This window comes from Colletotrichum destructivum, chromosome 3 (assembly GCF_034447905.1).
Source record: "Colletotrichum destructivum chromosome 3, complete sequence".
In the NCBI taxonomy this organism is placed as follows: domain Eukaryota; kingdom Fungi; phylum Ascomycota; class Sordariomycetes; order Glomerellales; family Glomerellaceae; genus Colletotrichum; species Colletotrichum destructivum.
Genome location: NC_085898.1, coordinates 832,580 through 953,022, shown reverse-complemented (window position 1 = coordinate 953,022; position 120,443 = coordinate 832,580). Strand labels below are relative to the sequence as shown.

The window sequence follows — 120,443 nt, the reverse complement described above, 5'->3', positions numbered from 1 at the left end:
ATTCCGCCCTTTGCCCCTTGCGCAGGTTCTCCTCACGGAAAGAGACTGGCCATTCGACCCCTCACTTACGTCCTGCAGCCTAGACCCCCTTCACGGTTAATGCTGGGCCTGTTTATCGATCCTCTCTCTATATTTTTATCTTTCACTTGTGAATAACCCTCAGTCGAACTAATACCGGTTCCCTTCCATGTAACATCTGAGGGCCGACGTGAGCAACCATAGAGAGAGTGTGGGGTATTTCTCTTACGAAGACAAAGCTTAAGACCCTTGAACGTTGAACGAACGAGAGAGCCTGGTCTACGAGATGCGTCGTGAGGGGAACATGGCGGCGAGCGCTGTCCTCTTGTGCCTCGCCACCGCATGCGTGTCGGTCCACGCCCAGCAGTGGGACTGGGATGAGCTTGGGGTAGGTTGCATTTCCATCTAATTTCGGCTCGATGCTACTGAGGGGCCGGCCGCCGGATGGGATGGGATCTTGGGCGGATGGAGATGATGTCGTACATGCGCATGCATCCCCGACATGCGGTTGTCTATATGAACCCCTCCACCCGGCGTCTAACCCTCAAGATTCCCATCCCACCGGCTCAGCCTCTCTATCAAGCCGCCGGCCAAGTCCACTTCGGTAATCGAGAGTCCAAAGAACGGCGGTGATAACCAGGGACAACCATCTCCCTTTAAGTAGACCTGCCACAGACCCCTCCCCGCCGACCTCTTCGCGATGCGCTCCGCACACCTCCTGCCGGCCTCCCTCGCGGGCCTCGGCCTGTCGCGGACGGCGGCGGCGCTGGTGAGCCGCGACGGCGTGACGGGACGCCTCCCCGCGCTGGGGTGGAATTCGTGGAACGAGTACGGCTGCGACATCAACGAGACGGTGTTCCTGACGGTGGCGCAGCACATGGTGGATTACGGGCTCAAGGACCTCGGGTACGAGTACGTCAACATCGACGACTGCTGGAGCGACAAGGTGCTGCGGCGCGACAACGCGACCAAGGAGATCGTGGTGGACGCGGTCAAGTTCCCGCGGGGCATCAAGTACGTGGCAGACCGGATCCACGCGATGGGGTTGAAAGTCGGGATCTACAGCGACGCCGGTGAGTTTGTCCGTTACGTAACCGATACCATGAAGAACGTGTGTGTGTGTGTGTGTGTGAAAGAGAAAGAGAGAGAGAGAGAGAGAGAGAGAGAGAGAATGCTGTGTGGTCTAGTGTTTAGTCTTGCGGCAACGCTCTGACATGATCATTACAGGAACATCCACCTGCGGCGGATTCGAGGGATCGTTAGGTTACGAGGAGATTGACGCCGCGACGTTTGCGAAATGGGGTATCGACTGTAAGTTGGTCACCACATGGTCACTCATCATATTCATCCCTCTCACATTTACCCCTTGCTTCGACTCCCTGGGCTTTACCTAATTACTAGGACCCGTTACTGAACTTACCCCCATGGCAGACCTCAAATACGACAACTGCAACGTGCCCAAGGAGTGGTTCGACGACTGGAAATACGTGCCCGAGCTCTGGCTCGGCGGGCCCCCCAATGAGAACCAGGACAACGGCGACCCGGTCAACTCCAAGACGGGCAAACCCGCGCCGGCAGGGTACGACTGGTCCACGTCGGTGACGGCGGAGCGGTACCGGCTCATGCGCGACGCGCTGCTCGCACAGGAGCGCACGATCCAGTACTCCCTCTGCGCCTGGGGCCACGCGCACGTCGAGGCCTGGGGCAACGAGACGGGCCACAGCTGGCGCATGTGGGGGGACATCTACCCGGAGTGGTACGGCCAGCACCAGTGGTCGTGGGGCCTGATGCCGATCCTCAACCACGCTGCCTTCTGGAGTGGGCCGGACGTCAACGGCTTCTGGGGCCACGGCGACTGGGACATGCTCGAGGTCGGCAACGGCAACCTGACGTACGAGGAGAGCCGGAGCCACTTCGCGTTCTGGGCGGCGCTCAAGAGCCCGCTGATCATCGGGACGAAGCTCGAGGGGATCCGGCCCGAGATCCTGGCGATCCTGGCGAACCGCGAGCTCGTGGCGTTCAACCAGGACCCGGTGTTCGCCGGGGCGGCGCAGCCGTATAAGTGGGGCATTAACCCGGACGGGGCGTGGAACTTGACCCACCCGGCTGAGTTCTGGGCCGGCGAGTCGGTCGAGGGAACACACGTGTTCGTGCTCAACACGCTGGCGGGCACGGAGGAGAAGGCGATCGCGTTCGCGGACGTGCCGGGCTTGAAGGCTGGGAAGAGGTACGCCGTGCACGACATGTGGACGGGCGAGGACCTGGGCGTGTTCGAGGGCGAGGTCAAGGTCGAGCTCAAGAGCCACGACACGGCGGCGTTGAGGATCAATGAGGTCAAGTGCGTACCCAGACCGGCGCGTGCGTGAGACGGGTTTTGGCCGTGGAGGGTTTGGGATGGCATGGGATGGGGGGAATAGACCGAATGGTAAACCGGTCACGGGGGACAGAGCTCGTGGAGACTCCAACCACCGCCCCCCCTGGATGCAAGGGATGAAATACTTCAGCTGTCATTGTCAATAGTCTAAATGGACAGACCACACACCCCAACCCCTTCCCCGTTCGAGAAGACGAAGAAGTACCGGATTTTCCGAGTGGGATGTCAGTCAATAGTAAAGTAACAATAATAAAAGTGTCAATATTGTTCTGGTCTCTTTACCACCACCACCCCCCAGCTCAGCCAGCAACGCAACTTCATCTCTCATTTTGATGAAAACAGCCCGTCCGCATGCCAGACCAGTCCAACCCCCTTCCCCGTTGAGGCTATTCCCATGATCCCTCGCCACGCGCGCCCCCCGCCCAGCTCGCAAATTCATATTACATCACGTTCCCTCGCCCCTTGGTACCATATTCCTTCCCGGTCTTTTTTCTGTGGTTCTCTATCCTCCAAGGAAATTGCGGAGGGGGGGGAAATCGGCCTGTGGACGCACGCGGCTCTCTCTCCCTTTTCTGGGCCTTCCATTGGAATGCATTCCCTGGGGTGACGGGGGGATGGCAACCCATTCCACGCAGCCAGATTAGCCTGAGACCACCCGCCATCGCCGGGGCGTTTCCTGCCAACTAAACAAACCCAGAACCATCGTCACGGGCGGCGGGTCGCGCGGGAAAATAGATGATAGCAGGGCCCTTGTGGGCAATGGAGCCAGCCATCCTTCCGTCTCGTACGCGGCCTAGGAATCGCCTTCATCTCGGGTCTTGTGATATTACCACGGCCGTGCTGTTGATGTTGTTGCCGCTGATGCTGATGCTACTGCTGCTGCTGCTGCTGCTGCTGCTGCTGCTGCTGCCTCTCTTCTCAACCCTCGCTTGAATCTGATCCCACGTTTCCTGTATTGGTTTCCATTCTTCCCCGGTTTGTTTACATACACACACACTACCAGTTGACCGAGCTGCCTTCCTGAGACGTCTTTCCTTTGCCATACTCTTGAGCCTCTCCTCTTACTCAGATCCCTACTCCAATACATACACACACACGCACATTCACACCCAGCGAAACACTTACACAGCAGTCTGGAGGAAGCAGGGTGAAGGCCGACAGCGACTGACAACCATCATCGGCCCCCCCCTTACACCATGAGAGATCCTGGCCGTGGTCTCATCGCCCCGAATACCGCCGTAGTCTCTTGGATACCACCTCGATCGCCGCTTCGGACGTGAGGCAGCTAGCCGCCTGATCACGACCAACCCCCTTATCCTGCCTACCCCATCGTGTCATGTCGCGCCTGTTCCTGTTCGCCCGCGAAGATTCTGAGGGAGGAAGCGGCGGCGGTGGCGGCGGCGGCGTGATGACGTTGCCTATCCTCCTCGCCGTCGCCATCGGGGGCGGCGTGCTCCTCTTCATATGCCTCGCCTACCTCCTCATCGCCCTCGCCGGCCGTCGCCACCGCTCCGTAGCCCGCACCCGCTCCGCGACGCCGGGCGTCAGACTCGACCTCGAATCGGAAGGCGGCTCGATCCGCACGCCCAGCCCGCTGCCGCGCCCGCGCCGCCTGACGAAGCAGAAGCCCGGCGAGACGTACGCCGACATGGCCGAGATCCAGGGCAAGCCATACCGCTCGCTCTCGTCCCTCATGTTGCCGCGGGGCACGACATTCGGCAGCGGCGGAGGCCACGACGAGGACGCTGGCAGGTACCAGCGCGGCGGGCACATCCGGAGGAACAACAGCTGGATCGACGAGGACGCCATCCACGGGCCGCGGGTGCAGAGCGACGGCAAGAGGCTGAGCATCCGAGACAGCTTCATTCTCCGCACGCCAACGCTGCCGGACCTGTTCGGCCACCACGGGCACAAGGAGGACGGCGACTTCCGGCACGACCACACCAACTACCCGCTCCAGCAACCCCGTCCCGTCAGCCTGCCTGCGCAGCGCAGTCACGCCCCGCGGATGCCGTTGCCGCGGACGGCCTCGTACGAGCTCGCCGAGAAATTGGCCGCCGCCGCGAGAGGCGGCGTGCCCCCGGGCCCGCAGAGCTTTCAGCAGGGGCCGCCGGGACCTCCAGGTCAGCGTCCGGTGCCGTTGCAGCGGCTGCGGCACAAGACGACCGAGTCGGACCTCGCTGAGATCCTGCGGTCCACGGAAGAGAGGCTGCAGAACGGAACGCCCAGCAACAGCAGGCCGGCAACCCGGCAGCGGGCAGCGTCGGCGTCGGCGGGATCGAGCATCAAGACCCAGCAGGTGTCGCCAACCAAATCGCATTCTCCAGCCAAGGCCCAGTCGTCCACCAGGTCCCTCTCGCCTGAGAAGAACCAGTCCCCGGCCAGGTCGCAGTCCTCCGTGAAGAGCCAGATGATCACACACGTCGGCCACGCGTTGGACTCGGATGCCCAACGCATTATGGCCGCCCGCACGCCCAGTCCGTCGAAGCGTATGATCGCCGTCCCGATGCTCGCGGCGACCCCGGCGCACCAACACAAGCGAAATATCTCGCAGTGTTCCGCCAACTCCGACGCAGACAGCTTGTTTGGCGAGACGACCCCCGAGGTCGAGCACACCCAGCCCACGGGGCTTTCGAGCCCGAGCAGGCGGTCGGACAGCAACTCCCCGACAAAGCCCACCGAGAACGGCGAGTCGGTAGAGTCGCCCGGCAGCGACGCCTCGTCATCACTCTCGACCCTGTACAGCGTCAATGAACCGGAGGACGACAGCAAGACGGGCGGCACGAGAAAGCCGGAGGGTATCGTCCGCGGACGGAAACCAAGGGGCCTCGTCATCGACACGCAAATATGCGACCCGTTCGTGACGCCGGGGCCGCCGGAGGTGCCCCTGAGGAGCCCGAAGCGCCAGTCGTCCAGTCTGCCGCCGTTGCGACGCCTCACGCCGCCCGAGCAGGACGTGATAAAGGAGACGATCGTCTACGCTCCCTTCCATTCGAGATCCGCCAGCAACTCGCCGGTGCCGAGGCCGCTGGACGTGGTGAAGCGCGGCAGCGTCGCCGCCGGCCAGAGCCAGACGCATGACGCGCTCACGATGTACCCGTCAGACATGGCCCCGTCTCCCGAGACTGTCCAGCCCAAGAGCGTCACGTCAATGAAGCCAGTGTTCCTCGTCTCAAGCACGAGCGTCGGCAGCATGCAGGCCACCGCGGGCACGTCTCCCGAGGACAACGGTCGACCGCCGAAGCCCGGAAACAACAGCAACAACAACAACAACAACAACAACAGGCTGACGTTCGGCCAGAAGGGTACCGTCCTGCCGCCGCCTCTGAACCTGAGGCCAGGCCAGGGGTCGCCGAACCGCGAAGCCGTGGTAATGGGCAGTCCTGAATCGCTACTGCGCGGCCGCACCCCTCCGACAACACGCAGCGGTTCGGGATCCCGTACGCCGACCTCGCCGACACGGAGGCCTTTGCCCAGCCCCGACCTTTCGACCGGGTCTCCCACGCCCCGGCGGCACAAGAGACGCGGCATGGCCAGTCCGATCCGAGACCGCGCGCTTTCCCGACAGCCGCAGATCAAGGAAAACCGCGTGCTCTCCAGCTCTGAATACCCCTCCATCGTGCTGAAGCCGGCCGCCTCGCCTAAGCGAAACTCGTCTCACCGGGACTTCGCCGTCATGGGGCTCCAGTCGACCGTAGCGCAGCTCCGACGGATGAACAGTCAAATGAGCACCTTCAGCGCCGGCTCCTCCGTGTCGGACCCGGAGAGCCCGACGCTTCCGAACCTGCGCGGCGGCGGCTTCAGCCCGGACAGGAGCAACAGCCGCGTGAGCAAGATAGGCCGTCAGAACTACCTCTCCCTGGGCGCGAGTCCGAAGTCGAGGCGGAGCACGCGCTCGTCCATCCGGTCGGCCAGGAACTCCATCGCCGTGCTCAAGGGGCGGCCGGGGACTAACAAGCACCTCGATTCGCTGCGGGTAGCGGTCGAGGAGAAGGAGGCGGAGGCGAGAGAGGGCTCGCTGATCAGGGGGCCACGACCACTCGTCCTGACACCCAGAAGGGCCGGGAGAGGATCACCGGGGGAGACGAACGCGGCGACAGACAGTCCCACGCGGCGGAGAACGGCCCATATCGACGGGGGGGACCAAAAACACTTGGAGAAGGCCAGCAAACGCAAAGGTGTTTATGACAGCACGGCCGTGTTGGACATATATCGCAAAGACGCTCGTTCACTGAGCTCCCCGAAGAGTCCTGCGGCTGCTGGAACCAAGAGGCGCAGCCCGAGCACGAGGATTTGAGTTTTCCCCTGATACCATTTTATTTTCCTTTGTCCCCTGGCGACACTTTAACGATTCGAGATGCTGCAACAAGCGGGTAGTGTTTCTGGGCCGAGGGCTCTTCTTAAGTCGAGTACGGCGTCATTGTAATATCTCGTAGATCATTAGCCACCTGACAGATGTCACAATCACTCATATCAAATATATTCAGACAAGTCGTGGAGCAGCTGGTCGAAAGCCCGTCGGCGCCTCATCAGCCACAATGTGATCGAAGGCCTCCTAAGAGACGAGTAGCCGAAAATGCCGTGTCCCTACCTCGGTTTTTTTTTATTGAACCCGGGCCTTATCCATGGTATCAAGTCGTTCCTCGTCAGTTCTTTTCTTCTACGCCCACTGTCCTGTCCACACAGGTCATGACTCGCCCACGCGCGGACGCTTGTTGTCGGGGTCGTCGTGACCGTTCACGCCGCCGTTGACCTCATCGTGTCCTCGAACACGCCCGGCGCCCTCGCCCAGCTCCCCTCCTTCCGCATCCGCCTCTCCATCCTCCTCAGCGCCGTTCTGGCCGATCCAGTTGCCGTCGGCATCAAAGTGCTCGTGCACGTTCTCCGCCGTGATCCAGCCGGCGCTGCCTGGGAACGCCGGGGGCAGGCCGCCGTCGTGAGCGCCGTACAGGACCCCGGTATAGCCCTCGACGGGCTCATGCTCGCGCTCGCCCTCGAAGACGATGCGGCCGTCCTCGTCCTCGTCCTCCTCGTCGACAGGGTCGGGATGCAGGTCGGAGCAGGCCGAGATGGCGTCGTAGAACTTCTGGACATCGGCCTGGGGGCTGCCGGCCGCCAGGGCCGGGACGAGGGTCAGGTCGATCGTCTCGAAGTCGTCGTCGCCGTCGCCGCCGTCGGCGAGCTGCAGCTGCATCCAGATGGCCTGGAGAGGGGTTCCCTCGGCGGTGGTGCCGACTTGCTTTACCGCGTGGATGGAAATGGAGGGATAGGGGATCTCGACACCCGCGCCTTGTGCAGCGGAGAAGACGGTGAAGTTCCTGTGCGAAGGGTGTCAGCGGGAGTCATCGAATGACGCTTCGGAGGGGGTGAACGACGGTGCGGGGAGGACGGGCTTACTCTGACGTGACAAAGACGGAAACCAGCTGCTCGACCAGCTCCTCGGAGAGCTCTCTCAACGTGGCGCCCTCAGGGGCAGAGGCAGCGGTCGCGACATCCGCAGGGAAGACGGCCAAGCTGCCCTTCTGCGAGGCCGGGATCCAAGCCTTTGCGCCGTCGAGGTGGAAGTGCAGGACGGGCTTTCCGCCGAAGAAGGTCTCGGGGGTTTGCGCCTGATGCTCCTCGATGGGGATAAAGTCTCCGAGAGAAGGTGGAGAGCGGATTGTCGTGGGCAACATGGTGATGATGTGAAAGAGGTCCTGCAAGGGACTCTGCTTGTGTTGTGCTGTTAAGCCGCTCATGGTGGGGGAAGGGGGGGAGATTTGGGGTGTGTCTTGAAGCTGGAGAAAGTAAAGCTCTTATCGCTATCACCACGTGATGTGTTTGAAGTCCCTTGTGCCAGGCAACCTAGGTCCAGCTGACATAAGGATGTTTTATCAGGATAGGGAAGGCGGTGAATTCATCTTTGGTCGGATAGGAGGTCATTGTCCCCACTGCTTGCGCTAAATGCACTAATTGCGCTCGGAGGCGTCTGAGCCCTGGACTAAGCAGCGAGCTTCCCCGCCGATATTCCCCACGAACACCACCAATGTCACCCTGCCGCATCTTCGATCTGCCAACGGGGTTCTCACGTACTGCCGACTTCACTCACTCACTCACTTACTCACCCACTGTGCGTCGCGGGGACGACGGGATCCTTCGCATCTGCCACTTCATTCTCTTCGCTTTCGGACCTTCCGAGCCTTAGGCAACTCTTAAATTGCGAAAGACTTCTGCTACAAACTGAACCGAGCTTGTACGGCCTTCGAAGCGGCGTGTTTGGTCCCGTCCTCTCGTTTCTCTCTCTGATTCCGTCTCTCTGTCGTCTCTCTCCTTTGCCCACTGACGCGTACATACCAAGAAGGCATAGCCTTTTCTCCATCATGTATAACAACCGTACGTACTGCTTTTCCCCCATCCTTCACCCTCGTCGGTAAAGGCCATGATACTGACCGACACCGCCCAGGCTCCCACCCGCTCCTCGAGCAGGTCCCCCTGACCGTCTCCCCCTTTATCTCGCTCCCCGCCGCCACGACGCTCTCATACAACTACAAGGCCATGCCCTCGGCCCTGCCACCCTCCGCGACGGGTGTCCCAGCAGCCGTGACGGACGACGCGGCAGCCGCGGCGGGGGGGAACAACGGTGGCGGCGGCGGCGGCGACGGATCTTCCAACAATAAGCCCAAATACGTCATCTCGCAGTCCGGCCACGCCGCGCACCCAGACGACATCATCGCCTCGTGCCGCGCGCTGCAGGCGCACATCACCAAGATGCAGGAGGACGCCGAACGCGACCTGCGCGCGCTGGAGACCAGGATACAGGAGCGCGAGCTCGCCGAGAAGAGGAGGGTCGCGCCCGGGTGGCTGGACAGCGAGGCGCGCATCCTAGAGCCAGAGAGGGCCGGCGGCGGAGGGTCCGAGGTCGAGGAGGCGGCGGCGGCGGCGGCGGCGAGAGATACATCGGCGGTGGCGGGGACGAGCGAGATGCCGTTGAACGACCAGGGGGCGGAGCTGGACCGCGTGTTTGGAGGTTTGAGCATGAAATAGAGCGAGCGCATGTGGGAGGGGGGGCTGTTTATCTGTTTATTGGCATTCTGCTACTACTGGCGTTGGGCACACTGCGCTATTTTCCGTTCTGGGACTTATACATTCTCCGCGCTTCTCTTACGATAGATCGGACTTTACCAGAGCTCTCTTGCTGATTGAATCAATCTTTCTTTTTTCTTGGCTGTCCATATCAAAGCCGAGAGCCTAAATGTCACTTCCCGGTTTCGATTCTGGCCCCCGGATGATGAACCACTTAGACAGCCACGCGGATGTCAATCTCCCAAGGCATCAAGACATCTCACAGCATTGCAAGGCTCAGTCAATAACTGTCACGCACCTTCGATCGACTCTCCTTGGTTGGATAAATATTATTTTCTAACAATATATTCACGGACACTTCAACGGTGACGAGGGAAACACCCACTATCCTACGATGACTCAAAAGTCAAACACGTCCCCGGCGCTCTTCTTGCTCCATTGGTGCACCAGCTTGTCGCCCGAGCGGTGCTTCTCCCGGAAGAGGGCCTCCGTCAGGTACTTGTACAGCCAGATGCTGGCGCCATTGTACACGATGTTGTGGTCGCTGTCGGTGAAGGTCAGCCAGTTCATCTTGGACTGCGGCACGCCGGCGCCGACGAGCAAATCGATGAGGGCGGCGGCGTTCTGGTAGTGGACGTTGTCGTCGCCGGTGCCGTGGAGGATGGTGAACTCGCCCGCCAGGTTCTTGAAGCCGTCGGGCTTGCGGACGGCCGTCTCATTGTACCCCTCCTCGTTCGCCTCCAGCGTCTTCATGTAGCGCTCTGTGTACAGCGAGTCGTAGAAGCGCCAGTCGCTGACGGGGGCGACGATGAGGCCCGACGAGAAGACGCCCGAGTCGGCCTCGAGGACCTTGGCGGCGAGGTAGCCGCCGTAGGACCAGCCAAAGATGCCGATCTTGCCGGCGTCGACAAAGGCGTTGCGCGCCGCCAGCTCCTTGGCGGCCCAGATCTGGTCGAGGGGCTCGAGGCGGCCGAGGTGGCCGGCGACGGTCGACCGGAAAGCGCGGCCCTTGAAGCCCGTGCCGCGGTTGTCGACGGTGTATGTGATGTACTCGAGCTCCGGGTTGGAGGCGATGAAAGCGCGCCAGTTGATGGACTGGTAGCGCTTCGTCACCTCCTGGGCGCCGGGCCCGCCGTAGGGGGTGAAGAGGGCCGGGTACTTCTTGGAGGGGTCGAAATTGGCGGGCAAGCGCTGCATGACGTTGAGGGTGTAGCCGTCGGGGTGCTCGAGCTCGAAATACGTGATGTTGGGCAGCTTGTACTCCTGTAGGCGGGCGACAAGGGCCTCGTTGCTCGTGACGGTCCGGATGGGTTGGGTCGAGTTGACGGCGTAGAGCTCCTGGTAGGGGACGTTGGGGCCCTGGTAAGTCAGGATGTAGTAGCCGGCCGAGGAGGAGAAGGAGGCGCTCCAGAATCCGGCGACAGTGTCGTCGACGAGGGCCTTCTTGCGGCCGGACGGATACGAGACGGAGTAAAGGTGGCGCTCGGTGCTGTGGTGCTCAGTGGAGAGGTAGTAGATGAGTTGTCGCTTCGTGTCGACCTTGAGCACGGCCGAGACCTCCCACTCCCCGCTGGTCAGCGCGATGGGGCTGCCGCCGTTGACCGGGTAGAGGTAGAGGTGGTTCCAGCCGGACTCGTCCGAGAAGTCGAGGAAGTAGGCGTCGGTGGAGTTCTGGAGGGAACCGATGTACTGGATGGCCAAGTTGTTGTCGAGCCATCCGTCGGAGCCGTCACGCTCCCGGATGACCTTGGAGGCGTAGCCCTCGACATCGACGCGGACAAGCTTCTCCCGGTCCTGGACGCGGTTGAAGGCGCGGTAGACAACGCTGGAATGGCCCGTGGTCAGCCACTTGACCTCGCCAACGACGAGGTCGTCGGCAGGGAACGCTTCAATGGCGACGGGTGTCGTCTCCTGGGTGGCGAGGTCGAGGAGCGTCAGCGCGACGGTCGGGTTCTTGCTGCCGACCTTGGGGTAGCGCAGGTCCAGCTCGACGGGGTAGGGCGGCGCAATCTTCTGATTGTCCATGAAGTAGGGGATGGTGAAGGTGTCGACGCCCGTCTCGTTGAAGCTCAGATAGGCCAGGTACTCGCCGTCAGGGGAAAACCACAGCGTGCTTCTGTCGCCGAAGATCTCTTCCTCGTAGACCCAGTCAGGCACGCCGTGGAACAAGTCGGGGCCGCCGTCGTCTGTGATCTGAGAGATGGAACCATTCCTGCTGAGGAACAGGTTGTTGTTGCGCACGAAGGCCTGGACGAGTGTGAGTAGTGGTTCTGGTTTTGGTTCTGGGTCTGGAGTGGATTTGGACTGGTGCAGTGGAGGAAAGTTGGCAAGACTTACAATGGCATCGCCGACGGGGGCAAACTCGGCGTACTGAATATCGCCCACCTGGTCCTTGACCAAGGGCTCCAGCAGGCCGGACTCGACGTCGAGGATGGAGTAGTCGGCAAAGTACGAGTAGCGGTACTGCTTCGTGGAGTTGGTGGCGAAGAGGACCTTTTTCAGATCAGGGCGGATCCAGTACTCGGCGTAGTCGGGGATCTTGTCGGCGGCCACAAAGGTCTCGGTGGCGCCCGAAATGATATTCTCGATGACGAGGCTTTTGTTAGAGACAGAGATGAAGCTCCCGTCCTGGGCGCCCGACAGCCAACTGACAGACCGGGAGCTGGCGCCGAATTGCGGGGAGACGACGGTCTCGTTCCACGTCACGATACGGTCGCCGCCACCTACGGGCTGGTGTGGTGGGCGAGGCGGGTCGATGGCGGCGGTCGCGCGCAGCAGCAGGGCCGCGGTGACGGCTTGGAGGAGCTGGCGAGCCATCTCTGAAGTCTGCGTGGGGTTTGCGTCTGCTCACTGGTGTTTGTCAGGGAATCCCTGGCGCAAGAGAGGACGGGAGCGGGGAGACGGAGACGGGAATCGGAAGAGACGCGGGCGAAGATGGCTGCGAGAGGAGCAGCCCATAACTTTATAGCTCTATCTTGTCTCTGCCTTTGCCTTCTCTCAAGAGGGGTCGGACGAAGACCATGCAAATCCATGCAATCGACGACGCAATCAACCATGCGGGCTGGCGTTGCAGTGGGACGGTACGACGGCTCACCGGCCCAGTGCTTGTTGTTCAGTTGGAGTCGGTGATTGCATCTTGTGTTCGGATGCCAAGAGCGCATGATGGAGCTTCATCGGCCCTGGCTCATCTGTTCATGTCCTCTTGCCGTCCATCGGTCTCGGCGGCTGTTGTGAGTGGTTGAGGCTTAAATTGTTGGAGCAGACGAACTTCATGGGTCCGACAACGACCTGCCCGAGTTGGCCTGATGGCTGTCCATACCAAGACCCGGAATTGACGACATGGAGACCTCCGAGAGGGTCATCGGTTGGTAGTTGCTGTTGGGGAGTGAAGCGGAGAGGAAATAAAGAAAAACACAAGGTGAGGAAGCGAAGCCAAGACTTCCTTTTCGGGAAGGTTACATTTGAACCGGAGCAAGTGTGACGGCTCGGTGGATCATCTCAGGCGTAGGACGCCGGGGGAGGATCGGTCAAGAGCCGTTCTCTGAGTCCGGCCACCCCATCGCCGAGGACATGGCGTCGGTATTTGGCGACGGGAGGATTCGGAACACGCGGCGAAGGATTTGTCGCCTCTCAAATACCGCTCAGTTTCCCTTGCATCATAGTGTTGTGCAGATTGGGTCGGCTCAACTTACTTCTTGTCTGCTTATCTCACTCGCTGATTCTTACTCACTGATTCTCACTCTCACCCACTGGAGCTCACTCACTGAGTGGGGCTCACTCACCAACAAGCTCAGCACAACTCATGTGAGACAGACTTCATGGACTCTCTTGACAAATATGTCTTTAAATCACCATCACTCTCCCGCCATGTCCGAGTAAAATCCCCTTGCGAGTTCAGCCAGTCCCATCGGCTCCGAGCTCATTTCAACCAAATATTTATGGGCCATTATCCCAACCCACAACTATCAATTTGGCAATACCACGAACGTCCAAAAAGTTCTGGATTCCTGCCTCCCCTTCTCTTATCAATTCGATTTTCCACATTCTCTTTACACACTCTTGAAATTTCTCACAGAAGTTCAATCACTGACTCGGTTTAATGTCAGATTGGCTAAGCATGTCGTAAATTTTGTATCAAAAGGCAGGGTAGGCCGGCTAGTCGAAGAAGAGCGGCTGCAGATTGCAAAATGGAGATGGTTCCAGAATCACCTCTAGTAGTATTAAATCTGTACCAACAGAGTTCTATACTGATATCTCCAACTACTGGTAATAATCCTCCTAGAACTGCCTCGTCGCCAACGACTGGTTCTCCGGCGTGAGTTGTTGCCCTGAGCCATTGTGGACCTGTCAAGACGCTCAATGCGGTTGGCCTTTCTGTGGAAGCAACAACGTACTTCTGCGTGTTAGTAAGTCCAGGAAGGAGGAGGTTGTATGCTTCGAGTTTTCTTTTTGTAATTTTTTTTAAAGCTGAAGCACGCAGGTTTAGTTGCGTCCTTTCATCCTGTTATCGAATGGGCTCAGTGGTCCTTTCGCGCAACCTACTGGCATGTTTTGCCAAGGCAGTACATTCTCCCGAGCTTCCTGATCACGTCATCAACGATTGTCCCACTGGAAAGATGCTAATCTAGAATCGGAACTCGAGATTAGCAAGATGATGGTGCAAACCGAAGAAACAAAAAGCTACGAGAGAGAGAAAGAAAAGATTAAAACCCGAATAGGCACAAGCACAAGCCGAGACCCCTGCTTGTTTCCTAGGTAGGGAAAGATTTCCAGGACCGAGCGCTGGGTACTTTCATATCATTTCCACTTATGGACCCCCGAGAGAAGATCTCTCTTGTCTCTCCTTTTTTAAACAGCCTAGTGAGGTACGGCAGTGATATTGAGGCAACCAATATTTTCTAGCCTCATTATCTCGCGCTGTTTCGAAATTCAATACAACATATGCAACGTCTGGGGAATGTGACACAAGGATCCATAACCTCGCGTTTAAAGAACATGTAGCGACCTCGTCGTAATTTGCGCGCCACTGGAAAAACTCCCCACTCGTAGAATTGGAATGGTGGAAGGGCTGAGGGAACAGGATGGTGCCATGGGCCCCCGTTCAAATGTTTTACACATTTGTCATGTTCCAGACATTGTCCTCAGCTTACTCCCCAGAATGGAATATGCTTCGGAATCCGGCGAAGAAGCTTTGACGGCAGTTGAGATTGCTTTTCAGCCGTCCTGCTACCAGAACTTCCAACGCCATTGAAGAAACATGGGCTGAGGTTGAAGATTAATGGGAATCCGGCCTGAGTCCCCTTGGCCAGGACCAGGACCAAGAAATACAGCCCCCCCACACTATGGAGAGACATGTCTCTCGCCACAGTTGCCGTTTCTTGCGTCCCATTTCGCTGTGGTACGCTTCTCAGCAACTAAAGGCTTTAGACATATGCGTCGCCGCCTCCCTCTTTCGAGACAACTTAGCAAGCAAACGGGCCCAGCAACACAGCCCAGGCGCTCAGTCTTCATTTTTTTCGAATCCGTGTAACCTGTGCGGTTGCTTGCTTCCTGCTGGGGGGATCTCTGTGAGACATCGTCGAGTACGAACCCGAGGCCAAGAGTTCTCTCCCCCCCCCACCATCACGGAAGCCAGGGATGGTGCTTCCCCGGACCACACTTTGGTCGAGGGGCCTCCCTGCTGGGCCATCACATCGCCGCTTTGGGTGAGAGGATCGACGAGGGGGGGAAACCCGGGTCATCTACGATTGGACATCGCCTATCGCCCCATGGGAGCACCATTGTCCAAGCATCAATTTCGGATCTGACCTGCGATGCAACTGCAATCATGTCAATCATATCATGAACCGTTTGTCCTTCAAACCCGTTTCAATGATATCTCAAGTACACGCACCACATTCCCTCGCACTCTAGGACGCCCGCAGGCACAAAACCTGAGACAGCGTTAATAGTCTCCTCCCTTCCCCCCCCTCCAAAAACGTTTGTGTGTTCAGCCGAAAGAATCCGGGCTGCCAACCGTCGTTCCGGAACGGCGAGAAAGAAAAACACAAGACGCCAGCCATCCTTGTCGGCCGTCCAGGCACTCCTGCGGCACAGGTCAATAAATCCGAACCCTGGTCGTTGTCGAACCTCGGGACCTCCCAATGACAGTTCGGATCTCGACCCCCATCAAGCATGATCGACAGCCTTTCGCTCTCGGCTTTTCGCTGCTCACCTGGATTCCCCTCGCCAAAGACCTACAGCAACCTAGCGTTTCTCTTGTCTCAATTCCCTGTCTTACGTCACACGTCCATGGCTGCCACTCTGCAGAAAAGGGCACGCATGGCTAAACCGTTCTGGGCGCCGTCTACAGCAGTTTACCCGATCTGCCGTCTGCATGGAACATGTCACCTTTCACCTGTCACCTTTTTTTCCCTCTTCGTCAGGCCATGGCGTGGCATTTGGCGTTCTGGGCCCTGGGGAATGTGTGTGTCTTCTCTCCCCCTCCCCCCCCCCCTTTCGACGGAGCGCAGGCATTGATTCCGTGATATCTGATTCCCGCTAATGGGCCGTACCCTTCCCGCCAGACACCCATCCAGTGATGCCACTTCGACTATGTGTCTGTCAGATATCGTATGTGAGCTCAGACGGCCCTGTCAACCTTGCGGGATGCCACCAATCACCGTCCGCCTGGTGGCATGCATCCTGCCCGCGTATACACCCGGGTCGACGCCCTTTGCGGATGACGGCGTTCGTGATATCATCTCACGCCCGCCTCACCTCTCACCCTCGGTCAAATGACCGGCAACAGCGCAAGCCTGGTCCGGCGAGACATCGTTGACGGCTGTCCCACAGTCCAAGCCGGACTGAGACTTGACGCAGGGCTTGGGGATATTTGTTTCCCTGGCGCGGTTTCTCTCTTCGAAAGTCTCCGAAGATGCAGTCTGAACTGTTCCCCCATCCGCGAGTCTTCTCACCATATTGGCATTCTCGATTCAGAGAGGCGTAAGGTGCCCCGAGCGCACCCGCTGCAGACCTCCCGTCATCCACCACACCCGCTCGCGCTGGGCGCTTCCTCCTTGCACCATCCTCGACAGGGACCTTTTCTCAATTCGGCAGAAGAAGAAAAGAGAGGCCTGACATGGTGTTGTTCTCTGATGGGACGGTACTCTCTTGGACGCTGCGGGCCTCTGCTTGACATCCAATCACAGTTGCTGATCATGGTTTGAAGGTAATTCACTGCCCGGGTAGCCACATGCCGCCGTTTGCTTCACGAACTCACTCAAAGCCAGAGCTCTGCGGGTTGACTCACTGTCTCTCGAGCGAACTAGATAAGGGACACCGTTTTTCTGGGTTCTCGACGTTGTCTTGAAGCACACAGTTCCCGTAAGAAACTCCGACAACGACTAAGTAGCAGAGGAAGCAATGGCGAGAGAAAACGTAACCCGAACACCGAGGAGGTGGTCCATTCTGGAGGACTACATTCATCAGCTCACTCCTTATGACAAGTTCGTCTCCAGTATCGGCAAGAATGGGCGACCTGCGAAATTCGAGACCGTGGACATGGCCGACCTCACAACCATCGGCTCGCTACCGGGAAAGACGGGCGCGAGGGTCGTCACGAGAAGGTCCTCCGGTATATGCCCGACGTCGAGATTCGTCTTCAAAGGCATCGACTTCGAGAGTTACAAGAGAGACGGCAGAGACTTCAGAGAACATCAAGAGAAGACGCTCCTCCACGAGATCCGCACCCTGCACGCCCTCCCGCCCCACCCGAACATCATGCCCTGTCCCAGGATTCTCGTCGTCGTGCAGGACTGCGACAACAAGCACCGCATATGCGGCTTCCTGCAGCCCGCCATGGAGAAGGACTCGCTCGATGAGCAGATCATGCGCGCGAACAGGGCGGGCCGGCGCCTCCCGGCCAAGCTCAAGGCCAAGTGGTGCTACCAGATGGCCCTGGCGATCCAGCACACACACCAGGTCGCCGAGAGCTTCCACATGGACCTCAAGCCTGGCAACATCCTTGTCGATGACGATAACAACCTGCGCCTCATCGACTGGGAGCAGAGCGGCTTCTCCATGTTCACACACCCGCCCGAGATCACCGTCGATCAAGAGGCCGAGGAGGAGTCGCGCCCCGGCACCGCTGTCGACGGCAGCGGCGGCGGCGGCGGCGGCGGCAGGCCGAGGATCATCTACACGCCCCACGTGGGCGGGCCGCGCAGGAACCAGAAGTGGGGGTTCCCGGACTGGAATGTCCTCCCGGAGTGGAAGACGACGTGCCCGCGGGCTGCGGAGCTGGCCGAGGTCTTCAGCCTCGGCAGGACGATGTGGATGCTGCTTGAGCAGGTCGAGCAGTCCGCCGATCGGGCCCGGTGGACATCGGCGGCGAGGGACGTGCCGGAGGAGTGGAAGGACATGGTGATGCGGTACATTGAGAGGGACCCGAACAACAGACCCGAGTTAGACGAGGTCGTGGCGTTTTGGCGGAGACAAGTTTAGGTAACGGGGCTGTGGTGATGTATATTCTTAGACAAGTGTATAACAAAGATAAATTCCAGCACAGAATTATAAGTTCTAGTCCGAGACATTCGAATAATCTTCATCATCGAAAGGTATTCTTCACAGCACGTGTAACAACGCTGACAGGCATCAAATCATTGGTGTTTTCATCGAGGGATTTATGTTCAACATTCAACGACTTCATTGGGCACAGTGTAAGGTGATTCACACCGAGTCCGACCCGCATGAAGAAAGTACAAAACAGCATTCGGGTTTGAGGCAAATCGAACTTGGTATTGTGCCAGATGTTACTTAAACATAGATAATACAGTTCCCAAAGCGACTGACAGTAAACCTCTACATAAATAGAAAGACACAGATAGTAAAAATTACGAGAGTATCCAAGTTGCGGTTTGCGCTTGAAGGCGACATGAGTCCTTTTCGCCCAGGGCACAAAGTCCAGAGCCGAGCACCGCACCACTGACAGCTGTTTGTCCCACTTCGTCCGAAGAAACTGTCCCGTTGTCACTGACGAGTAGGAAGTTGAATAGCTCCCCATCCTCCGGAAAGAGGAGCCTCAGGACGCCGTGTCTTGCGGCCCTTTCGAGTTGTGCCGCATCGTGGTCCGTCAGGACCTGGACCTCGATCTCCCACTTCGCGGCACCCGCGACGGCGACGACGACGGCCGCCATCGGATCCTTCTGGGTCCCGGCGCCCATGTGATAAGAGAACGAAAACACCCTCGCGCATCTCCGCCGTCCTGCGACGCCGGCTTCTGTGAACTGTAGCCCGGAGCCCGGGTGCATATGGCCACAGAGCTGATTCAGAACAGAAGGCATCGCGTGGTAGGGCCCGGGAAGTCCTCGTTCGCCGTAGAGCTGGGCGAGAAACACCGATTCGGTGGGCATCTGTCTGATCAGGTGCAGCATGCCCTCTTCTTGGCTCCATCCGGCTCCCCACATGAGCCCCAAGAGCGGGAAAGCTGCCCTCACCCTGTCGACAGCGTCTTCAGTATGGGTGTGCCTGTAGGCCTTGACCAGGTCAGATAGCTCTGCCGTGGCTCCGGCGGTAGGTTTCCTACGTAATATCGACAAAGTCCTCAACAAACCACCAAATCGGTAGCCGAGCTCAACCGCTTCCTCTTCCAACAACGATACAATTTCATCCAAATCCGCCTCTCCGTCTGCTGTCTTGACGAACACCTTTTTCCCCAGTCGTGCCTCCGCCACGGTCCACATTCTTCTGATCCAGCGACCCAGGGATAGAACGACAGCGACATCGATGAGGCTGCCGGTGGACAGTTGCAAGGCGAGAGTGTCCAGCACAACGACCTTATCCGCCTGTCGAAATATCGAGGCTATGTTGTTGATGACACCGATGCGGAGGAACTCGGCCTCGGTCTTTTGCGCGGGGTCCATGTCCTCGAAGATCTCCGGCATCGCGAGAGCGTCTACCCATAGCCATGTTGCGCCACAGCGGTTGAAAAACTTTGCGAAGTGGGATTTATAAATTCCCTTCTTCCTCGCGCTGGAGTCGAGCTTCCCGGAGCCCTGTGGATCGCTCCACCCCATGGTCTCTTCCCAGGCGTGAGACATGACCGAATACCCCGACTTCATCACCTGGAATTTACCATCGCGGTTTACGCAAAGGGCAGCTTGTTGCTGGATAGACTGGCGGACGAGGGTAGCTGGGGCCTTGACGTATCGACCCAGCTCCGGGACGAGCCTTAGCAGCTTGCCGGTACCGGATTCGCCTGGATACCGACTCAGCTCCGGACCACACGGATTGTGATTGCGCCCGCGCAGTGTCAGTTGGCGAAGCACTGGCTCGACATCGGTGGGCTCCCAGAGCCGCAGCGAGGTTCTCATAGCCAGCATGGCCCTCGAGGAGTCGATCCCATGACGCTCCAGCAGCCTGCGGAGAAGGACCTGGTTGAGATCGGTGTTCTTTCCGACTTTGTCAGGGCCGGGGTCGAGGAGTCTTGTTGGGCCATCGAAGGCGGGATCGTTGGGCTCGTTCAGAGTCGTTTGGTAGCTGAAGGTGCCATGCCGCACGAAGAGACGGTCCGGCCTGGGTGCTGTAACGCCCTCCAGGGCCATAACTGATAAGAAGATGAAGAGAATGAGACAATATACAGCAGTCGAACAAAAATTGACGGGAAGCACCGCGAGCGCGCTCACATTTACCGTGATTTTAAACCCCAAAAATGTCCTGGGCTGACAAGTCATGAAGAGAAGCTAAAGCAAGGGGGGGCCCGTTGTCAGACCATCAACCTGGTCGAGTGTGTTGGAGCCATTGGCCAACGAATTACCGCCCTAACCGTAGCCGCCCGAAAAGCTGCGCGTCGAACTGCACGTCAGGAATACCAAGAAACCCAATTTGTGAGTGCTGGGATTGGCTAGCGCTTATCCTGTATCTTGTGTCTTCTACTGGCAATCTACCGCGAGTTTGGCTACCAGAGGTCATCATGAGACATGACATCAACCCAAAAGAAAGGCCCAGCAGGCCGCGGCCTCACTAACAAGCGCTTGAATCAGAATCTTCGATGCCCATCAAAGTCACGGAAGCCGAACGAAATTGGCTGAGTCTCCTCGGCGTACCAACAGCCGATCTTGCGGCCCTCAATCTGGGCCATGACGAAAAAAGCATTGCAGGTGCAGGCTAGTGACCTTCAGCTGGCGCCGACGAGGAAGATGAGCCGATCGATGGCTTCATGGAAGCCGTTGCAGAGGGGCGGTGCTTTTTTGGTCTGCAAACATCAGATTGCAGACGATGTTTCCGTTCGACCGAAGAATAGCAAGCCAGGCGCTGGTTGTTGAGACTCTGGATAGGGGCCAGGCCGGCGAAGTGGATGTACTGTTTGCGACAGCACTGAGGGCAGTCCATGATGAGTCGAGCGGCGAACAATGTTCAGTCTTGTTAAGACACTGATATGGTTGGAGATGTATGGTATCTGTATGCATACGTTGGTTGGCTTGAGACTGATTGATATCAGTCAAGTTGCAGACGTTTCGATATCATCATGTTCAAGTCAAAGCGAAAAACTTGGTCAAAGCCATTCCTTTAATTTCATGTATGCACTTCTATTTGGTGCCATTTTTACTTTTGTTACTTTTGATTTCCCGATTTTCCAATCGACGTATCGTTGAAACGTCCCAGATCTTGCTTGCTCTGAGACTAACAGCCAGTCAATGAAGAATCTACTGGTTGCCCAGCGTCTTTCCGAGCTCCTCGCCGCGGGACGTCGCAGCCTTGACGGCCTTGTCGACAATGTCCTGGAAGCCGGACGCCTCGAAGCTCTGCAGCGCGGCGTGCGTCGTGCCGTTGGGGCTGGTGACGTTCTTGCGCAGCTGGCCGGGCGCCTCGGGCGACTCGACGAGCATCTTGCCGGCGCCGAGGCAGGTCTGGGCGGCCAGGCGCTTCGCCTGCTCGGGCGAGAGGCCGAGACCGACGGCGCTGGAGATGAGGTGCTCGACCATGGCGAAGAAGTAGGCGGGGCCGGATCCTGCAAGGCGGGTTCAGGGTTAGTTAGTATTGGCCGTCCTTTCTTCTCTTCTGTCACGGGCAGCGCAGGCAGGCAGGCAGGCAGGCAACTAAGCTCGTGAATCCCGGGCGACTCTACATACCCGACAAGCCAGTGACGACGTCAATCAGCTCCTCCTTGTCGACCCACTCGGTGGCCTTGCTGACGCTCGCCATGAGCGCCTCGGTCAGCTTCTTCTCGTCGTCGGTGACGTCGGGGGCGGCGAATAGGCCCGAGGCGCCCTCGCCGACGAGGGCGGGCGTGTTGGGCATGACGCGCACGACGTGGGGCGTGCGGCCGTCGTCGAGGGCCAGCCACTTCCGCAGGGCCTCGAGGGTGATGCCGGCGGCGATGGAGACGACGACGGGGACGGTGTCGCGCCCGGAGGCAGCGGCGCCGAGCTCGTTGCAGACGGCCTTGGCGACCTGGGGCTTGACGGCCAGGATGGCGATGTCGGCGCCGGCGAAGGCCTCGGCGTTGGAGGTGGTCGTCCGGACGCCGAGGGCGGCCATCTTCTCGCGGTTCACGTCCCACGGCTCCGAGACGATGACGTTCTGCTTGTCGATGCCCTTGGCGACCAGGCCTCCGATGATGGCCGCGGCCATGTTGCCGCCGCCTGGCACGATTACCCCGCGTTTAGTGTGAATTCTTGGTGGAGAGAGAGGGGCACGGATGATGAAGAAGATGATGTAGTTGTTGTTGCTGTGACCACGTACCGATGAAGGCGATCTTGCTGGACTCGAGAGTAGGCGCCATTGTGGAAAGTGTGTATATGTGAGTTGGCTTGGATGGGTGAGATTTCAATAACACGCTGTGAGTGAGTGCCTCTAGGCTTGATATAACATGTGAGAGAGAGTGTGTGTGCGTAGCCACTCGGAAGATGTTTGACAGGTTTGACTCAGCTCGGAAACAATGGCGCCGGTCTCGGACCCACAACTTTGGCGGGCACCGACGAGTTTAAATGCCGAACGGTGACAATTCCCGAAGGCCCGGAGTTTGGTGTTGTTGAGTTGCGACAATCAAACTGCCTATTTTCACACACAAGAGACCTTAACTTGAGTCCTGTTTAAGAGGCGAAACATGGTTCTTAGTCAACACCAATGCTAGGGAAGATGCTTGTTTTGTAATACAAAAAACTAGAATTACGGAGGGTGGTAGTAAGCTGCATCCCCTCAAAGAGTGCTGCTGGCTAGGGATGGGGAATTTCGCTTTTATACTCAGACTTGGAACTAAAACAATAAGAATTCTGTGAATGATTTGTGCTCTGAATCATCGCAACATGTAGCTAGCAAATCATCTAGGACAAAAAGACAAGAAAGATAAAAGCCTCGACAGATCCATGCAACGCTGGCGCTGTTTTTGTCTCGAACGAATTAATTCTACTATTGCCTGTAATTATCCTTTTACTCCCAATAGTTATTAAAGTTAAAGTGACGCCCGTCTTTCTAAAGTGCTACGCTGTCATATCCTGTCAGGAGGAATATCGATGCGGCTTACGCCGAAAGAGAAATTGGAGAGAAAGAAAAAGACTTCGAGCCACAAACGGCCGGCCTTGCCTCAACTGATGGCAGTTGATCTTCGTCATGTCTAAAGCAATGGAATCCCCTCCCCCAACCATCATCTACACATGAATGTCGCCATATCCAGTCTCGTCACCAGTCACGACGTCGACCGACAACGGCGCCTCGTACGGCGCGCCAGACCCGCTGAACACCCCCTCGAGAACAGGGAACGGGATGTCCCTCCACGTCTGCTGGATCTTGCGCGCGCTCTCCAGGAACCGCGTCCTGACGCCCGCGTAGCCGGGCGCCACGAGCGCGCGGTCTCTCTTGACGAACTTGCCGTCGACGAGCACGTGCTCGACGTCGCCGACGCTGGCGTGCAGGATCACGGCGGCCACGGGGTCGACCCAGCCAAGCAGCGCGGGGCTGCCGCCGTCCCAGACGATGACGTCAGCCTTGGCGCCCTCGGCGATGACGCCCAGATCCGGGCGGCGCAGGGCGAGGCCGCCGTTGCGCGTGGCGAGGAGGAAGGCCTGGTCGGCGGTCATGGGCGTGCTGGTGGGCACGCGCCAGTGCTGGAGCACCTGTTGGTAGAGCAGGCGGCGGGTGCTCTGCAGCCAGAGACGGGCCTGTGTGAGGATGTCGGTGGAGAAGGTGAAGTGGGTGTCGACGCCCAGGGAGCCCTGGTCCTGGATGAGGTGGCTGTGCGGGTGCGTGTGGCCGTAATGCATCTCCGATTCGGGCGTGATGGAGATGTACTGGTTCGTGGAGCGGAGGAGGGAGGCGCCTCGGTAGGTCAGGAACGAGGCGTGGGAGAAGACGATGGGGATGCTGATGTTAAGGGCGCCGATGGCGTGGAGGTCCTCGGGGCTGTTGGTGTCTGAAGCATGTGATGTCAGTAGTTACACAAACACGACGAATCCAAGGTCGGTGGCTGGTGGCTCAGGAGCAAGAAAGACTTACATCCCCACTGCCCCTGCAGGCTGTGAGTCGTGATCACGGAGACGTTGAACTCCTTGGCGAGGTCGACGACGGCGTTGACATCGGCGAGAACGGGGTCCGGGCCGAAGAAGTCGCAGGCGATGCCCAGGCTGGTCGCGGTGCCGTCGAACTCGGCCCTGGTGGCGATGTCCCTAAAGTTGTCGAGCTGCTCCGACACGGTGTAGTTGGTGACGTTGTGGAACGCGTACGACCAGAACACGCGCGCGCCGCTGTCGATGCTCCCCCTCAGCCCGGCCTCGGAGGTCTCGTCGGACCAGGTGTGGTGGGCGTGGTCCAGCGTCGTGGTGACGCCGGCGTTGAGCGCCTCGTACAGGCCGGCGAGCTGACCGATGTAGACGTCGTCGGCGCTCAGCAGCCCCGCGGCGGCGAACTCGCCGTAGCGGGTGAAGTACTCGGCCAGCGACGTGTTGGAGGCGATGGTCTTGAAGGCCGTCTGCCAGCCGTGGCGGTGGGTGTCGACGAAGCCGGGCGTGATGATCTTGTCCGTCGCGTCGACGACCTCGGTGTCGTTGGACGTCCGGGGTAAGGGCTGGTCTGCCGTGAAGATGGACGTGATGCGGTCGTCCGTGATGAGGAGCGAGCCGTTGCGGACGACGTTGAGGGCGTTGGTGTCCGCGTCGAAGGCGACGATGGTGCCGCCGCGGAGGAGGACCGAGGATGCGCTTGCCAGGCTGGCCGTGGCCGTGAGGGCCGCTGCCAACGTGAAGGAATGCATGGCGGATGTAGACAAAGGTTGAATCAGGCCGTCTTGGATGTCTGTTCTCTCACTTATAGGTTGGCAGACATAGAAACAGGCCGAGCTTCCCGGGCCGGGGCTTATATAGCCATTCAGAAAACGGCCAGAGTCGCATCGCGTCTAGCTCGCGTCCAAAATCCCTCTCATCCGCTGACATGTTGACCTGGAAAAGTTCAGCTTGGCACCCCTCCGCCCCCCAAGAGGTGGAATCCGTTGTGGGTTCCTGGTGTTACTGGAGGGATGGAGGAGGATGCTGACTATCGTCTGACTCTCGTCTGACTGTTCTGATGTGAGATCCGCCAACGCGAACGAGTGCGCTCCATCGTGCATGCCGGATCGACCCAATGGCAGCAGGGCAGGCTCTTGGATGCTTCTGACTTTCGCTGGCGTGGCTCGGCGAAAGGTGTACTGGACATGCCGTCATAGGGACGTCGAGAGCCCGAACCACTATCGCGTGGAGCATGGATCGTGGAGCATGGGTCGTGGGGCCAGGCTTCGTGCTTCGCGACGCCGCGGCTTCGGCTTTGCTTTTAACCCGACGGTTCCCTCGAAGGTGGGTTTGTCCCATTTTCCAAGGTTGTGGGCTCATACGTGATGGATATTGCCTGCTTTCCCTGTCCGGTTCTAGCTCCGCCTTGGACAGAAGTCTCTTAGATTGCCCCCGCAATCGTTAGCGCTGACTGAAGAGGACTTGTTTTTCGTATTCACATCTATCTACCATTAAGAAGACAGACACACGCACATTGAGATAGAGAGAGATAGAGAGAGATAGAGAGATCCTTGACTAGCCAATGGAATAGCAGGTGGTGACAGATCCGGAAGCCCAAAGATGAAAACTTGGGCTCAGACTTTGCCTCCGCGCTACTTCGGCATCTTTGCAGGACCCACTCCGATCCCCGGTCTCCGGGCCCGGCCCTGTGGCTAGTGGCTTCTCCAGATTCTAATTCGGCAGTGCCGGGACAAGGGTCATTGCGCGTGCAACCGGTTTCTAGAAGCTCTGTGTTGGAGCCTTCTCACTCGTCGTTCGAAGTGTTTCTCACTCTATATTTCTATGTTGTCCACGTCCTTTTGGGATGCCAGCCAAATCTTAGCATCTCATCGTCCAAACGCAGACCTGTATTGTTATGTTATCCTCGGTCATCACTACCCAAAAGCAACCAAAACGTAAAACCACCTCACATTGTTCTCCTACGCAAATGGCAGCTATTTGCTAGCTATTGTATTACACTTGCTCACCTCTGACCGCTCATATCGCTCCTTAGAGTGGGCAATTCAACCCCACATTCGGTCAACCTGCAATCGGGAGCGACGGATTTACGGAATCACGGAAATACATGCACGCATCATCGTATGTGTTTTGACCCTCTCTGTCGCTTCGGTCCCAAAAATCGACAACAAGTTTTGATTTTGATGAATGTACCCGTCTGGAGTCCGACAAGGTGATGGATTGGAATGATCAGTTTGCGCCGACATAAGGGGACGGCTCCAAAGATCTCAACAATATGCCCCCTCTGCCTCAGGGGGGTGCAGAGACCGCCCTCACTTACACTCATGGGGTAAGCCCAGACAAAGGAGACGAACCCGACGGCCCATCATTCAACTTCCACGCGGAAGAGAGCCAAAGACATCTCGTCCGCCAGAACGGCCTGACCGGGACGCCAGTTGACGTTGACAAACCGCCCCTGGGGTGATCTTGCTGCCCAGAGATGGCGGACGCGGTCGCGCGACGGCAGCCACTTCGTGGTTCGGAACCGCCAGAGTCCGCTTGGAAGGGCCGGGGGGACACGCTCCGACTGGCATTGCTCTTTCATAACATCAACTTCCGAGCTAATCGTTGCGGCACCTTCGGGTCCGTCTGCCTCAAGATGATGCGCGGCTGCGGCTCGACGTTGGCCGCGGGCGTGAGCGCCCAGTCGCTCGCTCCACTGCTCCAGCCGGCCGGCGAATCTGGGCCATGGCTCCGACCAGCTACTTGGTCGCCTCGCTGTCCGGGACGGTACCGGCCTTGCTCAGGAGCCACCCGAGCGTCTCCGGCGTGCTGCATTGATTAAGGATGGGGATTCTGCGCTTGTCGTGCTTGCGATCCTCGAGCCCCATGATGAAGTCGTTGTACTGCTTCACGGCAGCGAGGGGCAACCCGACGAACTTGCCCTCGTTCAGCTCGTGGACGATCTCGTTTCTCAGTGCAATACCGGACTTGATACCTCTGTTAAGGCCTCGGCTGGGCCAGAAGTGGACTGTCGCCACGGCGTCTCCGGCTTCCGCTACGAGGTCGTGTGGCCAACTGACGGTTGTCAATTCGGACGAAGATCGGGAAACGGGCGACGTTAACGATTTCGCTCCCTTCAAACCGAAAGGTTTCAGCTCGTCAGAGTTCCATCTCCACAGGGAGATCCCCCTGCCCTCCGAAGGCGCAAAGGCATGGGTGGGTCTCCGTGAACCCTTGCGGGACGCTTCCGTCCGGCTTTGGCAAAACTATCAATACACGCCTCGTCAGGCAGGTGGGCTGCAGCCACGGCAACTTTACGTGGGCATTGCCAGCTTGCACATACTAGTAAAAGTAACAGTGTAGTATTTGACTGATGGTCCACAAAACCTTTAAGCCACATCTTAAAAGATAAATTCAGGTTGCAAGCGAACGGGGAAACCGCGACTTACGAGCCATGAAGAGAGTTTGTCCAGAAGCGCCGTCATTACCGTGTGTTCAGCGGCTCCTCCAAGAAAACAGACTCTCTGGAATTGTTCTAATATGTATGACTTGGGCTACGTTATATGCGTCTATGATTTACGAGAGTGTACAAGTTTGCATCAACCCAAAGACAGGCAAATCTCCTCTCAGAATCCTAAAGTTGCTGCTACATCATTCCTTGTGTAGCCACTCTCGCACCTTGACATTTGGACTCGCCTTCAACTTGTGAGCGTGCTTGCGTTTGTTGTCCCAAATGATTGTCGCCTCTCCCGTCTTGGGATCGGGCACCAGCACCTTGACGTTGTTCTTTGTATCCACGTCAATGATGGCCGGGATGACAAATCCCGATCCCGCAGCGAGAGATGTCACTTCATCGTCAAAGTCGTTGGTAAAATCGGAGTCAGCGCTAGGTTGGTCTTCCCCCAGGGCCGGCCCCGTCGGGAACATCAACGTCTGTCTGAAAGCCGGCGCTGGCGCTATCGCATGCGAAGATTGATGGTAGCCTGTTTGCTGTGTAGGTTGCGCGTAGCCGAAGGTCGTGGTCTTTGGGCTAAAGTCCCATTCGTATCTTCCTAGGCCAAGATTAGGATCAGGCAATATTTGGTTGCACCGTTTAGAATGACCAACCTGCTGCGTTTATGCGATTGCGGTAATAAAAGCCCCTTCCTTCGGGGTCAAGAGCCCATGAAGACCAAGGCCCGGTTGCTGGCACCATCAATATTGGTGGCTGAGATGCCGTTTCTTCTCTCTGAGTTACGTCTTTGGCGGACTCCCGGTGCGGGCTGTTTTTGTGCGGCCTCTTGCTCTCATGCTTCCTGTGATGACCGTGGCGCTGTGGCATGGCGGCGAAGATTATCCAGCTGACAAGAATTTGAAGTTGTTTCCCTTGTAGACAAAGACGCAAAAAGAAGGGGAAAACTGCCAGATGAGCTGGTGATGAAAACGGAGTTGGTGATGAGTGAGAATTGGCAAGTCTGGGGGGCATGATAACTTTAAGAACAGAAGGAGGCCTCGCGTGGCTTAAATCGTTTTATGCACCAATTTTCTCCGTTAAAGACGCCTGGAAAACATAACTGCGCCTTCTTTAAGACTCACAGCAGAAACTGGAAGATAAGGCCGCTTATGCCGTGATGGAGGGTTGGATTGGGCCAGGCAGCCTTCGTTGGTCCGAAAACCGGGCAGCAAACAGATTCTCGACAGTTGGCGAATTGGCGTGTCAGCCAGCCAGACGCATCTCAACAGTTTGGGCATCAGGCCTATATAAGCCACAAAGTTCCTCAAAACAGACCGATGCGTTGGGACCATGCGTCAACACTGCCTCCTGCATTATCCACGGGGACAGCTCTCCCGAGCCGTAGCTGCTGATAGCTGCTGGAGCTCACGAGGCCTGGATGGAACCTAGGTCAGCCTCCAGGCCGTGGTCATGGCTAGCGTGCCTCTTTCCAAATCATCATATGACGAATCGCACTCGAGGCCCAGTCATCATGCTTCCCCAGTGTGTTTACACATTTGAAATGGCCAAGCTTGCAGGCGAAGGGGGGGTGATGTGACCGAGATTCCCGATGGCGTAGGCGAATCAGGATTGGCTTAACCCATTGATGGCGAACTATCAAGCCTTGCGGCCCAACTTGCCATCAGACTGCATATTGGTGTGCCCGACGCCGCAAAATGCACTTTCAATGAGATGACTTGTTTCGTCCGGCTGAGTTTGGGGCGGAAAGTTCCTGAATCAGAAACTGAATACCTGTAGACTTCCGTCAGTATTAGCTAAACGCTTCTGGGATGCATCGCTGCCCGCATCTGACACCTTCCACGTGTTTGGTAGTTGAAGTCATCGCATGCGCACTGTAGGCATAAGACGTCAGCTAGATGGCTATGTGTCAACCATCCACGTCTATTCAAGCGGCGTTTCAAGAAGCGCTGCGATAGTTTTCACGACATTCTGTGATAACTGTTGTTATATGGCGTTAGGGCTATATATTCCTTCCGAAGCCACAACGCAATGGCAAAACGATCATAAACTGCTATGCTATAAGCATCCTTCGATAAAGAATTACTCATCGACCCTGGAGCCGGTAGTGAAGATGGTGAAAGTCCTTGTCTCGTCACTCCATCTGTAAGTTGACTGTTTTGACAATTTGTTGGATGGAGCTGTTGCAACAACACGACTTCTTCACTACGGCCCATCAGAGCCCAAAGATGTGGAAGTGAACTTGACACACGAAATTTGGGGCCACATGATGATGGAACCCATCACTATGAAACTTCAAGATGGTTTGACAGGATTTGAAGGGCATGTTTCTGAAGGTGATGAGAAACAAAGGTATGGTGCAGCAAACTGCGTGATATGTTGATTCAAGTTGTAGGAGAAAAGCAATCCCTGCTAACTGCGGTTGAACTGGCCGGCATCACAGGCTGTGCTCTACGTCATTCGCCCACCAACTCCTGACTCGTATGAGCATCCCGCCGATTTTATCCATCATCAACAAGTCCCAGCGGAGCTGACTACGCCTCTGTTTCCAGAACTGTCACCACGCTCGCCGCAGGCCTGCGCATAGTCGTTCCTCTGCAACCCATTTCCAACGCAGCATTGACCCGCAACCTGGCGCCCGCGAGCAGCAGAGCACAGGGCTGGGTCGGTTACGAAAACCTGGTTTCCTTGACTTTGGATGCTGCAGGAAAGCAACCTTTTTTGTGTGGGACGCACCCAAAGTCAGCTTGACAATTTTGAGACGCTTGTTGAAGTGGTGACTTACTCCTGAGCCGCGACGGAGGCAGCGAGAGCGAGAGCGGCGGCGAATGAAATCTTCATCTTGGTTATTTTTATATCCTTGGCTGGGCTTGTGGGGCTGTTGTCGAGCGAATGTGAGGATGATGTATGTAGTTTATGTGAAAGATGAGGGTGATGTTCGAGTGAATTCATCATTTCTGGGGATTCAAAACTGAGTCTTATATAGGTTTGAGTGAGAATCTTAGACGACTCAAACTTACATGTACTTGTCCGTTGAAGTCCCTACGGAGGGGGTGTGTTGTCGGACTCCGAAACGGCTGGTCCGTCATCCCTTTTTCGATTACTGAGCTGAGAGGTCCATAACTGTAGCTTTCTTGGCAATGGCAATGCCAAAGCTGCCCAGCTGCCGAGCTGTTTCTGGTGGACTTCTTTTCTAGGGGATGAGACTGCTCTGTAGATCTTTAGTAAAGGCCCTGGTATTCCTAATTCTAAATGGTGTCTGCCGCGTAATGGCAGACTCGGATATTGGAAGTCAATTCTATGGAGTTCTAGTTGACTTTTATGCGACGATGAATGTGAAAGTTTTGTATTGCAATGAGTAATCCTGTGCTTTCTTCACTGACCTTCTACGTTGTCGCGTAAGACCTTGGGAACATTCTTTCTGCAGCCCCTCCCTCTTATCAATGCTTTCCACTTCGTTGGCCTGTCCGTGTCACCTCTGCCTTGCGTGTACTCTCAAACCAGTAGTCGGGTGTTAGAAGTTACACCCTCTAGTACAAAACCCTAGTGGGCCTCACTATTTGCCAAAAGGTAGAGCAATATAAGAAACTCAAAGTCAGTGCTCGATTGAAGCGCTGCTTCGTAAATTTGTTTTAGCAGTGACGTATCTACACTTACCGTGCAGTACATAAATACGTTTGAATATGGCCGCCAACATATCTATCAAAGTTTATTCAGCTTATCGATCTTTCCAGTCAGCGGACTTCTTAAGAGATAGGAGCCCGATTTTCTTGACCGCCCATGGCCGAATACTTTCCCTTACTAGTGATCGACTGCCAAGCATATGGGAAAGGGAAGTCGTTCTTGTCCAGCTTCTTCAGCGGCATGGTCTCGGCCTACCCGCACTGCCCGGCGCTCGTCTCCCACATCTGCCGCGGGCTGGGGCCTAGCCGAGAGGGCCGGATCTTTTTGACTTTTTGCAACTTCCTCCACACTGTAACTGAAAGGAGAAACATGGGAGAAAGTTGTGACTTAAATGGGCCAATAGGCATCAGCCCCGTGTTGGTGGACACAGCTCAGAGGACCCCGAAGACCCGGGAGACTATTTCCATTCGGATCTCTTATACGGCACAGGAATAAAGACAATGAAATTTTGCTAAGAATGAGCCAAGTGCCCGCAGCAACAAAGCAGGCCTCGAGACGCGGCTGTGCCGAAGCCTGGGCTCAGGCGCAGAGGGGCGCATGAAGCGGGACCGGCGACATTCGCATGAGCCGGACCCCTGCCGAACGGAGCATCCGGTAGCAGGTTCTGAATGCCCTCACTTGGTTTGTATGGATCGCTTGTCACAATGAGTTCAAATGTTGTCTGATTATATATTTTTCAGGCTTTAGTATATTTAACAGGAGACCAATTTCTGCTCCAACTTGCCGGAAGGCTGCACTATGATTATGGTATTTCGCCTGTGATACCAACACTCTTGTCTATCACATTCTTTTCTGGGACGCCCAACGGGTCACCAAAGAGAGAATTCTTGTCGTACAGCCTACTCGCTTTTCATGACAGCACATAGCCTCATCTTCAGATTCACGAGATCTCACTAACTTGATTTCAACGTATCATGTATAGTGATGGCATTAGCGATTTAGTAGACAAGCAGATTCCCCGTTGGCGAGATTCCATACAGATTCCACACTACACAGGAAACAAAAGCACTCATGTTTGTGATGGTCATTTCAGGTAAGTCAGACAAATGATAATCCGGGCCTAGGAAAATAGTAACAAATCACATTGGAATCAATGGATGAATAGGCATGAACCTTACGTTGATGAACAGTGTTCGTAGGACAGTATTAACATCAAGAAGCATTGTGCTTTTTGTTTCTCAAACTTTATCTTGGGATTTTAATGGTCAATCCGGATGACAACCTTTGAAAAGTGCTTCTTTGCGTCCAACCGGGCATACGCATCCTTCGCCTGGGCAAGCTCGAACGTCACATCGTCAACCACCGGCTTGATGCCCTTCTCCTCCACGAAGCGGACCATGTCCTGGAACTGTTTCCGGCTGCCCAGGAGCACACCCCTCACGATGCATGGGCGGCCGAGGGCAGCCAACATCGGAACGGGCTCGACCTTCTTCCCCACGAGGCCTGCCGCCACGACCAGTCCATCCGTCTTGACTGCCGCAATCGACTGTGCAAGCGAGTCGTCGCCGGCAATATCGACAACGATATCGAAGCCTCTCCAGTTCGGGGTGAGGTCTCTGGCCTTGACGCCCCAGTCTTCGGGGTTCTCGCGATAGCTGACGGTGGCTTTCGCGCCGAGGTCTCTCAGCCGCTTCGCCTTGTCCTCGGAAGAAGTCGTGGCAATTACGGTAGCCCCGGCTGCGAGGGCGAGCTGCAGAGCGGCGATGCTGACGCCCCCCGTCCCCTGGACGAGGACCCACGTCCCCGGTCCGGGCTCCCTGCCCTTGAGACCAAACAGAGAGTTCCAAGCCGTGAGCCCGCTGCATGTCAAGGTCGCGGCTTCCGGCCAGTCCAGAGACTCGGGGGCAGAGACGAGCGCGGTCTCCGCGAAAACACCCTCCGACCGCAGGGTTCCGTCGACAACTTGGCCGAGGCCGTCTGCAATGTCATGGTAGGCGGGCAGGGCTTCGTCTCCGGATCTTTCGACCAAGTTGGGAGCCAGGTGGGTGATGACACGGTCACCGGGGCGGAAAGCGGACACGGCCGCCCCGACTTGCTTGACGACTCCGGCGCCGTCGGAGCCGGGGACTATGTTGGGTCGGATCGGGCCTGCCCGCGCCGCCGTTGGGCCCTGGAGAACCGTTAGCTAACCTATCCATGTTGCACAATCGGCGAACTTACATCGGTATTGGCAATCGCAAGCTCACGATAGTTCAGGCTGGCGGCGTGGAGTTCCACCAGGACCTCGTTTGACGCCAGCGTGCTGGTCCTTGGGATGTTCTCCTCGTACTGGAGGCATTTGTCAAAGCCGCTTTGGCCGTTCAGAGTCCAACCACGAGACATTTTCAAGGCAGTGAATGTGTTTGTTAGGTACAGAAACGAATTGATATCGGTCAGTGAAACGGCAACATCTAGTGATGGGATTGGTCTTTCGGCGGTTGTCAGGACAGATCTAGGTGCTCTTATCCAGTAGCTGATCAACTCCATGCGAATTCTTCAACGTTTGTCAGCAACCCATGCCGAGCCGGGGGGGTTGACGCCATGCTGTGGATATATTCTCCGCTCTCGTGGCACTGGTGTCCGCCCTGAGCAAGTCAGGACGTTTCATTCAACGAAGCTTGGACCAAGGACTCTGGGGGAAGTTTCTAGCGGAAGGAGGGGGGGAAATACCACAGAAAGCACAGTTCGAGGTATCGCCACTGCATGGACACAATATCTATGTAAGAGGACTACGGAGTATTCGCAACCACCATACATCGCCCTGATAACACTGATAACACAAAGTCATCGCCCTTGATCCTTTCTGCAAAGTTGCCCGTGATCTGACTGAATGGGCGTAGCAGTTGGGATAAAACTACATGTGGCAATTGTCATTGTCTTTTCAGGCTCTTCGAAGGGTATTCTGTGTCCATGTATCAATGTCCCCACGCCAACTCGATCGCGTGGCCCGGGACCTTGGCGTTGAACCACTCATCAACAATAATTCCTTCCTTCATACGCCCCGTTGGACGAGCACCGTCGAGGACTCCCGAGATGGCCAGCTCCCTCACCGCCCAGAACAGCTCGCTAGAAGCAAGGTTGCGGGCGATGCACTGCCTCGGTCCCAGGCCGAAGGGAATGTAATCGCGCAGCATCGCCTCCGTCGGCTCGAACCAGCGCTCCGGTTTGAATGACTTTGCGTCGGGAAATACGGCCTCGTTGAAGTGCAGGCTGAAGGGCGCGCATCCGATGCTGGTGCCGCCGGGTATCTTGAAAGTTTTCTTCTCGCCCGATGACGGCATGTTCGTCGAAAACAAAAACCCGGTCGGCGGCACGAGACGTGGCAGCCGTGTTGGGTTGGCCATGGACATGCGCAGCCCCTCGCGGACTACGCCTCGGAGATACGGCAGAGTCTGGGGGTCCGCCTTGATGGCTTCCGGCGACATGAGCTCCTCTTGGAGTTTCCGGTAGATCGCAGGTGATCGTGCCAGATGCCAGCATATCGTGCCAAAGTTCATGCCCGTGCTGTCGGTTCCGGCGAATATGAGATCCATGCACTGCATAGCGGCCTCTTCTTTGCTGATTCCAGCTCGAAGCAGCCGAGTCTGATATGTTTGGTCCTTCTCGGGGTTGGCATCGGCAACGGCTTGGTTGCAAAAGCGTGTGACTAGATCCATCGACTGGTCGACGGCTTGGTCAGGATACAGCTTGGGCAGAGCCCACTCGAGCCCGTGGAAGACCCAGTTCGGCAGCAGGAAAAAGCGCCCGACTGCTACGAAAGTGTCGACAAACTCGCTGGCAGACAGTCTCGCGCGAGCGTTGTTGGACCTGCAAGCCTCGAGTTCGGCGATGCCGCCGTATGACTTGCCGAGGAGGTACTCAGTAACAGCATCCAGCGCCAGACATCTGCCCATGTTGAGCATGTTAACGGGCCTTCCGGTCGATGCCTCTTCCTTGATGTGCGCGACAAGCCTTTTCACACAGGACTGAAGCACCGCATCTCCCTCTTTGCGGATTGACGCTGGGCTGAACATGCTGACGACTGCTTTCGCCCGAATAGCCCGGTGTGCCGGATCAAGAGAAGAAAAGATGGTTGGATGTCCGTCGAAGTCGAAGTTGCTGTAGCAGGGAGCTTTCAAGAAGCCGCCCTTCTCGGAGTAGATGGGAGCAAGAGCTGCGCCATCACTGATATCGATGTCATTCGGGGCTATTCGGACAACCGGGCCGTATACTGAATGCAGCTGCTCGATCGAGGTTGTTTCGTTGCCGATATACGAGTGGTACCATAACCATAGAGGGGACGCTGCAGCTACCCATGGACCAGGGACTTTGCGGAGAGGGTGGAAAAAGACATTGAAGATGAGATATGAACAGAGAACCGCCAGTGGGGCAACGAGGAACAAGGTCACAGAGTCCCTAGCTGCCCGAGCCAGGAGCTCAGCGAGAATGGCCATGTTTCCCGTGCTCAACCCCAACCTGGTTGGCTTGCGTTAGGAGTTTGGTGTTTAAAAAACGCGCAAATCTCTAGTACAGTCGTTGATATGTTATCTGGGTGAGTCAGGGTCATGGATCGACGTCATTATACTTTACAAACAGAACAAACACACGTGACAGGGGTCCACGATAAGATCTTTGGCGCTTATGTCAAGCCAAATTCATGCCGACTGGAATGCCTGGAAAGCGTGTCTTCCCGCACAGGAAAGAATCCTTGCGGCTGACAACGTAGGGTTTTCTAAAAACTACTACTGCATCAAGTACGTAGTCCTAATTGAATTCTCATGAAGACAATCTAACTTGTTTCAATGAATCTTGGCAGGGTTTCGATAAAGGTGGCAGCATTTCCCACAACACTCGGGAGTAAAGTCGCTATATGTTAAACTAAGGAGAATCCTGGGTTGAACACGGCTTGCAAAACGAAGACTTCAAACGTCAGGACGGTGGTGTTACTTGTACGCGGTCGAAATGTCTGCGGGCGAGGTCAGGACCTAAAGCCTCTTGCCGGCAACATTCAGAGCAATTGGCCGTCTCGTGTCGCCAAAATGATTGCTACAGCGTATGTCAGGGCAAGTCTTGAATGGGAATTGGCTGCTGGTCGGATAATCGTGCGCGTGTAAGTGAGTGTCCCGTGGTAATCACGAAAGAACGACAAGGCGGAAGCGAGCCGACAACCAACAATGTTAGACTGTGAGACTGCCACAATGATGCTGTACAAAACAACGGGTGACTGACAGGTTTGCTCTCACCACGAAAACCCGGACGGCTAGGAAAGGAGGGGGTGGGGGGGGGAAGAAGGCAACCCTTCGATGGACTGGTATTTCATGCTGTCGGCTTGTTCAAGAGACCGCAAGGGAATTCACGGACGAAGCTTCTATGACGGCAATTTGAAAAGTGCCTGAGAACGGGGATTGATGGCTTTGCAAACAGCCTTGGTAAACTGACGCCCGGTCGACCCTCTTCGACTCAATGGCAGGATACCACACAAACAGGGGCATGGCAACACGGAGGTCTATTCAATCGAGATGGACTATGATACGCATGCGAAACATTGGAGATAGGAGAAATCTCAAGCTCTGCTGGCCGCCATTCGCACTCGCGGGGGGGATGCGAACCCCTCCCCTGAGCCGCTCGCTTACATGCTTGGATCGCAGTACTAACCCTGATCAGCCTGTCCTCTTGACCCATATGGCTTCGAACACGCCTCTACGAGCACCGCCACACCGGGGAATGGCTTTCCGGATCAGCCCATGCTGGTGCTGCAGGATAATCTAGGATTCATAAACCTCATCTTGTCTGGCCATCAAGTAGCTTGCCTCTTCATCAATGCTATCTTGTCTCTTTACCCAGCAGCTCACAAACTCTTACCTTTAACTGCAAGTTGTGCTCAGTAAATAGAATCATGGATTTCTTGCTCGGCTATAACACGCAGGTTCTCCAGCTGGTGTTCTCGTTGTTCTCGTCTATCTACATCACCGTGTGGCTCAATCACCACACACCCAGTGAAGCTGACTTTCATTTTTTGACGCGTCAACAGAAGCCTGCCCTTGGCCAACAATGTAACTGCGCCGTCCTTGGGTTACATGTTACTTGTTACCTACGCCAGCGACCAGTTCCCGCATCTATCGATTGTGGAGCGGTTTTGGTGGGCGCACTACGCTTACTGGCAGAGTGGCGCCGTCGCGACGGGCCTCTTGACCTTTTGGTCTCACGAGGTCGTCTATTTTGTTCGATGCCTTCCCTTGATCGTCGCGGACGCCCTTCCGAGCCACTTCTTGTGCTGCAAGATTCAGGAAGCGAAGCAGCCGTCGGCCGCCCAGCAGTGGGGGTGTACCAAGTTTGTCCTCCTCATCCACTTTCTTGTCGAGATGCCCCTCATCGTCCTCTTCCACCCCCTGTGTGAGCTCGTCGGGCTCAACATCCAGGTACCCTTCCCGACCTGGGGTGCCATGGCCGCCCAGCTGGTCGGTTTCTTCGTCCTCGAGGACGCATACCACTACTGGGTCCACCGTTTCCTGCACTGGGGTTCCATGTACCGCAAGGTGCACTGCATACACCACACCTACGCCGCACCCTTTGGCCTGGCCGCCGAGTACGCGAGCCCGTGAGAGACGTTGCTCCTGGGTGCCGGCACAATAGGCTCACCCCTGATTATTGGACTCTTCCGAGGCAACGTCCACCTGTTGACTGTCATCGCCTGGGTCACCCTTTGCTAGTTCCAGGCCATTGACGCTCACTCCGGATATGACTTCCCTTGGAGCCTGCGCCACAGGGTGCCCTTCTGGGGCGGCGCCAACTGGTACGACGATCACCATAGGTACTTCATCGGCAACTACTCCAGCTCCTTCCGGTATTGGGATGATAGGTTCTCTCTCACACGGTTGGAAGACGCTCCGCTCGCCACCACACAGTCTTGATGGGTACTGTCGCCGGCCTGGAGGCTGGGGCCAAAAGAAGGGAGCTGAAACACCAAAAACAGAAGCAATGAAAGGGCCATGTCGAAATAGTAAGGGGGTACCTGGGCGGACTAGCCAGCTCTCGGAGGCCGTTAGCTTTATCTTTCTCGTTGCTTGTTTCGCGACATCCGACGCCTCAGCGATCATGGAGCCGGCCGGCAAGATTCCGTGTGTGGCCCGAAAGGTAGCGAAACGACGGCATGACACGCACAAAGCCCATGATGTACAGGCAGTCAGAGGGCAAGCAGGTGCCAATTAGGACAGCTTCCGTAGCCGGCCAGAGAAAATAACGAGCCCTTACGAAGATGAGAACTAGTCTTTCCGTTGAGATGGAATGCGTAAATGCCGTGTGAGGGACGGATTCAAGTCACATTTCCAGCCAAATGAGTCATCCAGCGTTCCCATAAGCTGTGATATATCTTCGAACTGATCATCCGTCGAAACAGTTGGAGAGGCACCTGCTATCATTTATCCATCATTGGCCTCAGATCCGAGTCAAAACGTCGTCAAGACATTGAAGACAGGATACTAGGGTCTTGCGTGCCTTGGTAAGTTCTTCTGAAGAAAAGAAAAGAGTAAGATGTTATTGCTTGGGAAAAAAACTCATTTGCGATACCGAAAGTTTACTTTCCACAGTACGATCCTACATGATAAAGTCCGCATCCTTTCCACCGGATTACATACTCCAACATCTTCCTGCCATGGTTTTGTGCTACTATGATCTCCCACTTACCTCTCCGAAGTGAGCAATCCAATGGAGCCTAATTCAGCGCGAATATGAGACAAAATGCTTGTCAAATGCCGAGGGTTGTGCACGAACGCTCTGCGTCGTCGTCGGAGGCCGGCTGGCCGGCCTGATGCTCGGGTATTTTCCCCCACTTTCTCCGGCGACGTAGACCCACTTCTCCGTGCTAGCCCGCCGAGGCAGGTCTCTCAGTTCGCAAGATTCGGCCAAACCGTCTAAGTATTCGAGGAAAACCCACATTTAGACATGCCTCTGAGTCGCGCAGATGTGATCCCGCCCGTGTCCGTTAAGACGTTGCGCATGTTCGGCCTCAGCGATGTGCTTCTCCAACCAGAAGCCTAGGTCCACGACAATCTTGGAACACGGCAACGCTTCAGCAAACCCGACCTGCGCTACCTGGCCGATTCAAGATCGCCCACGATCCTACCATCCTCAGACTTTGAAAACGCCAGTGGATTTGCTCGCAGTGAAGCCGGGTGCCTGGCCGAGAACTTCGGAACCAAAGCTCGCTTTGTCCCGGCCGTTTGCGACTAGCATAGCGATAATCGAGGGAATGTGGGAACGCCGAGGAGTTCTGTCAAGTTAAGCTGCACCCTGCTGCCCGCGAATCTGACCCGATATATCGTTGTGTGGTGTGCGCTGGTCGATGCCCAGCTCTATATCCCCATACTCGCTCTGTTCCGCGTGTATGCCATCTTGAACAGTGTTTAGCCCTCACAGTGAGTAATGCACCTGTCTCACCTCCCTTCGATCCACTCAAGCTAGGCTGGACTTGGCTCCGAGTCCAGTCACCAACCAATGGACGCATACCAATTGAACATGTATGTTCGTCTAAGTCAACCCTCCCACAATCGCTGCCGGCAAGAGCAACTTCGAGACTGCTTTTTCTGCCTTCTTTTTTTTTTCTTTTTCAAAGCGGCTGGAGGGTCTCAATGTTCAATGTGACACCACTGCTCGGTCGTGTTGGGACAAATGGCTGGGTGACCTTGTAACACACGAAGTCGCGGTATGGTCATTTGACGGTCGACTCGACAGCAACGTAGGATCAATCGCGGGTTTGACTGCCACAGACAATGACACCAATGAACTAGCGGCATATTGGCTGGCTGACTACTATGATGGTTTTTGTTTGATTTTGCAGACAGCGAGCACTTATTAAATGGCGCTTACCGCGGCCCAGGGCAGGATGAGGACATAGCGGTGTAGACAAGGAGGAAATAAAACAACCAAGCCGTGTGACATGCAGCTCAAAGAGGCACAGGTTTGTTCAACATGAGTCAATCTGATCTCTCCCGTTTGGCCAGAAGAACGGGGAAATTAGTGTGACGTATGGTACTATTCGATATCGGGTCGGCAGAAAGGTACCCGGCTTTCCATGCGGAACAACGCTGAAAAATCAGGTAGCTGAGTTCACAAACAAGATTATTTGTTTTGTGCGTTTGTTTCTCCCCTCGCTTACCAGGTATCTGAAAAAGAGAGAGTGAGAAACCAGAGTCATTTCTGACAGGCATGACACCCAAAGTTGACATGCAGAGATTTTGCAGACATTTTAATATGGGTTTTCGTCCGAATTGCGTGCCCCCCTCTGGGGTCTCGCTCAACACGTCCCAAACCCGCATCTATGATGAAATGATCATAGCACGCTATGCGGGCGGATAGTCCTCGCGCCGTTTTTCCTTGTTTTCCGAACTCTAAACGCGGCTTGGACGCGGCGCGTGGTCCGGTTGATTGGAGAGACGATGTCCAACATCCCAGCAGGAATGGAGTCAAACGTCAGGTTTTGGAACAGGCCGTGCATGCCAAAGTGGGGGTGGGGGGACCGTAGGTTTCTGGGATGAATCCTAGTTTGTCGTATAAAGACTTCTGGGGACTGGCACTGACTAGGCGGCGATACGCCGTTCGGTGACAGACAGATCCCATCGGCGCATCCCCATAACATGACTGAGGAGGACATGGGGAGCAAGGGTGACCCGCACGTTGCCCATCTCCATCTCCATATCTCTCTTCCGATTTGAGGCTGAGGAGGAAGATCAGCCCCGGTGGAATAGGACCCTTGATTTGTCCCTCACCCCAGAAAACCCCTGGCACGACGGGTCGGGTCCCTCTCAAGTCTCTCCTACTGAGAAGCACGTATGTCAGCGGTGGAGCGGCCGTTGAACGAGTTGGCTGATTCCATTCGACCATAGATTTTGCAGACCCTTTTTGTGTTTTTTTAGGTAAACAGCTTGTCCCTGAGACCTTGGTCGTACATGGGCTTCAATAAAGTCAAGGGACTCGGCGCCCTGCGAGGGGGCTTGTGTTCCCGAACATCAGGTCCCAGGCTTCTCGTCCTTCTTCGCTGAGAGAAGGGCCCCCAGTCATCGATTCACCTTGTCTCTTTTCTCTTACCCTTTCTTTTCTCTCTTGCGACCTCGTTTTCCGAAACCATCCGTGTCCACGATGGCTGCACCGAGCGAGAAGAGCGTCGGCAAAAGCGCGATGGAGACCGGCTTGAAACAGACGCCTTCCGGCTCAGTCCAGCACGGGGAGGCGGACTCGGACGCCGATTCGGCCCTCCGTGACTTCTACACAGGAGCTGTGAATGAGAACTACCGTATGAAGTCGGAGCTCATCGCGAAGCACTTGGGAGAAATTGGCATGGGCAAGTGAGTCTCAATATTGTTCCGACACAGAAGTATCGAACGAACGGGGTAGGGGGACTAACGGTCGTCTGTGTCTTCGTCAAGGTTTCAATGGATCCTCTTCGTCGTCAACGGCTTCGGCTGGATCGTCGACAACTTCTGGTCTCAAGGCATCACGGCCATCCGGCCCCCGATCGGCAACGAGTTTACGGACATTGCGCGCCTCAGCTTCAGCTCGGTAGCGTATTACGTCGGCTTGATCGTCGGCGCCTCCTTCTGGGGCACGACGGCAGACCTCATCGGCCGCAAGCCTGCGTTCAACGCGACGATCCTCTACGGGGGTGTCTTCGCCTGCGCCGTGGCCGGCGTCCAGAACTTCACCGGCTTCTGCGTCCTCTGGGCCATCATTGGCACGGCGGCCGGCGGTAATGTGCCAGTCGACAGCGTCGTTTTCTTAGAGTTCGTGCCGCAGACCCATCAATGGCTGCTGGTCAGCTTGTCGGCGTGGTGGAATTTGGGACAAGTCATCGTCTCTCTCCTGGCTTGGGTGTTTCTGGCCCATTTCGCGTGCCCTTCAACAGACGCCCCTTGCCGCATGCAAGACAACATGGGCTGGTAAGGATACTACATCACCGGCTTGACCATGAACCCGTGTTAACGTCCTACGTTAGGCGCTACCTCATGATAACCCTCGGCGGTATCGCCATCGCTTTTGGCCTGATCCGCATCGTGGCGTTCAAGATCCCCGAGTCGCCAAAGTTCCTCATCTCAAAGGGCCGCGACGCCGAAGCCGTCGAGGCCGTGAACTACATCGCTCGGTACAACGGCCGCCCCGAGACTCTCACTCTCGACATGCTCCAGGCCGTCGACCGGCACTGCAACGCAGGCTCGTCCTCGGACGACGGCGCGAGCAGCGTTGCTGCCCCCGTGGACGCCGACATGGCGCCGAGAGGGTCGAAACTCTCGCACATGGAGATCCTGAGGGAGAGCTTCCGAGACTACAACGCCGACAACTACAAGAAGCTGTTTGCAGGCAGGAAGATGGCCCAGCATACCTCGGTCACGTTCCTCATCTGGCTTACCGTTGGCGTGGCCTACCCGCTCTATTTCGCCTTCATCCCCTCGTACCTGGCCACCAAGGACACATATTCCACAAACACGTCTCTGGACCACACGTACATGGTATACTGTATAGTTTCATCAGCCGGTGTCATCGGTCCGATCGCAGCCGGCTTCTGTGTTGAGACACGCTTTGGCCGCCGGTGGATGATGGCGGCCTCGGCCGTGATGACCGGGGCTTTTCTGTTCGCGTACACGGCCGTCGGTACGGAAGCAGCAGACATTGGCTTCCAGTGTGCCACCGCGATTCTTGGAAACTTTGGTAGGTTGTCTCTCCAGATCTGTAGACATGAAAAGGGCGTGTTGCTAACGCGCAAGTGGTAGAATATGCGGTGATGTACGCTTTCACCCCCGAGTCGTTCCCCGGCCCCGTTCGTGGAACAGGAACTGGAATTGCAGCCACACTTCTTCGCGTGGGCGGCCTCGTGGCGTCGTTCGTGTCAACGTACGCCGGATATACTGTAGTGCCAATATACGCCAGTGCGGCATTGTGGGTGTTGGTGGGCGGGTTCTGTTTCGGTCTACCTTATGAGACCCATGGACATGCTTCTCTTTAGTCGTTTAGTGTGCATGGCAAAGTTGGTATTGTGTAGGCATTGTTCAAAAAACCACAACGGCGGCGCTGTCACTTTGGGAAAAAGTGTAGATGCCTTGCCGATATCAATTATGAAACCCTCATATCAGCGAAAGGAATGGCCTTCGGGGTTGGATTTACTACACGCCGCAATTTCACCACCTGTCAATTTTGTGTACCATCTACACGACGGACCACTCGCTTAGGGTGCTCTATTCTTAGTTCTTACCACAAGCCGGGGCGAGATCTTCAATCCATGGATTTCTCGGCCGGTCCCAAAAAAGGATGTTCTCGTCACATCACGGAACGAAGATTCCATTTTTCCAAACTTGTATCAAAGACTTGTTCGAGGTTAGTAATGCGCGCTGGCATACTCTCGGGTCAACATGTTGAGGAAATCAGCTAGAGACTGACCCCAATGTCAGGCATCCATCCGCCTCATTCCAACGCAACAACCGAGGTGTGGTGTGTCCATGAAGAGTTAGTCACAGATCGTCAATATGCCTGGTACCTCCTCGGTACCTCTTATCTTCAACCTGGTTCAAATAAGATTATTACCCCACGTGAGCTTCTTTATGCCAGCATGTGGGGGATGCATGCATAGTCTTCCGCAGTCCCGAGCTCCGCGTGTCCAGCCCAACAGCGACTGCCGGATGTAACATGTCACTTGTCGAGAGATGTCCGTCATCGCCGACTGGAAGTGGGTTGATTGATGGCTGCCGGCCTGTTTTTCGTTTGATAGGCCAGATACAAACTACTTGATGCGCGGATGAACCCCACCACCTTCGAGATAGATCTCTCGCCACCACTCCGTCGGGGAGTCGGAATCAACTCCACTTCCAGAAGTGGAAGTGGTTGTTCGCTGGACGTTGTTACGCTCTTAGCTTCCCAACGTGACGGTCCCTCGACCAACTTCGAAAGCCTGCTCTAGTGTGGGCAGACTTGGGCTCTCTGGGATTGTTTAACTTGCGTTAAAGCCTCACGGTCTGAGGTGGCAACGCCATGTCCATCAAATTTTACTACCAACCAAAACCAACAATCGGCATCGTTAAATTTTCACTCTCCCATACCGATCCGGTATATCTGAAACCACCACGCGACTTCGATGCCCTCAATAGCAGGGGTTGAACTGGAAGGTAGGTGACATGTTCCCTTCAGCCCCAGAAGAAAAAGCCTCTGGAGCGACTGTGGCTTGAGGACTTCAGGATACGGCCCCGCCGCCTCGACCGCGATACATTTTAGTCAATGGACAAGCCGCAACACAGCCGCAACGCCCATAATTTTTCTTCGAAAGGCTCTGTCTGCTCCTGCCAGGATGACGGATGTCCGAAACACGCCTTGTCGACTTCGAGAGCAACGCAGAGCTCCTGGAGGACGAGATGATTAGGGATCCGGAAGGAAGGTAGATGATTTGGTCATAAGCATTCCCGAGCGAGCGGGCCGTAACGACGCTGTGTTGATAAAAGAGCGGAAATAGACGAACGGCCTGGTCTGTAGATCATGGCGACTATTTTGACAACAACTCTATAAGGTGTTCTGCTATTGCGGGAGCTCTTTACCGATATAACTCCTTCAAGTTTGGGAGAAAGGGACGTGGAGCAACTCTGGTTATTAGAATAGGCCAGCTGCCCGTACGGCTGCCACGAACTGGGCAGCCCGAGCCCCCGGGCTTGCCAGCACAAAGGATGTCATTCGCATGAGCCGGGTGCTGCCGAGCCAGCCAGTCAGTCCAGCAGCATCTTAGCCAATGTTGCCGCCCCGTCTATCACACCGGTTACGAACAGACATCACTTCCATAAAGTCCAAAGACACTCTAGTTTTTGTCCCAAAATAGATAGTCTTTTTCGTTCTGATTGGTCTATAATTTCTTCGCGACAAATTTGCTTGAACACTCGGTCCTTGGCAGAATTGGAGTCCGTTAGCACCCGGTTGGAGAAGGATCTTCGTCCCTATTGTGACTAGACACCACAAGCAAAAGGCTAACCTGCGGTCTTACCTTGCCGAAGTCTCCCCCTGCCGAAAGACTTGCGAATACACGAGCACAGCCTGTGATACCAACACTGACGATGTCCCGCAGGCCGTCGTCCGAGTCGTGAGGGAGTAGTATTATTTACATCGTTACCTCAGCATATTGCGTAAGAAGAGAGCCAGCGAGCCGGTCAATAAACGCCTAAATTATGTTCTCGCTTTTCCAGTCTCAAAATAGTAAAAAAGAAGAAGGCAGATTCGTCCAAGCTTCAGCCGATGCTTGCGCCGAACGGACTTTGACGGAGCATTTCGAAAGGCCAATGCTCCGTCCCGGGATTGGACTCTCCTCTGTGGGAAGTTCGGCGCCGAAGTGTCTGACTCATCCACTAAATCTAGCCATGGCATCTATACAGAGAATCCCGTGAACTAAGGGATGCCCAACTACTCCCAGACTGTTGACACTCAAGTATATATAACGGCCATTTCACTCTCTAGTTGGAACCGAAGGCGTAGACTTACCGCAACATTATCAGCTATTAAATACTTATCGACCTCCATCAGTCACCAATATTTCAGCCAAAATGACAGGCATCGACTACTACGAGCGGTTGACGACGGTCTGCACCTTGGACAACACACCGCTCCTCATACCACTTGCTGTCGGCTTCACCGTCGGCTACCTCCAGTACGCCTATGTCATCCGACTCACACTGCGAGAGGGCAAGGGCCCGATGCCATTTTGGATGCACTCCTTCTACTTGGCCCACGACTCGACGTGGTCATACCTCATCGGAAAAGCCGCAACCCAATACGGGGAACACTGGTTCCTCCGGGGCACGTCGACGGGCTTGTTCGTCTGGTCGGTGCTGGAGTCATGGTGCATCTACAGAGCGGTCACCAAGGAGCGCGAGGCCAGCTTCGCGAGCGTGCTCGGGAAGCAACCGTCGTTCTCGTCGGCCTTGACGTATGCGGTGGCGTTGCAGCTAGCCATGTACTCGGTGGTGTTGCTCGGGATCGAGCTCATGGGCCATGGATGCATGATTCAGTGGTTCTGCCTCACCAACGTCCTCATCGTGCTGGGACCTACGCACCACTACTTACGGGCGGGCTCGAGACAGGGTCTCTCGTTGGGGCTGTGTCTAGTCAACATCGTCGGCACCATCTTCACCTTTGCCCCTTTCAGTTCTGCCGTCATCATGCTTCCGGAGATCTTCGACACGCCGACTTACTACACCATCGGTGGCTTCCTTACTTTGTACTCGGTCTGGTGCTTTTACGTTGTCTGGCAGTATCCGAGTAAGACGCGGGCGGCGGACAAAAGTGAATATGATCCCATTTGGTAGACTGAAGCTCGATGGTTGGATTTGTAGACTTGCGAGGCGGGAGTCGCGGGACCGTGGTGTGAGTGTGTGTATTGATTTAGAAGGGGAGACTGAGTGGGTACTGATTTTCTGTGTACAAGTAAGTGCGATTGTCGTTAGTGAAGGAATAAACTGAAAACAGGGGGGAAATGCCGTGCGAGTACTTCTCACCTCAAGTGTCACCATTGTTTAATGGAGTTGAGGATGGTGAAAGTGAGAGTGTGACCAAAGAGTACACCATGTAGGTAATTACTTACAGAGTAAGAAAGTGAGAGGAGATAAGCGATAAGAAAAGCTTATATAATCCAACTCTCCTGCTTCCCCAGGGAGAATGACGTAAGCCTTCGGTGTCCCGCTGGAGCTCCCGTGGTCAATCCGAACGAACACCTTCCGCTTCCAGCTTCTACGCCGCATTCCTCGCATTAGTTCCCCCCGAAATCAGCGCCCCCCCCCCCCCCCCGTGTACGAAAACCACACGCCATTCCAGGTGCGCGTCGGGCTGGCTCACCGTCCGAGACATCGTAATCCCTCAAAAGTCGCCGATCTCGCAAAGGTCGCGGCCGGCCGTATCTAGCCCCAATGGCGCCCATTCCGTCGCAGCCCCTCCCGCGGGTTATCACCTACTATCAGACACATCACACCCCCGACGGCAAGCCCATATCGATCCTCCCGCTCCTCACCCAGCCCGGCATCAGCGTCACACACGTCATCCTCGCGGCGATACACATTAACGATGATTGCGACGACCTCACGTTGAACGACCACGCCCCCGACGACCCGCGGTTCCTTACGCTATGGGCCGAGCTGCGCGTGTTGCAGGCCAGCGGCATTAAGGTGCTGGGTATGCTCGGCGGCGCTGCCCAGGGGTCATACGAGAGGCTCGACGGCGATGAGGCCAGGTTCGAGGAATACTACGTGCCGCTGCGCGACATGCTCCGCACGCACGGCCTGGACGGTATCGATCTGGACGTCGAGGAGGCCATGAGCTTGGGCGGGGTCATCCGCCTGATCGACCGCATACGGCAGGACTTTGGCAAGGACTTCATCATCACCCTGGCGCCCGTCGCCGCGGCGCTGCTGAACCCGGACAGCAACCTGAGCGGCTTCGATTACGAGGCGCTTGAGGTGATGCGCGGGAGGGAGATTGCCTGGTACAACGCCCAGTTTTACTGCGGCTGGGGCGACTGCAGCAGCCCGGTCATGTACGAGATGATACTGGCAAAGGGCTGGTCGCCCGAGAAGGTCGTCATGGGGTTGGTGACGAATCCCGAGAACGGCGGCGGTTGGGTCCCGTGGGAGATGCTCGGTGCTGTGCTCCTCACGCTCCGAGGCCGCTATGCGCGGTTCGGAGGGGTTATGGGCTGGGAGTACTTCAACAGCTTGCCCTCTGGACGAGAGAAGCCCTGGGAATGGGCCAAGTGGATGACCAAGATGCTGCGCGCAGACCACACGCATCACTCGCCAGGGCCAGTGCAGGGGACGGCGCCCGTGGATACCTGTAATCCTGTCGCGAAGGAAGTCAAGAAGCATCTGGTCGACGAGGTCGATCCGGATGGTCCGAACAGCAAAGACGCACCGCTTCCAGCGTCTTTTGACTACTACTCCGATACCAACTGGGACGACGATGATTGAAGCGCATAAGCTTACCGTCTCTGTGCATAGTGTTCAAAAGTTCGGAATCCCGCGTGGCAGAGGGGATGGGAACAACCGCAGGCCTCAGCCATAGACGGCCCGAGAGCGACGACCTTACACATTAGACCTAAACGACGACACGAATGGACTTAGAAGGCGTTCGGCAGATATCCACAAGACTGCTGCACGTGTCCTAATTGAGGTGATTGTTGATGACAGACGCGGCTCGTGAGCTCCTCGGGCTTCGGCGCAGTGTTTTGGGTGAGCCGGATGTCAGCGAGTTCTTCCGGTTGAATGCAAGTCGGCTCTCGCTTGGCAAACTGCAACCTTCTCACTCCAAGCGACAGCTGATTCGCTTGCGTGCTCGACTCAAGAAGATGAGCTCTGCAACTGTTCGACCATGACAATGTGGTTCCTCTCCTTTTTCAACCCTGCAACCCCGCGCCAAGGCATTAGTTCTCTGCTGGAAGTGATGAAAGTCACATCACTCTCCCCGCGGGGATATTGGATTCCCCGGGTTCCCCTCACCCAAGTGCCGCTTAGCAAGGGTGTATGTCATGGGCACACCCCAGACGTTCGGCCCTTGTCGTTGCCAAACCGTTTTCTGTCGTGCAGCTCGGGCAAGCTAGCTGCGAAGAGATCGTCGCCCTCACTCACAGCATTGTAAACATACCTTAGAGTTGCCCCATGTCCGAAACCAATGTGCCGCCATGGAGTATAACTCGGTCGAATGTACCCAGTCTACAAGCCGTGTTCCGTTTTGTAGGAAAAGTTGACAATCAACTTCATTGAGTGCCAGAGGCCCCTTGTCACCATGTGCAACTGGAAGCGTCAGGCTTTGGTAGCTCTGACAGCTTGCCTCGGCCTCGCGTCGGCGCTGCTTGAAGAGCCTTTCGTCAATTTCACACCATCCGAGTCCTCCGTCGAACTGCAAGGCGCATCGCTTGTCTACGATTCGAGCGACGCCGTTGGTATCAGCATCGCGATTAACAGCTTAGCCGGCGACTTTGAGCAAATCACGGGAACGAGGCCGCCCGTCCACTCATGGACCCATTCGGGGCAGAGCAACTCGACCCAGCTGGGCCGCAGGGTGACGAACTCGACCATTGCCGCCAATGTCGTCGTCATCGCCGCGACTGTGGACTCGCCGCTGCTTCGACAACTGGAGGATGATGGCAAGGTCGACGTCGAGGATATTCGCGGTAAATGGGAGACTTTCCGTACGTTTGTCGTGCAGAACCCCCTCCCTGGAATCCCTCGGGGCCTCGTCATCGCCGGCAGCGATAAGCGCGGCGCCATGTTTGGAGTCTACACGCTTGCTGAGCAGAGTGGACAGTCGCCGTAAGTATCTGCGTTGGAGAGAGAGGGAGACTTCTGAGCCAAGCTAACCAAGGCCTCGACTAGTTTACACTGGTGGGCCGACGTCCCTGCGACCAAGCACGACAAGATCTACGCCCTGAACAAGATCACAACCCATGGCGAGCCCAGCGTCAAGTACCGCGGTCTCTTCATCAACGACGAAGCCCCCGCGCTCGTCGGCTGGTGGGGCAGGAAGAACAACATCACCGACTTGACCCTCGACTCCGAGTTCTATGAGCACGTCTTCGACCTGCTCGTCCGCCTCAAGGCCAACTTCATCTGGCCTGCCATGTGGGCAAGCTTCATCCCAAAACCCGGCCGGATCTTCTTCACCGACGACCCTCGCAACCAGCAGCTCGCCGACGACTACGGCATCGTCGTGTCCACCAGCCACCACGAGCCCATGCAGCGGGCCAGCAATGAGTGGAAGCAGGAGCCGAGGGGCGACTGGGACTGGGTCAAGAACAAGGACAACGTCACCGCCTTCATGGAGGAGGGCGTTCGGCGAGCCGGCAAAAACGAGACGTACTTCACCTTGGGCATGCGCGGGACGAATGACGGGCCCATCCAGGCGGACGATCCAATTGCGGTGCTCGAAGATGTCTTTGCCACGGAACGAGAAATTCTGGCCAAGTACTACGGCAACCTGACAGCCGCAAATCGTGAGTCTATACCTTGTGTACGAAGATGTTGAGTTCCCGAGACGGAGACTAACAAGACGTTCGCATCTCGAAGAGGTTTGGACCATTTACAAAGAGGTCGCGACGTACTACGCCGCTGGCTTGAATCCGCCTGACGACGTCACTTTGATGTTCACGGATGATAACTGGGGCAACGTTCAACGTCTTCCGACGGAGAAGGAAAGGGAGAGGTCGGGCGGAATCGGGGTTAGTCGAGGCTCCTCCACTCGAGCGCGTTTTCCCTACTTTGAGCCTCATGCTGACTTCTCACGCAGCTCTACTTTCATTTCCAGTATGTTGGACGACCCAAGAGCTGGAAGTCTCAGAACACCAACAATCTTGTAGGCCTCCTCTAACCTGTACCCCCCTCTCGTATCTACGCCTGACTAACACGTCCTGCTCAGCCCAAGGTCTACAAGGAGCTTTCTCAGGCGCACGAACGAGGCGCCAATCAGATATGGGTCATGAACGTCGGTGACATCAAACCCTACGAGCTCCCGCTCTCATTCGCCATGGACCTGGCATGGAACGCAAGCAACTTCGACTACGACCGCATCCCGACCTACCTCACCGCGTTCGCATCTCGGGATTTCGGCCCCGAGCACGCCGAAGACATCTCGGCCGCCCTCTTCACGTACAGCCACCTGGTCGGTCTCCGCAAGTTCGAGATTGTCCAGCCGACGACCTACTCCGTGCTCAACTACCGCGAAGCCGAAAGGGTTCTCGAGGCCTGGAAGCAACTGGCAGATAAGGCGAGCGCTCTCCAGGCCGCTGTCCCGGAGGACCGTCGCGACGCGCTTTTCCATCTGCTCACGTACCCCGCCCTCATCGGGTATCACTACCATTTCATCGTCATCAATTCAGCGAGAAACAAGCAACACACCTATGAGAGGCGTAACTCGGCCAATGCTCTCGCACAACAGATTCTGGACCACTTTGACGAGGACTTTGACTTGACGGAAGAGTTCAACGCCATGCTCGACGGCAAGTGGGAGGGTCTGCTGTCCACGCCCAAGTACGACATGGACGTTGGCGATTGGCGACCCGCCTCGAGCGATGCGGTCGCGAACCTTTCGTATGTCCAGCTGCGGCAGGCTTTTGACTACGGGTTTGGCGACCTGGGCATCTACGTCGAGCACAGCCTCAGCGCCTGGCGCCAGGGACGCATCTGCGCGTCCATCAATCCTTCCCTGCCCACACTCGAAGGCTTCTCCCCGCGCATGCTGACCATGGAACCTCACGGTCCGGCGACCCGCCTCATCGAGCTCTTCCACCGCGGCGACTACCGCAAGCCGGTCACCTGGTCCATCGAGGCCCCGCACCCCTGGGTCCGCGTTTCACAAACTTCGGGCGCGGTGTCCAAGGACGAACCGGAGCAGCACGTCGAGGTCTCGATCGACTGGGCCTCGGTGCCCGAGGGTTTCGACGAGACAGTCCAGATCCGCGTCGACTGGGAGCCTGCGCCGTACTTCGACCTGGTCCACCTCCCCGTGCGGAATCGCCGCGCGCCCGAGGGCTTCGTCGGGTTCCCCGAGACCAACGGGCTCATCTCCATCGAGGCGTCGCACTTCCAGCGCGCCTCAGACGGATCCGACAATGACAATGGCGTGGCGTTTTCGCACATTCCCTACCTCGGCTCCCGCTCCGAGTCGGGCTCCATCGCGCTGAAACCCTTCACCGCCGCCAGGAAGTCGGCCGAAGCGGCGCGCGCCGCATGGGTCGAGTACGACGTCTACATCTTCAGCAACGTGACAAGGGGCGTAAACGCAACGGTCTACGTCAACGGCGCGCTCGACACGGACCCGGACCTGCCGATGGAGTTTTCCCTCTCTCTGGTGAACGACGGCGGCGACAGCGGCGCGGCGAACTTCACCCGACTGCTAGGAGATCCGGCAAAGGCGGGCGACACGCCGCCCGAGTGGACGGCGGGCGTGGCGGACCACGTCTGGAAGAAGCTGGTGCCGCTGCCGCCGCTCGGCCCCGGGAAGCACACGCTCCGCTGGCGGGCGAACTCGCCCGAGGTGTACCTCGAGAAGATCGTGCTGGCGGTGAGCGGGGCCGTGCCGGAGAGTTACCTGGGCCCGCCGGAGACGAGGACGAGCGGGCAGTGACTGAAGGGAGGGTGAGCAGTGGGGATGCACTTTTGATGTTTTCCTATGGTGCAGGAAATAGAACTGTCTGCGGAGAGGTTTTTTTTTTTTACTCTGGCAGCGATCAATTCCGCCCGAAGTGTTTGATAGTTTATGTGATTGACAGCCTGTTCGCGCACAACACGTAGATGTCTGCCCCGACGGGCCATCTCAGGGGTTACAGCAGCCGGCCGACAGTCTGGGGCATGCTCCACTTCCATAACATCGGAAAGATAATCTACAAGCGAATAATTAAACGTTGGTCTGCCAACGGTCAACGGTCAACGGTCAACAGTCAATGTTCAACGTAGAAAGGCGTATCCGTGCGGAAAGGTGTTGAAAACGGTACCCCGAGACCAACACCTCCGGGCCGATGCCGCAGTGTGGGGCCGTGCGTTATAGCGGGCGCCGAAGGACCGGGATCCCACCGGGGCTCAAAATTGACTTCTGCTCTTCCCTGGTTCTCCAGCAGGCACGCAAAATCGACTTGACTTGCCTGGGCGGTGCGACAGACGCCGCAACCGCCCCCCAGTTTGGATTTCTCCAGCATGGGGTTGGTACCTTGTCTCTGGGGCGGCTGGGAAATTCTAAGGCTACTGCAGGATTTGCCTCGATGTGAGTGTCAGAGTGGCTTGATCGCACCGCATCGTAGGCTTGAAACAGGACCACTTGATATCAGAGAACTGACATAAGAGTCTTGATGTGATTTGTGAAGGGAGACATCGTCCGTTTCGTACATCAAGGACCATGGTACCCTTTGCCGGACGTGAATGGCAGTAAAGGGGGGAAGCCCCGGCGAAAGATCAAGGGAAAATCCAAATAAGTTAGGCCTAGAACAGACTGCTACATGGCGTAATGTCGATTTTGATTTGATGCAATGATGTTTCCAAAGTGCCCGGATTTCAAGATGAGTAGCATGCATGGCTTGGTGAAAGAAAAAGTGATAGAAGATTACAGGGCCGATGAAAAACGAGTTGCCTGGGAAAGTGTGCCCCCCGTCCTGCCAGCTAGGAGGCATGGCTAGCGGTACATAATTCGCCCTCATAAATTCCCGAATCAGATGATAATGCTGTACGTAGATACTCACTTCTTCGCTGGGAAAAGCCTGGAGCGAGGTCTCTGGGCGACATGGACGGGCCTGAAAGACCGACCACTCCGTCCTACATGTCTGGGAGCCTGAGAAAACCAAACATGAAGAAAACACCCCTTGTGCTTTTAAAGTTCCGTGAGATCATACCTCTTGGAGTTTGGCTGGTTATCTCCGTTACATTGAGTCACCGATACCCTTTTGGTCAACCCAGAACCACCGGGAATGGTTGTGGGATCGTTGGCTGCCCACGGCGAGCCTGCATACACCCCGATTTGCCCGTTTTTTCCTGAACGGGATATCAAGAAAACAGACTTTCGTGGGTGTACCAGACAATCTATCAGGAGAGAGATCCCGAAGGTGAATTATTTCTATGGTTCTGACGTATTTTTGGCTCCCTTCGATTCCGCCAGGTCCCCAACAGTGAATCCCAACGAACCGCGGGCCCATCAGACTCAGACGAAGTCACGACGGCTTCATCTCCGGTACGCAGTAGGCACTACCATGGTGAGAGTCCATCGAAGCACCGTCTCTGCCTTGGTTACTCCCACACCACCTCGCTTTTCTTCGTCTTCCATAGGCCGACTCTCAATGCCTCTCGACGGTAGAAACCGTTCAACGTCCGAACCTTCAGGGCCTAAACCTTCATCCCAAACCCTTTTTTTCCAAGTCACTGATTGAGAACCGCTGCCACCCATCATTCTTCACCCTATATAAACCATCCCCCGGCCCCCAGTCCTGATTTCCTTCACTCTTCATTCTCTGTACCATCCCAATCTTCTCTTCTTCAAACAAACCCTTCTTCTTGAACAACCACTCTTCTAATAACCACTCTTCTTGAACCACTTCTCTTCTATCCAGCTGTTTGAAGCCGAGCTCGCGCTGAGATATACAAACCAACCACTTGAACAATCACTACCCTTCTCCTGAGGAGACTTCACTTCAAACCACCTTCTTCTATACAAACCACCCTCTTCTCTTCAAACCTCCTCTTACTTTCACTTCCTACAATCACTTTCATCATGCCTATCCTCAAGGCTAACGCCCGCCCCGCTGCCTCCATCCGCGTCGAACGCGTGATCAAGGAGAAGAAGGGTCCCCTCCAACCCTCCGGCGGCGGCATCAAAAAGCTCACATACAACACCATCCGCGGTTCCTCCTCCTCCTCTTCTTCTTCCAACAACAACACCGCCCGCGGTGCAAACACCTCGGTCCCTGCCACCATCACCACCGCCTCTGCCTCCTTCTACGCTCTCCCCCTGAAGACTGTCAAGGCAGGTAGGGTCGACAAGATCGCCAGAACCGCCGCCAAAGTCGCACCTAAGACCAAGGCGGCAAAGGCCACCATCACCAAGAAGATCGTCACCGCCGCCTCCATCCCCGGCCTGATGCCCATCTCCAGCTTCGGCAGCAGCGCCTCCAGCATGCGCGCCGCCATCGTCCCCGCCCCTCGCGAGGACATCGCCCGCGACTCCATCGAGTTCAGGGCATCATCATCATCATCCCCTCCTCCTCACCGGGTCGCGGCTGGCGTTCCTTGCTACCCAACGCCAACCCCGACCCCCGAGCCTGCTAAATCAACCAAAGCCTGCCTCGAGTCGGCCCTCCACGCCATCCCCGGCCTGGACTTCACTGGCAGGGCCCTCACCATCCTCCCCTCGGTCCAGAAAGAACTCGTCCAGGCATTCGGCCTCGACAAGAGCAACGCCCCGCCTCGCTCAGTGGAAGACTACCTCGTCGAGGTCCTCCGCGCCTGCCTCCGCCGCCGGGACAGCTATAGGTCAGAGGCTCGCTCGCGGGCGGTCGGTCTTGGGCGCGGTGACCGCGACCTCTTCTTCTTCAGCGAGGTCGCCTTCGCCCTGGACTCACTCCACGCCACGGATCAGATGTGGGCGTCGGGATATGAGCTAGCGGGCCTGCGACCTCGGGCCATCATGGCCCTCGTCGATGCTGTGATGGTCGCGAGGGTCAGGTTCGCCGGTGATGAAGAGACTGAGCTCACAGTCCTCATCAAGATCTGGGCTGAGGTCAAGGAGAGCAAGTCCATCTAGGAGCTTGCCTTGGCGCTCAGAGTATCTTGGGTAGGATAGAGTGAGAGGGGGAGAGAGAGCAACACATTGGCTCTGGTTGACTGATTGATTGAAGTGTTGTTGGAAATGCACTTGGCTCGAAAAGCATATAGGATTCTCTGGTGCGGTGATTAATGATTGGTACAAGGGTTGGCGCTCGAGAACATGGGCTGTACAGCAAGGGAGCGAGTGATGTATAGTTATGCTCTTGAGAACATGATTTTGTTGCTTGGTCCACTACAACTCGATTTCAACTCGTGCTTCATGTGATGTTGCATTCACCAAAACAACGCCGAGCATTCAGAATTATGATGTGAGGCATATCAAAGGTCCTCGTGGGTCCGTTTCCTACATAGACCAGCAACTATCATTGATCGATGCGGCTCGGAGGGCCATGCATCCCCCCGCCCAAGGTATCATCCCACACATCCAGGTTTCCTCCAACGCTAAACGCCTTAAAATGCCCTCTGCCAACGCCCATTGCCTTTCAACTGTTGACTTGTCCGTATGCTGCAATACACACAGTCGCTCTAACGGCTCATGCTTCTAACTCGCCCTCCTCAATCATCCGACCTAGAATCAGGCTCTGAATGACCAGCTCGTTGCTTAGAGTCCTAATCCGCTTCGGTTGTCGATCTGCCTTATCAACCGCAGTTGCGGCGGCTCTCTTTCGCTTCTTCGACCCTTTCGATATCTTCGTCGAGGGAGGATCGGGATTGAATAGCCCCTCTTCTGAGCCCGTGTGCTCATCGACATAGACCCAGTCAAAGGGGTCGTTGAGTAGCTCCCTGTGTCTCAGAGTCTCCTTAGCCTCGTCCACACTGTAGGCTCGAGAGAGCGTAGCACCCAGGACGTGTGCCAGGAAAACATAGGGCATCTTCTTCTCCTCGGCCCGCGACTTCTTCATGACGAGCAGAATCTTGCTTCCTTCTAGCATCTTGGGTCGCGTCTCGACAACGTCAACAAGCCGCGCATCGATTGCTGAGTAGGGCGCCAGGTATCGAGAACGGATCGCATCGCGGAGGAAGGTCGACTGGCCGGCGCAAAGCAGATACGGAAGCCAGTCAACCACAGCTGCCTTCGCCACACAAGTGGTAACCCATCTGTCTGATATACAGGGCAACCCAAGGGCAAGAGCCTGCATGTACTTGACTTTACGGGAGTGTCCATCCGCAATCAGGGCTGTGAATCCCATGGTTTGTGCAAAAGAGGTCAGGGTTAACGGGTTATCCTCCTTCCCCTCGGAGACCGGGCTCGTCTCCGTGCTCCCAAGAGCGTTGGACTCAAAGAGCTCATCGAATCCGTTGCTCAGCAGATAGCCGCCGGATTGGACGATCATCTTCTCGATGTCACGGCTTTGTCCAAGGCGATGCTCGTAGTGGTCGGTTTTCTCGCCATCCTTCTTCGACTGGAAGGAAATGGCAAAGGCCATGCCGGCAAAAATGCCTGGTTTGCCGTTGTTCTCTTTGGAGGTGTGGGACAGCATGGACAGGCGGCTGCCACGAGCTGTCATCTTGGGGGGCTTGATGATACTATTTTCAAACCCGTTAACCATAGGTGATCCAGTCAATTCGTCAGTCGACCCCGAGTCAAGACGAGTTGCTCTTCGTGTCAGCTTCCGTATGCCCGGTTTGGCAACCCGCGAACCGGTGGCAAGCCTAGGCAATGATCTGGCGGCTTGGCGTCCACGAGTTAGCTCTGCTGGCGACAGAGGCGGAAGCTCCACAGATTCCTGAGATGCTGAAGTCGTCTTGGCCGACTGCGCAGGCGTCGTAGTGAGAACACTGAGTGTTGATGTTGTCGAACCCGGAGCATCTGACGCTACCGTCTGCTCAGGAAAAACAGGCGTTGAAGGGGGTTCTTCTGCAAGTTTGTTCTGAACCGCCGGGTCTGAAAGCCCCGAACTCTTAGTGAGAAGCATTAGTATCGGCGGCGAAGATGGCAAGGGAGGGGCTTCATCCATGACAATGATCTCTGCACGGGGAGGATTCGAATCTGCATGGGTATCGGCGGTCTGTTCACCCACAACCGTCCCGTTCGCTGCGTCGCCCGTGTCTAGTACGCCTATAGCAGGTGCCTCAATCTCGTCGGGGCCGATGAGTTCTGACGATGGAACGGCACGAGCAGAACTCTTCAGGACTTGAGCCTTGAGGGTTGGCTTGGGTTTGCGGGTGGAGCGACGAGATGGCTGCGGGAGGGTCGGCTGAGGAGAGTCTGGCAGAACTTCGACGCCCAAGCCAGTTTCCCTGGGCTGAGTAGCTGGCGCATACGATTGCTCTTTGGTATCGACCGTCGTGACAGGCAACGGCTCAGGCGACGAGCCGCGGCTCTTGGGCGGAAGCTGTGATTGAGTATTGTTGGGGCTCGTCTCTGGTATGAGATCCTTCGGCCGAGAACTATTGCCCGAACTTTCGGTACCCGGTATGACTCCATTAGAGACAGACTTCTGGGTAGCGCCTGCACTGTCAGGCACCTTATCGTTGCTCGAGACCAATATTGGCTTCGTCGCGATGCGCGCGACAGTGGGATCGGGGGAGACTTGGGCACGAGGTGGCTGGGCTGTGGTCTGTTCTTGAGAGTCGGCCACCGTGAACTCGTCATCGTCGTTCTCGGACGCACTGGACTCGTCTGCGACACGGCGTGATCGGTGCCGACCCGCCCTTGTGGGGAGTTTTCTTGGTTTCTTCGTAGTGGACGGCACTTCGATGGGTTCGAGAGAATGTCGTCGGCCGATGGGTATGGGAATGCTCGTGAGCTTCCGATCCGCTGCCTTCCTCTTAGACTCTACGCGCCTCCGCCGTTCCCTCTTGAGCGCTTCCTCGTCCGAGTCACCCTCGTCCTCAGACGCAGTGCCTTTAAACTTGGCATTGGTCCGCTTCCTCTTTTGCGAATCCAGCATGTTTTCGTATATCCCGATAGGCTCGAGTCCAGCCTTTTCGTTGACCGGCGCCAACTGCGGCGACTCTGGCACTGTGCCATCATCGGGAAGACCAGAGTCGCTGGGGCTTCGTTCTCTTTCGTGGGGCACCTGATGGTATGCTCTAGCAGCTTGGGGGCTTGAGGAGAGCAGGTCAGGAGGGGATGTCACGTTGCATCGGTTCTTCGCAGGGGAGGATTCGACAATGTTGGGCGAGATAGAGTTGTTGGCGTACATGATGGGAGACGGTCGCGAGGAGGTAGGGCTGAAGTGTTTGACAGCTGACGAAAACTGAGTGTGACTGAACAATTGGGATCCGGACAACGCAGTGTCTCCCAGCCGTTTCCCAGCAAACGGATTGTGACGATTCGCCGGGGTTTGCGGCAGAGAATTGGGGGGCGGCATGGGTGACTGGCCGTTGGGGCGCTGGACGGAGGACTGTTGCTGGGAGCTCGAGGTGCGATTGCGCCAATCCCCTCGTACGTGTTTGGGTGCCGCATCGTCGGGGATAGACGACGGCTCTTCCTCGTCGGCTTGAGTATCGGGCTGTATCAGATGGCTGAGGTTGCCAAAGTCAACAACAGCCGAGTCATCGTCGCGTGGTGTTTGGTTCTCGGCGACCAAATCTTGGGAAATGGGGCTCGTCGCGACGAAGGAAGGGCCTTCGTAGTAGTTCTCGTAATCCCGTCCGTCATTATCTTGAGTCGGCGATTGCTGAGACACGTCCATCTTGGGCTTCGTGGAGAGCGGACGGCCCGAAGCTCGAGGCAGGGCAGTGACGTGCTGGTCTGGCCGCCTCTCTTCGCGGCATGGTGCGGGGAACGCGTCGGACGGTGACCTTATCGCGGCGCCATCGACGGCGTTAGGCACAGTGAGTGACTCGGGAGGTTTCGAGGGATTTTCGCTCGTGAGTTGGTTCGAAGACGAAGAGGCGGATGTTTTTTTGGGACTCGGCAGATTTGGGGGGCAATCTGGGCCTACGGTCGCGGCGGCAGCAGGGGCAACAGGCGGCGCGGACAGGGGGATTTCGTGATGTGAGCCTTGCCGGGGTAGCTGAATCAGGTCAGTGCCATCCCAGCTTAGACATGAGACATCCTTGTTGGCGCAGTGGGGGCGCCACAAACCGCGTGTCCGGTACATGCAGCCGGCGGCGCTGTGCTGGGAACAGAGACGTCGACTGCGACGGCGACTGTGAGCTGACTCTCAGTGTAGCCTGGAGGATCAGAATGACGTGTCTGAGGAACAGAATCGCGACTTCTTCTGCTGGCTCTCGAATCGTGTCGCGAATTGCTCGACGATGGCCGCGGAGGCGAGCTGCTTGTCTGTGTGTCGACACCCGAAATAGTTAGCGCAAGCGTCGCTTTGAGGCCTGTGTCGTCGCAATGCTAAAAAAGAAAGTTGCCGCCAGATGCCCAGTTATTCGATCAATCAAATCATCCCAGTCCGATGCCAGAAACAGGCTGGGAAATGTGGGAAATGCAACCCGGCGCCACCAAGAAAGAAAAAGCAAAAATGGCCCTGGGCCTTCACGTACCACGCCGATCCTGTATTCGGTCACATAGCGATCAAAAACGGCCTGGCTGTCCTGGGACTCGATGCTGCCTTCTAAGTCCTTCATTTCAGCAGTCTGAAGGGTCTTGCAATGCGGCATCGTGGTCATTCATTGTCGCATTGGCTGGGAAATGCAGTAAGCTTCCAGGTAGGTGAGGGATTGACGCGACAAAGATTAGGTTGGTGATTAAAGGTGAGGGGAGAGAGAGAGAAGAAGGATCACGCAGGCGCAAGGTGGCTGGGGGGGGGGAACCAGGCGCGTCTTTCACGCGCAGTCACATGACGCTTTGAACTCAATTGCTCTTGGGGTGTAAGCAGGTTACGGAAAGCGGTCATTAGGTAAGCATACCATTAGCTAAGCAATTCGTTTGTTGCAGCTGCAGCAACTCTGAATGCGTTTGGTATTCCTTTAGCCTGGCCAGCTATTCTCTTGAGGGATCTTGTTTTAGTAGTGCTAGATAGAAGAATTTCAACAACATATTCTACAGAGGTGTACAGTCTTTTGCAGCTCTGTCATGCAGAAAGCCTGTTAAAACTTGTCGCCTGATTCATTTACCAGAGGCTTGCATGCCAACAAAGCTTTAAAGTCTGCAGCCCATCTCTTAGCATAAGACACAGAACATGCGGTTCAAGTAGATGCAAGACTGTTAACACCGTCTACTAAACTAGAGTCCCTCCCCCTTTATACAAATGCAATGCAAGGCCCCTTGCAATATTTAAGTGCGTTATGCCAGTAGGAGTGAATAAAATAAAGTCAGGTAATTACAGGCCAGTTCTAGCCAATGTGTTACGCAATCTCAAGCCGTCTCCTAATCCTTTCCGTTAAGGATTATAACTCAATACCTCTAGGTTTCGGACTTGGAACTCAGTGCCTACACAAGGAAAGGATTAGCCTGGTTTTAAAGGAAATTGTGGTTTGGACACGAAACTTACTTCCGTCAGGGCCGGGTAAGCCGGAAGAGCCTTCCATTTGCAAGTTGATAATCCTGGTAGAATGACTCGAATTAGCACGCTTACAAGCCTTCTTTTAGGCAAAACAAGCTTTACTGACAGGTACATGGGCTTTCCAACGTATCCGGCGCCCACTTGCGTCGTCACGAGTTGGTCGTCCAGGTAGAATTTGGCCTGCACGTCCTTGCCGTTGAGATCCCGCGTCTCGCACTTGATCTTGTGAAAAGTATCGGGACTCGGGTAATCGACGTCCTTGGCAGCGACGACGGAGCTGGTGTTGAACGTGTTGAAGCTGATCTTGCCGCTGCCCTTCCACTCCGCCATGTCGATCTCGGGCGGCCAGCCCTGCACGGCCGTGAGCCAGAACGCGGGCCACGTGCCTTTGGTCGTCGTCGCCCGCAGCTCAGCGCTGAAGTCGTAGCCGCCGCCTAGCGAGACGTTGAAGTGCTCCTTGGCGTGGACCGCGCCGCTGAGGTAGTTGATGTTGATCTTTTGCCCGCCGTGCGTCGCCTGCGGCTGGCCGCTGACCTTGTTGGCGGTGAGGGTGAGGACGCTGCTGTCGAACTTGACGTTGTCCTTGTTCATGCGCGCGCCGCCGTTGTGGTCGGTGCCCCAGGGGTAAAGGTAGTTCCAGTCGGCGTCGAAGTTGGATTGGGAGTCGAAGCTCGTGGTGGGGATGATGGTCCGCACGGCTCCGACGGGAAGCACGTCGGCCACGAGCAGCGCACTGCTGAGGAGAAGAGTCGCTTGATTGGACCAGAACATTTTGACGGGGAATCTGGAGACAAGTGTGTTCGTCGAAAAAAGACCGGACGAACATGGAAGACAGGCCACTCAAATACTTTCCCATCGTCCAAAGGTGCAGCAAGCAGAAAGCTTCATGATGATGGCTGTCGCCTGATGAACGTTATTAGCTCGGCTTCAGGTTCCCTGTTAACGCCCCGCAAAGCTCTCGAGATAGATGAATTGCATGTCACCCACTTAGTTTTTCCATCCACTGCTAGGGACGAAAAGAGCGTTTTTGGAAAGACACGAAACACCCCGATGCAGGGGATCCTCGTGATATGTCGATCAATGGCCACTGAATTTGAAAAGCCGTGGTAGACCCGGCAGTCTCTAGAAATAGAAGCGGTCTTACTACAGTTAAGTGAGCGATAGCATAATTCATAATCAATCCTGTATAGGAACGTGATGGATGCTGACTGAGCTCAAGGGGGTAACTGGCCCCTGCGACCTTACACTGATATGTTGTAATGCCTAGATAGCTCTTGTCACTTGCACCGTTAGGGGTGAAATAAAATTAGGCATGGCACCAGTGACCACGGCTGAAGATTGCGTAATTTCAGTCTAGCTGTACCGATAAGGTTCTGGTTGTAATACACAGGATGTAGTTGTGATCTGCCGGCTAGCTCGGTTGGCCGGTTGAGTGTCCGCCCGAGCATTTTTGCGACTCCAGAGGGAGCTATCTGACGGTTTCCACAAGTACAAGAGCAGTTGGTATTGTAGACGTGTTGCCAAAGTGGATTCACTTCGGCACTTACCCTTACGCATTTTGTCACAAAGTTTTTCGAGACACGATATCCCCATGACAAGCGGCTGTGGCGCAACGTTGATAAGTACTGTGTAAGCAGCAACATTCAAGTTCAACGACTATTTTCACAGAAAAGACGTCCAGCAAATGACACAAGATTTCTGGACAGTTGAATTCCTTAGAATGGTGATTTCATAATGCTCCAGAAAATTAATATAGGGTTGCTCACAAGAATCAAATTGACTCGATATAACAGAAATGTCAAATATACGAACAAGGAACATAGATTGACACCCCCCCCCCCCCCCCCCCCATAGACACCTAAGCCCTCGGTGTCATCACATTCCACTTTGGTTCTCTTGCAGCTTCTCCTTCATCTCTGTGATCGCCGCAGCTAGGTCACTGCTCTGATGACATGTAATCGTTGCTGCAGAGATTGGATAATCGAATCCACAACTTTGCCCTAAGACATATCTACTAGGGACGAACACGTAGAGGACGCTGTGGGACTCGCATAGCGCCGGCACATGATCCAAGGCGAAGTCTTGGACTACATCGGCTGCGCAGACAACGATCTCAGCTTGGTCGTTGGACACGGCTTCGTAAACTGTTGCTTGAGTTGTTAGACGAGAAACGGAAAGTAGACCAGCGACATGATGTGTAAGGGATCGAGAGTGGGGAAACGAACGCTTGGTGGTGCCCTCAACAGCCTGATCTTGATCAAAAGCCAGCAGCAGTAGTTCGTAGAGCTCGTTTCTGAGGTCGTCGCTCAAAGCTGCCAGCTTCGGTTCGAGGTAAAACTGGTCCGGTAGCTCTTCAGACTCATGGTGGAATGCTTGAGGGATTTGGGCGACCAAGGTATCAGACATGTTGAGTGAAAGCGGTGATTTGATAAAAATGAATCCGAAGTAAGATCTGAATTCGCCTGAAATCCAAGCAAAGGCCGTATGCAAGTTTCAACGTGAGAGTGAAGTGGAATGGTAGTATTGCCAACGACAACGAGCAGACAGGACCATTTATAGATTCGGATGGATTCAAGGAGGTGCTGGAAGCCCAGTCGAGATGCCGTTGGGGTCGATACTTTGGCCAACTTGATGCCGCCCGTATTAGCCGCCGTGTTCCATTTGGCGCCGGCGGGCGCATCGTGTTGGCTCCAAACTGATGCTTGCATCTGTCAAAGCTTGGCTCACAACGCCAGTGGAGCTTGGTCGTCACAGTTGGACCGTCATAAATAAATAGCTGTGATTAGTCTAACGCAATGCATGCTGGGGTATCAAAGCGTAGGATCGGGGGCCTGTCCAACAGAGACATGCTTTTAACACGGAAGACACAACATGCCGACAGCCGAGAGGGGAGACCGTTCGCAAGGGTTGACGAAATGTCCTCTGCCGAGTATCACCGACAACTGATAATTTAATCTGGGTCTATGGGTGGCATCAGCCAGCCTGTAGTGTCTTTACGCGGGCCAAACTCAAATCGACCAGTTTTCTCGTTTTTCCGTTCAACCAGTAACGAAACGAACAAGACAGACTGTGGAACGTCGAATTGCTGTCATGAAAACCCCCATGATTCTACGTCCAGGCCTTGAGGCAAAAACTGAAAACTGAAATTTTTGATTGATAAAATGTTATGAAAAAAAGCATTGTTGTCCCAGAAAAGACTAAGATAGATTGCATCAGCAGTCAAGCTGTCCAGGTTTTCGAACAGATGACATATATCACATTTGGAAACACAGTTGACCTCTTCATACGCGAAGGACTTTATAGTTCTTTACTACCTTGAAGATCAGAATTCCGTACTATTCTATTTTGAATTTCAACGCCTCTCTCTGAGGATCAAATCCTCGATCCATGGGCTTGCGTTGCTGCCGCCACTTGCTTCTCGGATGGAAGGTTGATAACCACAAGGTAGAGTACATCCTATGATCATATCAGGGTTAGCAACTGGTCACTGTAAGCTGAAGGGAGGGCGTTTCTGTTTACCTTTTGGAACAGGCTGCTAAGCCAGTCTTCTTCCTTCGCCTTCTTCTTCTTGGCTATTTTATCAGCCTTTTCTTTTTCTTTACGTGCCTTCTTTTCGTCCGCAGCCTTCCCATCGTCCTCTTTCTGCAGTTTGCCGCTGTCTGTGTCATGCTCCCAAGCCTTCTTGTCTTCCTGCTCCTCCGCCTCATTATTTTTGTCCTCCTTCGTCGATAACTGGCTGTTATCGTCTCTCTGTGGGCTTCTATCATCGTCATCTTCTTTGGAACTGTCACCTTCATGGTCTTCGTGACGCTTCGTGTTGTCCGTTTCGTGCGTCGATTTTTTTTCAGTGTTGCCCTTCTTAGCTTTTTTCTCATTCTTTTCCCTTTCCCTCTTTTCCTTTTTTTCCATTTCCTTCCTTTCTTTTTCCTTCTTTTCCTTCTCCTTCTTTTCTTTCTTCATCCTTTTCTCTTCCTCTTTCCTCTTTTCTTTCTGCTCCTTCTTCAACCTCTCGTCTCTTTCATCTTCCCCAGAGCTCTCACCCTTCTTGACACTGTCGGAGGCCTTAGTGACATTGTCTGTTCCAGGCTTGTCACTGTCTGCGACACGCTTCAAACTCTCGCCATTATTCTCCTCCTCCTCCTTGCTTCCGTCCTTCTTTGACTTCTTGTCCTTCTTCTTGTCCACATATGTCCAACGACCTCCGGTAACAAGAGCCACCAAGTCGCCACTCGCAGCTGGATGGTTGGGATCAGCATAACGAGATCGAAACTCATGGTTTGGCATCAAACTCGCTGCGGGCTTGTCGCTGTTCTCGTCGGCCCACTTGGCCTGGGCTCGTTTGTCCGACATATCCTCCATCCAGATCTCCATACGATCAAGAGCATTCTTCTTCTTCTTCTTGGCCCCGTCGTCGCTTCCGCTCTCGGTGAGGGGATCTTTAGCAGTCGGGAACACCAGTGGGGCCGGCTCGGGCCAGTTGAAGTTGCCGTTGGACATCTTCATCATCTCCGCCATCTGGCCCTTCATGCCTTGCCAGCCGTCCTTTGCCGATGTTCTCTGCGCCGCCATGTCTCCAATTCTCTCTGAAACTCCAGGATTGGGGCGGGAAGCAGCCACCTCGCCCTCAAAGTTAACGTTCAGCTGATTGTTGCTGATGTCTGGCTGCCATGTCACGACAAGGCAAACGAGTCCGAGCGGGTTGAAGAATTGGGAATTGACGCGGTCCAGAAAAACGTTGGAGCTGTAGCGGCTATGTCCCTCCAAGGCTGCTTCCGTTGCATATTCGACTCCGAAGCCAAAGAGCATCGAGGCCGGCTCCGGCATCGCTGACCCTGCGAAACCTGCGAGGTTTAGCGCGTTGATCCAGGGACTGGGCTCCAGAGCCTTATTGAAGGTGTCGATGAAGTCGAGGAAAGTATTTTCGTCGATGCCTACGTCAGCGAGCAGTGGTGCGTAGGCGCGGAGGAACCCTCGTGCTCTATTCTCGGGGCGTCGTTGTGGCAGAATAACCGGCAAAGGAAGCTCTCCTCCATTTCCTGCACGGTTTCCAGACAAGCATGCGTGCCGGTTGATGAACGCCGTGGCGAGATTGCCTGAGTCCTTTTGGTCTTTCTGGGATCGCGACTCTTCTTCTTCTCCTGTCGTTGCTTTTTGGTCCACAATATTATCAGAATCAGGTACGGCCTCGCCCGGTCGACTTTGAGCTGTTTCGGAAGGAAGCTGTGTGCGTAAATGTTCTTGGCTCTGGTGCAAGCCCTTTGCCTTTTTTTCTTTTCGATGATGCAATGCTTCCGAGATGACTCCGATGCCTCCAGCCGCAGATCTGACAATCTCTTCGACGAGACCATCCTTCTTACGAACCTCTTCGCCAGGTCTTGTGAACAGCTTGTCTCTCTCTCGCAACACACCCTGCATCATCATGGAGGAAGCCCCAGAAGCTCCAGATGAAGTTCCCTTGCCTACATCAATCGTGGAGGATAACATCGTGATAAGGAGTCTGAGTATTGATCGAATCAGCAAATTCAGAAATGTCACAATGTTGGGACCCGGAGTGCCGTGCAGGCAGCATTCCAAGTGGTTGTGTGGAAGTGGTTGCACTTACGCTTGATTATTACTTTGGAAAATCAACGAAGAGTCAGACCAATGCTGGATTCTCGTTACTGTATGCGGGATGGAAGCGTATTATTGTCGACGTTTGCGTTTTACACTTCGGTATGTATGGGCATGGCTACCATCTCATCTGGCAGGTGGAATTGAGCGAAGCTGGAGACATATATGAGACTTTTCCATTCGAGATGAGAGATCTGGCGAGGCAGTGCTTTCGCACTCGCTTGGGTGACGACTTCTGCTTCCCATGTCAGTGTTGGCCAGCTCTGGCTTGGCAAGTCAGCAGCCAAGACTGCAGGGCAGCCCGCGGGACGCGGGAGTCTTGGAACAAACTTGAGTGGTCGAAAACGACGATCTTCGGGCAACGATTACACGGTGGCGCTTCACAGCCGAGCCGACCGCTGTTACTGTGATTCGCAAAGGGTGTCTACGATTCCGTGTTTCTGAATCGTGCTTCCTCGCTCGTTTCTGTCATCAGCATCAAGCCCATCATCCCGCCACCATGTCTTGCGGCGCGCGAAATGAGAAAGACGCATTCTACTTACTTTGGGCAGCACGTATAGGCCAAAACAACTGCTAATTCAGTCACTGATGTCCCAAACCGTCAATCCTGTGCTATTTCTTCCATGTGGCTTGGTGCATTTAAGCCATGCTGACTGCATGGCATGGCATCTAGGGCAAATCCAGGGCTTCTCCGCCACAGCTCACTCACAAATGTCTCTCTGAACACGTCCTTTTGCAGGAATTGTGAGCAATCGCTGACTTTCCTGTATGTTCTATCTGCCTTTAGGTATTTGCGCTAAGCTGTCATAACCGCCTCTGTATCTCTCTTCCGCCTCTGGTCCATGCTCAACACCCGTCTGGCCAATCCACCGGCACATTTTCACCTCGTGGACATGCACGTTAACACAAGATACCACCGGCCAACCCACTGACCTAAAAGTGATTCCTTATATTATCGTCCCCGCCCGCCTTGTCTAGCGGGGACTGGAGCATTGTCCCGTCGTTCAATCACGACCAACGCCACATCACTTGCTTCTCGACAGTACCCCAAATTTCACCACTGTTCGGACTCCCACTACCCTTCCCCTCCCAAAATTTAGCTCTTGAGCGATCTTTGCTCGTTTATGTGACAGTGCTCAAACTCACTTCCATCTCTCAATCTAACTATGGAAGCTCAACACCACCAGGAGAGTCCGAAATGGGAGACCGCCCCTGAGCTTGATCCCAAATACGACGACTACCTGGGAGACTTCCCCACGGTCGCCCACATCGGGGAACCCCGCGATGCCGAGAGGGGCTACGCTGGCCATCTCAATGACATGCAGAAGGCCCAACTCTTTCAGCTCCGATCCTTGCTGGAGGCCGAAGGACACACCGAGCGCCTGGACACTCTGACTATGGTAAGGAGTCCCCGCGCAGAGAACCCGCGTGAGGCTAAAAGCTATCATAGCTCCGCTTCCTGCGTGCCCGCAAGTTTGACGTCAACCTGACGAAGCAAATGTAAATGTTCTATCCGCTTGGCTGCTGCCCATTAGAAAAAGCACTGACTCTTATCCGCGATGGAGGCTCATCGAGTTCGAGAGCTGGCGGAAAAAGTCTCTCCTCGATGCTCTGGTGCCCACCTGGGACTATGACGAACGCGAGGCAATGTTGAAGTACTACCCTCAGTACTACCACAAGACCGACAAGGTAGGAATGGTTCTTTGTAGTCATCAAAGGCACTAATGGAAGCATCGCATAGGACGGCCGCCCGCTTTACATCGAGCACCTGGGCGGGATCAACCTCACCGCCATGCGTTCAATCACCACCGACGAGCGCATGCTGGACAATCTCGCGGTCGAGTACGAGAAGTGTGCCGACCCCCGTTTCCCTGCCTGCTCCCGCCAGGCTGGACAGCTCGTCGAGACCTGCTGCACCATCATGGACATGAAGGGCGTCTCTCTCGGCAAGGCCAGCCAGGTGTACGACTACATCAACAAGGCCTCCGTTATCTTGCAAAACTACTATCCCGAGCGTCTTGGGAAACTCTACATCATCAACGCCCCGTGGGGCTTTTCCACCGTCTGGAGCTTCGTCAAGGGCTGGCTCGATCCCGTCACCGTCAACAAGATCCACATCCTGGGCGGAGGCTACCAGAAGGAGCTACTTGGCCAGATCCCCGCTGACAACCTGCCTGTCGAATTCGGCGGTAAGTGCGTTTGCGCCGAAGGCTGCCAGAACAGCGACGCTGGTCCTTGGAGGGATCCCCAGTGGAAGCTGGATGCCTGGTGGGAGAAGACAGATGCCATCGAGAAGGCTAACGTGGCGTTGAAAGGCACGGCCAAAGACCCTGCGCTAAGAAACAAGAGTAGATAGAGGGCCGATATTGCTGGCCAGGTTTGCCCAGTGCTGCCATATGCCGGCTCGAATCCGGATGTCGTCGCTGAAATTTTCGTCATGTCCGACGCTGCATCTATGGATTAATCACTCATTGATCCGATGAGACTGAACCGGAAGTCTTCGCGCAACGTGTTGAATTGCTTGGTCTTGCGTGAATGCAGTCCAGATATCCGTAAATATGTCCAGTTGCCTATCGATTTGTTGCCAAACGTGGGAAAAGACTCTCAATACCCCAAGCACGTGATGATGATGCAAAGATGGAAATACAGTCGCTGTGCAGTAATTCTACCTCTGAAAAATTAAGCGTTTTTAAACCTTCTAATTAGGCTTATCTTGCCGGGCAGATTTAGCTTCATTGAGCCGTCATGACTGTCATCGCTAACAACGAAGTTGCAGAGTCGAGGGCTTGCGTTGATACCGAAAACCCTTCAGTTGAGCCTATGACTCAAAATAAATACCCAGGGGTTCAACAAGTGACTTGGTTTTATTACAGGGTGGGCCCTGAGTTGTCCGCATACTGAGTGTCAATCCATCCGATTTCCGCATGACTCGTGTACACAGCACCAACGCTCCAGCTTTCCCATCGCTCAAGGCCGCAACTCGTTGGACTTCTCCGAGCATGATGACCAGAGGAATAGGCTAGTCAGCCACACAGTTTCTTGTTTGGATACGACATCTGTATAAGATAGATTCCTCCGGTTCTCGCGAAGGGCAACATATCTGTGGAAATTGAAACCTGGCTCTAGAAAGGTCTCGGGCTTCGATAGTTCTTTGAATGGAAATTGTGGGAGGACATCCAGAAAGTTACGTTAGCGAATCACATGGCTTCCACAAGAGAGTAAAAGGGCTATGCTATTGATAATCAACGGCTCAAGAAGCGCAAGTGGAGGTTGTGGCTAACGTGAGACGTGGCTGGCTCCAGCCAAAGGTATAGGGGCAAGTAAAAAATCCTTGTCGTGTCTATCCCTGCATATAACCTTTTGACTTATAGAATTACAGTATATCTTATGAGGGAAAATTGACTATCAGGCCAGCAGGCTGCTAGAAGTACTGGCAGTAGGGGTGTGAAGGTTGGGGTGGGTAAAAAATACCTTGTAGGGATCTTTTACTATCACTGCATACCATCGTAATTTTACTATATAGGTGTTACAGCAGACTGTAAATGCTGTAGTTAAAATCGCGAAAAAAGGGTAATTTTCGCCGAAGATGTAGCCCGTTAGCTGGGGCTCGCAAAGGTCAAGCGTAATTTTACTATGGTATCTTGGGTAAGTTTGAAACCCACCACATATAGTTAATGGGCGGTGATCCACAGACAGCTTGCGTTCACCCCTTGAGTGGCTGAAAACTCATATACTATGGTGGTGGGTGTGTTTGGTATTCGGCTTAGATCAGCTTGATCGCAGCCAGAAAGATGTCTAACAAGGGTGTAAACCTTTTGCCCGCAACCATAGTAGATGCTTCAGGAAGGTCAACAAACCCGGGGCCTGGACGCAGACCCGGTCGGCCACCCCGACGGGGTTTAGTTACACTGGATGTCCAGATGTTTTTCTTCAAATTTCGAAGGCAGAGAAGACTGAAAATGCTTGCCGTACCCCGGAAGTCTTACCACTACCTTTAACAATTGTAAAACAATACTTTGTGCGTTTGCTACAATATTGAAAGCTCTGGTAAGGCCGCATCCTGAAGTAGGTCTGGAGTTGCATCGAGAACAGGGTTTTGAACAATCAACTGATAACACTGCTGTGAACCTTATGGTTCCGAATAGCCGTCGCTACGGCATGTGGTGTGTAGAGCCAAGAAGGGTTGATTAATTAAAAGGAGTTCTATCCACTCAAGCGCTAGAAGGGTACATTTTGGGGGTAGTAAGGTAGCTAATACGAGCAGGGTCTTTAAGGCCTTCAGAGCTATCAGCCTGAATTCTGTAGTAGCCTTTTGCAGCTTCTTTGGCTTGGACGCACAAGATGAGACCAGGGATCGTTCTTACTTGGATTAGGTATAGGTAGGTCATGTTACCTCTTTTCTGCATCAATTATGCTCTTCAAGGGACGATGTATTAGCTGTTGTTTATATCAATGAAGCAGTGTGCTGTGTTTCCTTCAACCCCCTTACCCTGGTGTTTTTAGACTCATGACGGGGAAGCCGCGATTTAACAATTTTACTTGATTGATCGCGAGAAAATGCCCATTAATACTCAGGTAGGTATATATAGCATACTCTTTTCCTTCTTGCTTCTTCCTATCTCAACAAGTCAATCTTGACACATTATCACAATGTCACTCACAACATGGATGACCTCTTTCCTCATTCTCTCGACTCTGAACTTTGGGCACATATTCGCTGCTCCCAGTTCCGCCGAGCATGACCTGCTTTCACGCAATGCCAAGCGAGAATTGAAGTCGTGGGTTGCCGTAGGTTCAGAGGGACCATGGCCGTGCAGTGACAGCCAGTTGGAAAAGATCAAAGGCGCAGTAGACGACGCAAAAGCCCTTGCGAACGCGGCAATTTCCGCCTTGAATGATCATGGGGCGTCTCGAGAGCCTACAAACGTTGGTTTGGTGGTAAGTTGCCCGGATCTCGATTTCCCCTCACTCCCAGTGAGTGGTTTCGAACGAGTATTAATCGAATGCTGTTCGTCACAATCAGACAGCGTCGCTCATGGCCTAACTCCCGAAACCATCAAAAAAAAGCACTACCAAACTGTACTTGCGGAACTACGCCCGCCCACATCCGCCACTCTCAAACATCCCGAGCAAGACGGCCCAGACCCAAAAAGACTGGTATTTGGCTGTCCAAAGGCCAAAAGTTCGTTGTGTCGCAATAACCCCAGATCAGCTGGCGCGATCGACGCTGACAAACCCCCGGTTAACGCTGGCAAAAGCGCGGTCGACGGTGACATAGGCGCGGCCAAGGATGTCAAACCCTTCACTGTCAATATTATAATCCTCTGCCCGGCTTTCTTTGAGGAAGTCAGCCAGTCAGAGATGATATCCAACTGGAAAAAGAAAGAGAGAGATTACACACCCTCGGCAGGCTTGGTATTGCTACACGAGACGCAGCATATCTCTGCCATTGTGGGTGCAGACAGCGTCCTCGAAGACATCGGGTACTCGATCAGAGAGTGAGTTAATTACCTTGCCATAAATTGAACTATACTCCTGCTTTGTCTTCAATGTTGCATTATCTGTAACCTTCAGAAACTGACAAAGGAGCCGAAAGATGCCGAATTATCAAGGACGAGTACCAGATCAAGAACGCCCGGAACTACGCATTTTTCGCTTTGGATGTGGCTGCAAACCCTCCTCAGTCAAAGGCACCGAAGCTATAGGGCCTCTCTGCCTCGGCTTCAACGATTGTAACGTCGTTAATGCAACTTGGCTTGACTCGAAGTTGTTCACGTCTTGAAGAAATACAACTTCCGCTGGTAATAATCAAAACCTCGAACATCATTAAAGAAGTTATGGTACTTGGGGATAGCGAATCTAGAAAATTGCCCAAAAAGAAGGTAGAGAAAAATAGTTGAATCCAATCCGTTGTTACCCCTATGACCCGCTTAGAATTTGAATGGAGAGGTGGTTCATGACGAATCGTCCAGCTTTGAATCGAGCCGACAGGGCGTACAGATCCCCAAATTCCACGATGTCGTCTCCAGTTGACGACAGCAAGAGGCTTAGTGCCGCCAAGTAGACCTTGTTTCCTCACCACTGGCAAGCTCCGCCGCAGTGAACGCTGCCGTCGTTGGAGGTGCCAGAGACCGCCCAGCTCGCCGTGCCGACTAGGTTGGAGCCGATCATGCCGCCCCAGTCGACGCCCTTGTTGCCCCTCGGGAAGTGGACGGTGACCCTGCAGCCCAGGCCCCTTATGCCGGGAATCGCCTGGCTGCTGAAGGCGGCTTCCTCGCCCCTGTAGTTTCCGGCGTAGTTTACAAAGGTGCTGTCAATGGCCGCCTTGAGGTTGTCGCGGTTGACACTGTCGCAGCTGCCGGGGTGGTCGATTGTGACGGTCCAGCGCTCGCAGTGGTCGCAGCCCTTGCGCCAGCAGCGGGTCTCGAGGGCTCCTGCAAGGGAGGGGAATGCGGAGCTGAGGCCGTAGAAGAGAAAGAGAGTAGTGAAGAGGAAAAGAATAGGTCGGCTGAGGTGTGCCATGTTGATGGTGTGCTTGAGAATGGCTGGGAAAGACAGTAGTTACAGGAGATGTATGATTTGGCTTGAGTGTGTAACTCTTGGCTTTACTCATGTACCACGATACCATAATGCCCGGACAAATGTTGGCTTTATATCTCTATTTCATCTAGCGATGTTCAAACCAAAATGGCCAACCTCGAACTCGATGAATCTGTAACTACCACATGCTGGCACTCCTCACCCTAGCATCTCATTAGCAGACGAGCACAAAGTTTCCAACGAGGAGCGAGCGGTCTGCCACGTTTTCAGACGCGTTGTCGACGTCTTTTCACAAGTGGAAATTATGGTTCCGAATTAATGATCCAACATGCTTTGAACTTTTTGCCCACGTCACGGCATGGTACTGGTGGGTTCATCAACTTAAAATGAGACGATGTCCTCGTGGGCGACTCTTCGAATTCTGACTGGACGACAGTTAAGTTGGAGGGAAAGTGACCCTGATTTCGAGCAGAAAAGGAATCAACGATTAAGTGTACGTCGTTGCACTAATACGAGCTTCAAAGGGACGAGCGAGCCGTTCATCCGATATCTGACTCGCTCGAGAGATGGGCTAAACTTGCGGGTTTCGTGGAGAACCGCCATTCTCTTCTCCATACCCCACGTGGATCTTGTAGTCAATGTCAACCAATGCCCAGCAATCTTTGGCTATATCGAAGTGCCAACCTTGATTAATTACACAAGACAAGCTTTTTATTTCCCGTGACGGCCGTGACGGAAACGATTTCTCCCGTCCCACAAAGGTCCCAGTTGTCCTGAGTGCTGTTTTTGACCAATGACAGGCTGTACATCCCACGCGTGGACAGGCTAATAAACGGGAAACAGAAGCGGGTGATCTGGACGGAGGTTATTGCCGATTGTCAAGACTGCTTTGGAGTTGTCGAGATATGCTGTAGGCCTCGTTGTAAGTGAACTGGTTCTCATAAGTAAGACGACAAGTTCCTGTTCTTGTCTAGTCCTGTTCGCCCATCAGCATCAACAATCATTTGTGAATCGCCTCAACTGCCCAAGCAAACAAATTAGCCATGCGTTTCAGCTCTTTTCTCGCTTGCCTTGTCATGGCGCCATTGACACTGGCAATTCCTGCCGATCTACCTGCTGTTGATGATGTCTCCGTTACGCCGAGGGCGACCGGTGATATCGAGCTTCCCGACCTTCCCGAAGACTGGAAGACTGCTCTGGAAGGCTACTTCAAAGGCAAGAACAACCCGTTCAATATTTTTACATAAGAGCTGTACTTGGTACTTGCTCTTGCGGCTTGAAATCGTTCTAAGACTTTCTAGAGGAAAAACTGACAACGGTGACAGACATGGACCTCGACAGCAGGGACTTGGACAAGCGAGGTGATGTGCCTTTTCTGCATTGCGGATGGCGGCGGTTCTTCAGTACGAACCCCCTTTGCAACAGATGATAGTCAAAGGAGAATTGTGGCTGATGTTGTCCCAGGCTGCCTCGGATCTCTGACGCCCGGTGGCGTTACGTGCATGTGGGCGATCGCCGCGCGTGGTCTTGGTAGGTAGACTAAAAAGGTTTGGCCTGGCGAGATGCTAACGCGACACCAGATGTCAAGGAGGACTCGAAATGCTCTGCTGCCATCGTGGCCAGCATTCTTTCTGCTGTGAGTCTTCTTGTTGAGTTGCTTCAGAGTGGACGGGCGGAAAGCTGATCCTTTCTTCAAACAGTCCAACAACTGCAAGTTGTGTGTCAACGGCCATCTCTAGACGGCACCCGGTCACCAACCACTCAGCGTGTTCTTTCCATATCGCTTTGAAGCTTGATGTGCTTATTTCGTTTGTGTCCGACAGCATCTAGGGTTTCCGACTCTCGGCTTCTCATTCCTTTCTTCACCCAACTGATGTTCGTTACATCTGTCGTCCCCTCCGAGTTATCTAAGAGTCGCGACGTATGCACCTACATGGTTTTCGGTGTGATGGCTGGCGGTAACAGATAAAATAAGTAGTCCGATTTACATGAAAAATGTCGCAGACGCTTCCACTTCCCGTCGAATGTGACGAAAGAAGACGGGAGGCAAGATGGCTACTGTTTAAGTACAAAGCCTTTTGTGAGAGCTCGGTGAAAAGACAACGTATTGGGAGGAGTACGATACGGTCTTGGATACACATTTCTCGACACGACGTTGTCCCATCATGCCGAAGAATCCTCTATCTGTGCTCAACACTCTTCACCTAGGCTCAGATGCCGAGATATCTCTTGTCCCACTGGCGAAGCCTGTCGTGAAACCGCCTGCGCTCATTCTCGCAGGGACTCAGGGACATCCGATGCGAGAACGAAAAGACCACGCCCCGGTCCCGGAACAGGCAGGCGATCTCCGCGATCTCCACGATGTCGGTCCTGCGACTGTCGCTGTTCGGCCACGGGTACATCGTGACGCTCCTAAGCCCCCTGGCCCGGCCGGACGACCTGGCTAGGCTCTTCATCTCTTCGTGCATCGTCGGGTGCAGGCAGACGACGTCCAGGGTCTCCAGGCTCGCGGGCAGGAGAGCACCCAGAGGCTTTGACTCCTCGTAGCAGTAGCTGTCCAACGAGAGGTGCTTGAGAGCTCCAAAACTCCTCAAGGAGATCATCCGCTGCCGGAATAGTTGTTGGGTATGGACGGCGTACTCGGCCACCTCCAGCACCAGAGTCTCGAGGGTTCTCTGGCTTTGTATCAGCGCGTTCAGGATGGCCAAGACGTCCACGTCGGTGATCAAGGATGTGCTCGGCACGCTCAGCTCTCCGTCGGCCATTCTGAATTTGAAGCTGACCAGGCGGTCGCAGCTAAGCAACATCGGTTCCAGCGCAATTCGAGGCAGTCCGAGCCCCCGTAGGTCGAGGTGCGCAATGTCCCGGAGGGAAGATGTTGGCGAGCTGACGATGCTCGATTCTCGGGGTACCCGCAGCCTCGCCTCCAGCATCTGGATGTTCGGCGCGTACTCGATCAAGCTCCGGAGGAAGAAGGTGAGGCTCACGGAGGCCCATTCGGGGAGGTTTCGCGTCTTGATCGACACCTGATGCAGCATCGGCGACCTCGATCCCTTGAGCTTGGGAGCTAGCACCTTCCTGGTCCGGGGTTGAGCTGCTTGAGCGATGTGCGGGTTGAAGATGTCTCTGCCGCCGACGTCCACGTCCAGTGTTTCCAGCCCAGAGAGCTTGGGGACAATGAGATGGAGTAAAACCAGGTACATGAGGTCGACGCTCTGCTCGTAACTCAGACTCTGGTAAAAAGACCCCAGCCCGGCAAGCTCCGAGTAACACATCAAGAACCTGCCCATTGTATCCACAAACGGGGCTTCGTATCCGCCCAAACGATCGACCATTTGGAACTGGCACTTTAGCACCAGGTGTTTGACGAGCCGGATGGTATCGCGCTTGCGAGCTGTTCGGCCAAAGTTCAACAGCGCGAGCAGGTCTTTGAGGCTCCGCACATTATGCGAGACTCGGTGGTATAAGACGGGCACTCCAAGGGCGTAGAGAGTCCGCGAGGCGCGGCAGAGGACCGTCAGGGGGGACGTTGGCGGGACTCGCTGTAGGTCATGCAGGTGACGGCAGATTTCGACAATCAGCTCGTTTGGCAAAGCACTCAGCCTGTCGATGGCCGGCTGCGGTATTCTGTGCCGAAGGTGTGTAGGCGGATGCATGGTCGTCGTCCATAGAGGTCGGATACTGCATTCCTGAACCATATCAGCCAGGCCGCCCCGTCGCTCTTGTCGATTGCTTTCTTTAGGTACTGTGGCAATATCTATCGATGTTGGTTGTCAGAAGCTGATCAGCAAAGCAGTGAGAATTGGGTGTTCTTGCGATGAGATTAGGCCTTTCTAGAAACTAGAAAAGCGCCAGAGTGCAAACAAATCCTGAGTGTTTATAACGTAGAACCTGAACATAAAAGTTGTGTTTCAAGGTTTCCACAACAAGCAAGTAGAAGATTGGAAAAAGAAAGAAAGAAAGAGAACCTGGATAATATAACACCAGGGCGAAGAAATAGAGTTGCGATTCCCCAGGGAACCGCCCACTTCCACTTACATCCGTCTCAGCCTTTCTCACCTTTTGACTTAGGCTTCTTTACTCTTTGCTGTATTGCATCGTTACCAGGGTCGCAAAGACTTGTGGATCTCTTCATTTTTCAGTTCTATGTCTTTCAACCTTCCCATGTTTCAATCAACTCGTTCAGCTCCACGGAACCCAACCCCCCCCTCTCTCTTCCAGGCCTTAACTAAAGTCTGCCATCTGACTGAACCTTTTGTTAGTAAACCAACTTAGCAAGAAACTGATGTTATTGCCTAGCTGAAGAATTATCTTAAACTTCCACTTTTAACGTTATGAGGCTAGGCTGGTTGCTACAGCCTGTCCGCACTCTCTTGTTATCACAAACCAGTCACGAATTAATCAACCGTCCGAGGCATGGGAAAACACTTCTGTTGACTCTCTAGTTCCTACACCCTCTTCAGCATGCTCGACTTGAGCGTCAGACCATTCCACACCTCAATCGTCCGCTCGTCTTTCGCCCCGTGGAGCCGGAGCATCACGGACAATCCTCCTACTAGGAAGTCGATCGAGGGACCATCGTCGCCGCGCTCCGCTGGAAGCGCCGCCGGCACGAGCTCCAGGGCCTCCAGCTCCCCGAACCCCGCCCGCGGCGCGCCGTTCGCGTCCTTCTCGATCCTCCAGCCCTCGGACCAGTGCCCGACCCACTCCTCCCACCGCGCGCCCACCTCTCTCGACGGATCCTTGACGGGGACGGCAAAGTCCTGGACCATCTCCAGCGTCCCGATGTACGGCCACCCCTTGAGGTGCGCCACGGCGTGCGCGACCTTGGCGCACACGTCGTGGCCCTCCCACCCGTTCGTCATGACGGCGACGCCGCACCCTTCGGCGAGATCCCGGCCGTCGACCGCGCCGGTGGTGTCCGCGAAGCCGACGACGTAGCACCGGAAGGACGGGCTGTTCCCGCCCCAGTGCCCGAACGCGTGGCCCCTCTTCCGGGACACCATCCACGAGAGCGCCATGCCGCCCTGGACCTCCGTCAGCATCTCCGCCGCCAGCGCCTGGGGGAGGAACCTCTCCGTCCCCGGCGGGACGTCCGGCCCGAGAGAGCTCTGCACGGCGCTGATGAGCCTGAGCAGGTCGGCGGGCGTGGTCCACACGCCGCCGGACGCAAGCTCCGGGTGGTGAAGCCACGGCGTTTCGTGGGGCTTGTTGCCCGTCCACCAGGACCGCGCGAAGTTGCCCCCCTCGTCTTCCTGCGCCGGGGTAGCGAAAGTCGAGTCCGCCATGCCCAGGGGGTCGAACACGTGCTCCTGGACGAGGTCCGGGAACGGCTTCTCGAACACCGTCTCGAGGATGATCTGCAGCATGGCGAAGTTGCCCCCGCAGTAGGCGAACTGCTGCCCGGGGAAAGCGCTGAGCTTCTCGGGGAGGTTGTGGCCGCCGTTCCTGTCAAGGAGCGTGTCCAGCGCCGATGGCACGTTGTCGGCGTACCCCGTGTAGCTCGAGGTGCGGAACCCGGCCGTGTGGCTGAGGAGGTGGCGGAGGGTGATCTGGCGCAGGATCCCGGGGGGTCCCAGGCTCGCGAACAGCTCGGCGGGGAGGACGTAGAGGAGCTTGTCGTCCAGGGACAGCTTTCCTTGGCTCACGAGCCTCATGACGGTAGTGCCGGCGATGGGTTTGGAAATGCTGGCGGCCTGGAAGCGTGTTCCCTCGTTGTCACCGACGGTCGAGAAGCATCGCGCCTCGATGCTGCCCCTGTCAAGGACCGCGACGGAGACGGATGGGGTGCTGAGAGACGCAAGAAACTTCTCGGGCGGCGAGGGTGGATCGGTCTGCCGCGCAAAAACGTCCGCGAGCTTGTCGAAAAAGGTCATAGTGGTGTATGTGCGTACGGCTTACAACGTTGTTGTGTTGATTGGGTTTCTGTTTCGTTCCTATCCTCAGAGACAGACTCAAGAGTCAGGGACTCTGCAGATCTTAACCACACGTCGTAAAAATCTCCTCTGTCAGGTTTTCTTGGCTCATCTTGCAGGAATGGGGATCGTGGTCCCGAGGACACGTTGCAAACGCGCGTCTCTTTCGCGAACCACGTTGCTGTTGACGATGCGGGGATTACGCTGGGGGTTTAGGGTGGTCAGCAAACGGGGATTCCAGCCAGTATTCGTCAAAAGATGACGCCGCGGAGCAAGCTCGACAAGTTCCAATGATACTACTGAAAACGATTTACGTCAACCACGAGCATCCAAAACCGTCTGTCTCACTTCTTCATGTTCCGTTCGTGTAGTGAAGGGTATCATAGGGGACATGAACAAGTGTGTGGTCAGCGGTGAGAGGGTAGATAGCCAGCAGAGCAGCATTCCCGTCGGGAACTGCGATGATGCATATGGAAGGGTTTGGGCAAGACTAGAGCCGGGTTTTGGTTCGTTTGTGTCAAGCCTCTCTCCTTGACTTGCCGCCCTATAGGAGTTTCCCACGCCGCATGAATAAACGATGCCCGCCCTATTTGATCGGCAGACTGCAACGAAAAAGGCTTGGTAATTCAAGACCCACCCCCCGCACGAGACGGAATTCAAATCGCGGAAGACACTCGTTTGTCTACCAGACTCTCTCTGCACCGTAATGCCACGACACCGGCAAAACGGTGTCCCTCCTTCGGCCAGGAACCCGAGTCCGAACTCGTACCCCCATCGCTGGCCGAATCAGGCAATCCTCCGGCGAGTTCCCCCCCTAGGCGTCCCGACCACCGATCCATCCGGGCCCCGGGCCCCGGGCCGAAAGTGTCTTTACGACGACCATTCCGCCATCTTCTGGTGCCCAGTGGTTTTCCGTTGCGTAATGCCTCCGAAGGCGCCAAGTGTCCACGCGGGGACGACTGCGGGAGAGATTTCAAAGCAGATGGTCCTCCTCCATCTCTCAGAATCCCAAAGAGGTTGATTTCCAAGCGACACTTTTGTGGACAAAAGAGTCTCGCGGTATATAAGTTACCATCCCGTCGTTCTTAGGCTTGCAAAGATGCCGAACGACATTCCTCCCTTTCCCGAGCATCCAACAACACCCAGCACGATTCCCCTCCTCTTCCCTTGACAAACCACAAGCACACCAGAGAAAGCCACACGTAAATAGCCAACCCAAACAAACAACAACCATGTCCAGGAACATCAAATCAGTCCCGACATCCGCCTACGACGAGGTGATCCAAACCGTCCAAGCCTACGTCCAGGCCGTCGCAAAGGCGGACCGCGCCCTCCTCGACCTCGCCTTCCACACCGACGCCACCATGACCGGCTGGGCGCCCGCCGACGGCACGCTCTCCTCGGGCTCCTACAGAAACCTGCACGCCTTCTTCGACACCTACGGCCCCGGCCCGTCCACCAAGGCGAGGTGCGACGTCCTCGCCATCACGCCCACGACCGCCGTCGTCAGGGTCGACATGGAGGACACCCCCGACGGCCCGCCCTACACCGACTTTCACACGCTGATCAAGGTCGAAGCGGGGTGGAAGATCATTGCGAAGGTGTTCCATGCCTACGAGTCTTAAGAAGGGGGGGGTGTGGGTTGAGCTGGCTGTCCGCCCGGATGCCCTCTGGAGGATCGATGGAAACGATCATGGTTTCGTGTTGGACAGCAAGAGTCCAAGACAAGAAGTAGCCTGCCAATCCAAGAGAGACGAGCGAAAACAGCCGGTGGGTCCTCACTACCCAACGATATTGAGTGGCAGATGTACGGGTTCTTTAAGCAGTGAAGTGTCGCTAAAGCTTGGCGTTGTTCACCAAGAAATTTCACAAAGATAAATCAAACAGATAATCCATGTAGTCAAAATATAGACATCAAAATTATATGAAATTTGTTCGAGTAGATACCCGTGTAGCACCGTGGCCGTTGGCCTCTATGGTTGCGCAAGAATAGACATTAACCCCCCATTAATTTTTGATCAGTGCTTCAACGATAGCGTCGAGTTTGACTTCTCCAACCGCTCCAGCTCCTCGGTCAGTATGTACAAGCTCATCCTCACACCGGCACCGCAGAACTGAGTGCTGTTGCCGGGGCATGTGAAAGAGCACTCGGTGCCCGTCACATTGGCCGCCGGCCTGGTCTCATCGGCGCCACCCAGGCTCAGCGAGTCGCCACACCAGCACTCGCGGCCGTACTCGACACCCGCGTAGTTCGTGTCGTAGCAGGCGTTCAGACACATGTCAATGGTCATATTGACCCGGTTGAGGATCTGGGTCGGCAGCAGGCGGCCGATCTCAGGCTCGGAGAAGCATCCGTAGTACGTGAAGTTTTCGTTGCCGGGCGAGATGACGGGGCCGGTCGGCGTGGGAGTGGCAGACGATGTCGATGTCGTGGTGCCGGGGAGGACACTGGACGACGATGTAGTCGGCAAGTTTGTTGTCAAAGGAGTGGACGAGGTGCTGGAGGCCTCAGCGGTTACGGAACCGATAGTAGTGACGGTGGAGTTGGATGGGGTGGAGGAAGCAGTCGTGGTAGATACTTCTACTGTGGGTTCCACAGCGGCCGCAGTTCGAGATCCCGTCTCCTCGGCCAGAGGAGTTTCAGTGGTCGTGGCGACGGTGGTTGCGGTTCCGTTTGAAGGGACTGCCAAACTCGAGAAAGTCGTCGTAGTGGCAGCCGCCGTCGTCGACGTCTCCGAGTCAACAACAGCTCCCTCGGGCGAGTACACGTAGACGCTCAACCTGTTACTAGCACCGCAGAGCTGGGTGCTGTCGCCGCCGCAAGGGAACGAACAGTCGTCCTGGTTCGCGGCGAGGACGCTTCCTGTGCCGAATTCGTCACCGCACCAGCACTCTCGGCCGTATTCTGTGCCAAAGTACTTGTTGCCCTGGCAGAATCCGCCACAGATTTCGAGAGTCATGGAGTCGTTGGCGTACATGCGGGCGCCAAGAGCGCGAACGCCATCACCCTCAGTGTAGCAGCCCTCCAAGAGCCAGTCGCCAACCCGCTCGTTGGTGGGCGGAGCAGTGGCAGTGGGAACAGCCGTTGAAGTCTCGGTGCCAGTCGTAACGGCGGCGGTCGACGTCGGCGCCGGCAGTTCGCCTTCAAGCTTGTACAGGTTGAGTCTGGTTGAGCCACCGCAGTATTCGGTGCTGTTGTCGGCGCAAGCCATGCTGCATTCAGCGGCATCAACGGGAAGAGATTTGGCCGACAGGACGTTTCCACACCAACACTACAGCAACAGAGTTAGCGCCTTACATTATCCAATAGATGAAAGAAATATCGTCAAGTTTGCTTACCTCTCCTCCGTACTCCAAACCGGCGTACGTGTACTGACTTGCAGCACAACCCTCGATACACGATGCAACAGTCTTCTCATCGGTGGGAATGAGGTAGGTCAACGCGCGCTCGTCGGCGGGCTCGGTGTAACAGCCCTGGCTCACGTACTGTCCTACGCCAGGGTTGACCTCAGGGCCCGCCGGATCAGGGCTCGGGGCGGGCGTAGTGGTGTTTCCGTCCCACTGGACCGAGTCGGCGAATACGGAGAGAAACGCGCCAAGGCCTTCCGTCTCGCCGAATCCGTTGCCACCGCAAACCTGGTTGAGATCTCCGCCACAATCGAACTGGCAGTTGCGGGGGTCGACCTTTTCGACAGGAATACGCGGGCCGCCCCAGCACTCGGTGTGGTACTGCGTGGCGCAGAAGACGTAGCCCTTCTCGGCGCAAGCGGCGATACACATGGCGTTGGTGTTGTTGGGGTTCCCGTACAGCTGGTTCGTGAGTTGGCGGCCTGGGTTGTTCTCCCTGTAGCAGCCAATGTAGCGGTACTTGCCTTGGCCATCGGGCAACAGAGGCGGCGCTTGCTCGGCGACGGCTGTGCACTCGAAGCTGAACAAGTGCTTCTCAAAGTTGGGGTCGTTAGTGTTCATCGTCCAAGGCGCGACTCCGGTGTATGGGTCGGTGTTCCACTGCGCCTTGGGCACCGTGCAGATCATGGTCGCAGTAGCGCTCTCGCCGGGACCGAGAACAGTGCCTTCGGCAAGGTCTACCAAGTTGGCAGCTTGGATGATGCCAGGGATTCCAAAGGGCGGCTTCGAGACGGTGAGGGAAAGCCTGACGGCGCCCTCGCCAGCGTTGTTCGTGACACGGAACTTGAGCGCTCTTGAGCTGTTTTCGGTGACGTTGCCAAAGCTGAAAGGCTTGTCCGCTTCGTACTCGACCCAACCAGTGCCATCGGGCGTTTGGAACTCAACCAGAGCCGCAGGAGCAGGGCCTGCAGAGCCCGCGATCGTGAAGGACTTGGTTCCGCCGTTGGAGGAGACCTTGAGGTAGGCACCGAAGCTGCCGCTAGTGGCAGAGTCGAAAGCAATGCGAACCGTGACGGCGGTGTTGGCGGGAATCGTAGCAGGAACGTTGGTGAGCGTGAACTTGCCGACGGTGAGACTGGAGGTTGCTCTGTCCCAGCTCGTAAAGGGGCCCGCAGCGCTCGTTGTGGAGAACTCGACGTCGGTGATGGACAAGTCCGAGTTGCCCTGGTTCGACAGAATGACACTCTCGTCGGTGCCGCCTTCTTGCCCGGCAATTACGCCCTGGAAAGTGACAGTGGGGGGCGTGATGGACAGCAGCGGATTGGCGCTTTCACCGGTACCAGTGAGTCTGATGTGCGTGCCCAGGCTGTAGCCCTCGGCATCGTTGGTTGTGTCGACGATGATGTCAGCGGAAATGAGACCGACGGTCGTGGGCTTGAATACGGCGCCCACGGTGAAGGTCTCGCCGGGGGCCAGCGTAAGAGGGAGCGTGGGCACGCCAGAGAGCGTAAATTCCTCCGCTTCGTCCAGAGCGACGGTATCAACGGTGACGCCAATGACGGCAGTGCAGGTGACAGTGCGCGGCTCGCTCTCAGAACCGACGTCGACGGTACCAAACTCATTGGTAGACGTGCAGTTGAGAGGAGTCGTAACGGGCGAACCGAAAGCGTAGATGTAGCCCTGGGTGGTGCCCTGGTACATGATTCCGTCTCCGAAGACGGCCCTGGTGAACTTGGTGGTGGCCGGGACGCTGAAGGACTTGATCAGGTTCAAAAAGCCGTCTTTGGGGACGGCCTCAAAGATCTTGAGCTGCGAGCCCTGTACATCGGTCGTCCAGAGAAGGCCGGTGCCGGGTTGGCCATTGAGGGTCGTGACGGTGCCGTGGCTGACACCGAGGATGTAGGCGTTGTTCATCGGGGTGTCGGCGACCTTGGTGAAGGAGGGAACACCAGCCTCGCAAGAGAATTTGAAGACATGGGTGGGATACTGGATGACTTGTAAAGGTTAGCGATAGTCCCCAGCCACTACCGGAAAAGCCAGTTATTCTCACCATTGATGTAGATGTAACCACCCTCGCCCGGGTAGACACCTGCGCCGGCATACACGGAGTTTTCATTCTGGTAGACTTGGAGCACATCGTCCAGGCCATTCGCGCCGTTGCGGTAGCCACCCAAGTCATCCAGGTTGAGCCAGTAGGTCTTGCCGCTTTTCCCGGTCACCACGCCGATGCGACGAACCTCGCCGCAGGAAAAGGTGCTCGGTAGAATCTGCAGAGGACTGGTTCCCAGGTCTTTGTCGGCACCGTCCAGGGCCTGCTTTTCCCAGGGCATGAAGAAGTCGACCAGGGTCAGACTACCGTCTTCGTTGATGGTCATGTGGACAGCAGCCTCTTCCAGGGCAGTTGGGGGTTCACGGCCCTTCACGGGGATGGTGCTGAGCTGGGAGGCGTAGCCGTTGCCGGTGGCGTAGAACATGGAGCCGGCGTCGTCCGACGAGAGACCGCCGCCCGACATCCAGATACCAGCGCCCTCGACGTTGGCGGGAACGCCGTCACCCTGGGTAGCGAAGCGCTCGACGATGTTACCCGTCGTCTTGTCCCAGCCAATGACCCAGCCGGTGAAGTTGTACTGCACACAGTGAGAAGCAAAGCCGGCGTAGACGTAGTTGCCGACGTGGAGCAGGGCAGGTCGCTGGTGGTGGATGCCTCCGTTGAAGGACCGAATCGGGTTGTTCCTCGCGACGGTGCCCTCGAGGTCGACGGGGAAGTTGGGGCGATCGCTGAGGTCGTTCACGTCCAGCGCATGAAGGTAGTAACGGCCGGCCGGACGGCCTTGGGCGACATTCGGCTGGGTCTGGTCGGCGTACGTCTTGGCCGTGTAGTAAACAGTGTTGGTGGAAGGGTCAATGACACCGGTGGCGGTGATTCCGACGTGAGGCTGGATATCGTAACAGCCGTCCAGATCGGCGGTGAGGAAAGGAAGGTGGAGGTTGCGGGATGCGACAATGTCGCCCGTCTTTGCATTAAGTTTGTAGACATTATTCTGTGTTGTCGCGACGTAGACGTATTGGGTGTCGTCGCCGTCGGGCGTGTAAACGAGTGGCTGAGAGAAGATCTGCTCGGGGACGTTGCCGTATCTGCCCGGAAGAAGGGTGCGGAAGAGCTGGCCGAACTGGGAGCTCCCCACGACGGAGGGGTCCATGTTGTGATTTCTTCACCATTGTCAGTTGCTGGTCATATAGAGGGGTGCTTGATTGATCGATCGCCCATTTGACCCCCCACCGAGCGGAGCAGTGTCGTTGCGACATGGCGGCGATCGACAGCAGGGAGAGGAAGAGGGACAAAAAGGGAGGTAGAGAGCGCGCGAGAGAAAGAAAGAGAAGCGGGGAGGGAGTGCAATAGATGGATCATGACACTTACGTCTGGTACCCGGCTCGTGAGTTGTCGCCTCCCCAGGTGATGGTGTCGGTTGAGGCCAGGCCGTTGGCGAGGCCAACGAGGGCCGTCATCAACCACGTCTTGAAAGCCATTGCGAATGGCCCGTCACTTCACTGGCGGTTGGCCGTGGTTTTGGCTCTAAACGAAGGAAGCCGAAAACTGGCGGGAAGGAAGAAGAATGAGGGAAGGACGGTCTTCCATGCGAGCCAGGGAATGGGCGGGCAGCTCTCGATATTATCAACTGAATTGAATCCTTGAGGGGGGGGTAGCGTAGCGTGTGTGGTCTCTTTGGCGGCGACGGCGCCGAGCACAGCCCACGGGCCAAAAGGCACGAGAAGCGTGGGACCAATGCAGGGCCAACCCATGGCATGGATGGGGATGGATGGATGGCCATTGGCGTGGCATCAGCAGTGCAGGTGGTGGTCGGTCCGGCGGTGCCTACCACCCTTCCACGATGCTGCATCGCACCCCGGCGCGTGTTTTTATTTTTTTGATGGTTTGGGAGGCTAACGGGGTGGCCTACGCGACCCCGGACGGTCAGCTCGGTGGATAGGGACGGAAGCACGGATCTAACCAGTGGAACGGCGTCTTGTCGACAGGCTGCAGGGCGATGGGCAAAGCCTAGCCAAGAAAGGCCCGGGATGCAAGGTACGAGGGTGCGTCGGACAGGCGAGGCCGGGGATTGGGGGAGGAGAAGGGAAAACAGGGGAACTGTCGAGTCTTGGATTCTTGGAAGAAGATGGACCGGGTTCGAGGCTGGCCTCGAGCAATCTTATCATTGGCTTGGCCCTGTGCCAATTCTCTTGTCGCCATTTGGGGTTTTCGGTCCCGGTTGTGGTAGTGTCCTAGAGAAACTAGAGTAAAGGCACCAACCAGTTGAAGCCTCGAGGATGATTGCTGTACTGGACGATGGCTGTCATGAATGGCAGATACCCGGCGAGTGAAAGTTCTGGGCGACTTAGAACGACGACCTCGACGCTAGAAGGCGACATGAAGAAAATGCGGCATGGGATGATGCAACGGCAACGGCAACGGCTGTCGGCTGCGGCAGGCGTTTGTTGGCTGGTCCCGGTGGTGGTGGTATTGGTGGTGGTATTGGTGTTGGTGCCGGAGCTGGTAATGGTCGCAGCGCATGGTGACATGGGATTTTATTGGGGATCGGCGCATCGTCTGCGGGCTGCCAACGCCACAGCACACACACCATCCGGTGTTTTGGGGCTAGGGTAATTGGACCTTGCTGATGTTCGGATGGCTATTCGTAAAAGGCCATGGACATGGACAAGAGAAAGGGAGACCTCGGCAACGGCTCGAACGATGCCGTGGGAGGCGTCGGCAGCGGCGGCGACGGCGGCAGCGCCAGGCGAGACGGGAGGGACGGCACAGGCTGCGCGGTCTGTCGAGACAAGTTGTTGGTTACGTGGTGGCAACTAGTTTGGGGTGACGGTGATTGATGGGTTCGTTCTGGTGTGGTGGTCCGGGTATTGGCCGTGATCCGTGATGGATGGATGGATGGATGGATGGATGGATGGGATGTCCTCGGCGCGGCGTGTTTCTCGCTCTTCCCATCTTGTCGACTTTCCCAAAGGAGAAAGAGACAGAAGAGGGGCACTGGGATAAGTGGGACCCGGAACAGATACGGTTAAATGAGCTTCTCCACACCGCCACACATGCGCGCTGCGAGAGTGGCTCGGCTCATTCGCCGACGTCCCGAAAGCCCCGCCAGCCCCGCCAGGATTCCATTTGCTCTTTTGGCTGGCTGGAGCTGTTGTGCTCCGGTGCCCTCCTCACTGTTCTCGCTTGTCCTTCAGTGAGTGATTGTAATGTCTGGGTAAGTGAGTGAGTGAGTGAGTGAGTATGCGTAAGTGCTTCCCTCTAATTCCCATCATCATCATCATCATCATCATCATCATCATCATCATCATCATCATCATCGGCTGTAAAGAAGCCCTCCCCTCCTTGTCCCTGCTGCCTATCATCGCTCGAAATGCCCACTGTCATCCGGCAAGAGTGGTTCGTTTCTTGACCATGCAAGTAAGAAATAGCTTGGAAGACGGGATTTGTGATTCCGTCCAAAGATACAGAGACACGCTTATCAACATGCCCATCCACTCATCCATCGATTCATTCAGGCAATGTTTCTTGTCATTCCACTTTCACTCCCTCTCCCTCCCTCTCTCTCTCTCTCTCTCTAACGCTCCCTCGCCGATGTCCTCAATCATCTAGATTTTTGTTATCGCGTGCAACGCCCCGTACAGAATACCCCAAGTACCGGTGGCGACCGCCGTCCGCAATGGGAGATCTTAACTCCTGTGTTTGCCGACCCCCCCATGCGCCTTGACAGCCAACCGTTGCCAAGCCGTCTCCCAAGAAGCAATACATGATGGCCGCCTACTGCACGTCTCACGGCATGCGCCTATAGCGCCGTAAATAGCACTCTCCAAGAGACCTGCAGGGGAGGCCGAACGAGCCCCTTGCCTTATCCAGGCAAAAGTGCCACAAGCGCGAGACTCTCTCTTGCACAGCGGACGCACAAAGTTGCGTCCCCTCGGCCGAGTGAAGGCAAGTCAAGCCATGTGTGTGAGTGAGCGCTTACAGATCCATACGCACTCACTCAGGACTACAAGTCTCCAAGGGTTTCAGGCCGGCAAAGAAAATACCGAACTCTTCTACCGCTTTGCTTCGTAGCTTCTAGTGACAGCCGGATGACTCCCAGAAGGGGGGAATCCAGGAACGGAATCCGACACGAAGGCCGCTGCTACTACTACTTCCTAGCCGAAACGCCACCATGCACCTAGCTATGCACTGTTCCTTGCTACTCCTGGGTGCATCAAACTTCTGCTTCTTTTCCCCAACACTAGGTACGGATAGAGATGCTGATTGCGCCCTAGGAGTCCTTCATATGGGGAACAGCAGCACCGTCAAGACGTCATCTTTGCCCCTTTTGTGCCGCCTGCTGTCGTATTTCGATTCTGTTGGTTCTCTCCCCTCCATCGCCCTCTATCGCTCCTTTATCGTCTCTCTCTCTCTGTGTGTGTCTCTCTCTTTCGGTCTCAGGTTGCGTGGACCACGTCTTATCTCGTCGTAATCACCCTCACTGTCTCATTGGTCCCCTTATTGTCTCTCCCCCATTCGGCGTCTTTCGACTGCCCGTCCGGCGGTCATCCTGCTGCGCCCAGGCAACACCCAAGAACCCTCGAGATTGCACGCTCCGTCTTCCCACCGACAGCCAAGAAACTTGCCAGTCCCAACTTGCAGAAAACCAACTATCGATTCCCTCACCGCAGGGTGACCACACCGAGACGGTCCGGAAGGATCTCTCGGGATTTCTCCGTTGTGCAAAGCAGAGCGAGAGAGGCCGATCTTGCTCTCATCAGGCCACACATCTCACCATCCTCATCTCCCGTATGCATGCCCCTTTTCGGGCTCATGGGCCGTCTCCGTTTTCTTAGGGCTGCCTGCAAACGAACAGCCCGCATTGGGGGCCGAACTGAACGAAATCCGCAACCTCGTAAACAGTTCCCGCCATCATCAACGGCGACTCACCTACCATACATACCTACCTACCTACCTATGCGCACGTGGTGCACTGACACGGAACTAGTTCCATACCCTCCTCAGCGCTCAGAGAAACAGCACCAAACAATCAAAACAAAACCCCGCCCGCCCGCTTCGTGTTTTCCTCTGCACAGACACCAAAGTGCTTGTCTCCGCTAGCGTGTTCCCGCCGGCCGTCTAGAAATGTTTTGACATGTTTCCCACCGCTGCGGACCACCGCCGACTGACAGACAACTTGAGAGACGCGGGAGACGAAAGCCAGCGCGTCACGCTTTTCCCTCACGCCGCTGTCCATGCGGAGATTGCTTCCGCAAATCCACTCTCATACCCATACGGCGCCGACTGGCATATATTCGCCAGAGACAGTTTGCTGCAATGCGGGCGAGACGTCTGCACGTGCCGTCTGCCTGCCTGACCCATGCAGTCAGCAAAAACATCAGACAAAGCCATCAAAGTCATACATGCTGAGTGAGTGCCCGCCTGGAGACCGAGCGGCGGCAACAGTGGGTTAAGATCGCTCGAGGCGGTCCGGCGGCTCTGGCATCATGGTTAATGAACGAAGAACCCCCCAACTTGCCCATTCACCTGGGTCTTAAACGAGCAGACTTGGATCCGATCTTTTCCTGGGGCGTCCGAAAGGGCCTGGAGGAGCCGGATGATGCCTACCTAGACATTTGGAATGAGAAGAACGACTGTGCAGTCTCCGCCGACGACCCTGAAGCACTCTGTTGGTTCGACATCACGGTTATCAACACTGGCGATCTGCCTGCTTATCGCAGCCAGCAAATACCTCGCAGACGTATGTACGCTGTGGCTCTATGGGCACCAAATCGACCTTCTTCAGGCTTAGTTATGTCCTAAACTCCCGGTGCAGTCACTGCTAGACTCAACTTACAGCGAGACGAAGACGATCAAAAGCGATTCGACAGGGCTGCAATCAAAGCTTTCGGTGCCGTTGCCCAACTTCCGCAAGACGGGTTTAAAGCCACCCTCGCCGTTATTGCTATCGTCTAAGCCGTTGTTGCTGTCATATGAGGCATCGACGTCGTCGTCTCCTCAGCTTGAATTGCTATTGCTCCGTGATGTCGAGGTGGTTCGATTGACATGCCCGTTAGTTTATACATACGTCTAATTCTGCCTGCAAGGTTGATATTGATCTGGTGTCTTCGCTTTGCCTATTTGGCTTCTCGGAATGCAGAATCAGCAACTAGATCGTCTACTGCCATCAGGACGTACCAGCCTTCCAGAGAGGCAACAACGCCGGGCCCATCACTCGCCACGGACATGGTCCATTCTGGCAGCGACACGACTAACGTCCAGTCCAATACACTAGAACATCTCGCTCATCCTAACAGTTCTACGGTTTACGTACTAGAGACAGAGTCTTCCGGCCACGTTCAGGTAGCCCTTGGAAGCACCCACGGCTCACCTCGCCAGCACCTTAATCGGCCATGTTGTGTACTAGGTCTAGTTGAGCAGGAGTGCTAGATTTGCAGTAGCACGAACAATGAAGTCTACCGCCCGACTCTTACACCCGAACTCGCCCAGGATGAAAGTCGAAGTAGGCAAGTCGTCATCATTATGTAGGAGAGCAATCCGTTGAGAAAAGAGCTGGAAAAGTAGTAATTAACCATGAGGACAATCCGTTGGCCTCCCGATAGTTCAACTGTCATTTTATCCTTCATATGAAAATCCAAGAGTCCCTATCCCGTTTATCTTTGATTCATTACTTAAACTCATCCATTCCTTCCTCGATCATGAGTTGGTCATGTCTGTTATCTGAGTGCTTTCGGAGAAGCTGGACGAGGGAGACCACACGTGCTTTCGTAACCCCCTGGCAACTGGAGACTGAAGATAATGCTTTCTTTTTCTTCTTTCTTTCTTTCCCTCGCCCGCCTTCGTCCAGCGAAGAAGCCGAAGAGGCGAAGAACTTCCGAGGCACGCGCAGACGAATCACCACCCTCATCGCGCTCGATGGGTGGTCACCCACTTGCCTCATTCAGCCACACGCATCATGCTGCCCGCCCGTGCCGCAGCGGCCATATCTACGTTTCCAGACCAATGCCTCGTAGATACACACTGCCGAGGAGCCAATCCTGCTCTCGTCATCGACGGTCCAACTGCCCGAATCTGTTTCCATCTCGAGAAGTGACCCCCGCGGGCCAAGGCCTGGAACGAGATGTCCCCGCCCCCGTCCCGCGCCGTAGTCCATGTTTGGTTCGTGCCTTTGGGCGCGGATTGCATCAGGGCCGTCTTCATGAAGCGGGGTTCCTGCTCGCCATTTAAGACATCTGTTGTTTTTCCAGAGTGTTTTCACCCGTTCGTCAACAGACATCGATCACGCTCAACATGGGTTCCGTCGCTGAAGTTGTGGTTCCCGTGGGCATTCTGTCCTGGCGGACTGTCGGCACTCTCTCTGTCGCATGGATTGTCTACCACTTGGTCCGCATGCTCTACAATGTCTCTCCCCTTCATCCTCTGAGCAAGATTCCCGGTCCCAAGCTGGCGGCTGCGTCCTATCTGTACGAGTTTTGGTTCGACTTTGTGAAAAAGGGTCGCTACACTCGCGAGATCAGACGGATGCATCAGGTCTACGGTCTGCACCACCAACCCCCCTCGACGAAAAAAAAAAAGAGAAACACCTGCCTGTAATATGCTGACCGAACTCAAGGCCCCATCGTTCGCATTAACCCTGGCGAGCTGCATTGCAACGACCCCAACTTTGGCGACGACATCTACGCCATCAACGGGAGGAAACGCAACAGACATGCACACCAGCTGAAGAACCTGCCAGCCGAGTAAGTTATTCTCTAGTAGTTGCTGTAAACCCCCCTCACACACGCATCAGATGGATCCGCTGACGGCCTTCCTTCCAGCCAGGCCGCATCGATCGCCGGCACCGTCGACCACGACGTCCACCGCAGGCGCCGCGGCGCCATGAACAAGTTCTTCTCGCGCCTTCAGATGTTCAAGTTCGAGTCCAAGGTGCACGCCCTTGCCCAGCGGCTCTGCGACAAGCTCCTCGCCGGCGTGAGCGGCCCCGACGACGTCGTCCTCCTGACGGAGGCGTACAGCTGCTTCACCTCGGACGTGGTGTCCGAGTACTGCTTCGGCGAGGCTTTCGGGTTCCTGGACCAGGACGGCTGGACGCCCAACTTCCGCGCTGCGGTCTACGGGCAGCTGAACCACATGTACTTCTTCAAGTTCTTCCCGTGGCTCAAGGGCATCTTGATTGTGGGACATTGGTGAGTGAGGGGCGGACTCCCGTCAGTAGGTATGGCTCAGTTCTGACGAGCATCCGCTCAGGTTCAAGGACTTTCTTCCTCGGGACACGGCATTGCTCATCGACACCTTCAACGTAAGATATCCCCTCATGATTCGGTAGTGTTTTTTCCTCTTATCCGAAGGCGGAGGATGGGCCTCGATGTGCCGGTTAACTGACGATTCGAACCCCCAGACGGATATACCCAACCGAGTAGAAAAAGCCAGGGAACAAAAGCTCTCCGGATCGGGCCATGGCAGAGACACCAGCGTCTTCGCCGAGCTCTTCGACTCCGACCTCCCGGAGGAAGAAAAGACCACGAAGCGCCTCACGGCCGAAGGCGCCGTCGTCATGATCGCCGGAACCGAGACGACCAGCTTCACCCTCACGGTCATCACCTTCTACCTCCTCACCAGGCCCGAGATCCTGGAGCGGCTGACGCAGGAACTGCGCACCGTCGTCACGGACCCGCAACATCTCCCCAGCTGGTCGACGCTCGAGGCGCTGCCGTATTTCAGTGCCGTGGTTACCGAGGGACTGCGGCTGGCTCCCGGCGTCTCCTCGAGAATCGCAAGAGTTGCAACGGAGGAGGATCTGGTGTACCGCGGCAAGTGGGCGCCGGAGGGGTCGGGGACCGAGGTAGAGTTGACTCACGTCATTCCCCGGGGCTGGGCGGTTGGGATGAGTGCCATGGTCAGTCACTTCAACGAGAGCCACTTCCCGGACTCGAACGAGTTCATTCCCGAGAGGTGGATGAGCCAGAACGTTCAACGGAAGAGGGAGCTGGAGAAGGCTTTCATCCCCTTTTCCAAGGGGACTCGGAAGTGTCTCGGAATGTCGTATGTGTGACCCTGCTTACCGCATGAGACTGTCTTGTTCGTGGACTAACACTGCTACAGGTTGGCCTACGCTGAGTTGTACTTGGCTCTGGCGGCTGTCATTCTCAGGGTAGTCCCTCGAATGAAGCTATACGACACAACCAAGCGAGAAATTGAGTATGATCATGACTTGGGTGTGCCTGTTCCAGTGAGCACCAGGGGGGTCAGAGTCAAGATCGTTTGAGGCGATGCAGAGATTCTTAGAGTATTAGAACGGTTCTACAATCATAGGAGACATTTAGCACAATGATCAACTGTTGAAATATGCAACCACACAAAGGAGCGAATGTCAAGAGGCTGGATTATTTGCTTGATGATTGTAACGTCACAGTCACAACTCGGTCACCTTGGTAGGCCTAGTTCTGAGGTCGATTTTCTTGATGCTGCCTAGGAGGAAGCAATTCACTGATTGTAGCAATACTTGGCCATATAACCATTTTGGCCTCTTCGTCCTAGCTTGATATCACCCAGTGTGTACTTAATCACCCAACGTGTGTGCTTGCTCAGCGGGTAAAAAGTATATAAGCTCCAAGCATTACAGCTTCAACAAGAATATTGTGTAACCACGACCTGCCTTTTCTTTCCATCAGCCAGTAGCAACTCTTTCACGACAAGCTTCAGCCTCTTCCACGGCTCAACATGAAGAGCACAATTTGCTTCCTCCTGACCCTTGCGGTCGCATTTACAGGCGCACTTCCACCCTCTTCCCTCACTACTACGACCTCTGCCATAACCATGACTGCAACGACCGCAACGAATGCAACGATTTCATGCTCGGAAACACCGGTCCAACAAACCAAAGGAGCCGTAAACAAAGGCAGTTCCAAGGACCCCTATGCCATCAAGGCCATGCCCACACCAGTCGCCAACACCACGTTCAGCAAGGTCACGATGGGCCTCGTCCCCCGCTCCGGCTTCAAGGGCACGTGCGCCAACATCCACGGCGACAGCGGCGACCCGGCCGTCATCTGGGCGTGCTGCAGGACGCCGACGGGCTGGGGCGTCCAGAACAGGTTCGACCTGAGCAAGTGCCTGCAGAACGTCAACGGCACGCTCACGCCGCACCCGGCGGGCCACTTCCGGCGCGGCTGCGGCGGCTGCGCCATCCAAGACCCGTTCAAGCCCACGATCTACACCTGCAAGTGCGGCACGGACGTCAAGAATGGCCCGCAGCAGTTCGTCGACACGACGGTTGACTTGGTGAGTTTCGAAATAAAGACTTTGCGAATCCTTCTTTGCAAGATTCCACTTGAGGCAGGGCACATTGCTGACAACAACATAGAATGACTTTATTGGCAACCATGAGGGCGCGCTTTTCTGTCACGGCGTCAATGAGAAACGGCTCATGGGAACATGCGCTCCCAGATTCGTCTAGAGCACTGGGCATAGCGTGACTATAGAAAGTCTTCGCGGAGCAGCGTTGCTCTCGAAAATAGTTTGGTCTGTGTCCCCGTACAATCATAGATGTAAAAAGTAGTAAAAAACACCCAATACCAAATTGCAGCTTCTTAGCTTAGAAAAATGACCGTATCAATGTTCTCCAAGTTAGTGACCGGGAAATGATGGATGTTGATGTAGATGATTGAGGCTGCTGATGCGCAGCTTCGACTCAAGCAGCGGTATCCGGCCCGTTAGTCTCCAGCAGCTTGAGGCCGTTGAACAAGCGTCTCAATAAGAGATTGTCAGCAGAATAGATTAACCGCGACCCGAGGAAACTTCAGAGGTTTGATACTTGCGGCCCATCTTTATATGCCCTAGTGCTCAGATGACAGGGCTAGCTGGAGCTCTATCCCCATTTTATGACGCAGGTGCTTCCGTCTCCTTCACCTGAACGAACGCTTCATAGAAGTCTGACGCGTCCCGGGCGCCTTCAAGTCGGTGACTGTCCTGGATGACAAAAAGAGGAACTCCGGCGCCGCCAGAAATGTCCTGACTTCGCTTCTCATCGTTGTCCAACCCATCCAGGCCCGTTTCCGACTTCAGCAGCCCTTCCACTTCTACAGAATCAAGACCGGCATCCGATGCAACGGCACGGAGCACCTCCTCCTCAGAAATATCCTTCTCGAGCTCATGGTATGCCTCGAATAGCTTCTCGACCACGTCTGCCGTCGCTTCGGGGCCTTTTGCGCGGCTGAGACGTACAAGACAATGCGCGCCACGCGTATCGGGCCCGATCTTGCCTCCCCACTGGAAGTTGATGCCAAGGGAACGACCAACCTGCTCCATGCGCCGCGTCAGAGCAGCGCGTCGCTCGGGGCTCATGTCGCTCAGCTTGGTCTCGGCCAGCTGGCTCTTGTCCACGCTATGGGACGAGGGGTTGTAACCCAGGTAGTACGGGTGCCAGGTAATGGCGAACACGTCGTCCTTCCCGCCCGGATATGTCTTCTGGTAGAGGGCGATGGCCCTGTCTAGCTTGCGCTTGCCGATGTAGCACCACTGAAAGCATCTTGATGTCAGCCGTGAATGTAATAGAGAAGAGACACGCCTCTGGCGGTTCTCTTACGGCGCAGACGAAGTCAAAAACGACGTCGATTTTGATGACGGTCATGGCTGTCACGGTTGTACGCCACGGGCATAAACAAGTATGGCTGGCAGCTGGTAGTTTTTTTTTCAACTCTTGGAGAGTTTCTAGCTTTCTATCTTGGAAGAAACGTTGTCAGATCTTGACAAATGTCTTGTTGGAGGGTTTGTCGAGTCAGCAATGGGAGTGCGTTTGGAGCACACGGCCGCGTAAGCGGTTCTCAAGCGAACATAGTTGCTTAACGAATTTCTTGGCCATGTTTCATCGGTTTAAACGGCGTAGAGAATGCAAATGGCTGTTTGAAAGGGTTTCGCGCCACCCCAGATGTTCCAGAGCTGTCACAAAACCTCGATTCTAATAACTTGATTCTACTTTTACGATCATGGACAGAAACAGGTGCAGACAAGAAAGGCGGTGACCTGACAGAGGTGGTGAATGAGCCCCCCGCAACATCAGATGACAGCGGAACGGACCTGGGGGAGCAGAAGTTTGTGGTGTCTGCCGCATCGGTTGGTCGACTATTCCGCATCCAGCCTGGGCTCAAGGGCAGGTCTCGTGGTCCCGTCGAAAAGTCTCATCTGTCTGCGGCCAGCCACACGACCTAGAAACAGCCCGGTCACTTGGGGGTGTTCCAAGGCGCGAATGTGACCCCCCCCCTCGACGCTCTGAGGTGTTCTTGGTTCCACCGAAAGCGGCATCGAGCTCCGTCCGTATGGGCTGGCACGCGGCACTAGCTCAAGGTCTCCCATCATTTCTTTCTGAGAAATGTTTCTTCGCCTCTTCATCGCTATTTCATCGCTCACTTTCGTGCTTGTTTTAATCGTTAAAGGATATCTCCTTGTAATCAAGATGGCCGTGTTTGTCCTCCTGGCTTTCGCTGTGGTCGTCGGCCTCTTGGCGCGAGAGTTCTACTCATGGTACCGCCTCTCACACGTCCCGGGCCCGTTCTGGCACGGCATCACTGGCTTCTCGATGGCGCTGGCCGCGCTGAACGGGTCGATCCACGAGTATTATATGGAGCTGCATGAGAAATACGGTAGGAGAACAAGAGGCCCCCGCGTGTTGATGACGCGTCGCTTACTCGGGACAAAGGTCCTCTCGTCCGCATCGGACCCAACACCGTCATGTTCAGTGACGGTGAAACCCTCAGAAAGATCGCGGGCGCTCGGAGCAGGTACACGAAGGGCGAATGGTACGCGGTCGGGAGGACGACGCCGGGTGAAGACCACCTGTTCTCGATGCGCGACGAGGAGAAGCGAAAGTATCTGAAGAGCAAAATGGGGCCCGGTGTAAGTCTCTCTCTCTTTCTCTCTCTCTCTCTCTTTTCTACAGGCTTCGAAAGTCTCGCCGCAATTTCACTCGTGCTTAAAACACGGATAGTACGCCGGTATCGAGAACGGCGGCTTCGAAGCCGGCATCGACAAAAACATTGCCGCGTTCGTCGACTTGATTGACCGCAAGTACATCTCGACCGCCAAGGAGTACAGGCCCATGGACATGGCAAGCAAGTCGACCTATTTCGCCCTAGACGTGATCAGCGAGCTCGGGTTCGGCACGCCGTACGGATTCCTCAAGGAGGATCGCGACCTCTACCAATACGTCAGCACCAAGGACGCCTTCTTCCCGGTGATGATCACAATGGGGAACGTGCCTTGGCTGGCCACACTGATGCATAGCTGGCCCCTGAATCTGGGGTTGCCGAAGTCGGGTGACTCGGCCGGGTTCGGGGCGCTCATGGGGTGAGTCTTGAAGAAAGACCTCTTTCAGCATACTGATAAGAGAGATGCTGACGATGAATCTCAACGTGGAGTTTCGCCAAAACCTTTGTGGATGGCAGGTTGGCTGCAGACACGAAGCCCGGACGGGATATGATCCAGTCCTTCATCAACGCCGGCTTGACGCGCGACGAGCTGACACAGGAAGTCTACGTGGAAACGTGAGTATCTTCCGCAAACACCATGACAGTTCGAGGACAAGTTCTCATGACGCGCTCCAGAATCGCCGGGTCCGACACCACCGCGACGGCCATCCGCATGATCCTGCTATCCCTCCTCTCCAACCCGTCAGCCTTCGCCGCGCTGCGCGCCGAGATCGACACCGCCGTCTCCAAGAGGATGATCAGCTCGCCGATCAAGGACTCGGAGTCGAGGTTCATGCCGTATCTCCAAGCCGTGATCCGCGAGGGCCTCCGCCTCTATCCGCCGTCCACCGGCATCGTCAGCAAAGAGGTGCCCGGCGGCGGGGACGTCGTCCACGGGTACCGGTTGCCCGCCGGGGTCCAGCTGGGGGAGAACATCTGCAGCATCGGCCGGTCGAAGGAGGTTTTCGGGCCCGACGCGCACCTCTTCCGTCCCGAGAGGTGGATCGAGGCGGCGATGAGCGACGACGAGGAGAGGTACAAGGCGATGATGTCGACGACGGACCTGGTGTTCGGGTCCGGCAAGTTTTATTGCATGGGCAGGAACATCGCCCTGATGGAGCTGAACAAGATCTTTGTCGAGGTAAGGAAGGGTTCTGAGGAGATTTATTTCTTCTATCGCGTCTTTTCTGATGTTTTCTAACAACCACGTTACAGCTTCTCCGCAGGTACGACTTTGCCATTGCGAAACCGGAAAAGCCCTTGAGGCTTTGGAGCGCAGGGTTCTGGATAACGCATGACTTTTGGTTGAGAATCACCAAGAGAAGCAACAGGTAGCGCTTATTTGAAGGACGGAGATTATGGTCGAGGCTAGTAGTGGTGAACAGAATAGACTAGGCAATTAATGTAATGTTCTTTTTTTTGCCATGTCTGCAAGTGATTTTGGCCGTTGGCTAGGGAACTCCTTGGCATCAACTTGCCCTAAACCAGAGTTATGCGGAGAGCCAGGGTTTACTTGCCACGCGCAGGAACTAAATGGCAATAAGAGATGGAGTTGGGTGTTTCATTTGATTCTTGGTAACTCGTGGAGTTGTCAAGTTGGCAGCAGCTGTCTACACTGCAACTGTCCAAGACCATGGATGTACTTCTACTTCTTAAAATAGCCCCAGACGACGACACGGACGAAAAACACGTGCGGACCTTGCGGGATGGGTGCATATGCCATGAGTCGTTGGGATGAAAGGGTTGGACGACGTTCGTCACTCAGATGTATAGCAAGCTGTGTTTGACAGAGACCGGGACTTACACGCCGACATTGGGGCGAGACGGGAGACAAGTAGATATTTACCTCACGGGACACGTTGTTAACGTGCAACCCGTTGTGCTAGCTGAGAACGAGTTGCGGTGTTTAGCGAGATAGCTGTTGAGCTGAAACTGAACTGTAGGATCCGCTGGCCAAAGACTGTTGACGGTATTCAAGTCAATGATGTTTAGAAACGGATTCCATGGACGGGAGTAGACACTACAGGCATTTGGTGTTGAGAACAAAGCGGGCTTCTACACGTGGACTGCTTGCCAAATGACTTACACATGTTGGCTTGTGACAAATATTGATGGGCAAATCGCCCAGCAAACCTGACCTGAAACACGGTCCACTCACCAGGCTTTCTCCATCGCTCGAGAGGCCTACTCTGGGATTCTCCATCTTAAACAATGCTATAGCCTTCACACTCATGGCTTATATAACACATTTTGAGCCCAAGCCTAAGAGCTGTGTCCATCCACCGGCCCCGATCCGTCCCACCCCGGAGGCGGGCCGTCGGACACGCTGCTGACTCGGCGCCCTTGCAGCAAAATCCCATTCCGGCCATATGAACCGTCTCGTCCCGCGGAGATGCTCTTCGATTCCGGAAAGGAAAACCTTGACTTTAGTTTCCACTAAGCCAGCCAAACAGCCAATCTCCCCCCACCTCATGACAAATGGAATGACTGTTAACGGCGTCATTCCACGCAGCGAGGACCGTTCGGTATTCAGGGGGGGAACGCAAACAAACCGCCGATCGACGTCATCGGACAAGCCACTCGTGCAGGTGTCAAGACTCACAACCCCATCGAACCCGGACGGTCGGTGACCAGTGAAAAGCAGGTGAAAGACCGGGGGTCCTGGGGACCTCATTTGCTTTTCGTTCAAGATCTATCTGCCTTTCATCCCGTCGTCAACCTGTTGAGTTGGGTTTTTATCAGACGGACCCTCATATCAAAGCCATCAGACGATCATCCACCGGTGACCGCTATGGGCGCAACAAGCCATTTCGTCGTCAAGAAGACGGACCACCCGGGCTCGACCCGGCGGGAAATCGAACAGGAACCGAACTGGGGATCGGGACACAACCACCGTATCGGGTTCAAGAACCGCGACAACCGGGTGCCCGGTTATGTCGCCGAGGCCAAGGGGAAGCTGAGTGCCCTCCACCAGCGGATGGACGGTGGCGACCTCGTCAATTTCGAGGACGTGATCAAGGCCCAGGAGGACCTTAGCCTGCGGCACCCAGAAAACAGATCCGTCGGCTGGCGTTACGTGCTCGACGTGACGGAGGACTGGGTCAAGTATGGCCAGAGGTGGCCTGCCAACCTGGAAGCAGAGAAGAAGAAGAAGGAGGAGGAGGCGGAGGACGCCGAGAAGAATAATAAGGTGGAAGAAGACAAGGGGAAACGGAACAATCACCCTTTTACGCCACCAGATACGCCAGTCGAGGATAGCCAACCCAAGAGCGATGGCGACAAGGAGAAGCCCGAAGACAAATACTCACCCCAGGATCTGGCACTCCTACGCGCCCTCGAGAACGAGAGCGAGTACATCAGGAACCTGGAGATCAACGACGGGAAGCGGGTGTCTCCCCAGAAGAGCCACCGCCAGCAAGTGTCCATCGACGAAGCCGACCAGTTCACGCCGGACAACTGGCTCCCGCGCAGCCAGGACCTCATCCGCCTCACCGGCAAACACCCGCTGAACGCCGAGCCGCGCCTGACGAAGCTCTTCGACGCCGGGCTGGTGACGCCCAACGAGCTGCACTACGTCCGGAACCACGGCCCTGTCCCCCGGCTGCTGTGGGAGTTCCACGAGATCGACGTCGAGCACGGCGCGCTGGTGCTCTCGATGGACCGGCTCAAGAACGACTTCGAGGCCATCAACATCCCCGTGTTCCTGGCCTGCGACGGCATGCGGCGCAAGGAGCTCAACCTCATCCGCAAGTCCAAGGGCTTCAACTGGGGTCCCGGAGCCGGGAGCTGCGCGTACTGGAAGGGCCCCCTCCTCCGGGACATCCTCCTCGAGGCCGGCATCCCCGGGCGGCGGTGGCGGCTGAGGGCAGATCAGCGCTACTGGGTCAACTTTGAAGGCGCGGACGAGCTGAGCGAGGGGAAGTACGCGACAAGCATCCCGTTCGAGTACGCCATGGACCCCATGAACGACGTGATCCTCGCCTACGAGATGAACGACGTGCCCTTGCCCCCGGACCACGGCTACCCCGTGCGCGTCATCATCCCGGGCTACGTCGGCGGACGCAACGTCAAGTGGCTGAAGCGCGTCTGGATCAGCGAGCAGGAGAACGACTCGCACTACCACGTCTGGGACAACCGCGTGCTGCCGTCCTTCATCACAGAAATGGAGAGCGCCTTCGCCGAGGCCATGTTCCGGCACCCGAGCACGGCGTGCAACGAGCAAAACCTCAACTCGGTCATCGTGCGCCCGGAGCAGGGCGAGCGGATCAGCCTCGCGGACGCCGGTGGCGGCGGCGGCGGCGGGCACAAGACGTACCGCGTCCGGGGCTACGCGTACGACGGCGGCGGGCACGAGGTGCAGCGTGTTGAGGTGTCGCTCGACGGCGGCGAGAGCTGGCTCTACTGCGTCCGGACGTTCCCGGAGGCCCCCGTGCGGCACGGCAACAAGTTCTGGACCTGGCTGCACTGGCACGTCGACGTGCCGCTCTCGCACCTGATCCAGGCGCGGGAGGTCAAGGTGCGGTGCTTCAACGTGTTCAAGAACACGCAGCCCGAGCGGCCGGCGTGGAACCTGATGGGCATGATGAACAACTGCTGGTACACGGTCCGGTCCGAGATCGTCGACGACGACGACGCGGACGTCGGCGGCGACACGCACGTGCTCTTCCGGCACCCGACGGAGCCGGGGACGGGGGACGGCGGGTGGATGAAGGAGAGCGTCGTGAACCAGATCGAGGCGGCGAAGCGGGACGCCGGCACGCCGCAGAAGCAGTTCACGAGGGAGGAGGTCGAGAAGCACGACAAGGAGGACGACTGCTGGATCGTAGTGGACGGCAAGGTGTACGACGCCACGTCGGTCATGGCGTGGCACCCAGGCGGAAAGGCGCCCATCATGGCCCACGCCGGCCGACTGCATCAGGAGACGACGGAGGAGTTTGAGAGCATCCACGACGGGCTCGCGTATGAGAAGCTGCAAGGTAAACCGTTGCGAAAGCCGGAGTGTGTCTGTATGTGTGTGTGAGTGATGGTATATCGCAAAGATGCTGACGTTGCTCTCTCTTTCTCTCTCACACAGAATGCCTCCTCGGGGTCGTCACCGATAAGGCCCGGAATTTCATCAAGAAGAACGCCGAGAAGGAGGCCGCCGAGAAGGCCAAGGGCGACGTCGACGATAAACGCGCATTGAAGAAGCACAGATGGATCCCGACGAAGCTCGTCGATAGAAAGACCCTCTCGGACGACACGTTCTCGTACACCTTCCGGCTGCCGGATCGCCAGGCCGTCCTCGGCCTCGGCACGTGCCAGCACGTCTTCATCGGCTTCCACCTACACGACAAGATGCTCGTGCGGTCGTACACGCCGACGCGGCCCATCCTGCCGGCCCCGCAAGACGCGCCGAGCGAAATCCCGGAGCCGCGGGGCGGCGACGGGGACGGGGACGGGGACGGGGACGGGGACGAGGGAAACCAGAAACACGGCCCCGCGGACGGCGACGGCACCTTTGAGCTCGTCGTCAAGACGTACTTCCCCGACGCCAGGCAACCCGGCGGCGCCATGTCCAACATCCTGCACAACCTGCCCATCGGCGGCGAGGTCGAGATCCGCGGGCCGACGGGGGAGATCACGTACGAGGGGAACGGGAGGTTCGTCATCGACGGCGAGGAGCGCGTCTTCAGGCGCGTCTCGCTCGTCCTCGGCGGCTCGGGCGTGACGCCGGGGTACTCGCTCATCGCGCGGATCGTGGCGGCCGGCAGCGACGAGACGGAGGTGCGCGTAGTGGACGCCAACAAGGCCGAGAAGGACATCCTGCTCCGGGACGAGCTCGACGGTTTCGCCCGGGAGAGCGGCGGGCGTCTGGGGATCACACACGTGCTGAGCCACCCGAGCGACGAGTGGAAGGGCCTGAAGGGGCACGTCGACGAGAAGGTGTTGAAAGAGAGCCTGTTCCCGCCGTCGGGCGACAGTGCCGTCTTCCTCTGCGGGCCGCCGACGATGATTCAGAAGGCCGTGCTGCCGGCGTTGAAAGGTACGAAAGTCTCCCCAGGAGTCTTCCAAACGACTATTGTGATATACTAACATGGTTGCAGACTGGGGGTATGAGGAGGACAAGAACATGTTTGGGTTTTAAGTGTTGCAACGAAATCATGCGGAAATTGTTTTGGCGTTGGTGTTTGGGTATGTATCAAAAATTCAAGCAACGAGTTATGACTTAGTCTCAAGTAACGATATGATCCTTGAAGGACTGTTTCCTTGTCTTTCTTCACGTCTAGCCCTGCCATCTCCTGTAGACATCAAACATCTGATGCATGCGCTCCTCCTGTCCCGGCGTGAACTCGGTTGTGCTGCGTCCGTCAGTCAGTCATCCAGAGAGTCTCAACTCACTTACACAGGTTTGGGGGGGTAATACACCCCCTCCAAAAGAGGGCAGAGAAAGAAAAGGGAAAGAAAAAACTCACCAGGAATCGTCCGAGTAGTCCATAAAGTTGTGAATGGGGTCCAATCCAGGCGAGCCAGGGCACGAATCACGTCCGATGGGACACCCCGTGCTGCCCCCGGCCTGCGCCGGCGTGTCGGCGACCTGATCGTTGATGGCCTCGCACAACCGCCCGTGGAAGGTATGCAGCAGCCCGAACCAGTGGCCGACCTCGTGCACCGCAACGTGCCCCTTTCTCGGCACCGTCTCGGTCCCGTTGCCGCCGCCGCCGCCGCCGCCGCTCCGGGGCGGGATACCCGGCATCGTGTCGCCGTTGACCCAGCACCCGTCCTGCCAGAACTGCTGGCTGCCGTCCTCGACGACGCCCGCGAGGTTGCAGTGCCCGCCGATGCTCTCGGCCAGGTCCGTGAAGAAGTAGACGTTGAGCGCGTCGTAGCCGCCGCGGCGCGTGGCGGCGCGCCAGGCGAGGTAGCCGTCGAAGTCGGGAATGCCGATGCCCGAGTCCTCGTAGAACCCCTTGGCGAGCACGTCGTCGACGACGCGCGAGACGTTGACGAGGGAGAGCTCGAAGCCGTGGCGGAGGTAGGTTGAGTGCAGCACCTCGAACTGGGGGCGAGGCCGCCGTGTTAGTCTCTATCCTCCTTCCATCCTGTCTGGCCGGGCGAGTTGGCCAAGGTAGGGGGGGTAAGGGGGGGCTTACCTGGGCGTCGACGATGGCGTCGGTGATGCGCTCCCTGTTGGCCACGGAGCTGGTGACGTGGAAGTAGACGTCGACCGGCTTGGACTCCTGGCGCTTGACGTACACGGGAAGGGCGGAGGCGGGCGCCTCGACCGCGACGAGGTCGTCGTTGATGCACTGGAGCTTCGCCAGCGCCGACGAGGCCCCGAGGGAAAGCAGCAGCGCTGCGGCGGCGCGAGAGAGCATTGTTGTCCGGGGTCGTGCGAGTTATCTACCGGGTCTCCAATATCGATCGAGGCCCTGGCTCTCGAGTCTCGACAGACAAGTAAGTGAGAAGCGCGGCTGTCGAAACGGATGTGCCGTGGAATTACTCTGTCCGGCCCGAGGATATTTAAGTCCTCTACTCCCTCCCACCCCCCCACAGAACCATACAATGACGGCACTCGAAGCCCGAATATGCTGTTGACCGCACAATGGAGCGGCCTCAATAGTGCCCATCCCATCGTGAACACGAGGCCTTGGAAGCTTGGCGCACTGCTTAGATCGCGAGTAGACTCCACCGCCATGGCGACGCTGAGGGGCAAGGATCTCTAGGGAGCTGCCGGAACGAGCAACGTTCCCGAGTCGACGCGCATGCGGGAGGGTTCTGCTCGTATTGATGATTGAGATTACAAGAACCAGGTAGTCACTGTTCGCGAACAGCAAACGTCGAGATGTGCACTGGAGTTCAAAGTGGAACGGAAAAACACGCGATACAGATCCGATATATAGGTCCATCTATAGTTAAGCCGAGATCAATGTTGGTATAGGAGTGCTGTTGTTGTTCCAAGAAACAGTTCACACCATGGCCACCGGAGATGAACTCAAGTCAACCTTAGTCTTACCGTATTGTACAATATGTTGAAAACCCCATGAAAACGCCATTCGAACTTCCCTTTTCTATGCCGCATACTGCCTGTCACACTGCCGACCTCGCATGACACATCCCGGTCGCCAAGGCCACCAGGTTCCACCGGTCGGTCAAACACGTCCCGGGGGTAGGAATCATGTATAGAAGCTATCGCCGAGAGAGATGAAGCTGCGGAAGGTATCGAGAGAGAGTCAAGAAGGTGGTGTCGGCCCCGGATCAGGGCCTGGCTGAGATTCGGGGCCGGTAGCCATGTCTCCGGACCGGAACCGGGAGGCGAAAGATACGTTCTTCTCGATTGAAGGATGGATGAAACACAATAGTATTAAGCCTCGAAACGAAAAAGGAGAGGGAAAAAAAAACAATCATATCCTTCACGCCAGCAGAGGAGCAAACGACCAGCAGATGCACCCAGAACCACACACACCCCGCTCAGAGCTTCGACTTCTCCCTCCTCTGTCCGTCCGCCCTGCCCCCGGGCTCCGTCTCGCTCGTCTCCGCCTTGAGGCTCACCGGGTCCCCGAGCTGCGTCGGGTTCCCGGCCTCCATGTTCTCCTCGGCGACCTGCTTCAGCCGCTTCTTCTCGGGCCCCGCCACGGGCGAGCCGTCCGAGTTCCTGGCCCCCGCGGCGCCGCCCGCGCCCTGCTTCGTCGTCGACGACGACGGCTTCTTGGAGGAGGGGGAGGAGGAAGAGGCGGCGCCGAGGTCGTCTTCCGTCGGCGACAGGTTCGAGACCTCGGCCTTGAGGGAAACGGGGTCGCCGAGCTGCGAGGGGTTGTTGGACGTCGCCTTCTCGGCGACGTGCTTGAGACGTTCGGGCTGTTTTTGCTTTTGGGGGGGTGTGCTTTGTTAGTAGACATTTCACCGGCGGGCGGGAAAGAGGGTTTTGGTTCTCCGACGATGGAGGAAACGTACGGGAGCCATTGTGAATTCGTATCGTTCGTTTTTGTTTTCTGTCGGTAAGGATGGATTTGGTGCCCAGAGATTTGACAAAGAGGCATCAGCTGCCTTATAACTCCCCCAATGTCCCCAGAAACATCCATGGCCACGGGCTGGCTGACCCCGTCAAGTCGGTGATCTCATGGCGCGGTTTGTTCTCTTTGACGCCTTCGCGTCTTGATGACGTGCATGACTTTGCATGCCGAGGGCCACAGCGCGAACCACCAACTCGGACGGTCCCGTCATAGATTAGATCTTCCCCCTCCGATGCGGAGAAATGGATCAATCTAGAGACAGGTGAAATCCAAGCTAGTCCTGGTCAAGGACTGATAGTTACTTCTGTCTGGTCCGTTCAAGCTCCTCCAAGTCTCACTTACACGTGCATCCTCTCACGGAAAACTCTTTATCATGTGTAAGTGGATCATATACAATATCGACTGAGGTATCTACAAAGACACGCAATGCTGCTAACGCTTCTTCTACAAAACTCCGGCCTGAATCATGACACGCCGGCCAACGCGGTGAGCTGGCCAATTACACACGTGTTCCCTCGCCTCCTCGTTCATACCGCCCGTCACAAACGTCATGACCGCATCGCCCCGGCCTGCGCGGCGCTTGCAACCGCCTGCAGGGGCTCCAGCTCGTCCTCCATGTTTTGGTCCGTCCGCTCGACGCCGGCAACTTGCGCGTTGACGGCCGACCCGCCGGCGCCGTTGGTCGTCGTCTCGGCACTGGAAACCTCCTTGGCCTCGCCCATGCCGATGACGTCGATCCACTTCCAGTACTGCACCTTGCCCTCGGAGCGGTCGAAGATGGTCTTGTCGTCCATGAGCCCGTCGTGCGGCCCGTTGTCGCCGTCCTCGTCGCCCGAGATGCCCATCTTGCCGGACCCCGTGCCGTCAACCAGGTCGCCGATCCACGTCCTCGCCACCGGCACACCGTTGGACCGCAGAAGCTGCAGCTGCGCCCTCAGGTTCAGCCGCAACGCGCGCTCCGGCTCCTCCGATTTGAAGATCTTCTTGGTCAGCCAGGGGAACAGGACGCCAAAGTCCGACTGGCTCAAGTGCGCCGAGTTCTGGACGTAGAAGAAATTTGGCTCGGCGAGGCGGACGCCGCTGCGGCTGAAGAGCTGCGACGTGATGACGTTGACCGAGGGCTGCGGCGACAGCACGCGGGCGGTGACGTGGAGGTGGTCGTTCCACTTGAAGAAGGCGTCCGACTCGACGGCGAGGATGGCGCTGCCGCCGGGGGCCGTGGGCTTGTTCGCGTACGCCGGCAGGGGCAGTTGGAAGAGCTCCGAGGAGCCTGGGGCGAGCAGCGGGAAGCACCACATGTCGAGAAGCATGGTGACGTTCTTTTCCGTGATCTGCCGGCACAGCGCCGAGTCCTTGCGCGGGGTGAAGAGGGGCTTGGCGACGTGGGCGAGGGCGGAGGACTCGGAATAGTACGTGGTCTTGAGGAACTGCACGACAGAGGCGGCGCCGAAACTGTGGCCACCGAAAATGATGCACCCAGGCTCGTGGACGTGAAGCTTGTTCTTGAACTGGGTCAGGCTGGGCGTCGACTTGTTCAGGTTTGACATGGCCAGGCCGAGATCCATGTTCATGGCCACCACGTGGATCAGGCCCAGCTCCCACAGGCGGATGCGCAGCTGGTCCTCACGCGCTTCGTAGATCTCAGGGCGCGCGTCGTGATCGAGACGGACGTAAGGGACGACGCGGCGGGTGTCGCGCATGAAGTACTGATCCTGCTTGCCGGGGATGCGCACGAAGGAGGCCACGGCGCTGCCGTCGCGATGCTCAGGGCAGATGACGACGATGCCGTGGGAGGCCAGCGAGCCGGCCAGGTGGGAATACGTGTTCCGGTTGCCGCCGAGACCGTGGGAGAAGATCATGGTCGGCCATCGTCGGTTCGGGGTATCGGGTTCGAGGATCTCGGCGTTCTTGTGGACGGGAATCGTCGCGTAGTGCAAGTGTCGCGGGAGGAATCTAGAGATCTGTAATTAGTACGGTGGACACAATGGCGAGATATTGCATGCAAAGGGGATCCACATACGACATAATGTCTGCGAGCACCGGGCGGATGCCAATGAATTGGGTGTAGGCCGAGACATGCTGTCTCTGAGGCGAAGGCAGCCAATTGATCCTCTTGCCGTTGGACTCGGGGGTCGCAGGGTAGAAGATGCGGCACTGGACAGTGTGGATGTCGGAGGCGCTGTAAGGGGTCGGGCTCGGCGACTCAAGCTCGGAAACGGGCACCTCGATGTCAACGGTGCCGACCTTGTAGGGGCCGGTGTAGTCGGGGAGGGACGGCACAGGGCTCAGACGTGAGAAGAAGGACGCCAGCTTTTCGGCGGCCGTCGGGGGCGCTTGCGCGGCAGGCGACATGTCTGGCGAGATTTGCAGTCGTTTTGCTGTGGTTTGAAATGCCTGCAAGACGATGATGTGTGTGCGTTTACACTGCGTGTGCTACGGCGGTTTACCGTCGTCGTCGTCGTCGTCGTTGTCGTAGGTTGCAGCTGCGGGCTGGTGATGCAAGTAAGAAGAAATCGAAGCGCAGGCCGACGTTGGGACGCTAAGAAGGGGTGGGAAAAGAAGGGATCAAATTCCTGTCGCTCGCTCAAGGGTGCAGGACCGGAGGGGCGTAAAGAGTCTCGACCCGTTGTCTGCTCTCTGGAATTCTACCCAGTAACCTTTTCTTGCGGTCGGATGTGCGTGTGTCGCGATGGTGTTTTGGGCCAATGTTTCCGTTGATGCAGGTTGGTCCCGTCTTTTCATGCAAGATCAATGCAGCAAAAGTCGTCAGCTATTAGGCCACTCAACCGAGCCAGGGTGGTTGATGTTGGATGGAGCGACGAGGCGATTATATCGAGATGTAGCCGTTGTACGGGACGTTGTCAGGGGTATCCCGAGGACTCCGAATGTCTATTGTGTAGTAAATGATGCAGTCAAGAGCCGCCAGAAGGCAGACGAGGAGGTGTATCCGTCGATCCGTGCGTATGTATATGTGTAAAATTAGCCAAGACTGTGAGAGCAAGGCGAATTATTCCACGGAAGCGCAGTGTCCAGGTGAGATTTCGAAACTCGATGACAATCAAATCGGCGCCAGAGTTTCCCTGCTGACAGCCTCACTCCAAAGTCAGCTAAAAAATCAGGCAGGCGGACAGACCTCTTTTCATAGCAAAAGACGGCATGAACACCTCCTTCTCGCCTTTTCTTCAAAGAGGAGAGAGAGAGAGAGCAGGGGAAGGGAAGAAAGGCAGAAAAAAAGGCACCATAAAAAAGTTGCTTTGAACCGTCAAGGGCCAATCATGATGCCGGAGTGAGGTGGTCTTGTGGCCATTTGCCTGAGATGGAAAACGTCATCTACGCGTATAATCTCTGAGTGTCCGTCCAGTGCGTCTGCCTCGGTCAACTAGAACGGTCTAGGCCGGATCCGAGAGAGAGAAAGAACAAACACAAACAGGGCTAAACCGATGCCGTGGAGCTCTAGAACCCGCCGGGATGGTACGACGAACGACAGTGTGCGCTGTGGACTCTGCGCCTCAAGCTTCTTCCCCCTTGCGGACAGCCCGAGATGTTGGAGGAACCAGTGGGACGTGAGCGCGCGGCGGCTCCGAACGAACGACATTTGCCGTCGCCAAGGCTGCATTTGTTCCTGCAGGAGGAATGAGACACTGAGAGACCGCGAGACTGCGAGACTGTGTGAGAAAGAAAGAGAGAGAGACATTTGATTTCGTCTTCATTTGCGATGGCCTCTGCGCTTATCTGTTGCATGAATTCGGTGTCTATTACTTGAACACGACGCTCCTCTTGCGCGCGCATAGACTTCGCTGCTGGCTCGGCGCCAATGTCATATCGTTATCTCCATCTCAATAGGCTCAGGTTTGGATCCACTGAGGCCACGGGGAATTGGCTACGATGACGAGAGACAAGGGCCGTCCTGGCAGCCGAGGTGCAGTGGTCGAGGGCCGAGGCACGTCCTGGCCGCCTACCTATGTCGAACAGTTCTGCATTGCTGGAAAGGAAGAGGGCATAGAGAAAAAGAAAAATTAAAGACGGAGACAATTGTGTTGGTATTGCGTCATTGTCGGGCACTTCACGCTCCGTGCCTCCGACATCCCATCCCCTCGCTTATTTGTACGTAGTAGCTTTTTTGTAACTGGAAGATTGTCTTCTGATTGGACCTTTTCCTGTGCCCGAGACCCACTAAACTTCGGGCAGACTTTTTTTTGCCTTCTTTTCTGCTTCATGCGCATTTGCCCCTCACTCAACCTTCACCTGCTTCCACCCAAACCCATCTTGCTTCGGCTCTTAGGTTGTGGACCGTGAGAAAGTTAGCACACAGGATCTTCTGATCATCGTACGGAAGGGTGGCCGAGTTGGTTATGGCGCCAGGTTAAGGTCAGCTTAACATCTGTTTCCTGGTGGGGCAACCCGCGCGAGTTCGAGTCTCGTCCCTTTCATTTTTGCATTTTTATCGTCTTGATCTCCAGGCTCTCTCATCAGTGTGTTGATTTATTTTTCTGCTCTCAACCAGTCACGTATGTCTGGCTGCTTTATTTTACCCGAGTAAGTATGTGATTGATGCAGGGCATAGATCCATAGGAAGATGTCGACTGTCCTCACCTACTCCCCCACTAACACTGGCTGGCCGCTGCCATCGTCTACCTAAACTTCAGCTTCAACCCGCATCTCATCCCCAACGAGCCCGGCTGTCGTCGGCGTGCTCGCTGATGCTATCCCCCAAATACCGGAACACTCAGCCAGGCGCCTTCTAGACCCCCACCCCGTCCTCTTCTTGCCGGACCATCGCCATCGTCCGTTTCAACCCCCCCGTCACCACCATTACCCAGTCCTATCCCCAGTCCGACCCTTATTCTACTCACACTTGAATATCCCGAAGACATAACGTTTTAGGGGTTGAACTCGGCCTTGTTGTTCGGTTTACGTGAGTCAAGGATACGTGACTGTTCACTCGACAAACGTGCAATTGGGTCACGCCATATCTGGAATACCCGGGACCTCATCAGTCATATGTAACCATCCCTGAATTCGTGGGGAGGGTCCCCCTTTTGCCCTCTCAGCCATAAGATCAACTATATCACCGCCGGAACCACCCAAGATCACTGAGAATCTTTGTATATCTGCTATGCCTGTCAACTCCGCTGCCACCCCTGGGCCAGAGGAGCAACTATGCATTCTTGCAATGTGTCAAGTAAGAAATGAAATGTAGAGTCCATCATACGCCGCCCTTGTGCCGTCATATCATGGCTGCCAGGTGCACAGGAAGCTTGCAGCATAACAAGCTCTCCCATCGCGGTCCTGGGCAGCTTGTAAAAGGTGCCAGGACACCAAAAGACCCCGTTCCCCCAGTCCTTGGCCATTTGTCCATATTCGTTTCCCCCTAGGGAACACCCAGGTTCCAAACATGCAACTCATGCACTCCCAAAGAACTTCAACAACGGCAAACAATGAATCAGTGGGTGAAAGAAGCCATGCCCGCCGAGGTATCCTTGTCAAAGTCAGAACTGTACGCCATCCATACGCCAGACCACCCGCATGGTGCATGCGCAACATCTCTCAAACATCGAAACCTGGCTTGATAGTCCAAGAGGCAGAATGTCCCTTGCCCCCCACCTTCTCGGCCACAGCTGCAATGGCCTCTTTGATGTCATTACGGGAGATCTTGGCATGGGCGAGCGCGACATAAGAGAGGTCGACCAGGCCACCCTTGGCGATCTTTGGATTCGCCCTGATGACATCCTTGAGCTCCTGGAGGTTGTTGTTCTCCATAATCTTCTTCGGCAGTGACTGTACACCAGCCTTGGTGCCGCTGATGGCCTTGAAGGCATTAGACGGCGTCGACGACTCGCCGGCAGCCTTGTCCTTGGTAGGACGGCCAACCGACTTCGGCTTCGGCTCAGGCTCCCAGTACTTGGTTGAGAAAGGGTCGATTCCAGACCGATGATCGAGAGATTCTTTGAAGCACGTGTTAATGCGGCTGTAAGAGCGAGAAATGGGATAGGGCTTACCCAGAATGAACTCCATTCTATGTTCGTACAAGGTGCGGTTGGGACCGGCGCGTTTCTGATCCTCCCAGCAGAGCCCTGTACTCTCAGGTTCGAGGCCATTGGCACTGACGAACCGGGCGGGGCCGTGGTCCTCCGAGTCGTCGAGAAATTCGTCCATGTCGCCGTCACCGTCGTCGAGGTCGTCTTCCTCATCGTCTTCAATGTCAACGTCTTCACCTTCACTTTCCCATTCGGCTTCCGAGTCGTGTTCGTAGTTCAGGGGGAGCTGGTCGCGTAGAGTCGGGTTCCGTGCGAGTCGTCGCATGCTGGTCTTGCCTGCTTGGTAGGGTTTAAGGGTAACGGTGCCTCTGTAAGGAGGACGCACGTCCTGGTAGAAGCGAAGGGTCTTGATGGGGACTTGTCTCAGTGCGTTAGTGACCTCCTTCATGATTGCCTTCTTATCCTCCTCACTCGAGTCTTCGATCTTTTGCTTCAGCTTATGCATCTTTTCTATGGTGTACCGAATGGGCGGGTGGATTCTTCCTCGTGGGGCTGGACGGCTGGGGAACTGGAAGACCTCGACGGGATCGAACTTGCCCACTGAGGCCTGCACTCGCTTGCCGTCGAAGTACTCTCTCAAGATTTTGGTCTTGGCATCGTGCGTCTCTTGGTCCATCTCGAAGGGGTTCTTGGCCAAGCGTACGGTGCTGTGGATGTAAAACGGTTTGAACCGCTTCTCGTACTCAGACTTTTCCTCCTTCTTGACCGTGGGTGCTGCCGAACTAGTAGATGTGGCGGCCGGTTTGGCGGGGCTCTCCGTCTTGATATTCGGGGTGACTGCTGCATCCTTTTTGGGTGTAGTAGAAGGTGCCTTGAAGAAGGACATGAGCTTCGGTTGAGCACGCTCCTTCTTCTCCTTCTCCTCTTGGACCTTTCGCTCTTCTTCCTCCTTCTTGCGACGCTTCTCGTCCAGCCTAGCCTGCTTCTCTGCATCGGCCTTGGCCTTTTCGGCCTGCTTGGCCTCCTTCTTCTCTTCACGCTCCTTCTTCTTCTGGGCCTTTTCCTTTTCCTCGGCCTCTTTTTCGGCAGCGGTCCGGCGCTTCCGTTTAGCCAACTGATTTGCGGAAGGCGTGGGATTCGGGGCAGGAGGGTTTGATGAAGAGCCGGCATCGGTGGTCAGCTTCGGAGAGGATGGGGTCTTGGTGGGGGTAAGATTGGGGGATGGCGAGCCGCGAGGGGGGGTATTGGTGGCGGCGTCAGTTAGGGAACCTGGGCTGCTCTGGGGTGGTGGTGAGTCGCGGTCAAGCATCTGAGGAGAATGGGGGGCGGCTGGAAAGGCTGCTGTTAGTGATGTGGTGACCAGAAAAGGATAGCCGCACGACGGGCAGGCCGTGTGGGTTGAGCAGGCCGCACCTTTGACGGGCTGGACGGCAGCTTCGGTAGCCTGCTGTTTGACGCCGACGGCGAGACCACGTTCGTCAATCATGAGCTCGTCGCCCGAGAACTCTTCATGGCTTCTCTTCAGAACGTTGGCCCCCATGTCCGACTCTCGCTGGACGTTTGTCGACATCTCGAACAGAGGCATCGGACGCCGGGATGGTCGCAGTCGTCGCGACGGTACTCGGAGGTGACCGTGGTGTTGGTCGAGATCTAAGGTTGACGTTCGATTCGGCGACGGGGACGGAAAGGATGGACAGTCGAGGATTGGGCCGCTTTCAACGAAAGAACAAATAGAAAGTGAAATGAGCAATGGCCGAGTAGATTTAAAAAAAAAAAAACGATAGAGGCGAGCCTGTCGACTCCAGGACAAGAGGTCCTCTTCGTGAGATCAATTGCTGCAGGCCGTTCGGGCTCAATGGAGGTGAATTGGTGGGTGTGGTTAGGTAAAGTGGAAAGTCGAGATTGGAAGGTTGGAGCGATCCCGGAAAGACGCGACTGACGCGTAAATTTGGCGTTAGAGAGGCCGGGGTCGTGTTTCTTGGGGGGCCGCACGAGGGGGGAAAGGGTGGAGATTAGGCAGGAGAGAGCGAGATTGGGGTGCAGTTGGTGGTGTTAAAGGGGGACTTGTAATACTGGGGCGCCAGCATTGTTCATCGCCAGCCAGATTGGCTGGATGATAGCCTCGTAGTGTTATGGGAGTGTCTCAAGGCCGGTGTATTCGGTACACTGTGTTTGATTCCTTTGAAAATAGAAACAAACACATCCAATTGATTCTTTCGGTATCAAGCGCATACAGAGAGCCCTTTCAGGCTCAATATGTCAACAAGTGGTAAGGCCATTCTGCCCTGTTCCAGCATCTCAATGAGTTGTGCACTAACAGTCCCCATCAAGCCTCTTTATCCCGACGCGACCCCTTGTACTCGGACGCGTTTGTGGTTGAGATAAGATAAGGCTTGCGGCAATTGCGGCTGATTAGATAACATCCTATTTTCATTGTGGCTGTGCTAGTTTTCCATAGTGGCTGGTGTCCCTCATGGCTGAGCAGTGGGGTTGTGTGGGGTCTGCTCTTCTGCAGCACGGATACCGGCTGCCTCACCTCACGGCTTCATAGCTTCACTGGCTCACCCACCTCATCCACCGAACAACTGGAGAACAGCCCTTTGGAGAACAGCCCTTCCATGCAAACAATCACTGGAGACACCACGACCGCCAATGGGTCGCTCGGCTCAATCGGGGTCTTGGCTCAAGTCAGAACGTTGCATCATGATGCCATTTTTTTTCTCTCCTCCCACGCCCTCCCGTCCGATTTGGTCGCCCCAAAAGATCCCAACACCCTGCACCCGCCGATGACCTCTTTTCGGGGCGAACGAGAGAACATCAACAAGGGGAGAGAGGGGCGGAAAACTAGGGGTCTTAGGGGGGAGGTCGGGTCCCTTTTTTTAATTTTAATGCGGGAACACGAAGTGATCGACGCCGCCGGCAGAGAACCAATCAGTCAAAAGTCGACCCTCACCCTTTGAGATTACATACATGTCCGCGTTGAAGTGCAGGTACCGGCGAAACGGCAGCGTAAAAGCAACAATGACGGACATCCCTGCACTCAGCAGGCGGCTGTCCAGGTTTCTCGTTTCGGGCAGTGATAGCCGCGACGACGTGCAGCAGTTGGCACGGCAAAGGGAAGACCGGGACGGTGCAAAAATGCGACGGGGTATGTTCATCGAACCCACGAACGGACGGGAGGGGGACCTGCAGAGCCGCTTGGCGGTTTCTTTGAAATGGACGTCTATTCACGCGCCTCGTTGGGTGTTTTCGGGTGAACTGACGGCCGTATGGTCGACCAACGACGATCTGGGGCGCTGTGGGAGACGTGATGGCGCCGTCTTCGGTTCCCACTCCAGCCCGTTCAGCTCGTATCTTGCTAAGCAGACAGAGAGACAGAGGGAAATGCCATCCCAAGCCCAGCCCGAGTAACGTGGACGATACACACGCACACAATACGGGCAAAGACTGCTGGGGCATATCCATCCAGGAAACTCGAAGAGTGGACATGTGTCAACGACAGCCACCCGGTAGGCGTTGAAATGACCCAAATTACCGCAAGGGTTCAGACAACCCTCAAAAAAAAAGTCCGGGGAAATTATGACACTCTCGACTCGTCATGTGCCAAGCAGTACACCAGACACACCTACTTAGCACTTGTAAGTAGGTTCGCGCCATAGGAGAAACGCCGCAAGCGGCTCACCACATGCCTCGGGGGCCAAACCCGTGTCCATCCGCCCCCCTCCCGGCTCGTGCAGAATCGGGGATTGACTCTGCCCGAGTGACAGGCTTCCCAACTTTCCCATGGAGGGGAGCATGCGAGACATGTGCGCGAATGGGGGGTTGTTTCCGAGGCGTTTACTTCCCACCCATCCAGAAAGAGAGACAAGAGACACAGCACTAGAGACCGTCGGAAACGGTGTGCGGCTGATGGAGAAAATGGATCAAGGTTAATCTCACCCAAGGTCAGACTGAGACAAATCAACATACCATCTGTCGAAATAGGGGGGGGGTCCTTGATTGAACATTCAAGCCAACAAAAACGCCCATCTCAATTCTTCATTGACACTTCACGTTCTCCGAGAGCAGTTGGGGGCCAAGAAGAGTGTGTAGGAATCGCAATGCCTAGGAATGGCCTTTCATATTCGAGCATTTCAAGCTCCTCCCTCCATGTCTCACTTCCTCTCCGCGCCCGGGCACGAAAGGTCGCTTTCTCCAACGTGGTATCATCCTCCGCTTCTCTGACTAGCTGATTGTTGTTTTTTTCTGCCCCAATCCTTGTTCCTTCTTCCGCCGGACGCAGTCTTCGGTCTCGCGTCGCGCCGCCTCCTCATTCTTTGGTGTTGCCCGCAAATTAAGTAACGGACTTGTAGTGGCCCATTCATGTGGAGTATGGGAACTCGCAAAGATACGCAAGGAAACGCAATGGGTAAAACAAAACCCGTAGGTATAGCGATCATAGAGCGAACCGCTGTGGATGTCTCTGCGACAGATGGGTAGTCCAGAGAGCACCTCCCGGAAGCCCCGTCGAGCGTGTGTGTGTGTGTGTGTGTGTGTGTGTGTGTGTGTGTGTGTGTGATGTAATCTTCGGGATGGCCTCCTGTATTGGTATCGTCCCACCCAATAAACAAACCAAGAAAATAAACGCCGGGTTGATGCAAGAGTTTGTGACAGTAGAGGAAAAAGCCAAACGCCTCGTCCAAACGACCGTGTATGTCCCTACCCCGAAAGGAAAGGCGTTCGTACAGATATGATGATGACGATGAGAGAAAAACAGTGAGAAAACAATGGCCCGCGTCGATGCCGGTTCCAATCGATTCGATCGTGCGGCTTTCGTAGGGCCTTAATCGGGGTTGGCGATGTACAGACGGCCACCGGTGAGCGTCGTGGTGCGTTCGTCGACGCTGCCCCTCCTACGGAGATCGTCGACGCCCTTGACGCTCTTCTCGCGCGTGACGGTCGAATGCATGAGCGAGTTGCTCGCCAGGCGCGCCGCGTTGCCGCCCATGCCGCCGAGCTCGCCGAGGTTGTCGGCGCGCTCGCCGCTGCTGCTGCTGGCAGAGCCCGTCGTCATGGCCTTGCCGCTCGCGGCATCGCCCAGGGTCGCGTCCTCGAGTGCCACCTCCTCGACGAGGCTGCCGCTCCGCTCGGGTGTGTCGCTGGGGCTCCACCGGCGGCCGCTCTGGCTGCCCAGGGCACCACTGGAGGACCGGTAACCGGGGCCACGGCGGCTCGTGGTGCTGCTGCGGCCACTGCTCCCCGTGCGGCGATGGTGCAGACGCGGGTCGTCGTCGTCGCTGCTCTCAGCCTCGACCTCGGTGGCACTCAGACGCATGGGCACGCCGCCGACACCGATGTGGTTCTCGCCGGGGGCGTAGCCGACGACGCCAGGCTTGCCATGGTGGCGGATCTTGGCGGCGACCTTGCCGGTGGCGCTGATGCCGGTGGTCGTTCGGCCGGAGGGGGTCGAGAGGCCGCCGGAGTTGCGCTGTCCACCGATGACCTCGAGAGTAGCGCGCATCTTGGCGGCGCGCTGTTGGGCGAGCAGGCGGGGGTCCTCATACTGAGCGCGGTCGCACCAGACGGTGGCCTTTTGCTTACGGAGAAGGGCGACGTAACCTGTGGGTTGTGGGCTGCTTCCGCCGGAGCGAGACGAGGTCGAACGGCGCAGATCGGTAGTGGACGAGGTGCGATATGCGGCCGGAGGCGGCGGCGCGCTTGAAGTTGTGCTGAAGGTGTTGACCGAGGGGGAGCGACGGGTGTGCTGATGGGGATTTGCGTGGGCGTGGTGGGAGAGGTGCATCGGCGTCGGACCCTGGACGTTCACGGGGAAGGTGTTGGAGGATGTCGTGCGTGTGCGGGAGTGGGAGTAGACGGCGGACGAGTCCATCAGCTGATGTCGCCGGCTCGCCGACGGGTCCAACATGACCGACGTGGTTTATGTGTGGTAGACAAGGCTGTGGAAATGGCGGAGGAGGAACGGCAGATCAGGCAGACAGGCTATGTGCCGCTGCTGATGCCGAGACGTCGATGACGGGGCCCGATGTCAAGGTCGGTGTCGACACAGCTGTCGTGGTGTGAGGATCGTTCGTCTTCGTCCCCTCTGGATCGTCGGCGGTCAATAAATACAGGCGACTGACTGTTGAGCGCTCAAGTTTCCTTCCCGGGCGAACCAATGCAGACAGGCGTTGGGGTCAGTGTCGCCCGTTGCGGATGGGAAGGAGAAAGATGAGGAAGATGAGGAGGAGGAGGAGATGGTGAAAGGGGAAGAAGTCGTGAGGTCGGAGGTATTTGAGAGGAAGTAGAGGCTGTGATGTAGGTAGGGAGAAGAAGAAAAAATAAGAGGGACGAGCTGGGAGAGTTGGGCACGGAGGAGATTATCAGGTCAGATCCGGCGACGGCGGGCGGCGGGCGGCAGCGGGCAGAGTACCTAAGCAATCCAAGCAGGGGAGGGGTGGGTGATTACTTGGGTACGTTTCGCGGGTCGACGGGGCGAAATGGAGGACAGCTCTCGGGTACCTTTTAGCGCTCTGGTGCTGCTGGGTGCGCTGGAGGTGCGTGTGTGCTGTGTTGTACGGTGAAGGTGACGGCGCTTGGGGGAGGGTCAGTGGGAGTGAGAGAGTGAGACTGGGAGTGAGTGAGCGAAGGGGGAGTGAGATGTGGATGGGGGGGGGGGCGGGCAACGGACAGGGGACAGGGGACCGAGGGGGGCGTGGTTGCAGAGTGAGAGAGTGAGAGAGAGTGGGCGAGTGGGTGAGGGGAGGGGGGAAATGAGGCAGAAGAGGTTCCCTGGGTCGGGAAAGCCGAAAGGAGCTAGCTGATACTGATATAAGATTCCCACGTAAACGATAGGATACCTACGCAATCAAAGTACCTTTATTCTCTCCCCCCCCCCCCCCCCCTTCCTCAGTGAGTACCTGTATGAGTGGTGTCGTGAGCAAGACTGAGTGAGAGTGAAATGGCGACAGTGAGTAAGAAGCCAAGCCACGCCTAGGAGGGAACCCGGTATCCGTTACAGGCAATAATAGTAAATTCCCCTCGTCTCTCTTTTTCTTTCTCTTTGCTTCTTCCCTTTTTATTTTTATTCTTACAGTTGTCTCTGATTTCCTCCCGGATCCCTTTGGTTGCGCCGTGTTTTGTTTTGTTTTGTTATGGTTTGTTTTGTTTCCGAGACTCTCAACCACGCTCATGCGATTAATTGATTGATTGATTGACTTTGATTGACTTTGATTGACTTTGATTGTTACAAAGACCATCAACAAGAAGGACAACCTTGGTTGACGACAACCACCAAGAAACGGCGCTTGTTCAGTCCACTTGCCCGCAGTAGTTCGCGATCAATGGTTCCTTCTGCTCTCTTCCCCCCCACCCCTAAATAGAAAAGAGAACGGACGGGTGACGCGACAGTGACCTGAGGGCTGAGAGCTCAGAGCTGGGAGCTGGGAGCTGAGAGGACAGTGAACGAAGAAGAGGGTCTCGGATTTGCACGACTTGAGTATCTCGCTCGTGTCCGTCGTCCCGCCGTCGCGCTTAGAGCCAGACCCTCCTCTCCTCTCCTCTCCCAAGTCCTTGTGGAGCACGGATGATGGGCGGCGAGTCGGCAACCTGGTCGGTCTGCGGTCTGTCTCCCCTCACACACGGGGGGGTCTTGGGGAGTGGTCACTGACTGCGGCTGAACGTCTGTGCTCTTCTCGTTTTGTTGTGTTTTATTTAGCCCGCTGGGTACGGTATATCCGTTCGATAGTGCCCGCCGAGGGATGATGCCAGAGCAATGAGGGCATGCACGTTTCGTCGATAGTGCGCCGAGAGCTGAGGGTTACTTACAGGCGGGGGTTGAGTTTGGTTTGAGATCCGCCGGCGAGGGAGAGTTGGTTACGCGCCGTAAAGAGACAGTAAACAACGCGGCGACACGAGGGACGACGGAGACACAAAGAAAAAGAGTCTACAATGTTCTGATGGTGGGTGTTGTTAATGTTGTTTGTTGTGATTGACGTTATTGTTGTTGTTGTTGCTGCTGCTGCGTGTCTCTCTCTTCCTTGCGTGTTTCGTGCAGTGTCGTAGTGGGTGTGAGAGGTCCTCGGCCAAGATAACGCAAGGCGGCTGCAGGTCTGAGATGGAAGGACCTGAGATAGAGTGCACCACTCAAGGTAAATAACCTCACTTTTCCGGCCGTTCAGTGAGGGGTGCGGCGTGGGTGGTGGGATGGGTGAGAGGCGAGCTGTAGGGGGGGGGAGGGCTGCAGGCGTGGGTGTGGCGGCGGGCCATGGTCCAAGTCAATAAGTCAATAAGCAACGAGCGTGACGAACGAATCCAAAAAGGTGGGATCGCAAACAAAAGACGACTCCAGAGAAAAAGGTC

The 120,443-nt window shown here is 55.9% G+C and overlaps 43 protein-coding genes across 43 annotated transcripts; 20 read left to right on the top strand and 23 right to left on the bottom strand.

Annotated features, from left to right (window-relative positions):
- The first annotated feature begins 586 nt into the window (after nt 1-586).
- On the top strand, nt 587-2,637 carry CDEST_04375 (Putative glycoside hydrolase family 27/36, glycoside hydrolase, family 27, aldolase-type TIM barrel). The gene is made up of 3 exons (XM_062920534.1): nt 587-1,091; nt 1,246-1,329; nt 1,450-2,637. The coding sequence occupies exons 1-3, from the start codon at nt 719-721 to the stop codon at nt 2,382-2,384; spliced, it is 1,392 nt and encodes a 463-aa protein (XP_062776585.1). The 5' UTR covers nt 587-718; the 3' UTR covers nt 2,385-2,637.
- A 1,091-nt stretch (nt 2,638-3,728) lies between these two features.
- Nucleotides 3,729-6,689, top strand: CDEST_04374 (uncharacterized protein; the record flags this gene model as incomplete). The annotated part of the gene is made up of 1 exon (XM_062920533.1): nt 3,729-6,689. One exon carries the CDS (start codon nt 3,729-3,731, stop codon nt 6,687-6,689), a length of 2,961 nt encoding a protein of 986 aa, XP_062776584.1.
- A 143-nt stretch (nt 6,690-6,832) lies between these two features.
- CDEST_04373 (Putative PH-like domain superfamily, protein ICln/Lot5/Saf5) lies at nt 6,833-8,145 on the bottom strand. The gene is made up of 2 exons (XM_062920532.1): nt 7,790-8,145; nt 6,833-7,710 (listed from the first exon to the last, which is right to left on the bottom strand). Exons 1-2 carry the CDS (start codon nt 8,128-8,130, stop codon nt 7,080-7,082), a joined length of 972 nt encoding a protein of 323 aa, XP_062776583.1. The 5' UTR covers nt 8,131-8,145; the 3' UTR covers nt 6,833-7,079.
- Nucleotides 8,146-8,412: 267 nt separating this feature from the next.
- On the top strand, nt 8,413-9,594 carry CDEST_04372 (uncharacterized protein). Its single transcript, XM_062920531.1, has 2 exons — nt 8,413-8,764; nt 8,835-9,594. Exons 1-2 carry the CDS (start codon nt 8,752-8,754, stop codon nt 9,413-9,415), a joined length of 594 nt encoding a protein of 197 aa, XP_062776582.1. The 5' UTR covers nt 8,413-8,751; the 3' UTR covers nt 9,416-9,594.
- A 186-nt stretch (nt 9,595-9,780) lies between these two features.
- Nucleotides 9,781-12,363, bottom strand: CDEST_04371 (Putative peptidase S9, prolyl oligopeptidase, catalytic domain, dipeptidylpeptidase IV). The gene is made up of 2 exons (XM_062920530.1): nt 11,792-12,363; nt 9,781-11,701 (listed from the first exon to the last, which is right to left on the bottom strand). The coding sequence occupies exons 1-2, from the start codon at nt 12,269-12,271 to the stop codon at nt 9,854-9,856; spliced, it is 2,328 nt and encodes a 775-aa protein (XP_062776581.1). The 5' UTR covers nt 12,272-12,363; the 3' UTR covers nt 9,781-9,853.
- A 3,700-nt stretch (nt 12,364-16,063) lies between these two features.
- On the top strand, nt 16,064-17,938 carry CDEST_04370 (Putative protein kinase; the record flags this gene model as incomplete). The annotated part of the gene is made up of 1 exon (XM_062920529.1): nt 16,064-17,938. Exon 1 carries the CDS (start codon nt 16,859-16,861, stop codon nt 17,936-17,938), a length of 1,080 nt encoding a protein of 359 aa, XP_062776580.1. The 5' UTR covers nt 16,064-16,858.
- Nucleotides 17,939-18,327: 389 nt separating this feature from the next.
- Nucleotides 18,328-20,037, bottom strand: CDEST_04369 (uncharacterized protein; the record flags this gene model as incomplete). The annotated part of the gene is made up of 1 exon (XM_062920528.1): nt 18,328-20,037. One exon carries the CDS (start codon nt 20,035-20,037, stop codon nt 18,328-18,330), a length of 1,710 nt encoding a protein of 569 aa, XP_062776579.1.
- A 909-nt stretch (nt 20,038-20,946) lies between these two features.
- CDEST_04368 (Putative pyrroline-5-carboxylate reductase, 6-phosphogluconate dehydrogenase-like domain superfamily) lies at nt 20,947-22,353 on the bottom strand. Its single transcript, XM_062920527.1, has 3 exons — nt 22,178-22,353; nt 21,565-22,077; nt 20,947-21,443 (listed from the first exon to the last, which is right to left on the bottom strand). The coding sequence occupies exons 1-3, from the start codon at nt 22,215-22,217 to the stop codon at nt 21,139-21,141; spliced, it is 858 nt and encodes a 285-aa protein (XP_062776578.1). The 5' UTR covers nt 22,218-22,353; the 3' UTR covers nt 20,947-21,138.
- A 441-nt stretch (nt 22,354-22,794) lies between these two features.
- On the bottom strand, nt 22,795-25,094 carry CDEST_04367 (Putative metal-dependent hydrolase, composite domain superfamily). The gene is made up of 2 exons (XM_062920526.1): nt 23,927-25,094; nt 22,795-23,843 (listed from the first exon to the last, which is right to left on the bottom strand). Exons 1-2 carry the CDS (start codon nt 24,678-24,680, stop codon nt 23,083-23,085), a joined length of 1,515 nt encoding a protein of 504 aa, XP_062776577.1. The 5' UTR covers nt 24,681-25,094; the 3' UTR covers nt 22,795-23,082.
- Nucleotides 25,095-26,669: 1,575 nt separating this feature from the next.
- CDEST_04366 (uncharacterized protein) lies at nt 26,670-27,395 on the bottom strand (the record flags this gene model as incomplete). Its single annotated transcript, XM_062920525.1, has 2 exons — nt 26,670-27,176; nt 27,360-27,395. The coding sequence occupies 2 exons, from the start codon at nt 27,393-27,395 to the stop codon at nt 26,670-26,672; spliced, it is 543 nt and encodes a 180-aa protein (XP_062776576.1).
- Nucleotides 27,396-27,442: 47 nt separating this feature from the next.
- Nucleotides 27,443-28,591, bottom strand: CDEST_04365 (uncharacterized protein). The gene is made up of 2 exons (XM_062920524.1): nt 28,018-28,591; nt 27,443-27,962 (listed from the first exon to the last, which is right to left on the bottom strand). Exons 1-2 carry the CDS (start codon nt 28,373-28,375, stop codon nt 27,562-27,564), a joined length of 759 nt encoding a protein of 252 aa, XP_062776575.1. The 5' UTR covers nt 28,376-28,591; the 3' UTR covers nt 27,443-27,561.
- A 3,652-nt stretch (nt 28,592-32,243) lies between these two features.
- On the bottom strand, nt 32,244-33,367 carry CDEST_04364 (Putative GroES-like superfamily, alcohol dehydrogenase-like, NAD(P)-binding domain superfamily; the record flags this gene model as incomplete). The annotated part of the gene is made up of 2 exons (XM_062920523.1): nt 32,244-33,155; nt 33,206-33,367. 2 exons carry the CDS (start codon nt 33,365-33,367, stop codon nt 32,244-32,246), a joined length of 1,074 nt encoding a protein of 357 aa, XP_062776574.1.
- Nucleotides 33,368-33,787: 420 nt separating this feature from the next.
- On the bottom strand, nt 33,788-35,524 carry CDEST_04363 (Putative cytochrome P450). Its single transcript, XM_062920522.1, has one exon. It carries the CDS (start codon nt 35,455-35,457, stop codon nt 33,940-33,942), a length of 1,518 nt encoding a protein of 505 aa, XP_062776573.1. The 5' UTR covers nt 35,458-35,524; the 3' UTR covers nt 33,788-33,939.
- A 1,556-nt stretch (nt 35,525-37,080) lies between these two features.
- CDEST_04362 (Putative fatty acid hydroxylase) lies at nt 37,081-37,605 on the top strand (the record flags this gene model as incomplete). Its single annotated transcript, XM_062920521.1, has 1 exon — nt 37,081-37,605. The coding sequence occupies one exon, from the start codon at nt 37,081-37,083 to the stop codon at nt 37,603-37,605; it is 525 nt and encodes a 174-aa protein (XP_062776572.1).
- Nucleotides 37,606-41,137: 3,532 nt separating this feature from the next.
- Nucleotides 41,138-42,995, top strand: CDEST_04361 (Putative major facilitator superfamily, MFS transporter superfamily; the record flags this gene model as incomplete). The annotated part of the gene is made up of 4 exons (XM_062920520.1): nt 41,138-41,343; nt 41,425-41,934; nt 41,991-42,700; nt 42,763-42,995. 4 exons carry the CDS (start codon nt 41,138-41,140, stop codon nt 42,993-42,995), a joined length of 1,659 nt encoding a protein of 552 aa, XP_062776571.1.
- A 2,566-nt stretch (nt 42,996-45,561) lies between these two features.
- CDEST_04360 (uncharacterized protein) lies at nt 45,562-46,323 on the top strand (the record flags this gene model as incomplete). The annotated part of the gene is made up of 1 exon (XM_062920519.1): nt 45,562-46,323. One exon carries the CDS (start codon nt 45,562-45,564, stop codon nt 46,321-46,323), a length of 762 nt encoding a protein of 253 aa, XP_062776570.1.
- Nucleotides 46,324-46,800: 477 nt separating this feature from the next.
- Nucleotides 46,801-48,472, top strand: CDEST_04359 (Putative glycoside hydrolase family 18, catalytic domain, glycoside hydrolase superfamily). Its single transcript, XM_062920518.1, has one exon. It carries the CDS (start codon nt 46,921-46,923, stop codon nt 47,971-47,973), a length of 1,053 nt encoding a protein of 350 aa, XP_062776569.1. The 5' UTR covers nt 46,801-46,920; the 3' UTR covers nt 47,974-48,472.
- Nucleotide 48,473: 1 nt separating this feature from the next.
- Nucleotides 48,474-52,383, top strand: CDEST_04358 (uncharacterized protein). The gene is made up of 5 exons (XM_062920517.1): nt 48,474-49,314; nt 49,378-49,994; nt 50,068-50,219; nt 50,288-50,353; nt 50,417-52,383. The coding sequence occupies exons 1-5, from the start codon at nt 48,788-48,790 to the stop codon at nt 52,121-52,123; spliced, it is 3,069 nt and encodes a 1,022-aa protein (XP_062776568.1). The 5' UTR covers nt 48,474-48,787; the 3' UTR covers nt 52,124-52,383.
- Nucleotides 52,384-54,250: 1,867 nt separating this feature from the next.
- CDEST_04357 (uncharacterized protein) lies at nt 54,251-55,279 on the top strand (the record flags this gene model as incomplete). Its single annotated transcript, XM_062920516.1, has 1 exon — nt 54,251-55,279. One exon carries the CDS (start codon nt 54,251-54,253, stop codon nt 55,277-55,279), a length of 1,029 nt encoding a protein of 342 aa, XP_062776567.1.
- A 556-nt stretch (nt 55,280-55,835) lies between these two features.
- On the bottom strand, nt 55,836-58,943 carry CDEST_04356 (Putative TP53-binding protein; the record flags this gene model as incomplete). Its single annotated transcript, XM_062920515.1, has 1 exon — nt 55,836-58,943. One exon carries the CDS (start codon nt 58,941-58,943, stop codon nt 55,836-55,838), a length of 3,108 nt encoding a protein of 1,035 aa, XP_062776566.1.
- Nucleotides 58,944-60,205: 1,262 nt separating this feature from the next.
- On the bottom strand, nt 60,206-61,507 carry CDEST_04355 (Putative glycoside hydrolase family 16, concanavalin A-like lectin/glucanase domain superfamily). The gene is made up of 3 exons (XM_062920514.1): nt 60,817-61,507; nt 60,699-60,751; nt 60,206-60,637 (listed from the first exon to the last, which is right to left on the bottom strand). Exons 1-3 carry the CDS (start codon nt 61,479-61,481, stop codon nt 60,588-60,590), a joined length of 768 nt encoding a protein of 255 aa, XP_062776565.1. The 5' UTR covers nt 61,482-61,507; the 3' UTR covers nt 60,206-60,587.
- Nucleotides 61,508-62,540: 1,033 nt separating this feature from the next.
- CDEST_04354 (Putative ribosomal protein eL8/eL30/eS12/Gadd45) lies at nt 62,541-63,221 on the bottom strand. The gene is made up of 2 exons (XM_062920513.1): nt 62,936-63,221; nt 62,541-62,854 (listed from the first exon to the last, which is right to left on the bottom strand). Exons 1-2 carry the CDS (start codon nt 63,114-63,116, stop codon nt 62,586-62,588), a joined length of 450 nt encoding a protein of 149 aa, XP_062776564.1. The 5' UTR covers nt 63,117-63,221; the 3' UTR covers nt 62,541-62,585.
- An 861-nt stretch (nt 63,222-64,082) lies between these two features.
- Nucleotides 64,083-66,194, bottom strand: CDEST_04353 (uncharacterized protein; the record flags this gene model as incomplete). Its single annotated transcript, XM_062920512.1, has 2 exons — nt 64,083-64,166; nt 64,230-66,194. 2 exons carry the CDS (start codon nt 66,192-66,194, stop codon nt 64,083-64,085), a joined length of 2,049 nt encoding a protein of 682 aa, XP_062776563.1.
- Nucleotides 66,195-67,329: 1,135 nt separating this feature from the next.
- Nucleotides 67,330-68,676, top strand: CDEST_04352 (Putative CRAL-TRIO lipid binding domain, CRAL/TRIO domain, CRAL/TRIO domain superfamily; the record flags this gene model as incomplete). The annotated part of the gene is made up of 4 exons (XM_062920511.1): nt 67,330-67,720; nt 67,771-67,820; nt 67,886-68,009; nt 68,062-68,676. Exons 1-4 carry the CDS (start codon nt 67,487-67,489, stop codon nt 68,674-68,676), a joined length of 1,023 nt encoding a protein of 340 aa, XP_062776562.1. The 5' UTR covers nt 67,330-67,486.
- Nucleotides 68,677-70,970: 2,294 nt separating this feature from the next.
- CDEST_04351 (Putative metallopeptidase, catalytic domain superfamily) lies at nt 70,971-72,025 on the top strand (the record flags this gene model as incomplete). Its single annotated transcript, XM_062920510.1, has 2 exons — nt 70,971-71,818; nt 71,917-72,025. The coding sequence occupies 2 exons, from the start codon at nt 70,971-70,973 to the stop codon at nt 72,023-72,025; spliced, it is 957 nt and encodes a 318-aa protein (XP_062776561.1).
- A 370-nt stretch (nt 72,026-72,395) lies between these two features.
- On the bottom strand, nt 72,396-72,918 carry CDEST_04350 (uncharacterized protein; the record flags this gene model as incomplete). The annotated part of the gene is made up of 1 exon (XM_062920509.1): nt 72,396-72,918. Exon 1 carries the CDS (start codon nt 72,840-72,842, stop codon nt 72,396-72,398), a length of 447 nt encoding a protein of 148 aa, XP_062776560.1. The 5' UTR covers nt 72,843-72,918.
- A 933-nt stretch (nt 72,919-73,851) lies between these two features.
- Nucleotides 73,852-74,862, top strand: CDEST_04349 (uncharacterized protein). The gene is made up of 5 exons (XM_062920508.1): nt 73,852-74,075; nt 74,186-74,263; nt 74,325-74,390; nt 74,441-74,496; nt 74,561-74,862. The coding sequence occupies exons 1-5, from the start codon at nt 73,904-73,906 to the stop codon at nt 74,597-74,599; spliced, it is 411 nt and encodes a 136-aa protein (XP_062776559.1). The 5' UTR covers nt 73,852-73,903; the 3' UTR covers nt 74,600-74,862.
- A 208-nt stretch (nt 74,863-75,070) lies between these two features.
- Nucleotides 75,071-76,516, bottom strand: CDEST_04348 (uncharacterized protein; the record flags this gene model as incomplete). The annotated part of the gene is made up of 1 exon (XM_062920507.1): nt 75,071-76,516. One exon carries the CDS (start codon nt 76,514-76,516, stop codon nt 75,071-75,073), a length of 1,446 nt encoding a protein of 481 aa, XP_062776558.1.
- Nucleotides 76,517-77,308: 792 nt separating this feature from the next.
- CDEST_04347 (Putative beta-lactamase/transpeptidase) lies at nt 77,309-78,736 on the bottom strand (the record flags this gene model as incomplete). The annotated part of the gene is made up of 1 exon (XM_062920506.1): nt 77,309-78,736. One exon carries the CDS (start codon nt 78,734-78,736, stop codon nt 77,309-77,311), a length of 1,428 nt encoding a protein of 475 aa, XP_062776557.1.
- Nucleotides 78,737-79,774: 1,038 nt separating this feature from the next.
- CDEST_04346 (Putative NTF2-like domain superfamily, lumazine-binding protein) lies at nt 79,775-80,401 on the top strand. The gene has a single exon (XM_062920505.1). It carries the CDS (start codon nt 80,008-80,010, stop codon nt 80,398-80,400), a length of 393 nt encoding a protein of 130 aa, XP_062776556.1. The 5' UTR covers nt 79,775-80,007; the 3' UTR covers nt 80,401.
- A 1-nt stretch (nt 80,402) lies between these two features.
- Nucleotides 80,403-85,752, bottom strand: CDEST_04345 (Putative quinoprotein alcohol dehydrogenase-like superfamily). Its single transcript, XM_062920504.1, has 4 exons — nt 85,542-85,752; nt 84,174-85,333; nt 82,115-84,117; nt 80,403-82,047 (listed from the first exon to the last, which is right to left on the bottom strand). Exons 1-4 carry the CDS (start codon nt 85,649-85,651, stop codon nt 80,794-80,796), a joined length of 4,527 nt encoding a protein of 1,508 aa, XP_062776555.1. The 5' UTR covers nt 85,652-85,752; the 3' UTR covers nt 80,403-80,793.
- A 3,914-nt stretch (nt 85,753-89,666) lies between these two features.
- CDEST_04344 (uncharacterized protein) lies at nt 89,667-90,128 on the top strand (the record flags this gene model as incomplete). The annotated part of the gene is made up of 2 exons (XM_062920503.1): nt 89,667-89,913; nt 89,989-90,128. 2 exons carry the CDS (start codon nt 89,667-89,669, stop codon nt 90,126-90,128), a joined length of 387 nt encoding a protein of 128 aa, XP_062776554.1.
- Nucleotides 90,129-91,437: 1,309 nt separating this feature from the next.
- CDEST_04343 (Putative cytochrome P450) lies at nt 91,438-93,490 on the top strand. Its single transcript, XM_062920502.1, has 6 exons — nt 91,438-91,710; nt 91,786-91,912; nt 91,991-92,359; nt 92,421-92,472; nt 92,572-93,215; nt 93,276-93,490. The coding sequence occupies exons 1-6, from the start codon at nt 91,464-91,466 to the stop codon at nt 93,436-93,438; spliced, it is 1,602 nt and encodes a 533-aa protein (XP_062776553.1). The 5' UTR covers nt 91,438-91,463; the 3' UTR covers nt 93,439-93,490.
- A 499-nt stretch (nt 93,491-93,989) lies between these two features.
- CDEST_04342 (Putative cyanovirin-N) lies at nt 93,990-94,629 on the top strand (the record flags this gene model as incomplete). The annotated part of the gene is made up of 2 exons (XM_062920501.1): nt 93,990-94,454; nt 94,537-94,629. 2 exons carry the CDS (start codon nt 93,990-93,992, stop codon nt 94,627-94,629), a joined length of 558 nt encoding a protein of 185 aa, XP_062776552.1.
- Nucleotides 94,630-94,881: 252 nt separating this feature from the next.
- CDEST_04341 (Putative DSBA-like thioredoxin domain, Thioredoxin-like superfamily) lies at nt 94,882-96,172 on the bottom strand. The gene is made up of 2 exons (XM_062920500.1): nt 95,758-96,172; nt 94,882-95,690 (listed from the first exon to the last, which is right to left on the bottom strand). Exons 1-2 carry the CDS (start codon nt 95,800-95,802, stop codon nt 95,052-95,054), a joined length of 684 nt encoding a protein of 227 aa, XP_062776551.1. The 5' UTR covers nt 95,803-96,172; the 3' UTR covers nt 94,882-95,051.
- Nucleotides 96,173-96,379: 207 nt separating this feature from the next.
- On the top strand, nt 96,380-98,560 carry CDEST_04340 (Putative cytochrome P450). The gene is made up of 6 exons (XM_062920499.1): nt 96,380-96,811; nt 96,868-97,064; nt 97,156-97,514; nt 97,586-97,711; nt 97,772-98,276; nt 98,351-98,560. Exons 1-6 carry the CDS (start codon nt 96,541-96,543, stop codon nt 98,468-98,470), a joined length of 1,578 nt encoding a protein of 525 aa, XP_062776550.1. The 5' UTR covers nt 96,380-96,540; the 3' UTR covers nt 98,471-98,560.
- A 930-nt stretch (nt 98,561-99,490) lies between these two features.
- Nucleotides 99,491-103,262, top strand: CDEST_04339 (Putative oxidoreductase, molybdopterin-binding domain, oxidoreductase FAD/NAD(P)-binding protein; the record flags this gene model as incomplete). Its single annotated transcript, XM_062920498.1, has 3 exons — nt 99,491-102,111; nt 102,210-103,160; nt 103,222-103,262. The coding sequence occupies exons 1-3, from the start codon at nt 99,927-99,929 to the stop codon at nt 103,260-103,262; spliced, it is 3,177 nt and encodes a 1,058-aa protein (XP_062776549.1). The 5' UTR covers nt 99,491-99,926.
- A 3-nt stretch (nt 103,263-103,265) lies between these two features.
- On the bottom strand, nt 103,266-104,637 carry CDEST_04338 (Putative peptidase M43, pregnancy-associated plasma-A). Its single transcript, XM_062920497.1, has 3 exons — nt 104,269-104,637; nt 103,591-104,174; nt 103,266-103,476 (listed from the first exon to the last, which is right to left on the bottom strand). Exons 1-3 carry the CDS (start codon nt 104,491-104,493, stop codon nt 103,401-103,403), a joined length of 885 nt encoding a protein of 294 aa, XP_062776548.1. The 5' UTR covers nt 104,494-104,637; the 3' UTR covers nt 103,266-103,400.
- An 820-nt stretch (nt 104,638-105,457) lies between these two features.
- Nucleotides 105,458-106,192, bottom strand: CDEST_04337 (uncharacterized protein). Its single transcript, XM_062920496.1, has 2 exons — nt 106,070-106,192; nt 105,458-105,982 (listed from the first exon to the last, which is right to left on the bottom strand). The coding sequence occupies exons 1-2, from the start codon at nt 106,076-106,078 to the stop codon at nt 105,587-105,589; spliced, it is 405 nt and encodes a 134-aa protein (XP_062776547.1). The 5' UTR covers nt 106,079-106,192; the 3' UTR covers nt 105,458-105,586.
- A 242-nt stretch (nt 106,193-106,434) lies between these two features.
- Nucleotides 106,435-110,127, bottom strand: CDEST_04336 (Putative platelet-activating factor acetylhydrolase-like, alpha/Beta hydrolase). Its single transcript, XM_062920495.1, has 3 exons — nt 109,821-110,127; nt 108,149-109,750; nt 106,435-108,081 (listed from the first exon to the last, which is right to left on the bottom strand). The coding sequence occupies exons 2-3, from the start codon at nt 108,478-108,480 to the stop codon at nt 106,677-106,679; spliced, it is 1,737 nt and encodes a 578-aa protein (XP_062776546.1). The 5' UTR covers nt 108,481-109,750; nt 109,821-110,127; the 3' UTR covers nt 106,435-106,676.
- Nucleotides 110,128-111,177: 1,050 nt separating this feature from the next.
- Nucleotides 111,178-114,052, bottom strand: CDEST_04335 (Putative chromatin assembly factor 1 subunit A). Its single transcript, XM_062920494.1, has 3 exons — nt 113,520-114,052; nt 112,128-113,435; nt 111,178-112,073 (listed from the first exon to the last, which is right to left on the bottom strand). Exons 1-3 carry the CDS (start codon nt 113,689-113,691, stop codon nt 111,676-111,678), a joined length of 1,878 nt encoding a protein of 625 aa, XP_062776545.1. The 5' UTR covers nt 113,692-114,052; the 3' UTR covers nt 111,178-111,675.
- Nucleotides 114,053-115,127: 1,075 nt separating this feature from the next.
- On the top strand, nt 115,128-115,517 carry CDEST_04334 (uncharacterized protein; the record flags this gene model as incomplete). The annotated part of the gene is made up of 1 exon (XM_062920493.1): nt 115,128-115,517. The coding sequence occupies one exon, from the start codon at nt 115,128-115,130 to the stop codon at nt 115,515-115,517; it is 390 nt and encodes a 129-aa protein (XP_062776544.1).
- A 572-nt stretch (nt 115,518-116,089) lies between these two features.
- On the bottom strand, nt 116,090-118,511 carry CDEST_04333 (uncharacterized protein). The gene has a single exon (XM_062920492.1). The coding sequence runs from the start codon at nt 118,009-118,011 to the stop codon at nt 116,929-116,931; it is 1,083 nt and encodes a 360-aa protein (XP_062776543.1). The 5' UTR covers nt 118,012-118,511; the 3' UTR covers nt 116,090-116,928.
- Between the last annotated feature and the right edge of the window lie 1,932 nt (nt 118,512-120,443).

Coding starts and splice junctions, on each gene's coding strand:
- CDEST_04375 (XM_062920534.1), top strand. CDS start 719: ATGCGCTCCGCACACCTCCTGCCGGCCTCCCTCGCGGGCCTCGGCCTG. Junction 1,092..1,245: donor CGGGATCTACAGCGACGCCG/GTGAGTTTGTCC, acceptor TGATCATTACAG/GAACATCCACCTGCGGCGGA. Junction 1,330..1,449: donor TGCGAAATGGGGTATCGACT/GTAAGTTGGTCA, acceptor CCCCCATGGCAG/ACCTCAAATACGACAACTGC.
- CDEST_04373 (XM_062920532.1), bottom strand. CDS start 8,130: ATGAGCGGCTTAACAGCACAACACAAGCAGAGTCCCTTGCAGGACCTC. Junction 7,711..7,789: donor TCCGTCTTTGTCACGTCAGA/GTAAGCCCGTCC, acceptor CCCTTCGCACAG/GAACTTCACCGTCTTCTCCG.
- CDEST_04371 (XM_062920530.1), bottom strand. CDS start 12,271: ATGGCTCGCCAGCTCCTCCAAGCCGTCACCGCGGCCCTGCTGCTGCGC. Junction 11,702..11,791: donor CCCCCGTCGGCGATGCCATT/GTAAGTCTTGCC, acceptor ACACTCGTCCAG/GCCTTCGTGCGCAACAACAA.
- CDEST_04368 (XM_062920527.1), bottom strand. CDS start 22,217: ATGGCGCCTACTCTCGAGTCCAGCAAGATCGCCTTCATCG. Junction 22,078..22,177: donor CAGCAAGATCGCCTTCATCG/GTACGTGGTCAC, acceptor TAATCGTGCCAG/GCGGCGGCAACATGGCCGCG. Junction 21,444..21,564: donor CGTCGTCACTGGCTTGTCGG/GTATGTAGAGTC, acceptor CCCGCCTTGCAG/GATCCGGCCCCGCCTACTTC.
- CDEST_04367 (XM_062920526.1), bottom strand. CDS start 24,680: ATGCATTCCTTCACGTTGGCAGCGGCCCTCACGGCCACGGCCAGCCTG. Junction 23,844..23,926: donor CCTGCAGGGGCAGTGGGGAT/GTAAGTCTTTCT, acceptor CACATGCTTCAG/ACACCAACAGCCCCGAGGAC.
- CDEST_04365 (XM_062920524.1), bottom strand. CDS start 28,375: ATGCCCCCCAGACTTGCCAATTCTCACTCATCACCAACTCCGTTTTCA. Junction 27,963..28,017: donor CAATCGCATAAACGCAGCAG/GTTGGTCATTCT, acceptor ATCTTGGCCTAG/GAAGATACGAATGGGACTTT.
- CDEST_04363 (XM_062920522.1), bottom strand. CDS start 35,457: ATGGCCATTCTCGCTGAGCTCCTGGCTCGGGCAGCTAGGGACTCTGTG.
- CDEST_04359 (XM_062920518.1), top strand. CDS start 46,921: ATGGCGCCCATTCCGTCGCAGCCCCTCCCGCGGGTTATCACCTACTAT.
- CDEST_04358 (XM_062920517.1), top strand. CDS start 48,788: ATGTGCAACTGGAAGCGTCAGGCTTTGGTAGCTCTGACAGCTTGCCTC. Junction 49,315..49,377: donor GAGCAGAGTGGACAGTCGCC/GTAAGTATCTGC, acceptor GGCCTCGACTAG/TTTACACTGGTGGGCCGACG. Junction 50,354..50,416: donor CTCAGAACACCAACAATCTT/GTAGGCCTCCTC, acceptor CGTCCTGCTCAG/CCCAAGGTCTACAAGGAGCT.
- CDEST_04355 (XM_062920514.1), bottom strand. CDS start 61,481: ATGTTCTGGTCCAATCAAGCGACTCTTCTCCTCAGCAGTGCGCTGCTC. Junction 60,752..60,816: donor GTTGGAAAGCCCATGTACCT/GTCAGTAAAGCT, acceptor TCATTCTACCAG/GATTATCAACTTGCAAATGG. Junction 60,638..60,698: donor CTTACCCGGCCCTGACGGAA/GTAAGTTTCGTG, acceptor TTCCTTGTGTAG/GCACTGAGTTCCAAGTCCGA.
- CDEST_04354 (XM_062920513.1), bottom strand. CDS start 63,116: ATGTCTGATACCTTGGTCGCCCAAATCCCTCAAGCATTCCACCATGAG. Junction 62,855..62,935: donor TGTTGAGGGCACCACCAAGC/GTTCGTTTCCCC, acceptor CTCAAGCAACAG/TTTACGAAGCCGTGTCCAAC.
- CDEST_04349 (XM_062920508.1), top strand. CDS start 73,904: ATGCGTTTCAGCTCTTTTCTCGCTTGCCTTGTCATGGCGCCATTGACA. Junction 74,264..74,324: donor CGGATGGCGGCGGTTCTTCA/GTACGAACCCCC, acceptor ATGTTGTCCCAG/GCTGCCTCGGATCTCTGACG. Junction 74,391..74,440: donor GATCGCCGCGCGTGGTCTTG/GTAGGTAGACTA, acceptor ACGCGACACCAG/ATGTCAAGGAGGACTCGAAA.
- CDEST_04346 (XM_062920505.1), top strand. CDS start 80,008: ATGTCCAGGAACATCAAATCAGTCCCGACATCCGCCTACGACGAGGTG.
- CDEST_04345 (XM_062920504.1), bottom strand. CDS start 85,651: ATGGCTTTCAAGACGTGGTTGATGACGGCCCTCGTTGGCCTCGCCAAC. Junction 84,118..84,173: donor TGGTTACATCTACATCAATG/GTGAGAATAACT, acceptor AACCTTTACAAG/TCATCCAGTATCCCACCCAT. Junction 82,048..82,114: donor GTTTGGAGTACGGAGGAGAG/GTAAGCAAACTT, acceptor CTGTTGCTGTAG/TGTTGGTGTGGAAACGTCCT.
- CDEST_04343 (XM_062920502.1), top strand. CDS start 91,464: ATGGGTTCCGTCGCTGAAGTTGTGGTTCCCGTGGGCATTCTGTCCTGG. Junction 91,711..91,785: donor ACGGATGCATCAGGTCTACG/GTCTGCACCACC, acceptor ACCGAACTCAAG/GCCCCATCGTTCGCATTAAC. Junction 93,216..93,275: donor CGGAAGTGTCTCGGAATGTC/GTATGTGTGACC, acceptor ACACTGCTACAG/GTTGGCCTACGCTGAGTTGT.
- CDEST_04341 (XM_062920500.1), bottom strand. CDS start 95,802: ATGACCGTCATCAAAATCGACGTCGTTTTTGACTTCGTCTGCGCC. Junction 95,691..95,757: donor TTTTTGACTTCGTCTGCGCC/GTAAGAGAACCG, acceptor AGATGCTTTCAG/TGGTGCTACATCGGCAAGCG.
- CDEST_04340 (XM_062920499.1), top strand. CDS start 96,541: ATGTTTCTTCGCCTCTTCATCGCTATTTCATCGCTCACTTTCGTGCTT. Junction 97,515..97,585: donor GGGTTCGGGGCGCTCATGGG/GTGAGTCTTGAA, acceptor CTCAACGTGGAG/TTTCGCCAAAACCTTTGTGG. Junction 97,712..97,771: donor CAGGAAGTCTACGTGGAAAC/GTGAGTATCTTC, acceptor GACGCGCTCCAG/AATCGCCGGGTCCGACACCA.
- CDEST_04338 (XM_062920497.1), bottom strand. CDS start 104,493: ATGCTCTCTCGCGCCGCCGCAGCGCTGCTGCTTTCCCTCGGGGCCTCG. Junction 104,175..104,268: donor ACGCCATCGTCGACGCCCAG/GTAAGCCCCCCC, acceptor CCTCGCCCCCAG/TTCGAGGTGCTGCACTCAAC. Junction 103,477..103,590: donor GACTACTCGGACGATTCCTG/GTGAGTTTTTTC, acceptor TGACGGACGCAG/CACAACCGAGTTCACGCCGG.
- CDEST_04336 (XM_062920495.1), bottom strand. CDS start 108,480: ATGTCGCCTGCCGCGCAAGCGCCCCCGACGGCCGCCGAAAAGCTGGCG. Junction 108,082..108,148: donor GTGCTCGCAGACATTATGTC/GTATGTGGATCC, acceptor ACAGATCTCTAG/ATTCCTCCCGCGACACTTGC.
- CDEST_04335 (XM_062920494.1), bottom strand. CDS start 113,691: ATGCCTCTGTTCGAGATGTCGACAAACGTCCAGCGAGAGTCGGACATG. Junction 113,436..113,519: donor TGCCGTCCAGCCCGTCAAAG/GTGCGGCCTGCT, acceptor CAGCCTTTCCAG/CCGCCCCCCATTCTCCTCAG. Junction 112,074..112,127: donor TAGAATGGAGTTCATTCTGG/GTAAGCCCTATC, acceptor CGTGCTTCAAAG/AATCTCTCGATCATCGGTCT.
- CDEST_04333 (XM_062920492.1), bottom strand. CDS start 118,011: ATGTTGGACCCGTCGGCGAGCCGGCGACATCAGCTGATGGACTCGTCC.